Genomic DNA, 144,179 nt, shown 5'->3' with positions numbered 1-144,179 from the left:
ATTCTCCTTTAATGTGGTGCAGATGGAGCCTTTTGCAGTGGCCAGGTATATAGCATTCCACTCCTCATCTTCCAGGGTCTCTCCTAAGTCCCTCTCCCATTGGGTCCTAAATGACGACAGCTGCTGTCTCGAACCAGCAGAATCGACCACCTCTCTGTATAGCTGAGATGTAAGTCCCTTAGTGTCGGTCTCTGCCAGACAGAGCTTTTCAAAAGTCGTCAAGGGAGGATATGGGGCAAATTTGTTGTAGAATGCTCGGAGCTGGAGGTATCAAAAGAATTCTGAATGGGGTATATCTTTTTCTAACCTGACATGGTCAAATGTTTTAATCTTTCTATTGTAACCCTCCAGGTCTTTGATCCGTATAAATCCTTTTGTTTCCAGATTGACACATCCCCCCCTAGCAGGCCTAGAGTGAATTTGGGATTGTTCCAGATTGGGGACATCGAAGAGTGTCCCTGTAACAGGGGACTTATCCCTGTTCAGTAATGTTCCTTTAATCTAGCAGTGTGGTAGTTAATTACTAAACACCACCTGCCTGATTAGATTATTTACAAAAAAGCTGACCTTTGAAGACACCACAATGTCTTGAGCTCTGCCAGCCACACAGCAGAGCTGATTGCAAGACACCCAGTAAGACTTCTAAACCTGGATGCTGATATTTTTCTGTGCACGCACGGGTGCGGTTCCAGGAGAGCAGAGAAGCTTACTCTACAGCTCATAAACAGATAAGACTTTCATTATTAAGAGACTGCTTATATCTGCTTATTTTCATGCTATGTGTTTGGGATGGGAGAAATGCTTAACTAATGGAGATGTGAACTAATTGCAAGGATTTCACTAGAAATACTCCCAAGTGAATGGAAGCTTTGTTCCCCCCTGTGTTTGGATAATTTCCTGATGAAAAGGAAAAGGCACAATAAAGCCTATTATAATTTCACATTATAACGACTCCAATTGTGTACCTCTGTGAACGTCCGTCTACATTTGGTGTCCGAGGTGGGACAAGAGGTGTCTTTGTAGTTAAAAAGGACCGGAGATTTTTATGTGAAATTTTTTTTATGCTTTTTGCCTACAAACAGTCTGAGGAAAAAAAAAAAAAACCTCATGCAGCAGAGATCGAAATTAAAGGGATACACACCACTGAAACTTACAAAACCCCAGAAGAGACTGCTGAAGTAGCTAAACCTTATTTTGCCTATCACAAAGTGTAATATGGTCATTGAAAAAGGGGTCTTTGCCTTTCAGCCATAGTCAGGGTTCAAGAAGTGAGTCAGCCCTTGGAAAGAGATAGGTGTTTGTTGTTTTCAAAAGTTTCGCTGAAGCAGTGAATATAGATGGTGACCCACGAGTGGAACTGATTTTGCAGATAAAGGTTGCCACACCGCATAGGACTACCAGCTGTGAATGGAGTATATGCAGAAGAGTGTAAAATTGCCCTTTAGGGGGAAAAAAGTGATTTCTGAACTGTGTAAAAGGTTTTTTCAAAACCAATTGCTGAATGTTGAGTCACCCTGCCGGGAATGAAAGAAATAGTCCACTGCAAAGAATGTTTTTTTTCTGCAAGTAAAAAAGTCTGCCTATATATATCTTGGGAGCAAAAACAGACACCCAAAGTGTGAAGTGTGAATGCCATAATACCCAAAGATGAGACTGAAAATTACTGAACTCAGGCAGAAAACCAAATTCTGTTGCTGAAGCGGGGAGGTTGCACCCTGCAAAAAAATGGTGTAAACCAAATAGACTTTTTTACCTAGCAACTGCACAACTTGTATACCTGATAAAAGAAAATGCATGCACAGTACTGCTGATATTGAAAAAAATTATCCAAGAAAGAAAAGTCTACAGAGATGCCTGTGAGAGCTACGACCTCTACAAGCAAAATATGCCCATCTGTTGGACTACCACAATTGGGTTTTCTAGCAAATACAGTGGCAACAGCTGCAATAGCGCCTCCTGAGGTCAGGAAGAAAATTACACCTGATAGCCTAAAAATGGAGGACAAGATGCAGCGTTCCTGTAATGAACCCTACCCCACGGAAGAGTGGCCCTTCCAGTCCAATAAAGAGGAAGACATCTCTTACGGGGAACCCGAACCGAGTCACACCCACAAAACACCCCAAGAGTGGTGGGGGTGCCTGAACTCGGCACGAACAGAAAAGACCGCTCCTTTTGATGACGAATATGATCAACAGGAGACAGAGCGGGAGCAGCAGATCACCCAATATTTCTATCAGCTAAAGCAACTGCAAGAAAAGCCTGGCGTATATAATGAAGCTGCTAAAATTTCAAATGAAGATGGAGACCCCAATATCCCTGAAGGGATGGTGTCATCCAAATCAAAAAGGCGGAAAAAGAAAAGCAGTTCTTCACTTACCGTGGAAGGAACAGACACGTCCGCAGATCCTGTGGAGGGAAAGGGGGACCGAGTTGCCCTGTAGCCTAGAGAAAATGGAGAATTCGTCCCACGGTTAACCGAATATCCAGAGGGCCCAAGGCAGAAGTCGTGTACCCCAAAGAAGTGTCTGTCCGGTGCCAACAGTGAGGAACCCTCAACTAGTCATCCCAGGGAAGCGGAGCCAGAACCAGTGAGTGACGATCCCTTGACCAGCCCTGAAGACGCCCTGAAAATTGCCAGGCATGACTGTGATCTGCTCTGTGAAGAATTAGGAAGAGAGAAAAAATAATGCTCAGCTACAGAAGACTGTGCTCGCAATTTACTCTGCGGCCAAAACCGAATTGGAGGATCTCAAGACTGAGCTAGATACTGCAAAGGCTACTATCTCCACCATGGATGAAAAGCAGAGCCAATCTAATAAAATGGTGGCTACGCTAAAGCGGAAGTATGAGGAGGCACTGAAGCAGATGACAGTCTTCCAGCAAGAGGTTCACACTCTTCGTATAGAGCTTGATGCCTCACATCATGAGACCAACAGCTGCCGCACAGACCTGGAAGTTTCCAGAAAGGAACTACACAGTCTCACTCAGGAGCTGAACATTGCTAAAGAAATTATTGGTAATCTTGGTACAGTTCTCAAAGTCTCTCAGAAGGAGCTTCAGAACCTCAACCTACAGAAGGAAGTCTCACGCCAGGAGATTCTCATTCTCAAAGCAGATGTGCGTAAATGGAAGGAGGACTGCAAAGAAGCCCTGAAGAATACAGAGACTGAAAAAGGAGAAAGTTCAAGATTAAAAAGAGAAAACTTAAAACTGAAAGAAGAAAATTTTCAGTTAACAGAAGTAGTCAAGGAAAAGTTTGACGCAGAGCACCGACTGCAGAACCAACTGCAAAGTCTGCATACACACCTCCAGTATGCTGAGGAGAAGCAGCAAACGCTACAGGAAGAAAAACTGCAGGCTGCTAAAGAGGTACAAGCGCTGCAGGAACGTCTGAATACCCAGTACGTCCCCACAGAGCAGTATGAGGAGCTAAAGGCCACGCTGCATGTCTTCAGAGCATCGTTGGAAGCGGAGCTTCGATACCAGGTGACTCTGTATGAGAGGGAGCGTGAGAAGGCTCAGAAACTGGAGCAAGAGCTGGAGAGACAGAGAGACTGTTCCATTCCCTTGAGTCAGTACACCAAGGAGAAAACAGACGCAGCGGCAACCTTGACGACAAAAATTACAGAGCTCCAGAATATGAAGGAGACTCTGATACAGATTCCTCCAATACGGAAAAAGGTATTGGCTCTGCCCAAGCACCAGTATCCCACAGTAACTAATGCCCGTAAGGACAAGGGTACACTGAGAGTTGGGACTCCACACAACTTCAAAACAAAATTACGAAGTTTGAGCCACCAAAGAAAGCACTAGCCAAACCTACAGCTTTCCAACAGGCAACAAACAGAGGTAGGAGTACAGAATCAAAGCCAGAAGAATCCTTAGCTGAAGTAGCTGAACTGGCGACTCCGTGGTGTGGAGAAGCTGCAGAAAGACCACTTCAAGAGCAGAAAACTCTAAGGGCTAGTCCTAACTGCTCTACAACTGTTGCCATACACTTTGTCTACAAAAAGAGGAGTGCCCGACGCAACAGAAATCTCAAGACCGCGCACGCGATAAAAAGACCTTACGTGGAAAAAGTCCTCCTCGAGCAACTGAGGAGTGCTGATCTCAATTATCTTCGGGAGGAGACAAAAATAAACTGGAGAAAGGGCTCCAATCTCAGCGGGACAGAGGGTTTTCTTCCTCCATCCACTCTCATTCAAGTCACAGAGATATCTAGAATGAGAGTGGAAGGATAGGCTTTGGCCGTGGTAAGCCCGAGCTTCCCACAAACAGGGGAGGTATGTAACAGGGGACTTATCCCTGTTCAGTAATGATCCTTTAATCTAGCAGTGTGGTAGTTAATTACTAAATACCACCTGCCTGATTAGATTGTTTACAAAAAAGCTGACCTTTGGTGACACCACAATGTCTTGAGCTCTGCCAACCACACAGCAGAGCTGATTGCAAGACACCCAATAAGACTTCTAAACCTGGATGCTGATATTTTTCTGTGCACGCACGGGTGCGGTTCCAGGAGAGCAGAGAAGCTTACTCTACAGCTGATAAACAGATAAGACTTTCATTATTAAGAGACTGCTTATATCTGCTTATTTTCATGCTATGTGTTTGGGATGGGAGAAATGCTTAACTAATGGAGATGTGAACTAATTGCAAGGATTTCACTAGAAATACTCCCAAGTGAATGGAAGCTTTGTTCCCACCTGTGTTTGGATAATTTCCTGATGAAAAGGAAAAGGCACAATAAAGCCTATTATAATTTCACATTATAACGACTCCAATTGTGTACCTCTGTGAACGTCCGTCTACAGTCCCGTTGTGAGGGAATATCTTATCATAGCAGCCTCCCAGACAGACAGTGAGTTGGTCATTGAGGAGAGCGGCATGTCAGCATATTTTCACGCTGTTTTAGGTAGCCAAATCAAGTTGCTGAGTTCTAATGTAGCGCAAGCAGCACTCTCTAGCTCCACCCATCTTTTCAGTTGCGGGTTGGATTGCCATTGGACAATTTGGCTTGATTGAGCCGCTTTGTAGTATGATAGCAGGCAGGGTACCGCTAAGCCACCCGCTAGAACAGGCCTTTTCATAATTAATTTGATGACTCTCAGTTTTTTCCCTGCCCAAATAAATTTAGAGATTTCAGACTGAAGTGAGAGCAAATCCTTCAGTCTGAGTGGCACTGGTAACGTCAGGAAAAGGTATAGGATATGGGGGAGTACGTTCATTTTGACACCATGTATCCTACCTATCCAGGATATCCGCTGGGAAGACCACCTATGTAGGTCAGATTTCAGTGTCCGAATTAGGTTGGGATAGTTTGCATTGTACTGCTGCGGCCAAGTTTATTCGAGCATTTGCCCGTTCTTGGCCGCAGCAGTAGCCTGGCGCGCGCCCGAGGGTGACGGGCACGCGCCGAAGCAGCGGAAGAGCGCCCTCCGATCAGGGCGCTCTCCCTACCGCTGCCGGGTCCGCCGGGTCCCCCGGAACCCCCTGCCGCCGTCCCCCACATCGCGGGACACCAGGGCTCCCTCGGGGAGCCCTGGACGCGCGTGCAGGGGCGCAGGCTCCCGAAGACGCGTGACCACGCATCTATGACGCGCGGCACGCCGAGGGGCGGCCACTAGCAAGCCGGGAAAACTCCCGGCTTGCGGATCTGGCCGCACTGCAATTAAGTGTGTCGGCAGTGTAGATGTCTTTGGCATCTTTGGCGATGTGGACTCCCAGGTATTTTATATATTTCTGTTGCCAATTAAATTTAAAATTTAATTTTAGTAATTTCTCTACATGTATGGGGAGATTGACATTGAGGGCTTCGGATTTGGATTGATTTATTTTAAATCCCGAAATGTTCGAGAATCTGTCTAATAAGTCGAATAGGTTCAGAAGGGAAGTGAGGGGCTTTAAGATAATTAGTAGGATATCATCTGCATATAGGGCCGCTTTATGAGACTGAGAGTATGCGTTTAACCCTGAGATGTCCAGATTGCCTCTAATTTGCGCCGCCAATGGTTCAATACATAGGGCAAACTGAAGAGGGGATAACGGGCATCCCTGCCTCGTGCCACTTTTAATTTGGAAAGGGAGTGAGGGGAAGCCCTGATGTATCACCCTGGCGGTAGGTCTTGAGTATAGCGAGAGAATCGCCCTACTCACCCGATCCCCAAAGCCAAATGCCACAAGCGTCTCCTTCAGGTAAGGCCAGTCTATCCTATCAAAAGCCTTTTCTGCGTCCAGACTTAACAGCATACTTTATGTGTTATTTGTGTTAGCCAATTCTACCAGATCAATGAATCGCCAGGTATTGTCCGCTGCCTGTCTTCCTTTAATGAATCCAACCTGATCTGGGTGTATAAGTCTGGGTAGGATTAGACATAATCTATTGGCCAAGAATTTAGAGCATATTTTAATATCAGTATTAATTAGAGATATGGGCCTATAACTTTTGCAATCCAGCGGATCCTTACCAGGTTAATGGATTAATGATATAGACGCCTGTAACATTTCCCTGGGGATGGGGGCTCCTGCTAAAATCGCATTAAACACGCGGAGCAAACTAGGGGCTAGTAATTTGGCAAATTTCTTATAATATAACCCCGAAAAGCCATCTGGCCCTGGGGCCTTTGAGGGATTGAGTTCTTTAATGGCCCGTGACACCTCCTTGATAGAGAAATCAGTGCCCATGGCCTCACTCTCCTCTTCCGACAATCTCCCTAGATTTGAGTTGGCCAAGAAATCTCTTAGCGTCTCGCTCATTTTAACATTGTGTGCCACGTTCTCTCCATTATAAAGTGATTCATAGAACTAGACAAATTCTTCTACTATTTTCTTAGGGTTGGTCGTGGGTGTCACGGTGACTTATGACAGGTTGCAATTTACACCAAATAACTGGGTTGAACTGGTACGAGACTTAGATATGATAAAATATAATTTATTCCTTGATAAAGGTGAACACACGAGATATACAAATAACAGGCAAAATATGGACACGTACTTAAAGGTTAGGACAAGAAAGCCATCAGGATACAGGATGGGCCATTTCTTCCATAATTCAGTTGACATAACAGCCAGACATGCAGATCATGAATGAAGACACATGAAGACATGAAGACATTTGAGTAAGGAGGGACTCTGGTTTATATACCATTTCCACCCTTCTCTTACACTCAAGGCGTCGAGCTGTCTAGCACAAATCTCTTTGAAGCCGAATTTGGCTTTCAGGGTAAGTGTGAAGTATCACACTTAAAACCATTCAGCCTCGTTGTTCTTGGCCCCAGTATAAACAATAGGGCAGTTAACTTTTTGATCACCGGGCGATGTTAATTCCTGCAGGATGCTCTTCCTGCTTATTAACATAACAGATGGAGTCTGCAGTTTTCAGAGCAAACCCAAAACCCCATATACATTTTAATACATACACATATTAAAATACCCGGTTCTGGTAGGTCCAGCGGATCCAAACTTTCCAGACCTTAATGACGGAACTGGGACACGATATGGTCCGAGTTTTAGCCCGCTAGGACCTTGGGAACCGGAGTTACACAAATATCACATAAACCGTTTCATATTTTATTATAAAAATCTCCGCTAAAAGAAATCTCAGCGTTTCACTAGATCCCCATTGAAAACAACGGGCTCCGCCGCCGTGGGTTTCAATGGAGCAACTCCGCCGTTGTAGTCGTTGTAGTCAATGGAGTTTCCTGCCATAGACCTTCTCGGGAGTCCAGGATTCGGGGACCCTGTGGTGGTCGAGTGGGGGGAGGCCTAGGAACTAGGGGCAAAAAGAATTTTATTTCTAGGTGCTCTAGAACTGTAGATTCCCACGCCACTTATTATTGAACTTGACTAAAGTGATTTAACTCTTTGAAAAGACATTGTATCCGCTTTGCGTTTTTGCGGTTTGGACGGCAGCCAACTCGTTCCTGGAAAGCGCTGTCGAGGAATCTCCATTGAAGTCAATGAGCCCATTGACTTACAATGGGAAACCGCCGCTCCTCCTCTCGGACGCCACCTGCTGGTCTTCACGGAAACAGGTTCAAAACCGCAAGATCCGCCATTGAAATGCATTGAGCTCTAATGGCGGCCTATGGGACTCTGCAAAATGGTGCCTGAAAAGGCGGGAAAATTACACAAAGGGCTATAATCACTAAAGAAATATTAACCCTTGCCCTCCCGGATGGATCCCAGCATGTAGGTGATGCAAACACTGGCATAACACGATACATTTACACAGGGGAATAAACATTTGGATATTGAAGCAAGGCAAAACACATTACTGGACCTCAGTCCAGTTAACCCCTTGCTTCCCTGATGAGAGTAGAGGGTGGCCAAATGGGGTTGTAACCCCTTTAATCCCGGGCCAAATCCTCCCTATTGTCACACCTCCCCTGCTCAATGGGTGCCTGGTGCCCCAGCTGCCTCCCCTGGTACTGGGATACCACTGGTGCCCTTGAAGCACTCCATAAGTCCTGAGGGGTTGGCCTGGCAAAATTGTCCTCCGGCATTGTCCAGTACATTGTCCTGGCCACAGTGGATAGTGAAGTCCAGATCCTGCAGAGCAGGGCTCCACCGTGGCCGCCGGGCATTCTCCTTTGCCTCCCTCTGCTCCCCACCCAGTGCCTAGTGAACCCAGTCCATGGTGAAGGGGCCCCTTTGCAGACCAGGCTGCACACTGCCCAGAGACTGGCATGTTTCTGCACTTGCAGGAGACCAGCTATCCAGCACAGACCGTCACTTTCCTGTCAACCAAGTCTGGGAAAGAGCTATGTCACTATCCTGTAGGGACCCTACCTGCCCTGACCCTGTGCCAACACGTAGCTGCTCTGCTATACTCCTGACTCTCCTCCCTGGCTGCCTATCTACCCACAGACCCTCCTCTGGGAACCCTGGGGAATCTGTCAGGGGGTCACTACTGGCCAGTCAGAACAAGGGACCTTCTGCCTACCTAGCCCATCCCTAGCTTCTGCCAGCTGCCTGACACCCCACTGACCTCCTATCTCCCCCTGCTCCACGGTGTCTCCCTGCCTAGCCTCCCCTAGACCCAGCACCTCAGCCCATGCTGATGACTCCTGCTGCTTACCTCCCTGCAGCCCACCTGCACTCTTCTCCCCCCGGGGCAATCCTAACCCAGACACTGGAGCTACCTGAGTGCACCTACCTCCATGACCTTGTCTCCCCCTTACATGGGATGAGCTCAGGGGCACCTCTCCAGATGCAACCGCCTTAGGTCTTGGCTGGCAGGTATCCCTGGGGTGGCACAAGCTTGCCACTGCCCAGGATACCCCCAGCCCACAGCCAGGCTGCTACAGGGGGTTGCTGACCTGAGACACCCCCTGAGGCTCTGCCAGGGTAATGGGAAACTCTACCTGCCAAACCTGCTGCTGTCCCTCCCCGGCTACCACTAGCCCTTCTTCTCCCACTGAGATCGGATGCTGGCTACATAACCTGCAGCCTCCCCTCACTCCGCCTCTCCCTAGCTAATCCTAGCCTGGATCCTAGGGACACCTGAGTGAGGCCATCTCCCTGACACTGTCTCCCCATTACCGGGGGTGAGCTCAGGGTTGCCGGTGCGGATGCACCCACCTTAGCTCCTGGCTGGCAGGTAATCTGGGGGTTGTCTAACTTTGCCACAACCCCTGATACCTCCAGCCCATAGCAAGACTGCAACAGTGGGGCTCTTAACTGAGAGTCCCCTTGCTGCTCCGCCAGGGTAATGGGGAAGCCTGGCTGCCCTACAAGCTGCCCTTCCTTCCCCTCCCCTGGTACCCCTATCTCCTGCCACCCCCCGGTCACCCCTATAGTGAAACAACGTGGTACAGTCATAGGGAAAAATAAGTCAGGGTCAGTCTGCGACTTGGTCTGGCTTACCTCGCTGGTCCCCGCAGAGACCGCCATCTTTGTTGGTCCCAATTGCAGGGGGACTGGAGTGGCCGCCACCGGCATCACCTGGGCTGGGAAGCAACGGGTCGCCGCCGCAGCAGCGCCCGGGTTTGACACAGGGGGAACGATGCAGGACCAGGGTCCCAGGTCTTTGTGGAGAAACACGGCTCCGTGCAAACTTGGTAAAATAACCCCCTCCCGTAATCCCTGTCCCTCCCCCCACTCAGAAAGGGCTCCGGCACTGGGCGAGCCCCGGGTAGCTGCCGCAGCAGTACCCGGCTTTGATGCAGGATTGCCGGCGTGGATTGTGGGGCTCCAGTCATCACTGGGAATTGCCGACTCCGCCAAACAATGTGAAACACCCACCTCCCGCACACCCCAACCCTCCCCCAAATAAAATTGCCGCCGGCAGGATGCCGGAGTCGCGGCTTCTTCTCCGCCGCCGCCGGTTCTCCACCGGGATCAGGTGGATGGCCGCCGCTCTCCGCCGCTGTTGCCGATGCAGCCCGTCCAGGTTCTCCAGGAGACGTCCCGAGTAGGGTTGTCGCCCTGGCTGGGCGGGAGCCATCAGAGGATGCCGCTAACTGGGTCATCTTTTCCGCAGCTTGTGAGCGCTGGCCCTGAGGGGCTTCTTCACCCGACCGCGCACGGTCCGGGCACCGGGCATTATTGTGGCCCGTTTGTTGGCAGTGCCGCAGCGCCTGCTGGTGCTTCTCCGCCACTGGTGGACTAACCCGAGCAAGGGGCAACAGAGTCCAGAGCGGAGTTGCTTGAGTGCCGGGCTCATTCTGGAGCTTCTCCGCTGCCGGTGGACTAACCCCAGCAAGGGGCAACGGAGTCCAGAGCGGAGTTGCTTGAGGGCCGGGCTCTGGGAGGGGGTAAGTGGGTCGGGACAACGCCAGCCTCAGGAGCTCGTTCTGGCTCCGCCTTGGACCACATCCCTCCCCACACAGACAACAGTGAAAGCTCTTCCAAGGAAAATGGACTGGCCGCCGCAGCGGCCGTTACCTCTCTGGCTGTAAAACTTTCGGGGTCTCCGCGATCACCCGCTCCCTCCACAAGTCTTTGCCGTCCCGGAGCTGGGTCCATTCCCTGCTCTCCGGGCAGTTTGATGGTTACAGCGGCTGCAGCTGTGGATCTTTGCTCAGCCTGCCGGGTTTCATGCTCACCGATCGCTGTCTCTCTCTCAGCCCTGCTGGCTGCTGCTCCCCGCGCCGACTTGATGCACTCCTCCGGTCTTGGTGCCCGGCTCCAGTCAGACGGATGGCCGGCACTTTGGTTCTGGAGGCAATGCTTCTCACAAGTAGGGGAACAGTGAGGAGGTGCCATATCTTGTGTTCTATGTTGTACACTGTGTGTTCAATATCTTTAGTCCCAGGAACTCGCAATTACCATCAAGTTCCCACTATATTACAGTATCCCTCAGTACACTGTAACACAGGTCCAGTTCAATCCCACCGCTGCCACCAGTTAATTACAAGCCTGTCACGGTGACTTATGACAGGCTGCAATTTACACCAAATAACTGGGTTGAACTGGTACGAGACTTAGATATGATAAAATATAATTTATTCCTTGATAAAAGTGAACACACGAGATATACAAATAACAGGCAAAATATGGACACTTACTTAAAGGTTAGGACAAGAAAGCCATCAGGATACAGGATGGGCCATTTCTTCCATAATTCAGTTGACATCACAGCAATACATGCAGATCATGAATGAAGACACATGAAGACATGAAGACATTTGAGTAAGGGGGGACTCTGGTTTATATACCATTTCCACCCTTCTCTTACACTCAAGGCGTCGAGCTGTCTAGCACAAATCTCTTTGAAGCTGAATTTGGCTTCCAGGGTAAGTGTGAAGTATCACACTTAAAACCACTCAGCCTCTTTGTTCTTGGCCCCAGTATAAACAATAGGGCAGTTAACTTTTTTTTTGTTTCAAAGTTTTTTATTAGGCATTTATAACATTTACAGCTTTTTGAATATTTGTCAACATTTTGGCCTAATACAATTTTTCTGGTTTTTGTCTGAGGTGGGGTAGAAAGTCCCAACATTCCCCTGACCTTCAGAGGTCTGTCGGGGAAGTGCGGGTTAAGAAACAGAAAAGGGGAGAGAGAGTGATAGAGGGGGGGGGGGGTAGGGGGTGAGGGGGGGTTGAGATAGGGGAGGGGGGGGATTGGCTCCCTGCTCTTGGCTGCCTTAATTTGGATCTTTGTTTATTATTACTATGGGGCATTTTGGCGTTGGGGGAGCATATACTTTAGCCATGAGTCCCAGGTATTGTTGAAAGAGGTGGTGGACCTTTTCAGGAAGGCTGATAGTCTTTCCATGTCCATCACCTCTTGCACCCTTTTTTTGACTGTCTGTTTGGAGGGGGGAGACACCTTCTTCCAGGCGGCTGCCACCGCACACCTAGCCGCTGTCAGGATAAAGGAGACTAATTTGCCTGTTGGTCGATCCAGCACTTCTATGGGTCTGGCCAGCAGGTAGGTCAGCGGGTCAATGGGTATTGTGAGGTCTGTGACCTCTTTTATTAATGTTTGTATAGTTTCCCAGTACTTCTGTATTTCCGGACAGGTCCACCAGATGTGGGCCATGTCCCCCTTTTGACCGCAGCCTCTCCAGCATAGATCGGAAGCCAGAGGGTAGATTTGATTTATTCGAACTGGGGTAAGATACCAGCGGAACAGTATTTTGTATATGTTTTCTTTGATTGTGGTACATATGGAAGTTCCTGTGGCATTTTCCCAAATACTTTCCCAGTCCTCTCGGTCTATATCTATTTCCAATTCTGCTGCCCAATGCAGCATATAGTCATGCGTGGGGGGATCCAAAGCTATCTCTATTTCTGAGCAAATTTGTGATATAAGACCTTTCTTATGGACAGTCTCACGGCAGAGCTGCTCGAAGCTAGTGAGAGGAGGAAATTCCAACGTTGGGGTTAAAGTTTGAATGAAATGCCGAATTTGTAGGTATTTGAACACATTCAGCCCTACTATTTCATATTTAGATCGTAGGTTTTGGAAGCTCAGGAACTTCCCGAAGCTCAAGAGGTCGGCAATCGCATTGATATTTTTGGCTTTGAATTCGTCGAATTGTCCGGGCTCACATCCAGGTGGGAATTTCGGGTTTTTGTGAATTGGTGTAAGTTGAGAGTGAGATGTTGTGAGCTTAAATTTGAATTTGCATTTAGTCCAGGTCTCCCATGTGTGTCTCATCGGGCCTAATTTGAATTTGTTATTCTGCATGTCCTCCTTGCTTAGGGACCAAAGGCAAGCCGGCAGCGAAAGCGTCCTGGCATATTGAGTTACTATGTCTAGCCAGCAAAATTGGTTTGGGTTGGCATTCCAGACTACTACCTGTCTCAGTTGTGTAGCCAGGTAGTATCTTGTGATGTCTGGAACTCCCATTCCTCCTATCCCCCTTGAGGCCAAGAGAACTGTTCTAGAGACTCTTGGTTTTTTCCTTTCCAAATAAAGTGGAAGATTAGTTTTTGGATGTTTTTCAATTCTGAGCCAGGGATGTGGACCGGGAGAGTCTGGAAGTAGTAAAGTAATCTAGGGAGTATATTCATTTTAACCGAGATCATTCTCCCGATCCATGATATCTGATATTCTCCCCATTTTTCTAGATCTTGTTTGATTTTTTGGAACAGGGTCGGATAGTTATGTTGGTATAAAGATTGGTAGGTCCTCGATATCTTAACTCCCAAGTATTTGATACAAGAGGAGCTCCAACGATAATTAAAGTTTAGTTTGAGGAGATTCACCTCTGGCTCTGGCAGGCTTAGGTTCAAGGCTTCTGATTTATCACTATTTATTAATCTAATAAAATCTATTTATATATCTAAGTATGCGTCTTTAAAGCCAAATTTGCGCATAGTCTGGTCCAGGAATTGCCAGTTTATTCTATCGAACGCCTTCTCTGCGTCTAGGCTTAACAGGAGTGCTTTGGTGCCTGTGAGGTGAACATGGTCAATAATATTAATTATCTTCCGGGTATTGTCTGAGGCTTGCCTGCCCGCGACAAATCCTACCTGGTCAATGTTGATTAATCTCGGTAAGATGGGGTTTAATCGGTTTGCTAGTATTTTGCTATATAATTTGAGATCACTGTTGAGGAGGGAGATTGGACGGTAGCTTCCACACTGCATCGGGTCTCTGCCATCTTTGTGTATAATAGCTAAGTTAGCCAGAGACATTGTTGGTGGGATTTGGTTCCCTTCCATGAAATAATTAAATGTTTTCAGGAGATGCGTGGATAGAGTAGGCAAGAATCTCTTATAATAGACATTGGTGAAACCGTCAGGACCAGGAGACTTAGTGATTTTTAAAGATTTGACCGCCTCTTCCAGTTCCTCTTTTGAGATCTCAGCGTTGAGGACTGTGTTTTCCTCCTCCGTTAATGTGGGGAGATGGCATTTGTTTAAATATTGCGTTATCAATTCTGATGCTATTGGTTCAGGTCGGCCGTTTTTAGATCTTAAATTATATAGTTCTGTATAGTATTTTGTGAATTCCATAGCAATTTTGCTGTCACTATATTGTATCTCGCCAGATCTACTCTTGATCGCCGTTATTTGGGATCTTTTTTGTACCCCTCTCAATTTACTGGCCAGGAGTCTGTCGGCCTTGTTACCCTTGTCATAGTATTGTTGATTGGTCCATTTTAGGGCCTTTTCAACATCCTCCAGCTGGGTTTGTCTAAGTTTTGTTCTGGCTGTTAACAATGTTTTGTATATTTTTTTGGAGGGGTTAGCTTTGTGGGCTTGTTCTATTGTTTTTATGCTATCTGTGAGCTCTTTGGTTAGTTTTTGGCGGGCTTTTTTCCTGTGGGATGCGATGGAGATAATTTTTCCTCTGATGTCTGCCTTATGGGCTTCCCACAGGATTGCTGGAGAGGAGACTGTTCCTTCGTTAAAGTAGAAATAGTCCTTAAGTGAGGATCTAATCTCTCTTTCTATCGCAGGATGATTTAACAGTGAATCATTTAGTCTCCAGGAGTAACTCGTTGTTTTCGCGAAAGGAATTGACAGTGTCAAAGTAATCGGGGCGTGGTCGGACCATGTGATTGAGCCAATGTCTGATTCAATGGCTGCCGCCATCACATTTTTAGTGGTCAAGAAGTGGTCTATTCGAGAGTAGGTCTGGTGAGGTGCTGAGTAGAATGTATAGTCTCTCTGGCCCTGATGTTGGGTTCTCCAAACGTCCACTAGTGAGAACTCGCTCAGGATGTCCCTAAACCTTTTCCCCTTGATTTGGGAGTGGGTTGTACGGGGGGGACCCATTGTGGTCGATCTGTCCTCGGTGGGGTTTAGAACCATATTTAGGTCTCCCCCCACTATCATCGATGACAGATATCCCGGGTCTACGCCTTCGAGTACTGTTTGTAAAAATTCTGTTTGATTCTCGTTTGGGGCATATACATTGATCAGTGCGATTGCTGAGCCCGCTAGGGAGCCATATACCATTAGGAATCTACCCTCTGGATCTGCTGTTGTTTTGATATGATTAAATGGAGTGCCTTGTCTGATTAGGACAGCTACACCCCTTTTTTTACTACTGAATGATGCAAAAAAGCATGTTGGGAATGTTTTTTTGAATAAATTTGGGGGGTCTTGAGATGTGAAGTGGGTCTCCTGTAGGAATATGATGTCTCCCCCTGATTTTTTCATATCATGGAGGGCTAGCCTCCGCTTCCTATTATTGTGTAGTCCTTTGACATTTAGTGAGCGGATCTTTATTGGTGCAGTAGATGTCATTGTGGGTTTTTTGTGGTGGGGGATCTTGGGATCTCGCCGTTCCCAATCGGGGAGATCCTGCTTTTATTTTCTGGGTGTCTGCAGTGGTTCTGTCTGCGTGTTTCACCGGGGGCGGGTGTGTTATGCCTGTTTGTATTCTGGTGGCTGTCTGTGGGTTGCCAGGGGAGGAGGGTAGGATGGGGGAGGGGGGCGGGGGGGGGGGGGTAAAGATCTGCTGGGACAGAACCAGCAGATAGAGAGAAAGTAGGATTAGGTCCTTGTGTGGGCCTAATGCAGTGTTGCCAGTTCCTTGGGCAACCAGCATTTTAGGCAACGTGCCCTTCTGGGGTGGGTCCAGTGTCAATGACCGGTGTGCAGTCGAGGGGTCCAGACCCTGGGTTGTTAACATTATGCGCCGTTTCCCTCTTGTGAGTCTTTGGTTTGGTTCTGGCGCGTGCCGTGTTGTGTTTGTAAGGAGTGGGGGGGGTTGTGGGGGTGGGTGTGGAAATGGTGTGGGGGGGAGGGAGATGGCAGGGGGGGAGGGGGGGGAGGAGGGAAGGGAAGCCGGGAGGGGTGGTTTAATGGACTATAGTCTAAATTGCTGGTTGACATGCTGTATGTGTCAATTGTGTGGTCTGGGCCCTTTTATTTGTTTGTTTGTTCTTCTACTGGTCGTCTAGTACCAGGTCAAATTCGGGGTGATATGGGAGGGGTTCTTGTTCAGAGCAGGGAGGGGAGGAGAAAAAAAAAAAAAAGGGGGGGGGGGTAGGAGCAGGAGGGGATCTCAGGTACATTTCCTATGTCAACCCTTATCGCTCTAAAGTTACATACATTGCATTTGTACATTCTTCTGCATTTTGTTGCTTTCCTTTGCTGGTCTCACCTGTTAGAGGGGACTTTGGTCTTGGTGAGGGGAGGGTAGGAAAGGAGGGGAGGTGGGGGGGGAAAGGTCGGAGGGGGGGAGAGAGGGGAGGCGAGGGAGAGGGGGGAGGGGGGGGATGGTGGGGAGAATTGGGGGGGAGGGGGGGAGTGAGAGGAGGGGGAGGGGGGGAAGGGAGTGAGGAGGGGAGAGGGAGGGGAGATGGAGGGGGGAGGGGGGGAGGGGGGAGAGGAGAGGAGGGGAATGGAGGGAGGGGGGAGGGGGGGAGGAGGATGGGAATGGAGGGAGGGGGGAGGGGTGGTGAGGGAGTGGTAGGGGGGGAGGGGTGGGGGAAGTAGGGGAAGGGGTGGTGGAGGGGGGCACAATGGGAGGGGGAAGGGGGACAGCTTATCTTGGTATTACAGTACATTTTTATAGTTGCAATTTCTAACAGTTCGTCAGTATTGGTCATAGTACCCTTTGTGAAGCATATCTATAGAAATATGGATACGTTAGTTGCCGCTTTGGCTCTGAGTGGGCTCACATGGGCTCATGTTGTGCCACTTGGTAGCTCGTTGTGGCTGCCTTTCTGTGACCATTGATTTGCTCATTAGCATTCAACCATTTCATTCTAGGGGGGGAGGGGGGGAGGAGGGAGGTGGATGGGGGGGAGGGGAGGAGAGGAGGGAGGAGGGAGGGGGTGAGTGGGTGAGGGGGGGTGAGGGGGGGAGGAGGGGGTGAGGGGGGCAGGGGGGGTGAGGGGGGCAGGGGGGGAGGGGGGACGCACAGGGAGAGAGGGGAGGGGGTCCATCTTATCATATTTTTGTAATACGTTTTTATATTAACATTTTCACATATCACTGTAAAGTTGTTCAGCATAGCTTTGTGGAGCGTTGTCATGGGGATATTGGCCAATTGCTTGCAACCTTGTTTCTGAATGAGCATGTGGGGCTTGCCCGCTTTGTGCTCGGAGGGGGGGAGGGGGAGGGGTGTGTGGGGGGGGGGGAAGGGGGAGAGGGGGGATTATGGGGAGGGAGGGGGGGGTATAGGGTGTCGGGTGAGAGGGGGGGAGATGGCCTTCAGGGTTGGGGGGGTAGGTAGAGAAGGGGAGGGGGGGAAGGGGAGGGGGATGCATCTTGTCATAATATAGTTTAGGTTATCACATCTTTTGGGGCTTATCAGTAACATTAGATCTCTGTAGGTTCCTATACACTTCAGTTTATAGTTGTTTCCAGGCTTGTCCTCGTGGCTCAATTGCCTTGGCCGTGGTAGTCGGGGTATCTTCTGTCCCCGTGGGGGGGAAGGGGTAGGCAGGAGGGATCGGGGGGGGCAGGGGGGTGTTTAGGGGGGGAGGTATATATAGAATATTTTAATAAACGGTATAATGAACAGTTCTCAACTTTGTACAGTGTTCCCAGTCTTTACATATATCTGCCTATGAGTCGGATTTTTGTGAGTCGGCACTTTGCGCTGTATCTGCGCTTAGTGTCCTGACCCAGGCGGGTAAGCGGCCTGCGGGCCTTCTCGCTTTGCGAGGGTAAAAGTACTCACAGTTACCGGATACCTCTGCTCTCTGTCCGGGGGAGGGGGGGATGTAGTGGAGAGTGTGTCGTGAAGGGAGGGTCCGCGTGCCGGGCTGTCAGGACCCGCCAGCGCCGCTCCTCTCGTGGCATATCTGGCCTCTCTCCTCCCGGTCCGGGCAGTGCGGGCCCGTGTGGATGGTATGGCGAAAAAAGAAAAGGAAGAGATGTGCGCGTCCGCCTCAGCGGGGATCGACTTCTGCGCCCCATCTCCGTTCACAGATTCCTCCGCGGCTGCGGTTCGTCTCCTCCGGTGCTGTTGCTCGCTGTTTCGTCCAGTTCCTTTGTTGGGCTGTGATTGTTGGCGAGGTGAGGTAAAGCACAGGACGTCCGTTGGCTAGCTCCCTTTTCTTTGTGGTGCGTCCGCTGGGCTGCTTTTCTGTGGCTTGCGTCCGGGGTTCCCGCTTCTCCGGTCTGCAGAATCTGCGGATGTCACATCCAGGATTGCGTCGCCTCATGGGACAGGAGGAACTTTTAAGGGGAACTTCTTCGGTTGCTGCTCAGGTCAACTGGGTGAGGGAATGAACTTGGAGGTAACTGAGGTAAGTGATTGCTGCGGTTCCTATCTAGGTCGCGGTTGTTTTTGGCCTGCCAGCCTCTCTGATGCTCTGATCTGGGGTTCTTCTGCATGCTGCCCCTGAGAGTGGGGGGGGTCTTGGATCCAGTCGGCAGGGAGGCTTAGGTCCAGGGCTTTTGCGAACCGCGGGATATCCTCCGGGTGTCTGATTGTGAGATATTTACCATTTTTTTGTACTGACAGCTTAAATGGGAAGCCCCATTTGTACTTGATCTTTTTATCGCGGAGCAAGGAAGTTAATGGTGGCATCCCTTTGCGCCGCAGTACTGTGCGCTTTGACAAATCATTATAAATTTGGAGGTGAGAATCCTGGAATTTGATGGTCTCTTTGGTTCTGCATGCCTCCATTATTTGTTCCTTTATTGTGTATCTGTGAAGGCGGGCTATTATGTCCCTTGTTCAGTTGGGATCTTCGGAGCGTGGCCCCAGGGCGCGATGGGCTCTATCCATCTCTATGTCCTTTGGTGTGAGGTCGGGGCACATTGAGACAAAAAAGTCCTGGAGATATGACCTGAGCTGACCAGGCAGAACCGCCTCCGGGACGCCCCGGATTCTAATATTCTGGCGCCTGTCGCGATTTTCCTGGTCCTCAAGGCAGTCTCTCAGGCTGTTTACCTCTGCGCCAAGTCGAAATATTTAGTTGGCTGCCTCATCCTGGGATTGCGTGGTTTCGGCCATTTTAAGCTCAAGGGCCGTGGTGCGCTCCGTTAGGCCCGTTATTTCCTGTTTAAGTTCTTTTACCGCGGCCCGCAGGTCATCTTGCAGTGAGGAGTGAAGTTTATTTAGCATTGTGGAGATCATCTCCTGCATAAATGCTCTTGTGAGTACTTCCTCCGGCTGTGGTGGGGTAGCCGTATTGCTCCGTTCGGTTGTTCCCTGCTTGGGCCCACGTGTGCTCGCGGAGCCATCTTGTGATCTTAATGCAGCTTCTGAGCTCTTCTGGGAGGGGGAGAAGTACTTAGCGACTCCTGGGGTGGCTTGGGACTTGGATTTGCTCACCATTCTTGTTGCTAGGGGTATTAGGGGGATTTGCGGCAGCAATTGTGGATGTTTTTAGGGGGGGAAAAGCGCTTATTCTGCTCTTATTATATCAGGGTCTGTGGAGCTCCTCTTCTACACAGCCTCTCTCATCGGCGTCCTGGACACGCCCCCTCGGGCAGTTAACTTTTTGATCACCGGGCGATGTTAATTCCTGCAGGATGCTCTTCCTGCTTATTAACATAACAGATGGAGTCTGCAGTTTTCAGAGCAAACCCAAAATCCCATATACATTTTAATACATACACATATTAAAATACCCGGTTCTGGTAGGTCCAGCGGGTCCAAACTTTCCAGACCTTAATGACGGAACTGGGACACGATATGGTCCGAGTTTTAGCCCGCTAGGACCTTGGGAACCGGAGTTACACAAATATCACATAAACCGTTTCATATTTTATTATAAAAATCTCCGCTAAAAGAAATCTCAGCGTTTCACTAGATCCCCATTGAAAACAACGGGCTCCGCCGCCGTGGGTTTCAATGGAGCAACTCCGCCGTTGTAGTCGTTGTAGTCAAAGAAGGTTAAAGGTTAGGACAAGAAAGCCATCAGGATACAGGATGGGCCATTTCTTCCATAATTCAGTTGACATAACAGCAATACATGCAGATCATGAATGAAGACACATGAAGACATGAAGACATTTGAGTAAGGGGGGACTCTGGTTTATATACCATTTCCACCCTTCTCTTACACTCAAGGCGTCGAGCTGTCTAGCACAAATCTCTTTGAAGCCGAATTTGGCTTCCAGGGTAAGTGTGAAGTATCACACTTAAAACCACTCAGCCTCGTTGTTCTTGGCCCCAGTATAAACAATAGGGCAGTTAACTTTTTGATCACCGGGCGATGTTAATTCCTGCAGGATGCTCTTCCTGCTTATTAACATAACAGATGGAGTCTGCAGTTTTCAGAGCAAACCCAAAACCCCATATACATTTTAATACATACACATATTAAAATACCTGGTTCTGGTAGGTCCAGTGGGTCCAAACTTTCCAGACCTTAATGCCGGAACTGGGACACCATATGGTCCAAGTTTCAGCCCGCAAGGAACCTTGGGAACCGGAGTTACACAAATATCACATAAAACGTTTCATATTTTATTATAAAAATCTCCGCTAAAAAGAAATCTCAGCGTTTCACTAGATCCCCATTGAAAACAACGGGCTCCGCCGCCGTGGGTTTCAATGGAGCAACTCCGCCGTTGTAGTCAATGGAGTTTCCTGCCATAGACATTCAATGGGGAACCGCCGCCATTGAAGTCTATGAGAAAATCCACAAATCTTTACATTCATCCACACTCCGTCTGGTTGGTCTGAGGGGGCTGGGAAGGGGCATGCATTAAAGCCAGAACCTTGGCTACATGCCACCCAAATCCCATCCCTCTGGGCATTCCAGAACCGGAGCTATGGATTTACACTTTTCAACATTTTACACTTAGTCATTTTTCCGCCACGCGGCTTTTCCCCCATTGGAATCAATGGCAAAGGTCCCAAACTTTCAAGGGGTGTCCATACTCCGTCGGGTTGGTCCAAGAGGGTCAAGGATGGTTCTGCAGCCATGCCAGAGCAGTGCCTACAGGTACCCCAAACCCTGGCCCTCTGGACCCTCCGGAACCGGAGATATGGACTCATGGTTTTCAGCTTTTCACACTTGGTCAATTTCCTGAGCTGTTTCTGCCACCGCCATTGGAACCTATGGCGCGACCCGCTCTCTCGGACCCCCCTTCTCGGGGGTCCAGGATTCGGGGACTCGGTGGTGGTCGAGTGGGGGAAGGCCTAGGAAGTAGGGGCAAAAATAATTTTATTTCTAGGTGCTCTAGAACTGTAGATTCCCACGCGACTTATCATTGAACTTGACTAAAGTGATTTAACTCTTTTAAAGGACATTGTATCCGCTTTGCGGTTTTGCGGTTTGGACGGCAGCCAACTCGTTCCTGGAAAGCGCCGTCGAGGAATCTCTATTGAAGTCAATGAGCCCATTGACTTACAATGGGAAACCGCCGCTCCTCCTCTCGAACGCCACCTGCTGGTCTTCACGGGAAACAGGTCCAAAACAGCAAGATCCGCCATTGAAATGCATTGAGCTCTAATGGCGGCCTATGGGACTCTGCAAAATGGTGCCTGAAAAGGCAGGAAAATTACACAAAGGTCTATAATCACTAAAGAAATATTAACCCTTGCCCTCCCGGATGGATCCCAGCATGTAGTGATGCAAACACTGGCATAACACGATACATTTACACAGGGGAATAAACATTTGGATATTGAAGCAAGGCAAAACACATTACTGGACCTCAGTCCAGTTAACCCCTTGCTTCCCTGATGAGAGTAGAGGGTGGCCAAATGGGGTTGTAACCCCTTTAATCCCGGGCCAAATCTTCCCTATCGTCACAGTGGGGGTGCCTGATTTTAAGCGTATAGCTTGGATGTTAAACTTTGCTTGCCTATCTCTTAACGCCCGGGCCAGCATAGTATCCGGCCTGTTTGCTTTTTCGTAAAACATCCTCTTAGACCAACTCAGTGAATTATCTGCCCTGGAGGACAATAACATATTCAATTCAATTTTGGTATCCTTTAATTCTTGTAGTGATTGAGAGTCTCGGCTAATCTTATGTTTTTATGTGAAGGAATGTAATTTAGTTTGAAGCTCAACAATTTTAGAATCTCTCTCTCGTTTTTTTTCTAGCTATGGTGCTGATCAATATGCCCCTCAGCGTCGCTTTGTGAGCCTTCCATAATACTAACTGGGAATCCACAGAGCCCGTGTTTGTGTGCAAAAATTGGTCAATTTCGATACCAATAGCCTTACAGATCTCAGGGATTTTTAGGATTTATTGAGCTTCCAGTTCACCCCTAGTCTGCCAGTCCAGATGTGTTCGCACCTTAGCTCTATAGGTGCATGGTCAGACCATGATATATCATGGATCCCAGCTTGGGAAACCATAGGGACCAGTTGGCAGGAGCCAAAAAAATAATCGATTCTGCTATAGAAGCCGTGTGGGTGGCAGTAGAACGTGTAGTCCCTATCTGTCGGGTGTAATTCCCTCCAAATGGCCGTCATTTGGTTTGCTTTGAGGCCCCTGAGTAAAGAGGTCACCGTTTTTTTATTAACTGCACCCACTCTCCCTGATCTATCTAGACTCGGTTGCATGACCGTATTGATATCTCCTGCGAGTATGACACAGCCTTTAGCATTGGAACTTAAGATCTGGAAGAAGCAATCCAAGAAGGCTGCATCCTGTTCGCAGGGGGCATAGACTGTGGCTAACATTATACATTGCTCCCGTATCATACCCACTAGTATAATAAAGCGTCGATATGCATCTCGCTTAATGGACTGGGTTACAAATGGAATTCTATTATTCAACAGGATGGCCACTCCACATTTTTTGACCGTCGCAGAGGACAGGATTAACTGGGTGTAGTCTTTATCTAGGAATTTAGGTGCGTTGGTCTTACTAAAATGGGTCTCCTGTATCAAAAGGATATCTGCGCGCTTTCTTTTGTAGTCTGAGAAGGCTATTTTTCTTTTGATTGGACTATTAAAGCCCTTTACGTTATGTGATAAGAAAGTTAACGCCATCTTTTTTTGTGTGAAAAGGGTAGCAAATTAAAATTTGGTGACATACCCGATCTGTCCCACCTCTTATTCGGCTGAATGATGTCCATGGTGCATCTGTCCAGCGCAATTCCTGCACCCCGTCTAGGCTGGCGCCGGGGGAGGGAGGGGTAGGGAGGGAGGGGCAGGGAGGAGGAGACAGTACAAAGGGAAACACATAAGGAGCAAAACAAAATACAAACAAATTAAAAAAGGTTATGAAAATAAAAAAGAACAAACGAGAAACCAGAGCTCGACTCGGGGTCCACCGAGTGCGACTCTGACGCCCAAAGGGTAGGTCGTTATGCCTGGCCTTGGAAAGTTGCCGGCTTCCCCTACCGGGGACTGACCCACCTGCGACTTGTATGTGACCCTGTCCCACCAGGGACCTATGCGAGGAATGCATGTACGACGCCGGGAGCGAATCCGACCGGCGCGTGTCTGTTAAATAACAAAAACTTAAACTTCAGTGTAACTTTTAACTTAAACTTCCTAGAGAACTACAGCGTTAACTTATTTGCTAAAACTGAATACCTTACACTATATACTACTTAACCATTAACATTGCACTACTAGTGCTTGTTCGTGACAAAATATCTAGCATACTATATACTACTTACTTCATACTGGTTATTACCTACTATAACATATTACAGACTACATGTTACATATTACGTACCATATACTACCTATTACATATCTATTGCCTACTACATGTATTATATGCATAGGCATGTATAGAACGCACATCCATACACATACACAGTGTTTGACAAATCACCCAAAAATCTACTCGCCCAACCAAAAAAATCTACTCGCCACCTAGTCCCGCCCCTAGTCCCGCCCCCAACCCCGCCCTTAGTCTCGCCCCCAACCCCGCTTTAAAATAAAATATATAAATAAAATACATTTAATAAATTCCTAGTCAGAAAAACATTCGTTTTTGACATAAATGTATTTATTGTATTACATTATACTACAATTAGTCCTTGTTACGTGTGTGTGTGTGTGTGTGTGTGTGTGTGTGTGTGTGTGTGTGTGTGTGTGTGTGTGTGTGTGTCGGATCTAGAAATAAAAGCCAGGTGTGAATGACTAGTTTCCTGAACCCCTTAACCAGTGTCTGGACGTCCCCGCTTCACAATATCTAAAGCAGCAATCCCACCTGGGATCTTACCTGATCCGCAGTCCCTCAATGTCCAGGTACCCTCATTCCCGCAATGTTATACATTGGAGGGGAGGTGTTCCCTACCTGTCTTCTGGGTTAGGTGGGGTTCCGATGTCTTCCGTGTGAAGCTTGAGTCAGATCTGGAAGAAAGCAGTATAGGTTATTTCGGTGTAGTATAGGGCAGTTAAGATATATAGGGTAAATAAGAGATCCAGATCCAGAGTATGAGAGAGTGTGGGTGACAGAGAGAGAGAGTGTGGGGGAGAGAGAGAGAGAGTGTGGGCGAGAGAGAGAGAGTGTGGGGGAGAGAGAGAGAGAGAGTGGAGGGAGAGAGAGAGAGTGGGGGAGAGAAAGAGAGAGTGGGGGAGAGAAAGAGAGAGTGGGGGAGAGAGAGTGGGAGAGAGAGAGAGTGGGGGAGAGAGAGAGAGTGTGGGGAAGAGAGAGAGAGAGAGTGTGGGGGAGAGAGTGAGTGTGGGGGAGAGAGAGAGAGTGTGAGGGGAGAGAGAGTGTGGGGGGAGAGAGAGTGTGGGGGGGAGACACAGAGGGGGGAGACACAGAGGGAGGAGACACAGAGGGGGGTGACACAGAGGGGAGAAATGGTGGGTGACACACACAGAGGGTGGGTGATACACAGAGAGAGAGAGGGTGGGTGACTGGCTGGGTGACTGACTGACTGGCTGGGTGGGTGACTGACTGACTGGCTGGGTGACTGACTGACTGGGGCAGGGGTGACTGACTGACTGATTGGGGAAGGGGTGACTGACTGACTGACTGGGGCAGTGGCACTGACTGACTGACTGACTGGGGCAGGGGTGACTGACTGACTGACTGGGGCAGGGGTGACTGACTGACTGGGGCAAGGGTGACTGACTGACTGGGGCAGGGTTGACTGACTGACTGACTGGGGCAGGGGTGACTGACTGACTGGGGCAGGGGTGACTGACTGACTGGGGCAGGGGTGACTGACTGACTGGGGCAGGGGTGACTGACTGACTGGGGCAGGGGTGACTGACTGACTGGGGCAGGGGTGACTGACTGACTGGGGCAGGGGTGACTGACTGACTGGGGCAGGGGTGACTGACTGACTGGGGCAGGGTTGACTGACTGACTGACTGACTGGGGCAGGGGTGACTGACTGACTGACTGACTGGGGCAGGGGTGACTGACTGACTGGGGCAGGGGTGACTGACTGACTAGGGCAGGGGTGACTGACTGACTGGGGCAGGGGTGACTGGCTGACTGGGGCAGGGGTGACTGACTGACTGGGGCAGGGGTGACTGACTGACTGGGGTAGGTTTGACTGACTGACTGACTGACTGGGGCAGGGGTGACTGACTGACTGACTGGGGAAAGGGTGACTGACTGACTGACTGGGGCAGGGGTGACTGACTGGGGCAGGGGTGACTGACTGACTGGGGCAGGGGTGACTGACTGACTGGGGCAGGGGTGACTGACTGATGGGGGGTGACTGACTGGGGGGGTGGTGACTGACTGGGGGCGGGTGACTGATTGGGGGGGGTGACTGATTGGGGGGGTACCTCTGGTGTCACACACATACTCCCATACACACGTACACATTCTCCCACACACACACACACCCATTCTCCCATATATACACATACACACTCTGTCTCTACACACAGGGGGGGAGGAAAGGCCGCGACCAGCAGCACCACCACCACGCTCCTCCCCCACCCACCCGTGCCCATCTCCCGCTCGTGGGGGGGGGGGCAGGCCAACATCCCCCCCCATACCTCACGCGGGCTGTCGCAGGGGGGTCGGGGACCTGAGGGACATCCCCGCTCCAATCTCCCGCCCCACGGGCTGTCACACGGTGACAGGGGGAAGCAGGGACCTGAGGGGCATCCCCGCTCCCATCTCCCGCCCCGCGGCCTTATACACGGTGACAGGGGGAAGTGGGGACCTGAGGGACATCCCCGCTCCCATCTTCCGCCCCGCGGGCTTACACAAGGTGAGAGGGGGAAGCGAGACCTGAGGGGCATCCCCGCTCCCATCTCCCGCCTCGCGGCCTTACATATGGTGACAGGGGGAAGCAGGGACCTGAGGGGCATCCCCGCTCCCATCTCCCACCCCGCGGCCTTACACACGGAGACAGGGGGAAGCGGGGACCTGAGCGGCATCCCAACTCCCGCCCCGCGGGCTGTCACGAGGGGAGCACAGGGGACAGAAGAACACCCCCGCTACCACCTCCATAACTGCGGGCACGGGAGCGCCGGGGACAGGGGGGAAGGCACAGATAATACTTACTGTGTCCTCCATGGAAAAAGAATGGCCGCTCGTTGGGGGCGGGCTCATATAGAGCCTGGCCGCGCGCCCACAAAGCCTGGGAGCGCGCGCCAATCAGCAGTCAGATAGGGGGAGTTTTTTTTTTTCAGCGCGAGCAGGGAAAATTTCAGCGCAAGCAGGGAAATTTAAAAAAACAAACACATGTGCTGCTTGGGCCAATATTTACTCGCCCGGAGGTTAAATCCACTCGCCCCGGGCGTGTAAATGTATATGATTGTCGAACACCGCACATACATATATATACATTACTTGCAAACCAACAATATATAACAGTATATAACTTATCTACCCGAATATATCCCCTCCCAGACGTATGGGGCACCTCTATCAAAAATCAGGCCCCTCTGCCCGCGTGGTCTGTGGGGAATCAGTGTGCGTTTTGCAGGGATTTGGGGAGTGCTCTGTGGTGACTCAGGGTGTAACCTGTGTGGACTCAGGGTGCTTTCTGCGCTGAGTGCCTAGGGATAAATGACCCTGCCTTCATTTCTCCCCCCTCCCACGGGGCCCCCGAATAGCACCCCAGGCAAAGTCCTACGTCTCCCACCCCTGGGATGGGGCATACTCCATGCGGGATCCCCCATGTAGCGGTACTCCCTCCCTGCCTGTTCCCTCTGTTCCCTCTTTCCGGAACTTCCCCGCCTTCGGTGGACTACCTCCCACAAGAGACTGCTGAGTCCAATGTGGGGTTGTTCGAGCACCGTGCTCTTTCCGGAACTTCCCCGCCTTCGGTGGACTACCTCCCGCAAAAGGCTGCTGAATCCAGTGCGGGGTTGTTCGAGCTCCGGGTCTCTGTCGCGCCGGAGCGGGGTCCTTTCCCTCTGCTCCGGGCGGGTTGATGGGTACAGCGTCTGCAGCAGCAGCAACATGCCTGACCCGCTCAGCCTGCTGGGTTTCGTACTCCTCTACGGCCGTCAACCGGTCTTCCGCTCCTCCTGCAGTGCTCAGCCCATATTCGATGCGTTCGTCCCTGAGGCGTGCCCGGGTCCACCAGTTTATTATAAGCCTCTCACGGTAGCTTACAAGGTTATAATATACACACCAGGTAACAATAATAACCTCTCTTATCTCTGGGTTGAATCGAATAAGACGTGCGGTATAATAAAAAAGATTTTATTCCTTAAAAATAGATGGACACAATATATACAAATAACAGAAAAGATCACTTACATAGGGACGGGGCCAAGATGAAGCAATCCACAGACTGGCAATTCATCTAACAGGATACAGTTCAGGATATAACAGGAACCAATACGAACAACAACTTGGAATAGAGCTTACACTCTCTTTTATGGTGTTCTGCTCCTATTCCCTACCATAAAAATGCAGGTATCGATAGAGCACAGCCAAAGGAAATCCAACCTCAATTTGCAGAAGTAAAAAATATCCAGACGAACTCCAAAGGTATATCAAATTATCATATTTATTGCAGGCTAATAAACAATAAAAATGGACAACATGAATGCATGATATGCCTTTGGAGTTCGCCTGGATATTTTTTCCTTCTGCAAATAGAGGTTGGATTCCCTTCGCTGTGCTCTATCGATACCAGCTGTTTTCTGGATTACTTACCTGGATGGACTGCATGCCGCCGATATCTGGAGTGTCCCTGTGAGTATACAGGTAAAGGGCCGCTGTGCTTTATTATATTTCCTGTATACACTGGACATTCATTTATATATGTATTCATACTGGTTGGGTGTTCCTTAATGTGTTAATTAGTGTGGTTGTCACGTGGACACCACTAGACACATATCCCCCCAGTTTCATTGAAGATATATTTTGTGGACACTCCATTTTTATCTGGACATCATGTTGCATATGTTGTGGAAATTGACCTTTGTCTGATTACTGAGCACCACAACTAACTTCATCCTATTCCCTACCATTGGGTCTCAGGTATTGGGTGATTATTACCTGCACCCAATTGCTCTTTGCCAGCTAACATGGGAAGCACTTTGGAACCAGCCCCCAGGTAGCTGGCACATGCGCACCATCCTCTGGTCAGAGTCCCATTTCCTGACCCCCACACTAAAAGGTTGGCGTCTCCTAGTCTGCCACTTGGGATTCTGGCCTGGGAAACTCCGACCAGAGGTGTGAAGAACAACACTATGCACAAGTACCCACGTCCTGCTCTTCTCCGCCCTAGAATACTTAATCAGGGTGGGGGAGCATTTGTTCAGTGGGCTTACTGTAGCCACACTGTCGCCTTCTATCCATTAGCTACCTCATGGGTCAGTAGTTTTCGCGTGCTTTGAGATATAAGGGATCCAGAGTAATATTTTAATAACATACATATATTAAAATAATCCGTTCTGTGGGTCTGAGCGGGCTGAAATTTGCTAGGTCATCATGCCGCAGGACACTCGCCATAGTGGCCAAATATCAGCCTTCCACGACCCCCAGAACCGGAGATAAAAAAAACAAGTTAAAACCTCCTATTAACTTTAATGCAGGATTCTCCGCCACAGGCTAAAAGAAATCACTGCCTTTCAATCATACCATTAGATTCAATGGGCTCTGTCGCCATAGGCTTTCAATGGAGCTACGCTGCCATTAGAATCAATGGGGACTCCGCTAAAGGCTATGAGAAATCTCAGCGGCTCACTCCTCCATTGGAATCAATAGGGCCGGCGCCGCCATAGGAAATGCATGGGCCGGTGCCGCCATAGGATTCAATGGAACCTCCAGCCCGCCTTTGGAACTGAATGGGGTGACCATCGCGGCTAGCGCGACCCCTTCTTGCGGCCCCCGAGGGTCGGACCCTACATGGGTCGTGAGAGGAAGTCCCCTGGAGTCAGGGGCAAAAAGAACCGGCGCTCCGGCACCTTCGGGGCTGGAGTTATGCAATGTAATACAGTACCTTTTGAACTTCACTGTGAGCTACTTCCCACGGTCATTCAGTGATTGTAGCTCTTCCATTGAAGTGGTTTTGGCATCCGTCCAGCTGCACTACAATGTATCACTTTCATTCTTCGAGGGCGCACTCTAAGAATTTGAAGAATTTGCCATATGAAAGCATGGCGCCATTGACTTACAATGGCGTAACTCCGCTCATGCATTCCTAAGGGCACATTCTGTCATAGACTATAATGGCGGAGCTCTGCCATTCATCTCAATGGGAAAACCTCCTCTATTGACTTCAATGGAGAAACTCCACTCATCCTCTCGGGCACCATCTACTGGCCTGTCATGAAATAGGGCCAAAACTGTCCCAATTTCCATCGACTTGTATGGCAACCTATGGGACCGTGCCGGCAGGTGCTACCTGAGCATGGGGAAAGGGAACAAGGGGTAATATCGTAACATCGTTAACCATTGCCCTCCCGACCTTTTCCCAGTGTAACTTGCGTGGTGCAACACTCTAAATGTGAGAACATACTAAACCAGGGGAATACATTTGGGATGGGAAGCAGGGGAACATGTATATTATAGTACATTCCTGGTTAACCCCTCACTTCCCAGACGGTTGAAGGGGGTGCTTAATGGGGATGACCCCCTTTATTATTGGCTTGGCACTCCTCGACCGTCACAGTGTGCGCGCGTCACAGGACCAGAAGAATGCGCATCTTGAGTGTCTGTCACCGGAGGGCCTGTAAGGTGAGGAGATGGTCCTTGAATGCCGGGATGGCGAATCCTCACAGTACCCCCCCCCCCTAGGAGCAACCTCCGGGCGTCTCCACGAAGGCTTATCCGGAAATTTCTTATGAAAGATGTGCACCAATCTGGGTGCGTTGACCCGGTGGCTAGGAATCCAGGTCCTCAACTCTGGACCAAAGCCTTTCCAATGCACTAGATAGTGCAGTGATCCTCTGGAGATCTTGGAATCCAGAATGGACTGGACTTCATATTCAGGTTGACCTTGGACCATAAGTGGAGAGGTAGAAGGAACAGGAACAGAAAAATTATTTTAAACCACGGGTTTGAGAAGAGATACGTGAAACACAGAAGGAGTCTTCATAGCGGGTGGGAGAGCGAGACGGAATGCAACCGGATTGATCCTCTCAGAAATCATGTAGGGTCTGAGAAATCTAGGTGCAAATTTCATAGAAGGAACCTTGAGCCTAATATTTTTAGAAGAAAGCCAGACCTTGTCACCAGGTTTTAAGTCCAGAGTAGGTTTGCGATGACGATCTGCCTGAGTCTTCTGTCTGTTGACCGCTTGCCTGATGATGACCTGGATCTTTTTCCAAAGTTCCTGTAGCTCCTTGATCCTCTCATCTGCCGCTGAGACCCCTGAGGATGGTAACACCATAGGAAGAGTAGATGGGTTAATTCCATAATTGACATAGAAGGGAGATTCCAAAGTAGAACCACTGCGTGCGTTGTTATGAGCGAACTCTGCCCAGGGTAGGAGTTCAGCCCAATCATCTTGTGAACCAGACACAAAACATTGTAAGTATTGTTCAAGTGACTGGTTAGTCCTCTCCATTTGACCATTGGTCTGTGGATGGTATCCAGAAGAAAAATGGAGGGCTATACCAGCTGAAGACAAAAAGATCGCCAGAACCGAGAAATAAACTGAGAGCCTCTGTCTGAGACGATTACCACAGGTACTCCGTGTAAGCGAAAAATCTCCTTAATGAAAACTTCAGCTAACCTGGGGGAATTCGGAAGACCCTTGAGGGGTATGAAGTGAGACTTTCGAGAATCGGTCCACTACCACAAGAATTGTGTCCATACCCTTGGAGATATGTAACTTGACTATGAAATCCATGGATAAGTGTGTCCATGGCTGGTCAGGAACAGGGAGAGGCTGAAGAAGACCAGAGGGAGAGGTTCTGGGCGTTTTAGTCCTGGCACATGTGGAGCACGTAGCTACGAAATTTTTAACATCATTTTGCATCTCTGGCCACCAAAAAGTCAGATAAATAAGATCCAGTGTTCTCTTTATACCAGGGTGACCTGCAGATCTGGAAGAATGGCTCCACTCAAGGACCTTTTTACGATGTGGGACAGAAGTGAAGAGACAGTCCTGAGGAGGCGAGATGCCAGGAGGAATATGACTTTGTTGACGAACAATGTCCTTAAGAGCTCCAAATGAAGAAGCCAAGGGAATACACTTGGAGGGAAGAATAGGTTTCTGCTGATCCTCGGAATTATCGTCCAAAGAGAATTGGCGGGATAATGCGTCAGCTTTGATATTTTTAGATCCAGGAAGATAGGAAATTATGAAATTGAATCTGGAGAAGAATAATGACCATCTGGCTTGACGGGCTCCGAGCTCCTTCAATGTAAAGTAAGTTCTTATGATCCGTCAGGATAGTTATGGGATCATCGGTACCTTCCAGAAGGTGTCTCCATTCTTCGAGTGCCAGTTTAATTGCCAACAGTTCACGGTTCCCAATATCATAGTTGCATTCAGCCGGAGAATTTTTTTCCGAAAAAGAAGACACAAGGGTGCAACCTGGACAAATTATTCTTTCGTTGAGAGAGCACAGCGCCTACCCCAACATCAGAAGCATCAACTTCTAGAGTAAACGGAAGTTGGGGGTCCGGGTGAATGAGAACCGGGGCGGATACAAAGGTTTTTTTGAGAAGATCAAAAGATTGAAGGGCCGCTGAGGACCAGGAAGTTGGGTCTGCTCCTTTCTTGGTTAATTCGGTCAAAGCAGCCACTACAGAAGAATTTTTTTGGATGTATCGACGATAATAATTAGGAAATCCAAGAAAGCGCTGGACAGCCTTGAGGGTAGTAGGTTGAGGCCAATCCAGAACTGCTCTGACCTTGGCGGGATCCATGGTGAGACCGGTGTCAGATATAATATATCCCAAAAAACTGGTAGATGTCTGATGGAAATGACATTTTTCAAGTTTGGCAAAAAGTCTATTTTCGCATAACCTGAGAAGTACCTGTTTAACGTGAGAGACATGTTCCAGAATGGATTTACAAAAAATAAGAATGTTGTCGAGATAGATGATTACAAAGGAGTTGAGAAGGTCTCTAAAAACTTCATTTACAAAGTCCTGAAACACGGCTGGTGCATTGCATAGACCAAAAGACATAACCAAGTACTCATAATGTCCGTCCCTGGTGTTGAACGCAGTCTTCCATTCATCACCCTGGCGGATCCTGACAAGATTGTAGGCACCACGTAAATCTAATTTCGAGAAGATGTTAGCTCCTTGTAATCGATCAAATAATTCAGAAATGAGAGGCAGAGGGTAACGATTTTTAACAGTGATTTTGTTCAGAGTTCGGTAGTCTATGCAGGGGCGAAACGATCCATCCTTTTTCTTCACAAAGAAGAATCCAGCACCTGCAGGAGAGGTAGACTTACGTATGAAACCCTTCTGCAAATTCTCTGCAATATATTCTTTCATTGCCTTGGTCTCAGGCAAGGACAATGGGTAAGAAGTCCCTCTAGTTGGGTTAGTGCCAGGAATCAGGTTGATAGGACAGTCAAATGGGCGATGAGCAGGTAGGACCTCGGATTTCACCTTATCAAAAGCGTCAAGAAATTCGGCGTATTCCTCTGGCAATTGCACCTTCTGCTCGGTCACAGTGGTATCCCTGATACTATTTGCTTCTAGAATGCAGATCTTGTTGCAATGGGAACTCCATCGAATAGGTTCCTTGCCAAGCCAATCCACCTGAGGATTATGGATCTGTAACCAGGTTAGACAGAGGATCACTGCGATGGATGGAGTATGAATCACATTGAATTGGATTTTCTCAAAATGGTTATCCTCCACTCTGAGCTGATGTACCTCCATTTCCAAGGAGATAAATGCCGGCTGAAGAGGACTTCCATCTATGGCTTTTAGGGCAATGGGCTTCTTTCTATGCTTCATGGGTACCAGGTGGTGTTCTGCGAATTCTTGGTCTATAATGTTTCCTGCACAGCCAGAATCAAGAAAAGCGAGAGTAGACACTTGGAAGCCCTTCACAAAGATAATGATAGGGAGTAGGATGCGAGAAGGTTGATCAGTAGAAATAGGGGAAAGAGAAAGCGTTCCCACTGAGACTCTCCCAGGTCTCAGGGGAACCTTGCGTTTCCCGACTTTTGGGGACAAAAATATGCAAAATGTCCAGCGGTACCGCAGTACAGACATAAACCAGCATTCTTACATCGTAGCTTCTCAGACTTGGAAAGGCTAGTACCCCCTAACTGCATAGGTTCAGAAGTATCCGGAAATGGGTCTCTAGTTTGGCTCACCTGACCTGGATTGATCCGGGATGGAGAATTGTGACGGTGAGCCTTTTCCGATCTCCTTTCTTGGATACGATGATCCACTTTAATGCAGACAGCGATAAGTTCCTCCAAGTCTGAGGGGCGATCATATGTTGCTAGTTCATCCTTCAAGGTCTCTGATAATCCTTGCCAGAAGGCCAAAGATAGGGCTACATAGTTTCAGTCAGTTTCAGCAGCAATAGTCCTAAATTCAAGAGCATATCTGGCCACAGTGTGATTACGTTGAGACACATGAAAAAGGGCAGATGAAGCAGATACCTTACGGCCGGGTGTATCAAACACCGTCCGGAACTCCTTGGTGAAGGCAGCAATATCCTGGGTAAGGTCGGGTCTTCGCTCCCAGATGGGAGAAGCCCAGGCATGGGCATCATCTGTAAGGTGAGACATGATATACGCCACCTTGGCGCGAGGAGAAATGAAGCGAGAAGTATTAATTTCAAATTATATAAAGCAAAGATTAAGGAACCCCCGGCATTCGTGGGGATCACCTCCATAGCGATTGGGGGTTGGTAACCGGGGTTCCTTGAGAAATGTGAGCAGAGGACATGGTTTCAGACTCAGGAATTGCAGGTGCAAAAAGAGAGCAAGGTTTCTGAAGAGCGTGAGTGAAAGTATTAAACTTCTCCCTCAGGGAACGCACGTTCTGGTCACTAGTCACAATTTTCTCCTCAATACTAGCAAGGTAGCTTGCGTGTGTGCTCAGGACTCTTGCTACCTCAGCGGGGTCGAAGTTTGTGTGGCTGAGCATACTGTAACGCGTAGTTCACCACAAACGAAGCGCGACCGTGGTGCTGAGGCAGAGAATTGAGATACGCTGACCCACAGCCACGCGGGCGCGCCTAGAGTGTAGAGTAGTCATTCAGGCCAGGTCAGGATTATAGATATTAGAATAGTTGAGGTACTTGCCAGATTCAGGAGTGGAGAGTTGCGGATCGTTAGTATGCGTAGCCAGGTTCAGGATTGGAGAGTATCGGATAGTCGGGGTACGTAGCCAGGTGCAGGATAGGAGATAGTCAGATTGTTGGAGTACTTCAGCCAAGGTCAGGACAGGAGCCTCAAGGTCAACAAGCCGGATCAGGAGTAGAGAGAGTCGGAGTCCAAGGTACAAGCAGGGTTCCGGCAACGAGAGGTTAACAGCAACAAGGTCAGGCAAGGCAAGGTTCAGGAACTAGATGTGGCAATGCATGGCGTCACAACGACTATGCTCAGCAAAGGTAAGCTGTTAAGTGAAGGGTATATAAAGGAGGAGGCTCCAATAGCAAGCATGGGAGTAACCAGGAAGTGAAGCCTAGTAGGCTGCTGGTGCACGCAAGTGTGCTTGATGATGCAGCCTGATCAGGTAGGAGGTTGCTTGCAGCCCGCACGTGTCACAGATTTCAAAGGGCAGGGTTTAGAGAGAGTGCTACTCCCACGCCGGTTCTGCGCGACGTCAGAGCGGGGGCGTAGCCTAGAGAGCACGTCACTGCCACTCTGGTTCTGTTGATCAACAGAGCGGGTCAGAGTCTACCGTGCGCGTCAGCGGGAAGGCTGGATGAGCGCCCGCGACGTACACCCAGGTGAGGGGCGGGATCAGGATCCGCAGATGCCGGAGCAGACTGCGCAAGGTCCGCGAGTGCGCGTGTCACAGAATCAGAAGAATGCGCATCTTGAGTATCTGTCATCGGAGGGCCAGTAAGGTGAGGAGATGGTCCTTGAATGCCGGGACAGCGAATCCTCACACGGACATCTCTCGCCCGACCCTCGGCCACGGTATCTACCACGGTTCTTCTATTCCGGATCCGGCAACTATCTGTTACTACAGCTATACCTACTGGCCTGACATCACATTAACCACACTCCGGACACGCTCCCTCTGCTGCGGGTGCGTGTTACTATACGTCCCACCACAGTACAGGGATGGGTCTGGTCTGCGGGCAGCACTACCGTGACAATATGGAGGTTGTGGCTTCCTCCTGCGGCACTACTACTGAACTTGATTCTTCCCTGGTGAACACAGAGGCAAATAATTTGTTTAAAACCTCTGCTTTTTCCTTATCTCCAATAATCTGCCTACCCATCTCACACTGAAAGGGTCCTATATTTTCTTTTCTCATTTTTTGTTATTAAGGTACTTAAAGAACATTTTAGGGTTGACCTTACTTTCTATTGCAATCCTTTTTTCATTATCCATTTTTGCTAATTTGATTGCCCTTTTGCAATTTTTGTTACGTTCCTTATAATACGATGTCTCCATCATCTCTGACTTAAATAATCTAAACGCCTTCCTCTTCTTGTCCATTTCCTCCTCTATCTGTCTATTTAGCCACATTGGTTTTGACTTATTTCTTTTATACTTATTACCCAAGGGTATACACTGATAAGTGTGCTTTTCTAACAATGTTTTAAAAACTGCCCATTTACTGCACCGACACACTTTATTCGAGCAAATACCCGGTATGTACCTGGCAGATACCTGGAATGCGCCGCTCCTCACCTCTGACAAGCCCCGTTGCATTTGCCTTCCCAGCCTGGGTTCATGCCTGGCTGATGGGCGGCTGATCTGTTAAATGATAATGATTAGGATTTAATAGGCTTCAATGCTTCGCGTGTCTACCAGATGGCATAAATTCATGAATTGTAATGCAGTATATATATATGTACTGTGCAGTATTGCTGCCAACGGGAATAAAATGCTTCAATCCCTGCCGGAAAATAACTCAATGCACTCGGGCAGAAAACAGTCACAAACCTCAATACACCCGGGTATACCCGAATTCGTGGGACTAGCCGAGCTCGAATAAAGTGTGTCGCCAGTGTATCTTCTTAATTTTTCCCTGCAAAAACATTTTCACAGTGTATTACTTGTAGATTAGACCTCAGTTGATTAAAATCTGCTTTTCTAAAGTTTAAGGTCTTTGTTCAACCCAAGTAATCTGTTTTTTGATAATTTATTTCAAAGGAGACCATGTTATGATCACTGTTACCCAAATGTTCCAGGACTTGAATATTTGTTATTACTTCTACATTGTTTGATATGACCAAATCCAGTACTGCCCCTCTCCTGGTTGGATCCTCAATAATTTGGGTCATATAATTGTCTTTAAGCACCCCCAAAAAACTTACACTGGCGACACACTTTATCGCAGTGCGGCCAGATCCGCAAGCCGGGAGATTTCCCGGCTTGCTAGTGGCCGCCCCTCGGCGTGCCGCGCGTCATAGACGCGCGGTCACGCGTCTTCGGGAGCCTGCGCCCCCTGCACGCGCGTCCAGGGCTCCCCGAGGGAGCCCTGGTGTCCCGCGATCGCGGGACAGCGGCAGGGGGTTCCGGGGGACCCGGCGGACCCGGCAGCGGTAGGGAGAGCGCCCCGATCGGAGGGCGCTCTTCCGCTGCTTCGGCGCGCGCCCGTCACACTCGGGCACGCGCCAGGCTACTGCTGCGGCACAGAACGGGCAAATGCTCGAATAAACTGTGCCGCAGCAGTAGAGCTCACTGAGCAGGCCCTTTCATTCGACTAGTTGTGCAGATGGTGGCGCTGTTAGTGAGGGGCATGTAGGTAGCTTGGTTGCTGTTAGTGAGGATCAGCTAGGTAGCTGGGTGACAGTTAGAAAGGAAAGCAGGGGCAATAGGGAGAGGCAGGTCGTTTCTGAGCTGACCCATCCCAATAGATTTGCCATGTTGAGTGAAGATATTGGGAATGTCGGGGCAGAAATGGCAATGCTGTGGGAGACTAATTCCTCTAGCAGCCAGGGGAATAGTTCCTCCAGCACAGTGAGGACTCAGGATGCTCAGATACAAAGAAAGATTGTGGTTGTAGGTGACTCCATTATTAGGAAGGTAGATAGGGCAATCTGTTGTCGTGACCGCATGAACCGAACAGTTTGTTGTCTCCCGAGTGCTCGGGTTTGGCACATTGCGGATCGGGTAGACAGATTGTTGGGGGGGGGCTGGGATTGACCCGGCGGTCTTGGTACACTTTGGCACCAATGACAAAGTTAGAGAAACATGAAGGTTCCTAAAAAATGATTACAGGGATCTAGGCCAAAAGCTTAAGGCAAGGACCTCCAAGGTAGTATTTTCTGAAATACTATCAGTGCCATGCACTACCGCAAGGAGACAGGCAGAGATCAGGGAGGTTAATGCATAGCTAAGAAAGTGGTGCAGGGAGGAGGGGTTTGGGTTTTTAGAGGACTGGGACTCCTTTTCTGGGAGGTGCCATCTATATTCTAGGGGCGGATTGCACCTCATTGAAAAGGGATATTCTGTGCTAGGGGGGAGAATGCTAAAAAGGTTGGAGGAGATTTTAAACTAGGATGGAGGGGGGAGGGGAATGAAACAGATAATGAACTAAATGGAATAGAGGAGGATACAAGGGGGTATGGAGGTAGAATGGGGGCAAGTGCGAGTTTGACAAGCAGTGAGACACCCATAGTAAATACAGATAATACTAGAAAACTTCTAAACACTAAACCAAGTGGGCGCAGAACGGAAGGAGCAGATAAGATAATAGTACAGGCTGGAAAAAAATGAAATGCATGCTTGCTAATGCAAGAAGCCTTACAGATAAAATGGGGGAGTGTGAATTAATAGCTGCAAGGGAGCAGTATGATATCATAGGCATTACTGAAACATGGTGGGATGAAACTCATGACTGGGCAGTTAATTTAGAGGGTTATTCCCTTTTTCAGAAGAATCGAACAAATAGAAGGGGAGGTGGAGTATGTTTATATGTTAAACCGGATCTAAAACCTGTTATAAGGGATGATGTTTATGAAGGGAATGATGAAAATGTAGAGACTTTGTGGATAGAAATTAGCAGTGGAGGTAAAAGTATAAAGAAAATGTTTGTGGGAATATGCAATGAACCACCGAATATCTGTGAGATGGAGGAAGCTAAAATACTTTTTCAAATGGAGAAGGCATAAAAACTGGGTCATGTTTGCATAATGGGAGATTTTAATTATCCAGACATAGATTGGGGCAATGAGATTAGCATTACAACAAAAGGATCTTCTTCAAAGGTTGAGCAGCATCTGATTCAGTTTGTTTGCATATTCACTTCACAAGCACAAGAATTCACAATTGATTGATTTTTATTAGACACTATAAATCACTTTGTTTGGGTATTTTTTTCACCTATATTATTATAATTTAATATATTTAAGCGCTAATTGATAACACTGTTTGTTTTTCACTGTCAGGTGTTAAAGACTGCATTGGTCAGTGCCCTTATTTTAGCTGCACCAGACTACTCTAAAAAGTTCTTGGTGCAGACTGATGCCTCTGACTTTGGTATCAGTGCTGTGCTCAGCCAAGTGGGGGAGGAGGGAGGAGAGCATCCTGTTGTGTATCTGAGCCGCAAATTGTTGCCCAGGGAGTGGCTTATGCCACTATTGAAAAGGAGTGTTTGGCGATTGTATGGGCACTTCGCAAGCTGCAGCCCTATCTATAAGGTCGCCCATTCACAGTAATCACAGACAATAACCCCCTGAGTTGGTTACAATGTCCGGGGAAAATGCCAAGCTGCTGCGCTGGGGTCTTGGTCTGCAAGAGTTTGACTTTACCATCCAGAACAAGAAAGGCAGCGAGCATGGCAATGCGGACGGACTATCCCGCAAGGACAGTCCTGTTGAACATTTAACCTCGAGTTGTCCGGCCCGTTAAACCACCGAACGAGGCGGTTGTAACAGTCTCTACACTTTGAAGTGGGGAGTTGTGACGGTGAAGGGGTACCCAGGCCAATAAATAAAGGTATTATGCCCGGCTGGGTGCCCATGAGCTTTATTGGGGAAATGTAGATTGTCAGCTCTGCGACCCAGTAATGGCAGTAACACTGTGATTGTAATAAAAATCTCTGTGTGTCTCCCACCCGGAATAACGTGGCGAGAATAATGTATTTCTAACTATGAAATGTATTACTTTAGCAGTTTTTCCCTGTGTAAGGAATCGGGGAACACGTCCTTTGCGGCGTGTTCCCTCCTTACCTGCTGCAGCTACCGCCGCAGCCACTGTTCCTGCCCATGCACACTCCCCGCTCTCATTACAGAGTATGCGCGCACCCGCATCTCTTCTAGCTGCCACACGGAACCTGGTCCCGCCTTCCACACGCGTCACGCGTCTCTGCCACGCGGCGCGCACACGCGGCGCGCACACGCGATGACGTGCGACGATCCCCAGCAGCGTGGCAAGTCTCTCTTCACTGCCTTGATGCCTGCAGCCTATCCCAACTTGGCTGGGGCCGCGCCTCCGCTCCGCCCCCTGTCACCATTGGCTTGTCCTGCCTTTAAAATCTTCCTGCTTCCTCCCATGCTTTGCTCAGCATAATCCTATGTAGCCTTGTGAAGCTCACTTCGTTTGTGCAGTGCTCTCTCCTTTGCAGTTAACCTCCTGTGTACCAACTCGGCTTGTTTGTGGACCCTTCTGGATTTTGGACTTTGGCATACCCTCGACTACAGCGATCTCTCCTTCCCGTGAACACGGCATGCGGACTCAGACTACGCTGCTCTCTCCAATCCCAGACCACGGTTTACGGACCCCTATTCTGTCTTCTCCAAAGCCGGAACTCGGCAAGTATACTGCATATTCTACACTCTCCAACCCAGACCCGGCTACGCTAAACTATCCGCCTTCCAGGCACGCCTCCGCTGCTGCGGGTGTGGGGTGTTATACCTTACCACCTCAGTGCCGGGGTCTTGTCTTGTTTGTGGACAGCGCAAGCGTTACACCCTGTAACCGTGGAAAGGAAAAATGGTTTTAAAACCCAGTAGCTCACAGCACACGGCTTTTAGCTAACTTTGGCTAGGAAGGTCCTAGCGCACTGAGATTTGCTGTGAGCACTGGTTGGGTAAAATCATGAAAAAGTTTATAGCGCAATTTTAATAAAGTTATATAAAAATTGATATATGAAAGTCCCCCTATTTTAATTGTTCCAACAGTATAGGCATAAGGGGATTTTCATTCAGAAGGCCGGAACAGAGGAAACACTTAATTTGTAATCACTGTACTTTAGAAATGCATAGCAGGAAATTCCTGCGAGGTAAGCGACGCATAATATTTTAGCCCAGACTTCGAAAACACTCCGCTGGCTCAGAGCCAGGATGTCTGAAAAAGTCTGGAGTTAAAAGGCTTTGGCCGACTAAGGTGTTAAGTGGGGAGGGGTAATGCAAGTATCCCAATTTTAGCAAATGTCCAGGCAAATGGGCCAGATGTCCGGCCAGCTCAGACAAAATTTCGCCAGGTAAGGGGTCTGGGTCTGGTATGCTAAGCGTCAAAGGTGCGAGGTTCGCACATGCCCATAGCAAACTAAGAAGCCCTCTGCCAGGTTTTGCCAAGTATGGGCCAACTCTGGGATAGGTGGGAATTTTATTCCCAGTAAAGAGATTGGCGGCAGAGGTTACAGATAGGGATTTTTACTGCATAAGAATCCCTGCATCCGATCGGGAGTCAGATTCATCTAAGATGGATTTTAAACTTTATACCATTCTAACGCAAGTCAAGAGTTCGTAAGAACTAAGGAATCCAGAACCAATTCTATGGCGGTAGAACAAAGTAGGCAGCTCCAGCGGAAAAACGGTGGTTGTGGGAGACGCCACTATCCAAAGACTGTTATCGGCTCTGTTTGCACACAACTCCTGCTCCTGGGAAATTGTGCCTAGAGACTCTATTTTTAAAGTTTCGTTTTGGAAATAGAAGATTTCGTTTTACCCCATCGTAGTAAGTGTATTTCAAGTGTTTTTTGTAAACTAACGTGTGTATGTTCATTCTGTAAATAAATTACAATTTATTTTATCTCTTGCTTTGCTCAATCAAAGGATCCGGGTGTTAAGGTGTTAAAAGTGCTGGTCTCCTGTGACAGGGAGCCCCTATTAAAGGAACATTTCCCTGTTTGTCCTGTGCCCAGTGTGGCAATGTCCAAAAGGGGTCTACCTTTACACACCCACGCACTGGACGAAAATATAACATCAAGGGCTATGCGACATGTAACTCGGATTATGTAGTGTATCTTCTAAAATGTCCATGCGGGTTGGTATATGTTGGTGAAACAACACATAAAGCTAAGGAGCGTATTAGCCAACACAAGTCCACTATTTGATGCAAAGTGTGGGACCAACCGTGTCCGTCCACTTCCTACAGGTTGTTCACAACGTTAGTCAGCTACGATTTCAAAGTATTGAAGTGGTCTCCAAACCACAGAGAGGTGGGAATAGGGTGCAGGCTTTGTAGAGAAGGGAGGCCTTCTGGATTTGCGAGTTGTAAACACTCCATCCAGGGGGCCTTAACTGGAATATGACATTTCTAACTTGGTTTAATTAATTTTACAGATGATTACCATGAGGATTGGTTCACTCCAGTTGCTTTTTTGGTTCCTATATATTAGTTACATAGTAGTTACATAGTAGATGAGGTTGAAAAAAGACGTAGGTCCATCAAGTTCAACCTATGCTAAATTTATACTAAATGACTTGCCCAGGCGCCACAGCTTTCTAATAAATTATAAAGTGTAATACAGTGCAATTAAATGATGTTACCCGACAGGGTACTTCTCAAACCTTTTTTTTAAAACCAGAGACAGAACATAAAACACAGACAAAGCTCAGTTTTTAGCACATCCAGTGAGACTCATACACGGTACAGTGCCTAAATATATATGTATAAATATCTAATAAGTAAAATGGTCTTTTAGTTTGACATTTTTGGCCAAAATTGTTGTAAGCCCCTGAGCCAACGCCAAGGCAGACCACATATCAGGGGTCCCTAACGCTAATATAAATTCTTAATAACCTGTGTAATAACAGGAAGAATGATTTATAGTAAATCTGTCAATATTAGTTGCAAAGTTCTGAGTCTGACTGAAGCTTTTATTAACCTGTACATTACCAGGAAAAGCACTCTGTATTAGAGATGTCACAGCCAAACTGCAAGCAGGCAAGTTCCCCTGAGTGGAAGATGCTATGGAGTGAGCCCATAACCATTTAAATGTGGGAGGGGGTGAGCTTAAATTAGGAAGGAGGTTGCCACCCTCCAATCAGCCATGACTAGCTGGACAAGAATTGTAAAACATACTGGACTCCTAACAAGCTCCTATTGAACCCCCAAAATGACCACAACATATATATAAGCATATGAGTGTCACAGAGGAGTGCTACTGAGCATGGCAATATGCATTAGAACCAGAGACATAACATAAAACACAGACAAAGCTCAGTTTTTAGCACATCCAGTGAGACTCATACACGGTACAGTGCCTAAATATATATGTATAAATATCTAATAAGTAAAATGGTCTTTTAGTTTGACATTTTTGGCCAAAATTGTTGTAAGCCCCTGAGCCAACGCCAAGGCAGACCACATATCAGGGGTCCCTAACGCTAATATAAATTCTTAATAACCTGTGTAATAACAGGAAGAATGATTTATAGTAAATCTGTCAATATTAGTTGCAAAGTTCTGAGTCTGACTGAAGCTTTTATTAACCTGTACATTACCAGGAAAAGCACTCTGTATTAGAGATGTCACAGCCAAACTGCAAGCAGGCAAGTTCCCCTGAGTGGAAGATGCTATGGAGTGAGCCCATAACCATTTAAATGTGGGAGGGGGTGAGCTTAAATTAGGAAGGAGGTTGCCACCCTCCAATCAGCCATGACTAGCTGGACAAGAATTGTAAAACATACTGGACTCCTAACAAGCTCCTATTGAACCCCCAAAATGACCACAACATATATATAAGCATATGAGTGTCACAGAGGAGTGCTACTGAGCATGGCAATATATATTTTAAAACCAGAGACAGAACATAAAACACAGACAAAGCTCAGTTTTTAGCACATCCAGTGAGACTCATACACGGTACAGTGCCTAAATATATATGTATAAATATCTAAGAAGTAAAATGGTCTTTTAGTTTGACATTTTTGGCCAAAATTGTTGTAAGCCCCTGAGCCAACGCCAAGGCAGACCACATATCAGGGGTCCCTAACGCTAATATAAATTCTTAATAACCTGTGTAATAACAGGAAGAATGATAGATCAATAGGAGAATGATAGGAGTCCAGTATACTTCTCAAACCTTCCAGGGAAATATGCTCGGATTTCCCAAAAGTACAGTCGTGATTGGTTGTGGAAAGTGAGCGACCCAGTCAGGAAAACCACATGTGAATAAAAAACATATACAAACAATTATTGTGCAGTATTGTGATTCAATAATAAATTAATATACGTGAATCTTAGCTCTGGGGGAGAACCTACTTACAGCAAAATGTAGGGTAAATTAGCTTTTCTCTGACTTTGTCAGATAGTGATATAGTAATGAGGTTTTCTTTGGGTTGGACTTTAATCCCCTCTTGATCTTCCCTTCTGAGGGTTACTTCATGGATGGTATAGCTCGGTTTCCCATAGAATATATATAAAAGAAGAGCAGAAGAAACGGCCAATAGTATAGCTTGTAAAGAACAGAGTTTTATGATCAATGAAATTGTAGGACATGTACTCACATTCAGTACAGAAATATCAGACACATAAAGGTATCTTTTGCGCTCTGTGCGCCTGCTGTGCTGTCTCCCCGTCCTCCTCTGTTCCCAGTGCTGCCGTCGCCAAATGGCGTCTGACGTCACTTCCGGGTGGTATCTGGTCGCATCAGATGGTAATAGACTGCGAGGCGCCGAGAGGGGGATCACTGGAGAGCACAAACGTCTGGAGTCTTTTGGTCTTCGCTTCCAGTCAGCTGCAGCTTGACTGAATAAGCTCTGGATCAGGCTCTACGCGTTTCGCTGCGTCATACAGCTTCGTCAGGAGCGTCATGCAGGGTTGCGTGGGCTTAGTGTATTTATGTGATTAAAGCCTAATTGGTTAATTGATCCTAATCTCTTTCAAATGGTTCAAAACATAGTTTAACCCACAGGTTTGCCTTTACATAGGCACATTACTCTGTGGTCAAAAAAACCTACACTCATTGCTTAACTAATAGTTAAAATACATTAAAAAAGTTTTTTATTAAGACAATCTTTATTTCTACATACTTTAAAACTATAAAAAAATTAATTAATTAATTAGTTATATAAATTTATTGAGTACTGGAACAAAACAGTAAATATGATAACTCATTCTGTCCAATTCACTATGATTGAAATAAATTTAGGAAAAACATATAATACTATCCTTTTATCTAACAATAATTATTATACACAATAAGTCATGAAAACTATCTAGGTTGGGAGAGAGGAGAGATATAAAACAAATATTAGTATGGCAAATAGTGTCTGCATTAAATATTGTATAAGGAATTTTTAGATTAATATATGCTACAAGATGTTATCTTTTAATTGGAGGTAGACTTAAGGGTAAAGGTCAATGTATTATAGATTGGAGTATATAATAAAATTGTTAAGATAATTAATAAAAATTAAACTAACGGCGGGACTATAATCGATGTTAAAAAAGCAATTAAAAAACCTTTATATAAAAGATTTATATATAAAATAAGGGAATATCTATCAAATGTAATAATACTATTCTTAATTTTAAGTTTATGAGTTTAAAATTCATTAAAACATTACACTTGATAAAAAATTAATAAAAAATTTACCAAAAACAAACCTAAGACAAGCAACAATTAAAAGAATTATTGTTGTCAAGAGGCCAAAAATGATGCAATTTCAATCATGTAAAAAGGGTAGCACTTCAAAGTCTGAATTCAAGCCATGTGGTATTAATGTATCTAGCTTATGAATCCAGTACATTTCCCTTTTACTTAAATCCACCTCTCGTGAGCGGCCCCTCCAATGTTGTTTCACATTCTCGATAGCCATAAATTTCAGACTATCCGGATTTGACTGATGGTATTTGGCGTAGTGCTTTGAAACGCTGTGAGTTAAAATCCCCCTTCTAATATTACTAAGGTGTTCAAGAATGCGGGTGCGAATGGGCCTTGACGTCTTCCCTACATATTGAAGCCCGCACGGGCACTGGAGTATATAAATTACAAAATTAGTGGTACAATTAATATACTGCTTGATTTTAAAAGACTCGTTGTTCCTTTGGCTTTTAAAACTAGTTTTGTCTTTTAGTTTATGTTGGCAGGCCTTGCAAGAAGAGCAGCCATAAAAACCTGTCAGATCTTTGAGCCACCCTTGATTCATTTCTCTTGTGTTTCTTATGGCGCTAGGTGCAATTAAGTTTTTTATATTTTGTGCCTTTTTAAAAATTATTTTTGGATTGTCCGGTAAGATTTCCCTTAAAATATTGTCTGATTTTAAAACATGCCAGTGTTTACGTAAAATCTTTTCTATAGTCTTAGCTTCTTTATTAAAAGTAGTCATAAACGCAGTATCATATGGATTGATCGAAGTGGGAGATATAAGATTCGTTTTTTTGTTAGATATTAGAGTTTCTTTTCTGTCTAAGTTCTTTGCCTTCGTAAATGCATTATCTAAAGTGTCTTGGCTATAATTTTAAAAATCCAGAGCTTATTCAGTCAAGCTGCAGCTGACTGGAAGCGAAGACCAAAAGACTCCAGACGTTTGTGCTCTCCAGTGATCCCCCTCTCGGCGCCTCGCAGTCTATTACCATCTGATGCGACCAGATACCACCCGGAAGTGACGTCAGACGCCATTTGGCGACGGCAGCACTGGGAACAGAGGAGGACGGGGAGACAGCACAGCAGGCGCACAGAGCGCAAAAGATACCTTTATGTGTCTGATATTTCTGTACTGAATGTGAGTACATGTCCTACAATTTCATTGATCATAAAACTCTGTTCTTTACAAGCTATACTATTGGCCGTTTCTTCTGCTCTTCTTTTATATATATTCTATGGGAAACCGAGCTATACCATCCATGAAGTAACCCTCAGAAGGGAAGATCAAGAGGGGATTAAAGTCCAACCCAAAGAAAACCTCATTACTATATCACTATCTGACAAAGTCAGAGAAAAGCTAATTTACCCTACATTTTGCTGTAAGTAGGTTCTCCCCCAGAGCTAAGATTCACGTATATTAATTTATTATTGAATCACAATACTGCACAATAATTGTTTGTATATGTTTTTTATTCACATGTGGTTTTCCTGACTGGGTCGCTCACTTTCCACAACCAATCACGACTATGCTAAATTTAGACAACAGATACTTTATCCTATATCTATACTTACTTATTGATCCAGAGGAAGGCAAACAAAAAACCCCATTAAGGGGAAAAATTAATTCCTTCCTGACTCCAAGAATTGGCAATCGGATTAATCCCTGGATCAACATCCTTCCCATGTATACTTATTTGGTATATCCCGGTATACCTTTCCCATCTAAAAAGATGTCCAACCTTTTTTTGAACAAATCTGTTGTATCTGCCATCACAGTCTCCATGGGTAATGAATTTCACATTTTAACTGCCCTTACTGTAAAGAACCCTTTCCTTTGTTGCTGGTGAAATTTCCTTTCCTCCAACCTTAAGGATGGCCCTGAGACCTTTTTACTGCCCGTGGGATGAATAGTTCTTTTGAAAGCTCCTTGTATTGTCCCTGAATATATTTGTATATAGTTATCATATCCCCTCTTAGACGCCTCTTTTCTAATGTAAATAAATCTAATTTAGCTAGCCTCTCCTCATAAGTTAGAATGTCCATCCCCTTTATTAATTTGGTGGCTCTTCTCTGCACTCTCTCTAGTTCCATAATGTCTTTTCTTAGGATTGGTGCCCAAAATTGTACTCCATATTGAAGGTGTGGTCTTACTAATGCTTTGTAAAGGGGCATAATTATGTTTACTTCCCTTCCATCCATTGCCCGTTTGATGCAAGATAAGATCTTGTTTGCCTTTGCAGCTACTGCATGACAGTGGGCACTATTGCTAAGCCTGCTGTCTACAAGCACTCCTAAATACTTCTCCATCAAGGATTCCCCCAATATATCTCCATTTAGTTTGTAAGTCGCCTTTTTATTCTTGCATCCCAAATGCATAACCTTACATTTATCTGTATTAAACCTCATCTGCCATTTACCTGCCCACGTTTCCAGTCTCTCCAAGTCCTTCTGAAGAGAAATTACATCCTGCTCTGATTCTATTACCTTACACAATTTAGTATCATCAGCAAAGATGGAGACTTTGCTCTCGATCCCAACCTCAAGGTCATTAATAAACAAGTTAAAAAGCAGGGGTCCCAGTACCGATCTCTGAGGTACTCCACTCACGACTTTAGCCCAACCTGAAAAAGTTCCATTTATGACAACCCTCTGTTGTCTGTCCTTTAACCAGTTTTCAATCCAGTTTTATTCTCGTGGTGAATAATGGATGGCGATTCATCTTTGGGGGTAGACTTTGATTTATGTCCTGTACACGCTTTCTTCACCTATCCATCAATTTGCCTTGTCTCAGTCCCTCCTTTTGGACACTTCTGATCTAGCCCCGTTAAGATTGTGGGTTTTTGATCTGATCATTTTATTCTACCATCTGAAGCTGCCATTCTTGCCCCTCTTTGGATGCAGCGGACGGTGGCGATTGGACTGCCTAGGATACAGTTAGCTACGGTTACACGTTCTGGTGTGTAGGTAATAGACTTGTATTTGTAGAGTGTGTGTATTAACTCACTTTGTCATAACACTGGGTACTGTATAATGGGTGCCTATTACATATCTGGTTTGACACTCTGTATCCCACGTCCTGTGGCTCTTCCTAGATGGTGCCTGTGATGGTAAGGGTAGCCAGTCTTCATAATAAAGGTGAAGCCTCACTGGTTACCCCTGAAAACCATGGGTCACTATGGGGGACACTACTGTATGTGTATGGTAAACTTTATTGTTGTCCAATAACATATAAAGGAGATGTGACCGCTCATCCCATAGCTATGTATAAACAAAATGAAGGTACGTTTAAGCAGGTGCTTGGAGGGAAGAAGGACTTATTTTAACAGAGTTGATCCAAGGAGGATCAGAAAGATTCCCTCTATTATTAGCACTCAATGCTGGGTATAAGTAGGCGGACTATAGTGGTCCAACAGATACTTACTGTTATTAGGTCTATTGACCATTAGAAACCAGAAAGATCAAAAAACAAAAAAGTTTTATTAAATTCAAATATTGGCTAAAAACACATACATACATTCATCCATTAAAAAGAACCCCATAATGAAGTGGCTATGTTTGAAACCATCAAAGTTAGGTGTAACTTTCTATCATAAATTCTGGCTGCTCTCACCAAGCATCTATTTCATATGTATAATACTGTTCAGGTCAGCAGGTATGTATTGGCATTAGCAGATAGGAAAATTCAGTGTATAATTTCTCTTCAAATAAGGACTGATTTAGTCCATCATCATAAAGGTACTCATGGTTTTATATTCTCAAACAACAATCTGTGGTAAGATCTTAAGTGTATCTCGTTTGTATAGTGATAACTGAATTAATTATCACATTCATACACTATATACACAGAGATAGAAGCGATTGGATGTAAATTCCCAATGAATATATACATATGTCTCTCTCCTATATGACATCCAAAAACGCGTCTATATACTCCGTATAGAGAAGTTACATCCTTAGTTGTGTATAGATCCCCATAATGTAATCTCAATAATAAATGACATATATACGTAATTACATAAATACACTGTGGAAATACATTTCCTACATCGGATACTTCTGCTGATCTAGCTGCGATCAATGCTCGAGCTCCTCAAAGGACGTGAGTCCGTAATGGATAGGGAACAGAGTTAGACTTCAGCGGGTCAAATAGCAAGGAAAGTGTAATCGATAATACAAGCCTGTCTGTTGCCACAATCTATAGAATCACTTGTTTGATGCCTGTTTGCTGCCTGAATCAGGAGATGCCGCCACTTCTGAGGACGTCACTTATGTGACGTCTCACATTCCCGACGATCGTTTCGCGTGTACACCACGCTTCGTTGTTACCCCATTTTACCCGCAGACCGCGGGTACGCGTATGCATGTATGCATGTTGTTCCCATAAGATCTTCCCTTTAAAATATTGTATTACCCACCCGCTATACTTAGTTTAATAGTTGTATTCCCGAGCCCAGCTTAGAGAAAAAAAATGTACTTTTAAAATGTGTATTCATCTCTATACAGACAGTCCTGGTATTTCGATAAGTAGCCATGATGTCTGCATAGAGATGAGGGATCAAAGAGGAGAAGGGAAGTCGAGAGGTGTCAAAACGTTTGGTGAGCGGGGAAGGGCGGTATACTGTGTCTGGAGACAAAGGCACTTTGTGTTCCCAGACTCGGTGGAGCCTACCCAGTGGGAGGCATAGGGCTGGCAAGGGGAATCCGTTGCTGATGGATACGATTCCCATTGGCCACTACGAATTTCCCGCTTGCCAGCATCCGGAGTCTCCTCAACACACCTCCTCCTTTGACGTGTACAGCCAGGTGAGCCCCCAGCTCCGATTGGCTGGTACAGCTACGATCTGTTCTCTGATTGGTCGCCAGCCCCTTCTCCATGTTGAACATAGAACAGCGCTGTCTATATAAGGGGACTGGCCAATCAGAGAACCAGATGATCATTATTTTATTTTAGCCTAATTGGTAGGAGCGCAGGAATCGTTCGTTTTATTTTCTATATGTAAGGCCTATTTTTTTACCAGCAGCAAACTTCTATAGGGAGAAGAGCAGTATTATGTACAGTTTCTCACAAATATTAGGCAAACCTTTTCTTTATTGCATACTCCCTAAGGGCATTTTTTTTATATAGTATCACTGAAACATCACACGGTAGGTTTATTGGGTCATCTTCTTTACATAGCAGTTATAGCGCCCCTACCAATTTTCCAACCTTAAGAGATTTTTTATTAATAAGGAAGCAGAAGCCAGAAATTGGACTAATCCACAAATTAATATTACAGATTGTCCAACAACATCTAAACAGGAACCTTCAGATTGTATACATTCTAAATTCAAACCAAAATCCCACTTTTTTCCTACGTTTGCAAAAGGAAACCATCTAGAAGTCTTTTTCCAATTAATTACTAAGGATCTAGAGGCTCTAACTGCCAAAAATAACAAATACCACACAAATCTAACTAAAGACGAAAAGATAGCATTAGAAGAATTGGCATCGGATCAAAGTATTGTAATTAAACCAGCAGACAAGGGAGGGGGAGTGGTAATCATGGATTATAGTTATTATATGCATGAAGCCAAAAGAATTTTGGGCGATACCAACACTTACCAAAAGTTAAAATCCAACCCCTCCATCCTTTATAAATGTAAGGAATCCGCTTCTGGCTTTGATTATAGCTTTTGCAGACTTCTGCATTTGCAAAAGCTTCCTCTGGCAATCAATGGCACATGTGCTGCCTCTCATTGCAGCTTCTGCCATGTGCTTCATCATTGGAGGAATACTCACACACCCTCCTCCTGTGATTGGATCTCCGCCCTTTATATCCTGGGCTTTGGCACTGAAACAGTGCCGAGCATAAATTCCTACCCTGGACGTTACTATCTCTGCCACAAGCCACCCTGGCTTGTATCCTGGTGTACTAACCTTTCTGGTTCTTGCCCCTAGTTCCTGAGGCCGCCTGCTAGTTCCATGTGGGGGCCCATTCCTGACTTCTCTGCTGAAGCGTTGTTTCCTGAGGCCACCTGCTAGTTCCATGCGGGGGCCCGTTCCTGACTTCTCTGCTGAAGCATTGTTTCCTGAGGCCGCCTGCTAGTTCCATGCGGGGACCCGTTCCTGACTTCTGTGCTGAAGCGTTGGTTTCCCGACGCTGCCCTGCGGTGTACTTCGGCCAGCCTGCTGTCTCCCCCTGCTGAGACCGGCGTCATGGGCCGAGGCCGTTCCTCACGAAGAGGCCACTCCCGCGCTCACACTCCTAAGCTGAAGCGGGGAACTCCTGACTACCTGTTGCCGAACTCCTGCTTGAATAACGACGATGCTGCCTTCTCCAATCCTGACCCTGCTACGTACGACTACGAACTGCGCACTCCGGATCAGTCTGCGCGGACTAAGGTCGGTGATTATATAACCCCACCCCAGCCCCGCGGTCCGGTCCCGGTTTGTGGCGAGCACAATCGTAACAGTATGCTCGGCCCCACAAAACCGGACCGCGCCGTGGCGGGGGTGGGTACATTTTTTACTGTAACTGCGGACCAGTCCCTGTTTGGAAGACCATACCTGTTTGAGAGACTGCTTCCGCCTGAGAGTGCGTTCTTGTATGAAGGTTTAACCCCTCAGGAAAGACTGATTCGTAAGGAACTCCTTACTAGATCTCAGCAATTTAATGAGGAAAGAAAGTCTCAACAGGCCCTGCTCTCCCAACGGTTCTGGGTTTTGTCCTCTTCAGAACAAAAGACTCTAGATCAGATTCTAGATGCCACCTGTGTGTTATGCCAAGATCTTGACTTAATCATAAGTGAGCGGGACCCTCTTCTCGCTGCCTACGCACTTTCTAATCACAATTTCTATGCTGCCAGTCCTATTACTAAACCTGTGGGGTTACTACCCACTCCTAAGAAAGGCCAAACCATCTCCCTGTCACTCCCCGCTAAGGAAGAATTTGCCACGGTCCCTAGTCCTGAGTTAACCTCCCTGGGTTCTTTCCCCGAGGTTATTCCTGTCTTAACCCCTGCTAGACAGGCCTATGAGTCCCCCACTGTAAACCCTTGCATCCCCCAGGTCAGTGTGTCTTCCCTAGCACCAGAAAATGAATCCTGTTTGCCCTCTCTTTCTAAACCAGACTTTCTAAGCTCTGTTCCCGAGGTTATTTTGGTTTTAACCCCTGCTAGTCTGCTATTTGAGGTCCCCATTGTTAACCCTTGTATCCCGCAGACTAAGCTGAAGTCTCTAGGGCAAGAAGCTGAAAACCCTATGTCCCCACTCTCGGAGACTAGCGTATCTTTTCCTGATTCTCAGGTACAGCCTAACTTAACCCTTGAGGTTTTTCCTATGTTAACCCCTGCAGGTCAGCCCTATGAACCTCCCATGGTAAATCCCTGTAGTCCGCCAGACAAGGACAACTCCTTAGCTTCAGAGGATGAACCCCTTACGTCCCCTGACTCAGCTAAAATTCTCGGGGCTACGCCCCCTGAACTTTCGGCAATAATACTGGCTCCAGTTAAAAGTGTTCTGGAACCGTTTGTTTCCCTAAGCCTGTTCGCAGAATCCCCACTCCTAGGTATGTCGCTGACCCAGTCTGTCACTCAGCGACCTGAAATCCCTGCTTCTGAGCATAGACCCCTTTTCGTGGAATCTGTAGTCGTTTCTGATGTCCCAGACACTCTTTCCCAAATACCCACTTCAGAGACCAGCACAGTTGTGGTTGCCCCCCTTGTACTGTCTGTGTTCTCCTCTTCTCAAATCCTAGGGTTAAAAGCGAACAGTACATATTATGCCCCTTTCCAAGTGACCCCTTCTGAGATCAGCGTATCTGCTGTTGCTCCCTTAGTACAATTACAGTTAGGGCCCTCCTTTTTGAAGGATCAGGTTTTCAAATTTAAAACTCCCTTTTCCCTTGATTTTGTAAACCTGCAGTCCCTTCTCACTGTAGTTAAAAGTTTTCCAGCAGCCGCTGAGTTAAGCTCTGCCGCTGCTAAAACTTCTGTTGTAGAAGCAACCTTCCCTAGTTCACTTCCGTTTATCCTATCTGTTATTCCTGTCCTTGACTCTAAGTCTGTCTCCTTGGCACCGGTGACAGCTATTAGCCTCCCTTCTACGGTCCCTCAGGCTATCACTTCAGAGATCAGCTTATCTGTCCCTGATCCCTTACTACGCTCTGAGTCTCCCCTTATAGCTTCTAGGGTCTCCCCAGCACTCCCTGTGTTAACCCTTGGCTTCTCTCTGACTCCTGAGGTAGAGCCTGACTGCCTGCTCTCCACCTCTGTGGTAGTCTGTGAGATGCCTCTCACCTTTTCTAAGATTCCTGTTTTGCAAGGTATTTCTCCTATTAAGTCTGTGATACCTGCAATTCCTGTAATGGGTTCTAAGACCCCTATCACTGAGTCTCCTATGGAGTCTGATGCCCTCACTAGGGATTCTCAGGGACCCAATTCAGAAACAAGCACAATGTTCTCTGATCTTATTACAGTAGCTAGTTCAGTTCCTGCTTGTTCTCAATCACCCACTTCAGTGACAAGCAAGATGTTCCTTGTTTCTATTGGAAAGTCTACCCCAGTTTCTTTCACGGATCATGCCACAGCCTCCGGGATGATTAAAGATGACTTTAAGTCTGGGATGCCCACTCCTTTAATAATACTGTTTCATGCTGATTCGCCCACAGTATTCAGGGTATCCACTACTGACTGTATGTCTACTACCACGAACTCAGGGGTATCGCATTTGGAACTTTCAGTAATACCCGCTGTGTCCCTTTTCTCAAAAAACCCCGTCTTTAAGATGGACTTGTATTTCTCTGTGTCTCCCACAAGACTTGGGGTACTTACTATTGACTGTCCTGTCGCAAAACTAGGGTTATCTCTCAGGAAGGTGCCTGGAACTACCGATGTTAAGAACCCTATGTTTAAAACAGTAATATTTTGCATTGCTTCTCCCACAGTATCATGCGAGACCTGGGTACCTGGGACCTCCACTCCTAAGCCAAGCTCTGGTTCTCTGTTTTCCTTCTCTGTGTTGGAGGTACCCAGCATTAACCCCAAGACTTCTATTCCTAAGCCTTTTGCACCGCTTACCTGGCTTCCTGCTTTCTCGGATAAGATCTGTTTTCTCACCTTTCAAACAGAGTCTTTACTCGCAGGTTTCTGTGCGGTGTCTGAAGTGCCCTTTCTGGATTGCATGTCTTCATTCTCTAGGACGAAGACACTCATGCTGGACCTCGTTGCTTTGCCTGAGGCATCCATCCCTGTTCTTGATGGCCCCACTATGGGTTTGGACGTGCTGTCCCCTACTGTCTCCGTGATGCTTTCTATGCCCTTCACCAAGACCATAACTTTGGATTTGATTCCCCCCAAATTTCAGAGGCCAAAGGAGGTGGATCCTGCAACTGCATGTACCACAAGCAACAATTACGTAAACACTACTACCAGCTCTCTCGAATTGCTTGGGATTACAAGCCTGGTTCGTATCAAGACTACTGCTCCAATATCTTGCAGTGAACCCGCCCGCCCTATACCCTCGCTAACCACCACCCTGAATTCCTTTGGAGCTAAAGACTCTCGCAACTTCTTACATGCTGATTCCACCAAGGCCATTGTCGGCCCCGGATTCCCCAATGTAATTTTTGTCCGACAATCAGTGTCCTGTGTCCCGTATTCTTGGATTATTACTATGCACCGGACACCTGGCTGCTGCCCTTCTGATGTCCCTATTCCGGAGTCCCCTGGTCCCATTGCCCATGTACCAAAAACCGCAGTGCCACCACTGTTCCTTGCAGCACTCGCCAATATACACCTGGATTTTGGACCTAAATCTTGCCTGAGACACTTCAGGAACAACTCAATGTCTCTCAGACCTATGAATGGTCCTGTCCACCCAGGCTTCTCACCCAGTGGTGGAGGTACTGTAAGGAATCCCAACAAACCATGGGCTTTCAACGCCACCTCTCGCCTAAGGAGGTTTAGAAACAACTCCATGTCCCCCAAATCTGTGATGGACCCTGTTCGTCCGGAGGTCTCACCTGAAGGGGGGGGGTACTGTAAGGAATCCGCTCCTGGCTTTGATTATAGCTTTTGCAGACTTCTGCATTTGCAAAAGCTTCCTCTGGCAATCAATGTCACATGTGCTGCCTCTCATTGCAGCTTCTGCCATGTGCTTCATCATTGGAGGAATACTCACACACCCTCCTCCTGTGATTGGATCTCCGCCCTTTATATCCTGGGCTTTGGCACTGAAACAGTGCTGAGCATAAATTCCTACCCTGGACGTTACTGTCTCTGCCACAAGCCACCCTGGCTTGTATCCTGGTGTACTAACCTTTCTGGTTCTTGCCCCTAGTTCCTGAGGCCACCTGCTAGTTCCATGCGGGGGCCCATTCCTGACTTCTCTGCTGAAGCGTTGTTTCCTGAGGCCGCCTGCTAGTTCCATGCGGGGGCCCGTTCCTGACTTCTCTGCTGAAGCATTGTTTCCTGAGGCCGCCTGCTAGTTCCATGCGGGGGCCCGTTCCTGACTTCTGTGCTGAAGCGTTGGTTTCCCGACGCTGTCCTGCGGTGTACTTCGGCCAGCCTGCTGTCTCCCCCTGCTGAGACCGGCGTCATGGGCCGAGGCCGTTCCTCACGAAGAGGCCACTCCTGCGCTCACACTCCTAAGCTGAAGCGGGGAACTCCTGACTACCTGTTGCCGAACTCCTGCTTGAATAACGACGATGCTGCCTTCTCCAATCCTGACCTTGCTACGTACAACTACGAACTGCGCACTCCGGATCAGTCTGCGTGGACTAAGGTCGGTGATTATATAACCCCACCTCAGCCCCGCGGTCCGGTCCCGGTTTGTGGCGAGCACAATCGTAACAATAAAAAGGAGTTGCTGACCCTATTAGAAGATGGTAGAAAACAGGGTATATTGGAAGAACATGAGTTTCAATTTCTCAACACACAAGATCCCATGTTCCCTGTTTTCTACTTTCAACCAAAAATACATAAAAATCTCACACATCCTCCCGGAAGGCCTATAATCTTTGGAATAGGGTCACTAACAGCCAATCTCTCTGAATTTATAGATAGCTATTTGCAAGAAATAGTCAAAATACAGAAATCCTATTTAAAGGATACTAGAGATGTGATAATGTTATTCAGAGATATCCAATAGCAAGACAATTATTTGTTAGTCACTACAGATGTGACGGCCTTATATACATCAATAAAACATGTTGATGTATGTAGAGCCGTCAAGACCTTTTTGGAGAAGGGTGGGAAATTTCCAAACAAACAAATAGAATTTCTAATCAAATGTATACAATTTATTCTTCATAAGAATTTCTTCTGGTTCAATGACAATTTTTACCTACAACTGTGTGGGACCGCCATGGAGTCCAAGTTCGCGCCAAGCTACACCAACCTACTCATGGCCATGTGGGAAGATCAATACATATGGTCATGGGAAGGACTGGACGCGAACTTGGTCACATGGCGGAGATACATAGATGATATCATCTTTGTTTGGAGAGGCACACGAGAGGATCTCAATGTGTTCCTCATTTACCTGGATGCTAATGAATTTAATTTAAAATTTACGTCTACAATTAGTGAATCTACTGTAAATTTCCTGGATCTTACAATCTACATAGAAGATAATCTAATTAAAACTAAAAATTTCTTTAAAGATGTAGATGCAAATAATTTTATTTTACAGTCCAGTTGCCATCTTAATAAATGGATTGCAAACATCCCATACGGACAATACCGTAGATTGAAACGCAACTGTACTGATAATCATATATTTGAGGAGCAATCTGCTATACTATCTAGGAAATTTGCAGAGAGACACTATGATGCCAATACAACACATCAAGCATTGGTTAAAACTAATTCTACATCTAGAGAATCTATGTTGATTTCAACTAATAATAAAAACAGATTGGAACATAATATCATAAAGGTGCCCTTCATCACACAGTATAATAAGGATGCTAATAAAATAAACAAAATTCTTAACACACATTGGCCCTGTGGCAGGACGGCCTGTAGCCGAGGTCAGGGAACAGTCCACATGTATAGTTTCAGGATAAATAAAAACTTTCAGTGGCTTTATTTCTCCATAGTAACATAACATGCGGGTACACTGTCCCTTTAACAAAATAAATCCTGCTCCACTTTGGGAGAAAAACTGACCTATATAGCACAGCAGACCTATATAGCAGGCTGGCTGGCTAAACCAGAACCAAACCATAAGGGTACTTTAAGCAGTCAGTAAACAAATGAATAATCCTTACTTTAGTTGAAGTAGTCTTTGGTGAAATCCTTCTGGCTAAGGGCTCACGCAGCAGTGTGCTTCTCTCTCTCTCTCTGGCAGCTACTGCCAGTCACATGATCCTTTATCTACCTTGCTGGCTCTCAGGTGTCAGCTAAAGAGTTCTGATTTCCTAACTTCCACCTGAGTTAACCCTTATGAGTGCTGGATGAAGCACTCAGACATATGTCTCCCAGGCGTAACTGATAGGAGTTGACTTCACTCTGTCACATACCTCCCCTGTTTGTGTGTGTCTAGTGTCCCACACGGCTGAAGCCCGACCCTCCACTCCTTCCCTTGACAAAAAATCAGCATTTCCATGGTCCTTTCCAGGTCTATGCTGAATATCAAAAGAGAAGGGTTGGAGGGCAATATACCACCTGGTCAACCTTGGATTTGTGTCCTTCATGGTGTTTAACCACTTCAAGGGCGCATGATCAGTGACCAGGGTGAAGTGTACTCCGGTGACATAATGTCTCAAGGCCTCAATTGCCCATTTTACAGCAAGGCACTCCTTCTCAATAACGGAATACCTCACTTCCCTTGGGAACAGCTTCCGGCTGATGAACAGTATGGGGTGTTCAACACCATCAAATTGCTGAGACAGCACTGCTCCCAGTCCTACCTCTGAGGCATCCGTCTGGATGATGAAGGGCTCTTTAAAATCTGGGCTCCGAAAAGCCGGGCCCTCTGACAGGCACTTTTTTAGCATGTCAAAGGCGTCTTGGCACTCCCAAGACCATTTAACTTGGGTCGGGGCACTCTTTTTTGTCAGATCTGTTAGGGGTGCAGATATTTCTGAAAAATTGGGGATAAACCGCCGGTAATACCCTGCTAACCCCAAAAGGGAGCGGACCTGTGTCTTTGTCTGTGGGGTGGGGACTTCCTTTATGGCGGCCACCTTGCTAGCTAGTGGCCTTACTATCCCTCCCCCAATGGCATAGCCCAAGTACTTTGTAGTGGATTTACCCAGGGCACATTTTTTTGGATTTGCAGTGAGCCCTGCTTCTCTTAAGGACGTTAGGACTGCCCTTAACCTTTTTATATGAGACTGCCAGTGTCTGCTATAGATGACAATGTCATCCAAGTAGGCTGCGGCATATGCCCTATGGGGTCGTAGTACCTTGTCCATTAACCTTTGGAACGTGGCTGGAGCCCCATGTAACCCAAATGGCATAGTGACGAATTGGTATAAACCGAGAGGGATGGCGAAGGCAGTTTTGCATTTGGATTCTTCCGCTAGAGGTATCTGCCAATATCCTTTCGTGAGAACTAGGGTGGAGATATACTCTGCTTTACCAAGCGAATCAAGCAATTCATCCACCCTAGGCATTGGATATGCATCAAATCTGGATACAGCATTTACCTTTCGCAGATCCACGCAAAACCTCACCTTCCCATCTGGTTTAGGGACCAACATGATAGGGCTACACCATTCGCTGTGGGACTCCTCGATCACGCCCAATTCCAACATGTCTATTATCTCCCTCTCTACCAGGTCTTTTCAGCCCTCTGGCAATCTATAGGGACGGGACCGTACTTTTACGCCAGGTTCTGTCTCAATCCTATGGGACACTAAATCAGTCTGCCCTGGCAGCTCAGAAAAAACATCTGGGAACTGGTCACATACATCAAGTAGGTCTGACCTTTGTTCCGTTGTTAACTGCTCTCCCATGGGAACCTGATGGTCAGTGTACGTACTACCCTTTGGAAGCTTTGGACCCAAATCCGTCTCTCCTTCCCGAGGGTGAATGAACAGCGATCTCATCGTTTTCCAGGGTTTCAGGAGGTTCACGTGGTAGATTTGTTCACCCTTCCTGGACCCTTGTTAAGAGATCTCATAGTTCACCTCCCCGGTGCGGCGGAGAACTTGGAAAGGACCCTGCCACTTCGCAAGGAGTTTACTCTGTGATGTCGGTAGTAGTAGCATCACTTGGTCCCCAGGTTGGAAGACCCTCAAGCGAGCATTTTGGTTGTACTGCCTCTCTTGACGTTCTTGGGCAGATTTGAGGTTTTCCTTCGCAAACCGACCTATCATGTCTAGGCGGTTTCTAAGGTCTATGACATACTGAAGGGTATTCTTGGAGGGGGAGGGCTCCTCCTCCCAGGATTCCTTCAGTAGGTCGAGAATACCCAGAGGTTGGCGTCCATATAGGAGCTCAAACGGGGAGAAGCCTGTGGATGATTGGGGAACTTCTCGTACCGCAAACAACAGGAAAGGGAGAAGTTCATCCCAAGCTCGCTTTTCAGTGTCCACAAACTTCCTAAGCATAGTTTTTAAAGTACGGTTAAAGCTCTCTACCAATCCATCAGTCTGAGGATGGTAGACCGAGGTCCAGACGGTCCAATAACCTCCAATAACTTCAGGACATCCTGCATTAACTTTGCCATGAAATTTGTTCCCTGGTCAGTTAACATTACTTGTGGAAGTCCTACCCTAGAAAACAGTTCTAACAGCCTGTGAGCAACCTGTTTAGCAGTGGCTGATCTCAGAGGGAAGGCCTCAGGATACTTGGTGGCATAATCAACAACAACGAGTATAAATTTATGTCCCTTCGCAGAGGGTTCTAAAGGTCCGACCTGATCTACCCCAATTCTCTCGAATGGGACGGCTACCAAGGGCAGAGGAACCAAAGGAGCCGGCTTCTGTCCTTTTTGGCTAGTTAACTGGCATTCAGGACATGTCTCACATAGTTTCATGATGTCACCATGTATGCCTGGCCAGTAAAACCGGGACGAGATGCGGTCCGTGGTCTTATCTCTGCCCAAATGACCACCCCATGGGAGAGTATGGGCTAGGGTAAACACTGTTTTAATCAACCCTTTAGGGACTAGCATCTGTCGAATGACCTCCCCTGTTTGTGTAACCTTATTCACACGATATAGTATGTCATTCAACAGTTCAAAATGTGGAAACACTTTTACACCTTGTTCATCTATTATCTTGTTGTTGACCTGTACCACCTTCTCATATTGTCTAGCCAGAGCTGGGTCCTCCCTCTGCCTCTGACGGAAGTCAGGAAGATCCAGGTCTGGCAACACTCCCGCATCTATCTGTTCCCCACCCTGGTCATCCCCGGCCATGACCTGCAGTCCTTTGGGTGGACTAATGTTACCAAAAGTCCCAGCCTTTCTTAACCAGTCCTCTTTTTCCGCACGTCTCTGTTTACATGTCTTTGGGACATGGTGTCTACGGGGGAAAATCTCTGGGGAAAAAGGGAACAAGTCTCCGGGCTTCTCCGGTACCAGAGAAGTAGGCTCCGTAGGAGTAGGGGCCAACAATGTTTCGAGGTAGGGCCAGTCTCGGCCAAGTAGAACAGGAGCAGGTAGCCAGGGAGCAACTCCCACTAGTAGGCTAGCCTCTTGATCCTGGATACGCAGTAGAACGTTCGCCGTCGGGTATCTCTTTGTATCCCCATGGATACACTCGATATTCCAAGGAGAGTCATAAGATAGTCTATTGCTTGGAATTAGGCCCTCTAGGATCAGGGTTTTTCCAGAGCCCGAGACCAGCATGGCGTTTACTTTTGTCCCCTCCAGAGATGCTGGGACTAACCACGGATTGTGGTCCCCTCGGAGACAAGAAGTGGCAGTGGTTCTGCCATATGAACAGTCCATTTCCTCATCTCCTGAGACCGCAAACTCGGTCGTCCGCGGAAGCTCTCGACGGGGCTCGGTGTTTGGACCTCTCCGCTGTTGGATGGGGTCCTCCCTTCTGGTTGGTGGGGTTATTCTCTCCACCGGGTGGGTGACAGGAGTCCAGGTTCTCGGGGAATACTGTGGGTGGCGGCCTCCCTTGAGTGATCCAGTGGCCTCGGACCCAGGATGGGAGTCTCTGCGGGAGTTTGTACCAGGAACCCTCCGAGATGGGAAAGGGTCTTCCGATCGGGTTGACTGGATCTCCCGAGCTGGCGGGTTGTAGACCCCTTGATTGTCTGCTCTCCTGCCTCTAGTATCACTGGAAGCAACTGGTGTTTGCACCGGCCGTTCCCAGCTATCCTGTTGGGTGTCGTCGCCCAGGAAGTTTTCCACCAAGCAGACCGCTGAATCCAGGGAAAATGCAGCGTGTCTTTTTACCCAGGAGCGGGAGGAGGGGGGCAGTATCTGTATGAACTGCTCGAGCACAAACTGTTCAAGGATCTCTGCCTTGTCATGTTTTTCCGGTTGTATCCACCTGGCACATAAGTCTACTAAGCGGTGGGCTACGACCCGGGGTCTGTCTCGGTTTGTATATTTGACTGTCCGGAACCGCTGTCGGTAGGTCTCTGGTGTGAGGCCTAGGCGATCCAGAATAGCAGCCTTTAGTTTCTGATAGTCTATGGCCTCGTCCGCTGGAAGAGCCTGGTAGGCTGCCTGAGCTTCCCCTATGAGGAGTGGAGCCAGAGTCGTTACTCAGCGATCAACTGTCCAGCCGTGGGCCGTGGCTACCCTTTCAAAAGTGAGGAGAAATGCCTCTGGGTCTTCATTTGGCTTCATTTTAGGCAGCATCACCGGTGGGTTATTTGGAATCCCTGGTCTGCCTGGGGTTGGGTCTTCGACCAGCAGTTGGAGTAGCTTTTCCTCTCGCCGGGCCTGTTGCTCATCTTGCTGGACTTGTCGCTCAGCTTGCTGGGCTTGTCGCTCATCTTGCTGGGCTTGTCGCTCTGCTTGCTTCTCTGCTAACTGGAGCTGTTGCTCAAGGAACTGAGAAAAAAAATTCTCCATTTTTTTTTGTGTGGCCCTTCAGATACAGGGGCCGTCCGACATCCCACTTCTGACACCACCTGTGGCAGGACGGCCTGTAGCCGAGGTCAGGGAACAGTCCACACGTATAGTTTCAGGATAAATAAAAACGTTCAGTGGCTTTATTTCTCCACAGTAACATAACATGCGGGTACACTGTCTCTTTAACAAAATAAATCCTGCTCCACTTTGGGAGAAAAACTGACTAATAACACAGCAGACCTATCTAGCAGGCTGGCTGGCTAAACCAGAACCAAACCATAAGGGTACTTTAAGCAGTCAGTAAACAAATGAATAATCATTACTTTAGTTTAAGTAGTCTTTGGTGAAATCCCTCTGGCTAAGGGCTCACGCAGCAGTGTGCTTCTCTCTCTCTCTCTCTCTCTCTCTCTCTCTCTCTCTCTGGCAGCTACTGCCAGTCACATGATCCTTTATCTACCTTGCTGGCTCTCAGGTGTCAGCTAAAGAGTTCTGATTTCCTAACTTCCACCTGAGTTAACTCTTATGAGTGCTGGATGAAGCACTCAGACATATGTCTCACCAGGCGTAACAGATAGGAGTTGACTTCACTCTGTCACAGGCCGATAATAAAAAATGACCCAGTTTTGGGTAAACATCTACCAGATAGAGTGCAGATGGTCTATAAAAAGGCTCCAAATATTAAAAACAGGCTAGCTCCCAGTGCATTGAGGAGACAACCTGTGACCAACCACTCTACCTGGTTAGATCCACCAAAGGGCTTCTTTGATTGTAAAACGTGCACAGCCTGCCAATACAGTTCTAAAATGGGTGATAGTTTTATATCTACTACCACACAAAAATCATATAAAATCAAACAGCATTTAAACTGTAGATCTAATTTCGTAGTTTACCTTTTAGACTGCGGTTTACAATACATAGGCAAAACCATACGCCCCCTCAGAACCCGTATATTAGAACACCTTGGTAACATTGAAAAGAAATTAACCACTCATAGTGTTTCTAACGATTTTTTATTATTTCACAATGCTAATCCAAAAGCTAATTTAAAGCCATAGAACAAATTTTGCCCCACTGGAGAGGGGGAAATAGGAATTCCGCTCTTATAAAGAGGGAATCCTATTGGATGTTCGAACTCCAAACAATATCCCCCTCAGGTTTGAATCTAGAATTTGACATCAAACCTTTTCTGTAATGCATTATTAATATTGTGTTATCTAATCAGTCTTTTGTTCTCCCTTAGATTCCTTCACCAGTTATTTACATAAATCAGTTCTCCTATAGATCGCTATATTATGTGTTGTATAAGTTTATCCCATAGACTTAATACCGTTTTAATTATTGTTTTAATAGTACTTTATTATTATTTTAAATATTGCTTTTTATTATATAAATCTTTCATTATTGAAATACTTTAATAAATCATGTTATTGTTCCCTTTTGAACTCCATATATGTATGATGTGGAGGTAATACACTACGTCATCGGCTATGTTTAGCCTTTTCACTCACTCACTCAATTACCCAATTAGCCATCAACCTATGGGTTTTAAGTTTAGAGTATATTAAGTCCTCAGTCACCAGTTACCGACACTCCTGAAGAAACCAAGGAAGGTGAAACGCGTAGAGTGTCGCTAGCAAACGTATCTCACAGCTGACCGGAACCTTGGATCCTGCTGACGTCACTTCCGGTATCGCTGAAACGCATCCGTGAGACGCACGCCACACAGGGAAGCAGAGTACAGGGGAAGCAGAGAATCAATCTATCCTGCAGCCGATATCCAGTTGTGAGATCTAAATGCCTGTTTAATTCTTTTATCATGTGAGTGCATTGCATCTTACCTATTCCATATAAATGTTTGCATACAGTCTGCACTATGTCCGGTTTTCTTTTGGTCATATAAGGTACCCATGGGCATACTGAGGTTTACATCCACACCACCGCAGCTAAAGATACCATTACGTGTATTTATTCCATCTCACACTTGTGAGTATTTTACCTAAAGATTTTAAGAAAACATCTCCATTGTTATCACAACAATATTGCACCATCAGAATATTTTCTTCTATTTCCACATGTTTGCGCTTCCCAACGATCAACACTTCACAATACACCCCAGTGTCAGTCTGGACATCACCCTCCATTGAAGAGTAGGTGAATGTAGAAGGCTGACAGAAAGAAATATATGTAAGTTTTATCATATTCACTCCATGGAATTTGTGCACCAAGTTTACCTCTACAGTAAGGTAACTATGATACTGGCTTTGGCCAGCTTTAAATTGCACTACCCGCAAAAGCATATGCTTTATTTAATCCCTTCAGGGCTTTCTCACGTTTTCACTAGTCAATGGGACAACTATTACATATATTCACTGTAGGTACCTGCATAAGGGTATGCCTTGACATAGCATGCAGGCTTATAAATGCTTTGGCCAAATTGTTTAAGCAAATAACCCTTTTTCAGGAGATCATTAATTTATTTTAGCCTAATTGGTAGCACAGGAATCGTTCTTTTTCTGCCCTTTTGTGTATCTATTTTGGGGCTGGATGGTGATCCTGGCCCCTCTGTGAGCACCCTGCCTTCTTAAGCGAAGTATTTTTTCTCTTATCTCTTTATATGGTTTTCATTTAGAGTGCCCTGGACTTTTTGTACACACACACACACACACACACCATCAGCTGCGGATTTCAAAATCCGCTGTGCCATGGCACTTAGCTCTGGCGGCGGCCTCCTGCTTTTGCATCTTGGCATAATTTCATCATCAATATGACATCGCACGTCGCCCTTCCATGGTAAAACTACGCCATGGGACATCACATTGGTGACATCCTCTGCATCATGTGACGATGCAAGTCAAAAGTAGGGCAGCAGCAGGGAGGCGGCCTGCTTCAGCTAAGCCTTCCCATTAGGCCCGCTTCACCCGAGAGCGCGGAAAATGTATATTGGGGTGACATTTTTGCCGCCCCGGGCCTAATGGAAAATCCGCCACTCTATATATGTCCTAATATTGCCTCGGTCCATTCTGACGTATCTGAATGCCTTGTCATTCCTTCGTTTCATCCCATATTCAACTACTGAAACACATTTGTTCATTGTGTACATTACACTAACTGAGCAAATCAAACACCGACTTCTAATTGTTCCTGCAATTAATGTGCCTCACTTTGCCTTGTTAATTGATCAGTGGCAGATCTGCGTTTCTACAATTTTGAGTATTAGTTGGTCCTAAATAATGTTGGTAAAAACATTCATTCAAATTAGACCATATCATCGACACAAATTCCTCAAATGTTTTTACTTGAATATACAAGCATAACAGCTCCTTCCTTTTTTCTCATTTGGAATTTAGTTTTTACAGTATTGCTGGCATTATTAATACTCAAGGATCTCCTATGTATCTATGGAATCTATGGACTAGCCTAATGTAAAAATGTAAACACTTGTTAATGTTGGTTTCTTGACACTCTTAAAGATGCCTAAACAAAGTTTTAATAAACATGCAGGGAAACAATACAAAAATAATTTATTTATACATAGAAAAATTGCCAGCATATCACAAAGTATTTCATTTACCATTAAAAAAAAACAGTAGTATATTTGTTGGTATGAAGAGGCAGACATTATCTCAGGGCTTTACTAACTTGGGAAACGTGATCAGATATTTAAATTATTATAAGATTCTAATGCTAAATCAAGGTTTAGTTGTGTACTAATGATCATAAATCACATAGTCATATGTAGAAATATAGTTGTGTTTGTGGACATTTATATTCACTGACCTGATACAGAGTTATGCTACACATTACAGTTGCACACTGTTTAGCAGAGGGCACCTTTCATTTTTTTCCTTAGCTTAGAATCATTTGCACTGTGTTAATTTGCATATGTGCTGATAAATCTGATCTGAAAATGCTTCAGAAGAAAAGGTTTCCTTAACTCTTGCATGCCCAGATTTCCCCATTGTGGTTTTAAGACTAGGATTTTTCACAAATTGTTCCATTGCATTAGAAAACGCTTTAGGACTGGGATCACACAGGAAACCTGTGACATCATTTACAATAGATTCCAGGGGACCACCTGAATTAACAGCGATCACTGGACAATACATATACATAGCTTCTATGGGAACTATACCAAAATGCTCATTACTTGGTGTGTAGAGTACACATATGCAGTTGTGAAGAAGAGAAAGCTTTTGTTTATCAGAAAAAGACCGTAGGAATGTAACATGACCACTAATTTCGTGTTTGGCCGCAATATCTTTTAACTCATTATAATGCTCAACATTCTCTAAAACCCTCTCATCATATCCCCCTGCTAATATGAGATGAACTTTTCCCCAATCTTGTGAATTAAGTCTGCCATGAAGGACACATAGGGCTTGAAGCGCAAGCTTAATATTTTTCTTCCTTTCAAATCTGTTGATTGAAAGAAACACAAGATTTCTTCCCACGGGAACTAGGTCACTCAGATCTTCATAAATTGCAGATTCAAAGTTGTTGACATTTAATGATGGATAGAGGACATCTGGCTGTATGTGAGCTAATGAAGAAAATGTATTTTTGAAGATGTTAGCAGTGAAATGGCTATTTACAAGAATACAGTCTGCCATGCCTGTAGTTTTCTCTTCCAACCAATCAATTGGTGCTCTGTAGATAATTTTGAGTGTCGATATCCTCTGGGTAAGAAGCTGATCGGGAAAATGGCAATAGAACAAAACCTTCTTTGGATTTCTGGTCAACTTGAAAAAGGGGATACACGCAGACACCTAAGCAACAGAAAACAAACATGATTTAAGAATAATGCAATTACATGATACATCATGTACATCAAGAATAACTAGAACAAAAAAAATATGCTTAACAAAATGATTGCACGTAACAAAGCTTTTTATCGCACCCCTTCCCTGCAAGAAGAAGAAGTGACAACTGAGGAGACTGGATGTGACTTAGACAGTTAATGCTAAAAAAGGAAATCAGTGAGACTGACTCCAAATCATTCGGACTGAGAGTTGACAGGTCTGTAGATGCCATTCTTAACGTCAATTTAGATCACTTTCTTAAAGCAGCAATGCTTCAAATACGTATTTAATTTTTATTATAAATCACAAGAAAAAAACATCTCAAATGTGTTTCATTTTAATGCTAAACCCAACTGCACTTATAATTTAATGTAAATCAAAAAATATATATACAGTACTTGCCCTGCACTTCCCATTGATACAATAAGTATTCAACTTGATTTCCAGGGGGAGGTGCATAGAATCATCGTTATGGGATTCCCTTATAACGTTTACTAATTGCAAACTGATGCACCCGAAAGGTTAATTTTTTTACACCAAAACATTGTGGGTTTTAAATGGTCGGAGGACTTTTTTTATGGAAGTGTGCGATTATCTGCTTTTCAATATACCGTTTGCACTCATAACGTATGCATATCCCAAACTACTACAGCTTTTAGGTTGTATGTATACACACACAAAAATATTGTTCCATTTCAAAGCTTGTATATGTACCCTTTTATATACAAATACTGGCAAGACTTTGCATCTGACTCACCTGGTCGCAAAATATCACATCGAATTGCTCCCCACTAAGAAACACGATGTACAAGGCCAGGAAGATTATGCGGATATAGGCGCACAGGGCCTGGCAGCGGCCGAGCACACTCCGGGGAAGCCAGTCTCCGCAGCACCGAATAGGGATACCGGAATCCCGGGTCTCGGAGAAACAGTGTCCAGGGTCGTAGTGAGCCGTCCAAACCTGGACTCGGCAGCCCCGTGACCTCAGGGCCAGTGCCGCGTCCACCACCAACCTCTCGGCTCCCCCAATACCGAGGTCCGGGTGCACAAACAGGACAGTCGGAACCATCCTCACTTCCTCCGAGTCGACTGTGACAGGACCGCACGCTCAGGGACCCCGCCCACAGCTTTAACCCCTTCCCTGCCGAGATAAGACGCACTCCTAGAAAAAAAAAGTAATTTAACCACTCGCTGAAAAATAAAACGTACCCTTTAATCTAAAATGCATATAAAAGATCCAAATGTATGGATCAAATGGTTAATTAATGCCAACATTTATAAAAAGTTGCAAGTTTATTAAAAAAAAAAGTCATACAAGTGACAACCGTTTTAAAATAACGAGTAACTAAATATGTTCTGTGCTATCTGTATTTGAGAAATTATATTGAAACACTATCTGGATAAGTTATCGAGTGTCTAGTAAAGTTAGTATATACTGGACTTCTGTTCATTAAATCAATGTGTGCGCTGATACTATATCTCAATAGCCAACAACGTGTCTCTATAAATCGCCAGTGGTTAAGAGATTTGGGGTTAAAGGCAGTAGACAGTTCATATAATATTTTGGTGGTTCAGTAAATAAAGACTGGTGTTACAAAAACATATAAGGTGTGACCCTGTCTCCCAGTGAGATGGGTTCTGAAGTGATGAAACTGGTGGCCATGCTCTCTCTGGATAGAGGAGAGCTCCATCACGTAGGTGAAGTCGCGTAATTACGTACGAGGCAGCAGACCGCTCAAATCAATTAATAGTGGATATTACAAAAACGAAGTTACACAACAGACACATTGAGGAAAATAAATGAAACGTCAAGTTCAGCTTTTCGACCCAATATTTATATAACTGAAGCAATAATTTCTCACAGATGAAAATATGACAGATAAAACATTACATGCGAGGTCAGCTGCTCGTTTCCTATCAAACGGCTTTATTCTGACTTGCCGAAACCCTGTTTCCTGTATGTATGAACTGCTTTTTTTTTGTCCACAAATATATTGAGGCGCGTTAGGACCTGCAGTACAGATTCCCTTAATGTGGAGTCACTCCCCGCCAGTGACGTCACCGGGAGCCGCCTGTCGGATGTGGACACATCAGCGCTATCCATGTTTAGCTGCCACGAGTATTTGCCTGACTTTCCCACCTGTCCATATAAAGCCTGCAGAGAAAATGTCCCCCGAATTATTGTGTTGCATTTGGTCTTCAAATTGGTGCGTTACCGAAACAAATTCTGGGAAGAAGAGTTTTGCTGTGTATGGCATATCATGAAATACGGGAGCCGGCAGTTACACTTCACACCGCTGACGTGTCCCGCGCCTCGCAGTAGGAAAGGACCCCAGCGGAATAAAAAAAAAACCTTCAGCGCGATTGGTCTGCACGCGGGGTTTCTGTGACGTGTCGCTGGCGGGGATTATGGGTCCGTGACACCGCCTTCTTTACTCACACCGAGAAAAGGCAAGGAGCGGGACGCACGCAGGGAAGCAGTGCACATCATCATCACCATGGTAAGCAAATGTGCGCACAGTATAAGCCATCGTTTGGTCAACATTTGTGTCGTTATCCCTAGAGTAAAAATAATATCGGAGGCCTGATGCCGAGCTCCTGCAAACCATAAACCCTGCTACTCTTTTTTTGGTTTCCTGTCTTCTCAGTGGCTTGGTCCAACTCCGTTTCTTTTTGGAAAGTCGTAATTGTGCAGGTAAATGGTGGTAGTTTTTCAGGCTTCAACGGGTTAAGCAATAAAAATTGACATTGTGGCTGGTTTTCATCGACCGACAGCCTAATTCATGACACATTGGGTTTGGTGCTTCAGTAACATAACAAAACGTACAAGCTGCTTATACTCAACTTCAAGATTGAAATAATGAATTAAGAATGAAAGTGAATCTTACTTCCTAGGCCCAGATAGAGGGGGAAAAAACACACTAGGAGTACAGAATACACCCACAATAGTTTGCGTGACTGTATTCTCCACTATAATCCTACCAGAAAATGCATAAAAAATTATTTATATAGATATTCTATCTCAAATACAAATGAGCCTCAGCTACAGGCGCTCAGACTTTGCACTAAACCTAATATGTACCCACTGTTTGACCAAACGGTCACTAACCAAGGGAAAACCTTACAGTGTAGCAGATAAAGTTCAATCCAGTAAGTCCAAAAGGGGGCAGTGGATATTCACAGTTGAGTGCAAATAGCTGCACGGCTATTCGCACTCAGTAGAAAATAAAATGGAAAAAAAATAAACACCCCAGCCAGGAATCGAACCCTGGTCCACTCTGCTAATGGCCTGGAGCATAACCATTGAGCTATAAGACTTTCTGATTTTGTAGTGAATAAAGACATAGAAACCTACCTACCTACCTACCTATTCGCACTCAGCAGGAAATAAAATGGAGAAAAAAAAAAGACAGAACACTCTCCTATTGACATTCTATGCCCCCTGCATCTGTAATCAGCGCGGCTTTAGGCTGAGTCCCCAGTCAGCACTGTGACACGCGCCCGGCGGGGGGTTGGCGCATGCACATGCCCGGCGGGGGGGGCGCTAGTCCGCGATCTGCGGTCTGAGGGGAGAGAGAGTTTGTGACAGGAGGGGGTGTGGCGGTAGGTTTGCGGGGGCGTCGCTATGACGTCCCGCGGCTGGTTCGCCCTCATTGGCTGAACCATCGGCGGGGGCGTGGCCACGCCTCCGTCACAAATGCCACTCTCAAAGCCTGAGAGGGAGCGTGGCGTGCTGGCACACGAGCGCTGCGCCCTGCAAAACCGTGCAATTTGTGGCTAGGTGCACGCTCATCTGGGGGCGCGGCCACAACGGCACTGAGCTGGTTTACCCTCATTAGGTGAACCGCTTACGTGACGCGCTTGGAGGCGGCAAATTCAATTTTGCTTGCTCTGCAAGCGTCTCAAGCCCCGATGCTCACCCTGGCCAGACACATAAGGCCTCGGCCAGGGTTCCTGCTAGCGTGCGGAGGCGCGCTGAGGCTCAGGGAAAGCGGGTGCTTTCCCTGGCCTTAGACAGCGCCGTCCGGGCGTGCGTCGCGGGTCGGCGGGCGGGCCAGTGACGTCACAGAGCTGGTTTGCCCTCATTCGGCGAACCGCTCACGTGCGGCTATTTGCACTCAACTTAACTGAGTGCGAATAGCCGAGCTGCTATGAACACTGTAATGTCGGTAGGTTTCTATGCCTTTATTCACTAGAAAAACATCAAAGTCTTATTTTTGTGGTTATGCTCCAGGCCATTAGCAGAGTGGACCAGGGTTTGATCCTTGAATCTTCTTCCGCACCACCTGCGGAAGTAGACTCAAGGATAATGTCTGGGCATCATGGAGCAGCGGACGCGCTGAGCCAACGGGCGAAGTATCCCTGCAGAGGAAGAACGCTGCATCTCCTGAACACAATTTGCCAAACCATTGCCTGATTTTACTGGATGTTTGTGAGTGTAATTCTATTTTTGTCTTGAGTAAAAACTTTATTGCACCAGAAGGTGTGCGCTTTCTGCTCTTCTCTTTTTCTCTGCTTCAGTAACATAACAGGGATAAAGCAACTAACCTGAATCTGAGGTGCAGTTTCTCCCCCCCCCCCCTCGATTTTCCTAATTTTTATATCAATTTGTAGACTCATATTCAGTGTTATTTAAAGTTGTCTTCTCTTTTGCTCTCGAAGATAAGTGAAGGGAGCTAAGAGAGCTTAAATATTCCCGAGTAAGGGAAAAATGTTTCAGATGTTGAATTGAACAGTAGTTCATGTCTTGAGTTTTTTAAATAGACTAGCAAAACCTGTGAGTAAAAAAATATATTAACCAAATAAAACCAAGTATGGCTCCCTTACATGTGAGAGTATAGAGGGACACAACAGGCCACGGATAAGGGAACCTCGATCGTGACGGGTCCTAAGAGAGCCAACTCGCCAGTCCTTCTGGTATTGGTGTCCTTCACCAGATGCTAGAATCCGGATGATCCTGCGAGCCTTTGCCTGCCACGTTCTCTCCACTCAGGTGCCGCTCGTAGTCTGCTCCACAACTCTTTCACACAACTACCATCCTGCTGGGTCGCGCTCCAGTTACGGCAATGTACGGGACTCTCAGTGGAGTGATATCAATATTCAACTGACACAAACGGAATATAACGTTCAAATTAAAAAAAAAAAAAATAACGTCTGTCAGTGGTATATTGATGGCTCTCCACGGAGAGCCCCCTGCATTGCGGGGACCTCAGAGCGAACCAGCAGGAGGGTATTTGTGTGAAAGGGAGTTGTGGAGCAGACTTCGAGCGGCGCCTGAGTGGAGAGAACGAGGCAGGTAAAGGCTCGCAGGATCATCCGGATTTCCGGAATCGGCGTCCTGCACAAGATCCTGAAGGACTGGCAAGTTGGCTCTCTTAGGATGCCTGAGGACCCGTCAGGATCGAGGTTCCCTTACCTGCGCCCTGTTGGGTCCCTCTATACTTTCTCACATGTAAGTGAGCCATACTTATTTTTTTTGCTTCTAATACATTTGATTATTTTTTTACTCGTACGGGTTGTGCTTGTCTATTTTTCTCTAACTACTTAAGGATCCCCTGCAAGGGGACACTGGACTTTTATACTCGAGTTCATATGGACTGAGCACACCAGGTATTATATTGTAACAATTTCCCAAATTTCTAAGTTTTTTAGTTTAGCACGGTTCAATTGTTAATATCTGGAGCAGCTGGCGATCACAAGTGTTGGGGCCTTTGTTTTGTTAACCGTCTTACTTCAGCACTTGATTTCATCTCTATAGACTACCAGTTTTTTTTTATTTATTGTTTTTTTAATGTAGGGCAGTGTAATTTAATTGTTTGAGTGTTGGTGAGTAATTTTGGTTGGTAAAATATAGCTTTACATTAAATTACATATAACTGCAGTATAAATCTTTCATTTTAGCCAGGTCCTGCTGCAGGTGCTACCAATGTTGGTGGTTCTGGACGATCCCCAAGTAAAGCTGTTGCACCTCGAGCTGCAGGATCAACTGTCAGACAAAGGTACCTTGTTGTGAATATTCTGTACAGTCCGCGTTACATATTCCTCAAGATTACAATAGTAGGTCACTAATAGACCTTAAATATTTTGCATTCGTCCTGAGGAGAAAAAAAAAGTTACGTTCCTTGATCTTTTTCCCTTTTTTGTGGGCGTGAGGGTAGGTTGTGAAGTTTACAGCGGCTTTAAAGAAATAAAGGAACAAAAATAGTGCAACTTACTTTTTTTTTTTTTTAAACTATTTTGGTTTATAGTTCTGCCCATTTTAAAATTGATGTACGTGTTGGAGATTTTTTTTTTCCCCCTGTAATTTTTCTTTGATTGTAAGTAAGAGCTATTGAGCATAACGTTTAGATACTGTCCGTGTGTCCGTGTGTCCGTGTGTCCGTGTGTCCGTGTGTCCGTGTGTCCGTGTGTCCGTGTGTCCGTGTGTCCGTGTGTCCGTGTGTCCGTGTGTCCGTGTGTCCGTGTGTCCGTGTGTCCGTGTGTCCGTGTGTCCGTGTGTCCGTGTGTCCGTGTGTCCGTGTGTCCGTGTGTCCGTGTGTCCGTGTGTCCGTGTGTCCGTCCAGCAAGCTGCAGTGGAGTTATTGGGGATAATGAAGTTAATGCAGTAACATAGTTTACTGGAAGTTACTGTGCTACATGTGCGTTATCCCACTTCTCTGAAGTCAATGATATTTTAAGAATGAGTTTTTTTTGTTGTTTTTTTTAAATTTATTTAAAATAATAAATACATTTCAATTAGAAAAAATGCAAGCAGTGGCGCAAGGAGTGCTGGGCGTACCACTGCAGCAGGCACTGGAGGCATGTGGAGATTCTACACTGAGGATTCACCAGGTCTTAAAGTGTAAGATGAAATATCTTTAATTTGTATTGCATAGTACTAACTGTGAGGTACTACATCATGTATTTATTATAGTAAAAATAAAGTAATGACACCTTTTTGATAAGTGGATGAACAGTAATTTATTAACCACTGGCTTTGTGTTTTTTTTTTTTTAATTTTTTATATATTATAATACTCACTCACTCTGGAAGGAAATGCTTGTTTAAAGTATTAATTTGTGTGTAAAAAAAATAAATATTTTGTTTTGTGATTTCAGTGGTCCTGTTCCAGTACTAGTGATGAGTCTCCTTTTCATTGCCTCTGTCTTCATGCTGCATATCTGGGGCAAATATACCCGATCATAGAGCAATCTACTCTATTCTCTGAATTTGAACATGTTCATAACGGACCAAACATTTTGGACATTTATATATATTTTTTTTTCATTGGGAACACGTGGAAAGCAAGAACTGGGAAAAACTGAATGAAACAAGTCAATTATTTTGACAGTCTGTTTAGACCGGACTGGTGTCATTTTTCATTTTGTACAACAGTGAATAAAACTATACGAATTCTCATTGCATATTATGTCTTGGCTGTATTAAAAAAAATTCCACAGCTGTTCATACACCATAATTTCGGCGTTACCAAAATGTTTTGTTTTTTTATTCCCTGTATCGGCATGGGTTCTTCTTATTGTGTGCATCTCGTGTATTGTTTGCCTCATTTAATACTTTTGTGTGTGTGTCCAATTGGAATATAAATATACATAACTGTTCCACACCATTAGACACTTGCGGCTACTTCATGAAACAATCTTTTTAATGGGATAATTCTCTTTGGCCTACCAATAAAGTTTCTTTATAAATTAAAAGGCTGATTTGTTAAACAGTGCCGATAGCACAGGAACTCACATAGAAGTCAATAGTGGTTTCCAATTGATAGTACCCCAATTGTCTCAAATATATTATAGGGTCATATAAATCAAGTGTTTCCTCCGTGCTTTGATCCCTTCCACTCAAAAGAAAGGAAAAACAATTTTGCCTGTGAAGGCTGCTGTTAGATACACAAAACATAGCTATAGCAAAGCAAACCCCTCAACTAAAACTAAATGCTATGATAAATGAAGATGTTTCATGTAGTTAATGTGATATTTGCAGGTTTAGCTTAAATACCATTCATTATCAAAGCAAATTTGGCTGTCCCGATTATTCCAATAAAGCAAAATAATTAAGGTTTATTTTATTTGGAGTGAGCATTTGCGATATTGTAGTAGGAATTAAACGCATTTTAGATTCCTATGAAATTGTCAGTCTGCTTGACTTCTAATATTCCTCCTATATCAGCTACATGTATTTACAGGTCAAGCGACAGAATATGCTGTAGATTTCTTGCCATTAAATCTTTGGCAATGTTCTCTCAATGGCTAACTTGAGGGATATCTGGTATTTAATATGATTTACATTATTTGTCGATCAAACGGAAGAATACATTTGAGGAAGGAGATTTTAGACGCTGAATGACACTTCAGGATGGGTGCTCAAATCCAATCCTCGGACCACCAACAGGTCAGTTTTTAAAGATATTCTTGCTTCAGCAAAGGTGGTTTCTTTAAAGGCTTATTCTATATAACCAAAACTTTTTTTTTCATTAAATTCCTCATTTGCTTCAATACAAAACAAGTCTCTTCAGCTTAATCTGTCGCTCCAAAGGCGGGCATCTGAAAGGTTCTCCAAGAGCTTCTGAATCTGCACAGAAACAACATTTAGTGTGCAAAACATTAACATCTGGTATTCACTGCATCATTCGTCAGCCCAGCCATCTTCAATTTTTATTGCTCTGGGCACTGAATTCAACGAGAACCACTTCAGCTTAACCTCTGCGTCGCCCCAAAGGACTAATGTTTTTTCACTGTAACCGCCAACACAACCTTATGTTATACTAGAAATTAGAAAAAGTGTAGAGAAAAGCCAAATTAATAAAAGGTATGGAAATCCGTACTTACGAGGAGAGGCTAGCTTATTTAGATTTGTTTACATTAGGAAAGAGGCGTCTAAGAGGGGATATGATAACTATACAAATACATTTGGGGACAATACAACACGCTTTCAAAAGAATTATTCATCCCATGGGCAGTACAAATGACACAGTGTCATCCCTTTAGGTTGGAGGAAAGGAACAAAGGAAAGGGTTCTTTACAGTAAGGGCAATTAAAATGTGGCGTTCATTATTAATGGAGAGTGTGATGGCAGATATGATAGATATCTTTAAAAAAAAGGATGGGCATCTTTTTGGAAAGGTATACAGGGCTATATTAAATAAGTAAACATGGGAAGGCGTTTGATTCAAGATGAAATGTTGAAATCGGGAAGGAATGTAATTTCCCCCTTTGTGAGACATCATTGAATGATGTTTCACTGCGGTTTTTTTGTTTGCCTTCCTTTTGATAAATATACTGTAAATACAAATCTAGGATAAATATCTGTAATCTAAATTTAGTATAGGGGAAACTTGATGGATATATGTCTTTTTAAACCTCTACTATGTAACTATGTAACCCTGTTTCCTCCCTCTTTCTCATTCTTTGAAGTTCACGCTGTACGTCTCTTTTCTCTCCCTTTTTGTTGCTATAATCTATCGCCCCCTCCTGGACCGACCTTTCAATTTCTTGATAACTTTGCCACCTGGCTTCCTCTCTTCTGACACACCTACTGTCATCATGGGTGACTTTAACTGTTACCTCAAAGGAGTCACGCACTGCTGTACCTTACTGGAGGAAATCATGATCTAAAGCTTATTTCCACCACTAAAAAAAAATCACAATTTCCTCCAACAGTGCTCTATCCCTTGCCAAGCAAATACACTTTTCTTCTCATATTTACTTATTCCACAACACTTATTTGCCACCTTTAACACCCTTCTATGCCCAACTACACCCGCACCCCCTTGCCACCTACTTTTCAGATATTATTGAGACTACCAGACATGACATCTAAACATCAGGGTCCCCACACACACACCACCTACCTCTCTCCGCACATCTAAATCCTCCATCTTATTTTCCCCTGAGGGCTCAGCACTCCTCTCACCCAACAACTTGCCCTCTTGACCCTATTACCTCATATAGTCTTTGATTCCTCCAGGGCCGCAAATGACAACAGTGGGATGTTGCTGACAACTTACTCGGCATGGGGAAGGGTCAGGCCCTAACGGTTGACCTTGCGTGAGGGGGGAGACTGCACCCCCACTATCAGCACTCCACCTATGTCTCACTCTACCCTCTGTCACATGGCCCACTTATTCCCTCTCACTTACCCATCTCTCTCTGTTCCCCCTCTGTCCCTCACATTCCTCTCTTCCTCCTCCCCTGTCATGATAATATTAGGAACTACTAGGTCATTTAATCCCCGTTGGTGCTTGAGGGGTTAATGACATACACTTTTTTTTTTTTAAACAAAAGATAAAAATGCGGGGTTTGAAACCGGCCAGGATGTTTCTTGGGTCTGTTCTGCATCCTGAATGGCCCACTCAAGGTGTTAACTTTTAACCAAGGCCTACAGACCTGGTCGGGGGAGGGTAGCTTCAAAGTATTCTGTAAAAGGGGTGGGCTCCTGCCGGTGCCGTGAGAAACAGGATTTTGAAAGGCAGTTAGCTTCAGAGTTTTATGGAGACCAGACTGAGGATAAGGCATTGCCTCTTATTAATGACCTCTTTGGGAAGAACCTATGTCCTTTGGTAATGTACTGTATAGGATTTTCTGTTTTATTCCTTTTATTTTAAGAAACTGTTCTGCCTTTTATTGCAACTGTATGTTTATTTTGTATCTCCTTTCTGTAATCTAAGCACTGTTTATATATATATATATATTTATATATATATTAAAACATTTATTAAGTAATGCTTTGGGCTCTGATTGAACTGGTGCACACTGGAGAGAATAGTCTACTAAGCTCGGGCACACGTTACTACAGTTGATGTTATGTTAAAGTGGATGGTTATGACCTGCACTTGAGTAGGGTTTTATTACTAACTCGCTGGTTCCTTGCTGAGGAGAAAGGGGGGTTGCTAGAGTAGCCTTGTGTATTACCCTGGTTGCATATCTAAAGTCACGTGCTATCTTGTGTGCTATTCTAGGCGGTGGTATATTGGGACGGCTTCAGAGGGGATACTGTCCATTTGACGGACCTTTGCGGAGGTGAAGAGTGGGTGCGCGTGCAAGCGTCGGTATTAACCCTTGTCCCGTATGCAAGTCGCGTGCTAGCAGGGGGTCGTAGGTGACAGGCCTTAACTCTTCAGCTCAAAAGGAGATCAGGTGCTCTAATAGTTCCGATATCAAATTCAATAAAGTGTCCAGAAAAGAAATAGCTCTTGCATTGAGTGGGTAATAAATGATAGTGAGATGTCCCATATATTCAAGTAGAAACTCCTCCTGAATGGAAAAGATGGTGTCCCACCCTTTTACTACCTCATTGGAGGTACATAATTACTACATTTTTGAATAAGACAATAGTACTCACATTCCTTCCTCAATTGATTCCTTAAGTATATGGTTAGAGTCCTTACCCACTCCTATAGCTTCTTGACGTCTTTGTTGTGGCGTGAACAACTGCAAGTTGCAAGATCCAGATAATAAAAGTGAAAACAGCAGTGCACTACCAAGGGAGTCAGGTTCTTGTTGTAATAAAATTGTTTATTGGAAAACATCATCCAAAGGAGGTGTAGGAACCCTCCTAAGTGTTTCGCACCTTCCCAATGCTTTATCAAGGAGTGAGTTACTGTCAGCAGACCACCAATTTATACAATCACGAGTTTGGCACTGTTTTAAAAATTTGCACCTAAAACGTGTGTCATGACGTCACGTGCGCATGTATGACCCCAAGGCGCCACCTTCCGCAATGGCTGTAGAGTGAAACCCAGCTGTGTAATGATTTTGACTGAAAAATGAGCACCACGCCAAAATGACGTTGGCACACCACCCGCGCACATGCGCATGCATAACACATGCACACCCCTGTGTTGCGCGTTTGAATAAAGAGTAATGAAATGTGACCTAGCATACAGCTGAGCCGCTACCATAACAACACAACATCAAAAGGCAACCAAGCAGGCCGGCAGACAGCTACAAAGAGGAAAAAAGACAAACATACAAAAATCAGTTGTACCATCTCACCTTCCTCATTTATCACCAAGATGAAAATATAGTACAGTATGTTACATAGTAGATGAGGTTGAAAAAAGACATGCGTCGATCAAGGTCAACCTATGCTAAATTTAGATAACAGATACTTTATCCTATATCTATACTTACTTATTGATCCAGAGGAAGGCAAACAAAAAACCCTAGTGACATGTTATCCAATGATATCTCATAAGGTGAAAAATAAATTCCTTCCTGACTCCAAGAATTGGCAATCATATTACTCCCTGGATCAACATCCTTCCCATGTTTACTTATTTGGTATACCCCTGTATACCTTTACTTTCTAAAAAGATGTCCAACCTTTTTTTGAACAAATCTATTGTATCTGCCATCACAGTCTCCATGGGTAATGAATTCCACATTTTAACAGTCCTTACTGTAAAGAACCCTTTCCTTTGTTGCTGGTAAAATCTCCTGTCCTCCAACCTTAAGGAACGGCCCGAGTCTTTTGTTCTGCCCTTGGGATGAATAGTTCATTTGAAAGCTCCTTGTACAGTCCCTGAATATATTTGTATATACAGGCATACCCCGCATTAACGTACACAATGGGACCGGAGCATGTATGTAAAGCGAAAATGTACTTAAAGTGAACCACTACCTTTTCCCCACTTATAGATGCATGTACTGTACTGCAATCGTCATATATGTGCATAGCTGATGTAAATAATGCATTTGTAACAGGCTCTATAGTCTCCCCGCTTGCGCACAGCTTCGGTACAGGTAGGGAGCCGGTATTGCTGTTCAGGACGTGCTGACAGGCACATGCGCGAGCTGCCGTTTGCCTATTGGGCGCTATGTCCTTACTCGCGAGTGTACTTAAAGTGAGTGTCCTTAAACTGGGGTATGCCTGTAGTTATCATATCCCCACTTAGACGCCTCTTTTCTAATCTAATTTAGCTAGCCTCTCCTCATAAATTAGATTGTCCATCCCCTTTATTAATTTGGTATCTCTTCTCTGCACTCTCTCTAGTTCCATAATGTCTTTTTAAGGAGTGGTGCCCAAAATTGTACCCCATTTTCAAGATGTGGTTTTACTAATGCTTTATAAAGGGGCATAATTATGTTTACTTCCATCCATTGCCTGTTTAATGCAAGATAAAATCTTGTTTGCCTTTGCAGCTACTGCATGACTTTGGGCACTATTGCTAAGCCTGCTGTCTACCAGCACTCCTAAATCCTTCTCCATCAAGGATTCCCCTAATTTATCCCCATTTAATTTGTAAGTCGCATGTTTATTCTTGCATCCCAAATGCATAACCTTACATTTATCTGTATTAAACCTCCTCTGCCATTTACCTGCCCAAGTTTCCAGTCTTTCCAAATCCTTCTGGAGCGAAATTGCACCCTGAACTCAGATTCTACTTCATTACACAATTTAGTATCATCAGCAAAGATGGAGACTTTGCTCTCAATGCCAACCTCAAGGCCATTAATAAACAAGTTAAAAAGCAGGGGTCCCAGTACCGATCCCTGAGGTACTCCACTCACGACCCTAGCCCAGCCTGAAAAAGTTTCATTTATGACAACCCTCTGTTGTCTATCCTTCAACCAGTTTTCAATCCAGTTGCATATATTTTGACTGAGTCCAATTTGATTTATTTTGTACACTAACCTCTTGTGTGGAACCGTATCAAAAGTCTTTGCAAAATCTAAGTAGACCACATCAACTGCATTACCTTGGTCTAAATTCCTACTTACCTCCACAAAGAAACAAATAAGGTTAGTTTGGCATGATCTATTCTTCATAAATCCATGCTGACTATTACTAATAATTTTGTTTTCCTTTAAGTATTCCTGAATGTTATCCCGTATTAAACCTTCAAGTAGCTTCCCCACTATTAAAGTCAGGCTTACAAGTCTGTAATTCCCCGGTTGTGATCTACAGTAGCTCCCTTTTTAAATATAGGCACCACATCTGCTTTACGCAAATCTTGTAGTACTGAGCCTATGGAAATGTAGTCCTTGAATATTTAATCTAATGGTTTGGCTATCACTGAATTTAACTCCTTGAGAACTGTTGGGTATATGCCATCGGAGCCAGGTGCCTTATTTACTTAAATTTTTTTCAAGCCACCTATGAACTTCTTTCTCAGTTAACCAATTGGTTCATTAATATGGAGGTTGTGGCTTTCTCCTGCGGCACTTCTATTGAAATTGATTCTTCCCTGATAAACACAGGGGCAAAGAATGTCTTTAATACCTCTGCTTTTTCCTTATCTCCAATAATCTGCCTGCCCATCTCACATTGAAAGGGTTCTATATTTTCTTTTCTGATTTTTTGTTATTAAGGTAATTAAATAACTTTTTAGGGTTGATCTTACTTTGTATTGCAATCCTTTTTTAATTGTTCATTTTTGCTAATTTGATTGCTCTTTTGCAATTTTTGTTACATTCCTTATAATTCAGATACAATGCCTCCATCACTTCTGACTTCAAGAATCCAAACGCCTTCCTCTTCTTTTCCATTTCCTCCCCTACCTATTTATTTAGCCACATTGGTTTTGGCTTATTTCTTTTATACTTATTACCCAAGGGTATACACTGATATATGTGCTTTTCTAACAATGTTTTAATGACTGCCCATTTATCTTCTACATTTTGTCCCTGCAAAAACATAATCCCAATGTATTCCTTGTAGATTACCTCTCAGTTTATTAAAATCTGCCTTTCTTAAATTTAAGGTCTTTGTTCAACCCAAGTAATCTGTTTTTTTATTATTTCAAATGAGACCATGTTATGATCATTGTTTCCCAAATGTTCCCGGACTTGATTATTTGTTATTACTTCTACATTGTTTGATATTAACAAATCCAGTATTACCCCTCTCCTAGTTGATTCCTCAATAATTTAGGTCATGTAATTGTCTTTATGCACCCTCACAAACCTATTTCCTTTTGTTGTAATGCTAATCTCATTGCCCCAGTCTTTGGATAATTAAAATCACCCATTATGCAAACATGACCTACAATAGTTTTGAGTCTTTAGAAGTTTTCTAGAATTATTTGTATTTACTATGGGTGTCTCGCTGCTTTCCAAATGCACACTTGCCCCCATTCTATCTTCATGCCCCCTTGCTATTTCCCCATCTATTCTATTTAGTTTGTTATCTGTTTCTTTCCCCTCCCCCATCCATCCTAGTTTAAAATCTCCAACCTTTTTAACATTCTCCCCCCTAGCACAGAAGATCCCTCTTCATTGAGGTGCAATCTGTCCTTAGCATAAAGATTGCATGTGACGGTGAGGGGGTAACCAGGCTCTTAATAAAGGTCAAGCCCTGTTTTGGTTACCTCTGATCCAAGTATTAGGGTTCAAGAGTATCAGCTCTTGAGCCCAGCAACTGTACATGTGTAATGTGTATTATGCCTTAATAAAGAATGTATGTGTTTTTGCCTTTCCAGGGATGCCAGCAAGCAGGGATTGCTAAGGTATGAGTTTCAAGGGGGGGGGGGGGGGGGGGAAGGGGGGAATGGGGAGGTTGCGGAGAAATTGTTGTTAGACTGTGCCTAGGTAGTTGGGGTACGGAGTTGTTGGTTCCTCTAAAAATGTACCCGAGAATCACGCTTCGTTCTTGGATTCCTTTTGGCACATTGTCCCGGCAATATCTCCCCTTGAAAACACTTGCGCGACTCACCGCTAGGGTTCCCTGCTTCAGCACAGCCCAGAAAGGTAAATGGGGCAAAAGGAGGCAAAGTGTCCCTGTAATTATGGAGGTGTCCCTAAGTTAAGGGGGATACCCAGTTAATGCCCAGGTAGCCCAGAACCTGTTTTGAGGTACATGGGCGCTCCAACCATTAATATAAGGTTGTGAGGGAACTCAGAGTCCAGTGCAAGTCTTTTAGCTAGTTTGTGGGGAATAAAGGCTAGTAGGAAATAAAGTGCAGCTTTCTATTCTATTCCCCTTACCCAGGGAGTTGGGATACAGAAAAAGTATATTTTATTAACATTGGGTTTTCACAGAGTCCAGGTTTATCAACACATTTATACTGGGATCATATGATTGAGCAAAACAAGGAGGTAAAATAAATTGTAATTTATTTCAGGAAAAGAAATACACACAATGTAACACAATTTACACTAAAAATACACTTACTTTGGAAATCTGGGGTAACACAAATTACCTTTCCTAGTTGTACCCTTGTAACCAATTTATATACCAAAAAAAAGAACAATGTATAACACACGTTAAGGTCAAGGTATTAAAATATAGGGGGGCAATGTTTCGGGGACTACAGCGCCCCTTCTTCAGGCCCATTCCCATGGACTGGGATAGTCTGTGGTACTTCCCTAAATAATATACCTCCACCCAAAACACCTCTCAAAGTAAATAACAAAAGCTTTTACACAAGCCTATGCCAGCTGCACCCTAGTGCTAAATAGTCAGAATAGCATAACTGTCAGAAAAATACAGAGATACCTGGGATTAAACCGTAATGAGCTGACCATATGACCCTACTACTATAATTAGATTAAGAGAATAACTCTACAAATGAAGCAACATATTGCACATATAGATACCACACAGAAAATCCTAAAGTACACTGCAATAAATTTGTGAGAAAAGCAAATTGGTAATACGAATCCTTTTCAATGTGCTGCTTGTCAGTAGTTTTCCTGCACTCTCTGCAAGGGTCTCTTTTTTCCCCCTCCCCCCTTTTTGTTTTTACACTCTGTATTGTTCCCTTTGTATTCCCTCCACCCCCACCCCCTCTCTCTCTCTTGATTGTTTACTCATTGTTCGCCTATTAGGTTCCATGTAAAATAACCTCCAAGCCTTGATTAGGGTTGGCTCTGGATGTGTATTATTTCCTTTAATATATCGTTACTATTTCAACAATGACGCTTTTGTCAGTTTTTTCTCATTGAGTGCTGGAAACCAGTATATAACTTGGTTATTGTTTTGAGGGGGCTAGGGGTCCCTCTCTGTTCCCGTGCACCACATCATTAGTTGTTTCATTGATTAACGTTTATTATAGTGCCCTACTCACATACTTTTTACCCTTGTAACCGTTGCAAAACAAACAGCAAAATAATCCAGGCAGCTTTTCCATCAAGTAGCCTCTTCCTGCTGGAGACTTGTAACTGGACACTATCAATAGAGCGGATTTGTTTCACCGTTCCAATAGGGGTCCTTCTATAAATGATTCACCACTATTCAATACTTCGTTTAGTGCCCAGGCCGAACAGGTTAAGTCTATTCTGAAGAAACATTGGCCAATACTGTCTCTGGACCCCATCTTGAAGCCACTCATAGCCTAAGGCCCTAATGTAGTCTATAGGAAAGCAAGGACGGTAGCTAATTTTTTATCCCCAAGCCTCTTTTCCTCGGAATTAATAAAGGAAAATACACTTCCTAATGGTTCTTTTCCTTGCAGTACTTGTAAAATGTGTAATAATATGAAGAAATCAGACAGATTTTTATCCAGTCAAACTGGAAGGACTCATATAATTAAGTCATTCATAAATTGCAAATCTTCCTACGTTGTCTACCTCATCACCTGTGGATGTGGTAGCCAATATGTAGGAAGAACAATTAGGAATCTTAAAGTACGCATTATGGAACACTTGCGGCTAATCTCCAATGGGGATCTTAATCATCCTGATCCAAAGCATTTCACCCATTGTCCCCAAGGTGGATTAAAAAACTTCAGATTCCAGGGTATTGAGTTCATTCCACCACTACCTAGGGGGGGGGGAATAGAACCAAAAGATTGGATCAACGTGAGGCATTCTGGATCTTTACATTAAGGACCAGGGTGCCTCACGGTATGAATATTGACTGGGACCTTTCCCACTTTCTCTAAATTGATACACTCTTTGGTTACCCTGATCAATTATTTATTGAACTCATCCTCTTTATGACATAATAATGTTTATGTTTTTGTATTATTCTAATTACTAACATATTCTGTGTTTTACATTCCAGTTAACAGTCCTTATCAACATTTTCTGTATATGGAATTTATACAGTGGAATATACATTATGGATGTTATTATGCTTATATTATCTAAGTATATATTTATACATATACATAAAGATTAAGATAACTGTATGTATTTATTCTTATGTATCCACTGTTTTCCATAGAGATGAACTTTGCCAATTAATAATCACACACTGAACCTGTGTTCTTTTTCATGTATTTATCATTTAAATTAGTGATATTTATATGTGTATTTACTATGATATAGCCAGTTTTTGTCTGTGATTGTTAACATGTCTTCTTGCATGTATTGTATTTTATTTATCCTAAGGTTTTTCTTATATTTTTTGTTATTTTAGATCAGTTTTTATGTCTATTTTGTAATTTTTTGTTAGTTTTGTAAGTTTTGTTAGTTAAAGTTTTTCAATAAAGTTTGTTATATTTTAACCACTCTCTCCACCTCTAGCCCTGCAGGAGCATCACGGGCTTGCGTTCCAGGGCGGATACGGGCGCACACTAGTGACGTCACCTCATGTGCCGAGGTGAGGGGTTGGACATGATGAGATGTCACAGTGGTGCGATGCGTCACTGGTGCGCATGCGCGGTGCGGCCCTGCAGGACTTTTGGCGCGAAATGGTGGCTATATAAAGAAGAAGGTATGTTTTTACATTACACCTTGATAAAGAGGGGTGTGCATTTTGACCATATCTGCGGTAGTCTGGCTGACTGACCGCTAGGTCTTTATCTTGTCCCCCCCTTAAATGCGTAATACCTATATGATCTTATGGATAAGTCATAGTGTTCCTATCTCCAATTATTTCTTCAATATTATGATGATTTTTCAACAGTGTACACACTTATATTGAGCGTCACTCTCCAAACAACTTCATAACTGGACACTTAGCCTCTGAGAATCTTAGATGACTTACTCAGAGCTTTGAATTCTTGGAACACACATTGAATCACGCTTCTGGGATGGTGACTAGCTGTCTTATACACTTTGGGACAGGCAGTCCCACAGCTTGTCCACCAACCCCCGGCGTGGGAATTTGATTGCTGACCAATTACACACTTTGCCAGGTTTGTGAAAGTTGGCACCTATGGCTTCAGAAAAGTAAGAGGGCTGTGCGCAGATCGCCATCTTGCTCACTTACTATTCTAAGCCCCCATCAGGCTTAATGCCCGAAAGTCTGGGGCAGGTGACAACTGGCCAAGGTAGTTTGCCTTCCTTCCAGGATGCTAGCACTAAACTTAGCTATCCTGCCCATCTGGCTGCTCACACCTATGGCACAAGAGTTACTTTGATCTATTGGACTTCCAGGAGACAACCTGGCACCAAAACCTGGGGTGGCCAGGAGTTCTCCTTTGATCCCGAGATGAAAAGACCCTGCCTTATGTTGCATGTATAAAATAAAACATATTTTCTTAAAACACTGCTGCTTAATAAAATATACTTCTATACACGCTTCTGTTAAAATATGTTACAGCCTTTTGGTATATTGAGATAGAGTGTAAGCTAACCTGCTTCCTTTACACTAGCCTGTATCCCTTACAAATTGCAAGGCAACACATGCGCAATACACAGGTCCAAGAGCTAACACTCTAAGACCCCAAAACACAGATCAGGGGCAACCAAGTGGTGCACGGCCCGAAACGCGTAGGTGAGCGTTTTCTTAGTGATCCAGGGGTGATGTTTGATCCTTTCATTTAATAAAAGGATTTTTTTGCTACCAATAGCCTCCTCCACCATTTGTAGGCTGTGCACTGCCTTTATTCACCCATTTTCTACTTGTCCTGCTTGGTGGATTGCACGCTGCTCAGGATACCTGATGGGACTGCTCCTCTGACGGAATTGGAACCAAAAGTGAGTTTTCTCTTACATACTATAATTATGTTATTATGGTTGGGACAATTTCTGTACTGTTCATTGTGCTGGCTAGCACTAGGTACTAGTCCCTTGCCCTATTATGGTATGTTATTATTGCTCACCATCATACTGGAGTGTTCCCAACGGAAGAATTATTATTCAGTATTGGGACTCATATATTCTGATGCACCGGTTACCCACATTTTACCAAGGCTACCAAATTGGTACCAGTAAGTCTGCTGAACATTGGAGATGAAAGCCACCAGAGGATGCCAGGGGTGTGAAGACCATTTGGGTAGCAGGGAAGGACTCAAGTACCCATGTCCTGAGATGAATGGCAGTCGAACGGGCTGCCATTTGCCTCACCAGACTTGGAGGAGCCAGCGGGTGGCATCGGAATAGCAAGGGACTAATGTGGCAAACTTGCGCATGTCCCTTGGCTGATTTTGATTACCCGGCTTTCCAGAACGTCATCGCTCTGATTGACTGTTGAGAAAGTTCCCACGCTCTGTATAAACTCCAAAATACTATAAGAAACCCCTAAGCCAATCACCGGTGAGATTCTGAGCACCAGACGTTCGGGTAGGTTTTTTGAAAGTGCTCTTGCGCGAATAGCAGAGCACCGGCTTCAGAAAAGTCTGCCTGGAAAATATTCTAAATCTAGCTTTTTGCGACCAAGTTCTCAGAAAGGAATGTAGCGGTCGCGGTTGGGATTTCAAGCCGATTTTAGTTCCAGGACATTTAGAGCTAAGTCCCGGTCAAGGAAAAACTCTGATGTAGAATGCCATAAAGTCTACTTTTTGACCCCAGTCCCCAAGTGTGTCTTTTCGCCTGTATGTTGCGTATCTTTGTGTGTATGCCTATTTATTTGAAATAAACTCAATTTATTTCATCATCTTGTTTTTCTCAATATATGATCCTAGTAAAATGTGTACAATAAAACGAGTCTCCCGTGACATTGCACCTCTCAGAAAAGGAGTCCCAGTGCACTAAAAACCCCAAACCCTCCTTTCTACACCACTTTCTTAGCCACGCATTAACCTCCCTCATCTTCGACTGTCTCCCTGGGGTAGTGCATGGCACTGGTAGTATTTCAGAAAATACTACCATGGAGGTCCTTGCCTTAAGCTTTTGACCTAGATCCCTGAAATAATTATTTAGGACCCTCCTATTTTCTCTAACTTTGTCATTGGTGCCAACGTATGTCTGTGTTGGTAAGTGTGTGTGTGTGTCTGTGTTGGTAAGTGTCTGTGTTGGTAAGTGTGTGTGCATTTGTGTTGGTAAGTGTGTGTGTCTGCGTTCATGTGTGTGTGTGTGTGTGTGTGTGTGTGAGAGAGAGGATAAGGGGGAGAGAGGGTGGGGGAGAGGGAGAGGAAGTGTAGAGGACAGAGAGGATTGGGGAGAGAGAGGATGCGGGAGAGGTAGAGAGGATGGGGGACCGAGAGAGGGGATGGGGAGAGAGAGAGAGAATGGGGAGAGGGAGGAGAGAGTATGGGGAGGATGGGGGGAGAGAGGAAAGCAAATAAAGGGGGGACGTGGGTAGAAGGAGAGCGGAGTATGCAGGCTGTGGAGCCGATCACAGAACAACTATAGCTAGTATGAGGGAGGAGATCCGGGCTGTGGCGCTGCAGAGCACTGCACAGCTGCTTCTCTAGATCTCCCGGTTCCGGTTCCGTGTGCCTGTGTTGGTAAGTGTGTGTGTCTTTGTTGGTAAGTGTGTGTGTGTGTCGGTAAGTGTGTGTGTGTCTGTATTGGTAAGTGTCTGTGTTTGTGCATTGTGTGTGTTTGTAAGTGCGAGAGAGAGGATGGGGAGAGGGAGAGAGAGAGAGAGAGGACAGAGAGGAGAGAGGGAGTATGGGGGATAGAGAAGAGAGAGAGGATGGGGCAAAAGGGGGAGAGGATCGGGGAGAGGGAGGAGGAGAGGATGGGAGGAGGGTGAGAAGAGGATGGGAGGGAGAGGGACAAGAGAGGATTGGGGAGGTGAGAGAGGATAGGATGGGGGAGAGGGATGGGGGAGATGATGGGGGAGAGGATGAAGAGATAGGATGGGGGGAGGAAGGAGAGAGGATGAGGGGAAAGAGAGGAAAGCGGGTGGATGCGGTTAGAGGGTGGTTGATGCGGGTAGGAGGAGATCAGAGGATACCCGCTGCGGAACCAATCACAGAACAGCTGTACTGGTAGGAGGGAGGAGAGCAATGCTGTCTGGATGCTTAACTGCAGAGCACTCCACAGCTGCTCCTCTCTAGATCTCCCGCTTTCATGTGTCTGTGTTGGTATGTGTGTGTGTCTGTGTTGATAAGTGTGTGTGAGGGAGAGAGAGAGAGAGAGAGAGAGAGAGAGAGAGAGAGAGAGAGAGAGAGAGAGGATGGGAGAGAGGATGGGAGAGAGGGAGAGAGGATGGGGGGATAGGGAGGAGAGAGGATGGGGGAGAGGAATGAGAGAGGATGGGAGCAGAGGGAGGAGAGAGGATGGGGGAGAGGAATGAGAGAGGATGGGAGCAGAGGGAGGAGAGAGGATGGGCGAGGGGAGAGTGAGGATAGGATGGGGGAGAGGGAGGAGATGATGGGAGGGAGAGGGAGGATAGGATAGGGGGAGAGAGGAGGGAGGAGATGATTGGGGTATGGGGGGGTGAGGGAGGAGAGAGGATTTGGGAAGGAGAGAGGATGGGGGAAAAGGATGGGGAGAGAGGAAAACAAAAAAAGTGGGATGGGATACTTTAAAGATTTAATTTGGTGTATGGGAGAGAGTGTGTGTGTGTGTGTGTGTGTGTGTGTGTATGGGAGTGTGTGTGTGTGTGTGTGTGTGTGTGTGTGTGTGTGTGTGTGTGTGTGTGTGTGTGTGTGTGTGTGTGTGTGTGTGTGTGTGTGTGTGTGTGTGTATGGGAGAGTGTGAGTGTGTGTGTGTGTGTGTGTGTGTGTGTGTGTGTGTGTGTGTGTGTGTGTGTGTGTGTGTGTGTGTGTGTGTGTGTATGGGAGTGTGTGTGTATGTGTATGGGAGTGTGTGTGTATATATGGGAGAGTGTGTGTGTGTGTATGGGAGAGTGTGTGTGTGTGTGTGTATGGGAGAGAAAGTGATGGCTGTGATGCAGGATATTCCTTCCCCCCGGTCCCCGGCTCCCTTGGCTGCCTGTGCAGGGCGGGAGATTGGGGGGGGGGGGGGGAGCGGGCCGATGGCTGTGATGCGGGGTATTCCTTCCCCCCGGTCCTTTGCTCCCTTGGCTGCCCGCGTGGCGCAGGAGATTGGCGCATGTGTGTGTTTATATATGAGAGAGAGGGTGAGTGTGTGTGTGTTTGTGTGTGTGTATATGGGAGTGTGTGTGTGTATGTGAGTGTGTGTGAGTGTGTGAGTGTGTGGTGTATGGGAGAGTGTGTGAGTGTGTATGGGAGAATGTGAGTGTGTGTGTCTGTGTATGGGAGTGTGTGTGTGTATGGGAGAGTGTGTGTGTGTGTGTGCGTGCGTGCGTGCGTGTGTGTGTGTGTGTGTGTGTGTGTGTGTGCGCGTATGGGAGAGTGTGTGTGTGTGTGTGTGTGTGTGTGTGTGTGTGTGTGTGTGTGTGTGTGTGTGTGTGTGTGTGTGTGTGTGTCTGTATGGGAGAGAGTGCGTGTGTGTGTGTATGGGAGAGTGTGTGTGTATGTGTGTGTGTGTATGGGAGAGAAAGTGAGTGTGTGTGTGTGTGTGTGTGCAGGACACCAGAAGTACCCCCCAATCACCCAGTCAGTCAACCACCCCACCCCATCACTCACCCCACACCCCCACCCAGTCACCCAGTCAGTCACCCCCCCACCCAGTCAGTCTCCCTCCCACCCAGTATCTGTCTCCCTCTCTCTCATGCTCTGTCTGTCTCCCTCTCTCTCACGCTCTGTCTGTCTCCCTCTCTCTCATGCTCTGTCTGTCTCACTCTCTCACGCTCTGTCTGTCTCCCTCTCTCTCATGCTCTCTCTGTCTCGCTCTCTCTCACGCTCTCTGTCTCGCTCTCTCACGCTCTCTCTGTCTTGCTTTCTCTCATGCTTTCTCTGTCTTGCTTTCTCTCATGCTCTCTGTCTCTCTCTGTCTCTCTCGCTCTCTCACGCTCTCTGTCTCTCGCCCTCTCTCTGTCTCTCGCTCTCTGTCTCTTGCTCTCTCTGTCTCTCTCACTCTCTCACGCTCTCTTTCTCTTGCTCTCTCTCACGCTCTCTCTGTCTCTCGCTTTCTCTCACGCTCTCTCTGTCTCTCGCTCTCATGCGTGAGCTGCCGTTTGCCTATTGGGCGCTATGTCCTTACTCGCGAGTGTACTTAAAGTGAGTGTCCTTAAACCGGGGTATGCCTGTATAGTTTTTTTTCTCTGTGACACAAGCGTAGGTTGTATGACATACTCCTTTTAATTTGTTTTTTCTCTTGTGAACAACTCTTTTACAGAACTGTGTTTTGTTTGACTGCTGCCACAGCAGTAAGGTCTAGTCAAGAGAATCTAAGGCAAATCAACAGAGTTCCATTAAATCAGGGCAAATAACGTGATGTTATCTAAATTGGTAACAGATGTTAGGTCTTGCCCCCGCTGCCTACTACAGCGTCCGCGCACGGACGAGAGCCCTCCCCTCAATGGCGCCGGGCCGGTGCGAGGGGGGGCCGCAGCGCTCGGGCGAGAGTTGCTCCTGCTCTCAATAGAATTGAGAGCAGGACTCGCGTCGAGCGATTAGGCACGCCCCCCGGCGGTTCAGCCAATGAGGGCAAACCTGCCGGGTGACGTCATGGCCGCGCCCCCATCACTCCCCCGCCACGCCCCCCGGTCTCTCTTCCTGCAGTGAGCTGCAGACCAGGGAATCGGCTGAATGAATGAATATCGCGGGCGCGCGTTACAGCGGAGATACCGGGTCCTTAGCCTTAGCTTCTCAGAGATTTACAAAGCTAATGATAAATCCAATTTCACACCTCATAGAAGGATTTCAATAGTAGTGAGCAGACTGAACAGTTCTAAAGTATGCAGTGACAGAGGTGCTACCTAAGGCACGTTATATAGTGCCGGGCGCGTGCTGTGCCGTGCGCGCGTGCGCGGATTTTTAGATGTCTGACGTCAGTCAGCCTTTCTATAGAAGGGCCGCACGCGCATGGCAGGGAGAGGGGAGCCAACAGACAGCGGCGAAGATGAAGAAAGTCATCTTTTCGCGCCGCCTCCTGCGCTCAAATGTATGTATATGTGTGTATGTATGTATGTATGTATGTATGCATGTATGCGTGGATATGTGTTTGTATGGGTGTGTGTGTGTGTGTGTGTGTGTGTGTGTGTGTGTGTGTGTGTGTGTGTGTGTGTGTGTGTGTGTGTGTGTGTGTGTGTGTGTGTACGTGCGTGCGAGCATGCGTAAATAACTGCAGAAGTAAAAAAAAATATTTAGTAAAGTTTTTTTTTTCTTTAAAAAATCTATCTAGGACTTACATTCACTCACACAACCCATGCACACACATATACTCACACATACATACACATACACACATATATACATTACCTGCGGCTCCCGGCACTATATACAGGAAAAGCATGCGTTCACGTAGGAATGCGCGGCCGCACGGCCGCATCCTGTATAGAACAGCCCTAACAGCTGATTTAGCATCTCCCAGGTACCTCAGGTACCACAGAATTGCATGAAATCAGAAACATTACTTAATAAAGAGCACACCCAAATAACTACAGTTCTACACTACTGATTAGCCCCCCAACATAATTAAACAATAAACTGTATTTCTTAAAATGTTTATGTTTCCATCAGTTTCAGTCATTGATTACTCCAGCCTACAGTCCTTTGATGCTGTAATAGTCCATTGTTTGTGTCTTTCATGTTCTTGTATTTGGTAGTAATGTATTTATACTGCTTCTAAAATAGCACTCTTATAATTGTTCGTAAACTCGTCTTACCACGTGAACCACCAAAGTTCACTTTTCTGGCCCACTCAGCATAATGACGGAAAGAACCTGGAATATCAACTGGGCAAATCTATGTGGTTGTCCCCGGCAGCATGCCGCATATCTTTCAATAGTACCCAGGGAAACCTTGGAAAGAGGGATGTCTGCTAGTGGATCCTCAGTGATACGGATACAGGTGCATCTCCACCTCCGTTGTTCAGTTACCGCAAGTGTGCTTCACAAAATAGGCAAAGGTAACTGGTCTGGGAGGCCACTTTTCTGTAGGTCAGTCTCATTATACTGAATAAGAAAAGAAACCTAGTTTTTTGCACTCTTACTACTGACAGGTGGATTGATGATGACGACATTAAAAAAATATTTTATTGTCAATACAAGAATGTTAAAATAATGGGTGTTAAAATAAACAACAAAACAAGCAGCTAAGATCATATTAAGAGTGCTGTATAAGGACTCTGGATCAAACATAGGTGTATGTGGTATCTGATTCATTTACCACTCATAGTCCAATTAATATTGGTAAGGTGTACCCCTATGGGTTAAAAAGGAGGTTAGGTTAAATCACCAATACCCTGTGATAGTATGGTTACTAAACAAGGCTATAACCCTGTAGCCCTCTAGAGTGGTATGGACATTGTGTTTCCTCTGCCCAATATCAACCCTTGATATTATGTGACAGGCTAGGCCCATAGAATAGTAGTCAGTGGGGAGTGATATGATTCCTGAGTAATAGGGAAAGGACCAATATTGTTGTCAGGTGAGTAATTAACCTACAAAGCTGTAGGAACCCGTAGTCCCGATCTATGGTGGGAGTCTGGTTGCGTAGTTGAGTGGAGTTTGGATTTTAGTGACGTCATCCATGACGTCGGTGGTGGAGCGGTAGCACTGGAAGCAGACTAGCAGGACGTGGATACCTGGTTGTATAGCGTTGTCCTTACCTTACACTGAGCAACTCCATTTGCTATTTTCTGATCATGCGAGCTTATTTTCTGATACCTTATGTACATTTAGATTCAACTGACTCTGCATAATAGGTACCGGGACCCTCCGTTTACTCACGACTATTTGTGTTGCGATATCTTTAGTGGAGAGGACGGCATTCAGACTACACATGTTGAGGTTCATTTAAGTCTGCTATCAATCTAAACAGGCTGAAAGACCTTTGTTTTTATTGCAAAACATGAGTACACTGTATATGACACCTATATATTTTGCTACTAAGTTGTTATTAACACCTAACACTAGCTGTACCTCCTAGGGATCAGATGATAGGTTTTACCACATCCGAATGTACGTGTTCAATTACAGTGTTGTAACAGGGACTTATCCCTGTTAAGAAACTTGCCTCTAATCCAGCAGTGTGCTGGTTAATTGCACACCAGCAATCAACCAACTCCACCTGCCTAATCAGAGCTCTGTCAGAAAAAGCCTGTTCACTGAGACACAGGAAGAGATTTTCTAGTCCCCAACTGGGCTGACCTGGGGAACAACAGATGTTTTAAGCTGCAGAGTGACTGCAGGCTGACAGCAAGACAAAGGGGACAAGACCTGGAAGCAGACATTGCCAGAGCACACAAGGGTGCGGACCCAGGACAGCAGAGAGGCTTCCCCTACAGCTACAAGAAACAGATAATAATTTCTTATGGGACTGTTCTATATCTCTATATGTATATATATATATTTGGGGCTGGTAATTAGCTTAGCTAACCACCCAGTTAGAGAGGGCTGGACTACATGTGTAGATATTCTCCAAAGTGGTGTAGGTTTTCTTTTGCTTATTTTTAAAAAAAAATGCTGTGTTAAAGGGACAGGTGCAATAAAGTCTAATTTTAGTTTCACTTTTAATGGTCTCCATTGCGTACCTCTGCACACATCTCTTACATATGGTGTCAGAAGTGGAATGAGAGGTGGGTCTTGAAGTTCAAAGGGGCCCTGGAGACTGCCTGTGAAAAAGTTTGTGCTTTTGCCTGCATGAGTTCCTGCAAATAGTCTGAGCAACAAAACACTGCAGAAGTGACCAGAATTAAAGGGCTACACATGCAGGCAGGAAAACTACACTGCACTGAAGAAAGCCACAACTTCACAGTTGGACTGGGAGGACTGCAACAGGCGGTGACCCACACAAGGGACTTATGCTGTGAACAGAGTCTACCCCACCACTGATGAAAGAAAAGAAAATGGGAAAAAGAAAAAATACCTGGGAATTTAAAATGGCCGCCCAGCTGAAGTCATATACAGACTCTGCAAGAATGGGGAATAAAATGTGTTCCTGGTGTAAAGAGCCCAGCCACACTGAGAAGTGTCCCTTCAGGCCTTATGTGGACGATGAGGATGGCCCCAGAAAAAGGGCAGCAGCCAGAGGAATATTTCTTTCAACGAGCCAAGGAACGGCAGCAGTAAGCAATGCACTGTGGACCCAAGAAAGGTACAGAAGTTTTACTTTGCAAGTGCACATCCAGTATCACTGATGAGAATGAATGTGTGTACAGTACTGCTGATGTTGTAAAACATACCAAAGTAAATAAGTAGAAAAAGTCTACAGAAATCCCTGTGAGAGCTACAAACTATACAAGCAAAGTCTGCCCACCTGTTGGACTACCAGATGGTGTTTTAGAGAATACAGTGAAAACAGCTGCAATAGCGCCTCCTGAGGTCAGGAATAAAAATACACCTGATACCACCAAAATGGATGACAAGATGTGGCATTCCTGTAATAAACCCTATCCCACGGAAGAGTGGCCCTTCCGGTCATATGAAGATATGGTTGAGGATAAAGACATCTCTTATAGGGAACCCGAACCGAGTCACACCCACAAAACACACCAAGAATGGTGTTGTAGAGGGAGAGGGGGTTGCACCCCATATGGCCACCCCCTGACCTCACCAGGGAGGCAAGGGGTTAACTGGACTGCGGTCCAGGAATGTGGCTTACACCTTGTCATGTCAGGAAAATGTATGTTCTCCTGTTCCCATGTTTCATTATAATCCTGTATTTTAAAAATGTTTTAAAGTGCATTTCTGTATCTCCGGTTCTGGAGGTCGCAGAGAGTTGAAATTTGACCAATATGTAGAGTCACTGTAGGCATTAAAAACTGGCAAATTTCGACCAACTTGGCCCACCACAACGGAACTTATTAATATGTGAAGATATAAAGTGTATGTGGTATTTTGGATCTGCTCTGAAAATGAAGACTCCATCTGCTATGCTAATAGGTCAGGAAGGGCAGCCGGATGATTTAGCATAAGCCCTGTGATCAAAAGTTAACTGCCCTTATTGTTTATACTAGTAACCAAGTACTGATCAAACGACTCTGCCACTCTAACTGTTTACCTGAGGGCGGAGAAGCATCAAACTGGAGTGGTTTGTAAGTGTTATATCTACACCTACAAACAATAAAGATCCTGCCAGATACTTCATCTGGTAGACTGGTCGTCGCCCCTGATTTAATTATGGGGCTACAGAAGTAAGACCCTCAGAGTCCCAGTACACATGGGCTAACTAGCTGGGGGGCATGGGTTAAACTGTGTTTCCACGTTAGGGATTGGATACAGATAATTGTTCACCAATAGTCTGTATTCAATGTTAAGAATAGGGTTACAAAGGTATATAAACTGTGTCAACCCTACAGTTTTTGTAGTTCTTCTGATTTCACCTTGAATGTCACCGGATTGCTGGAGAATTGCTAGCTGATACTTCTCCATTCCCCAACCCTAAGTAAGTGTTACCTTCTTGTTAATTGTACTATATTGCTGTGTTCACCTTTTTAAGGAATAAATCTATTTTATTATATCTAAGCCTCGTTCAGTTCAACCCAGATATTTGGTGTTTGTTATATCTTGTCATAGGTTACCGTGACAAGCTCTATAATTAACTGGTGGCAGCGGTGGGATTGAACTGAACTTGTATTACAGTGTACTGCGGGACCCTGTAATATAGTGGGAACTCGAAGGGAATTGCGAGTTCCTGGGACTAAAGATATTGAACACACAGTAGTGCAACAGTTAACACAAGTTGTAACACCACCTCACTGCTGCGACCGTAAACCATGAGCGAGACTGAAGGCTCATCCAACATGAGGACCCGAGCTCAGCTGAAGGACAAGTGCCGTGAATATGGACTGCCCTGTGAGAACCAGGAGGTCGCAGACATGGTTGACGCAATCAGTGACTATGAAGCCCGGCTTGCAGAGCCTCAGGATACGGCTCATCTTGCCCTTATACAGCCACCCGGAGATCAGGGAAGAAACCCAGTGCCGGGGCGGCGGAATCTCGGGGAGGGAACGAGTGCACCTCCCGGGAGCAGTGCAACAGGAGGGGTACTGGTTGCTGTGGCTACCAGTCCGTTCACCCCTGAAATGTTGGCACTGATTACTGCATGGGGTGACAGAGAGACATCGGAGGAGCGGCTGCAGTTTATCACTATGGCAGTGAACAGACCCGCTTATTGCCCCCCTGTCCAACCCAACAAAGATGAACTCAAACTGGATCAGCACAGTCTCACCAAGTTCGTGGAAGGTACCAATCGACAGTTTTCTAAAGAACTTTGAAACACAGTATCAGCGGTACAAAGTGCTTCCCCAGCATCGGGTTGCACGTTTGGACCCCTTACTGTCCGGCTTGGCAAAGCAGACGATGATGGCGCTTCCAGATGAGTATGCTGATGACTGACCACCTGAAAGAACTGTTATTGTTTCAGTACGGTTTTACCCCTGAAGCCTACCGGGGTAAATTCCGTCAGGAAGAGAGGCAGCCCCTGGAGTCCTATGTTACCAACGTGACCCGCATGGCTTTGTACGGGATACGCTGGGTGGAGGGCTATGAGGCACGGACTTACCAACGCCTGCTTGACCTGATCTTTCAGGAGCAGCTCATTCAGCAGTGCCCGCCGGCGGTGAGGGCTTGGGTGTACAACAAGAGCCCAAGACTTACCAGGAGGCGGTGAGGCTTGCAGACGACTATGTGGCCAGCCGAGCCCTGATGCCTGCCAAAGCAGTAGCCAAGGCGGCGGTGGCGGCGGCACCAGCCAAAAAGTCTGCCAATACCCCCCAATGGACACAGAGGTCACCTGCGGGCAGCAGTCCACCGAAGGCATGGGAGCTCCGGCACGAGCACCGGTGCTACAACTGCAACCGCCCTGGTCACATCAGACCAGATTGCCCGGAACCCCTGCGTTCCGGCGGACCCCATCAGGGGCAACGCACCCCAGCTGCGAAGCCGGTAGCCCGCGTGTGGGTGGCTTCCACCAAAGACTCCGGACCGGTCATGGAACCAACTCCCAGCGAGACGTCCCATGCCACACCTATCCCGGTTTCATCGGTGCCTACAGCCAGGAGCGGAGGACATCTCAGCGCGGACCTGCAGCAGACAGACGGCTGGAGCAGACATCTCAACCCGGTCACAGTCGGGTTGATGGATTCAGGAGCCGCAGTGACCCTGGTCCGACCTGATATGGTCCAGCCAGAGGAATTACTCCCAGGCTCTGGAATACAGATCACTGTGGCCGACGGAGAGCCACGTTTCCTGCAAGTGGCCAGAATCTTTTTTGATTGGGGGGAGGGCCAGGGTGTGCGGGAGGTGGGGTTTTTACCCGGTTTGGATGCTGAAGTTCTTCTTGGCAACGATCTGGGTCCAATGACCTGCACCTACTACCGAGTGCCCAAACCCGCTGCAGTGGCGGTGGTTACCCGGAGCCAGACAGCGGCAATGGCGGCGGCGCCAGTCTCCCAGCCTTTGGGACCAACGTTAGCGGAGGGCGCAGAGGAGCCCGGGGAGGTAAGCCAGGATCAGTTGCAACCACAGACTGACTTACTGTTTCCCCTCACCTTTCCCCATTCTCCAGACAATGACATGACTGGGGGTGGCCAGAATTAGGAGCCCAGTTTAGGGAGGCAGTAAAGACAGACCCTACCCTGGCCGGCGTGAGACTTCGGGCGTCCGAATCTCAGGCAGGGGAAGGCACTGAGCATTGCCTATGATATAAGGGACCCCTGTATAGAGAAGAAGGGAACCCAGGGATAGAGGAGGGATTGACCGGTAAGCGACAGCTAGTAGTGCCCCAGGGGTACCGACAGCAACTGTTATGGGTAGCTCACTCTATTCCGTTAGCGGGACATCAGGGGGTCAACAGAACGCGAGCCCGGTTATTACAGCGTTACTACTGGCCGGGGGCAGCTCGAGATGTGGGCAATTTCTGCCGCTCTTGTGATGCCTGCCAGTGAGTGGGTAAGGCGGGCGACCGTGTGAAGGCACCCCTGAAACTCCTACCGATAATAGGGGAACCCTTCCAGAAAGTAGCGATGGATCTTGTAGGACCCCTTATGATTCCTAGCAGGTCAGAGAAGCACTATATCCTCACGGTGGTGGATTTTGCCACCCGGTACCCTGAGGCGGTAGCGCTTGGCACCATAGATGCCAAGACAGTGGCAGCAGCTTTGCTGAACATTTTTTCTAGGGTAGGTTTCCCTAGTGAGATCCTAACCGATCAGGGGTCGCAGTTCATGAGTGAACTGTTACATTGTCTCTGGGATGCATGCGGTGTACAGCACCGGCGCACTACCCCTTACTATCCCCACACAAACGGATTATGTGAGAGGTTTAACGGTACCCTGAAGCAGATGCTTCGGACCTTTATAGAGGCGGAGGGGAAAGACTGGGAGATTCATTTACAGCACTTGCTGTTTGCCTACCGAGAGGTACCGCAGGAATCTACAGGCTTCTCCCCCTTTGAGCTACTATATGGCCGCAGGGTAGGTGGACCTCTGGACCTATTCCATGAGGGATGGGAAGAGGAGGCTACTGCTACTGATGCTTCAGTGATCCAGTATGTAGTAGATCTCCGAGACCGGTTAGAGATGCTAATGGGGGTGGCCCAGGACCACCTCAGGGCCGCTCAGACCAAGCAATAGCAATGGTATGACCGGAATGCCCGTAGCAGGGAATTCGTCCCAGGACAGCAGATGCTTGTTCTCAAACCCACTCAGGAGAACAAGTTAATGGCTGCCTGGTTGGGACCGTACCCGGTTATCCGAAAGGTGAATGAGTACAACTACGTTGTACAGGTAGAGCCTGAGAGGCATAAGACATATCACGTCAATATGCTGAAAGAATACAGAGCACCGAGTATGGGAGCAGTAATGGCCATTTGTAGCCCACTGCTGGAGGATCCGGCGAGCAATGCTCTGCCTGATCTCCTAGGGGAGGCTAGGCAGGGAAACACTGTGGAGCAGGTGGAGATAGGGGCACAGTTGAGTGCTAGGCAGCAGGTGGAAGCCAGGGACATGCTAGCTAAATTTAGGGCCCTCTTCACTGACATGCCAGGGACCACACATCTCACAAAACACCCAGTACACACAGGGGATCTGCAGCCACTGCATAAGCACGCTTATAGAGTGTCAGCAGAGGTCAAGAACAGTATGGAAAGGGAGATAGAGGAGATGCTGACCCTAGGGGTAATTACTCCATCCCAGAGTCCTTGGGCAAGCCCGGTAGTTCTAGTCCCTAAGAAGGACAAGACCACCCGGTTTTGTGTGGACTACCACTTGCCCAATGCTGGGACGGTGTCAGATGCCTACCCCATGCCCCGCATGGATGAGTTACTGGATGAACTCGCGGGGGCAAAGTATCTGACCACTATGGATTTGAGCAAAGGCTATTGGCAAATCCCCCTGACCCTGAAGGCTAGGGAGAAGTCAGCATTCATCACTCCAAGTGGCCTCTATGAGTTTTTGGTGATGCCATTTGGGATGAAGAATGCCCCGGCTACCTTCCAACGCCTGGTCAATAGGTTACTGGAAGGGATGCAGAGCTATTCCAGGGCTTACTTAGATGACATTGCTGTCTTTAGTAATTCCTGGGACTCCCACTTAGGACATGTAGCTGCGGTGCTGGATAGGATCAGGGAGGCTGGGCTTACCTTGAAACCCACTAAGTGTATGGTAGGGATGGCAGAGGTCCTGTACTTAGAGCACAGGGTGGGTGGAGGGCACCTCAAACCAGAGCCAGCCAAGGTAGAAGCAATAGTTCAGTGGCCTGTTCCAAAAAAAAGAAACAGGTCATGGCAATGTTTGGGCACCGCAGGTTACTATAGGAAGTTTGTCCCACAGTACAGCGCCGTGGCCAAACCCCTGAATGATTTGACTAAGAAGCAACTGCCTGTGCTTATCACCTGGACTCCTGCCTGTGAAACTGCGTTCCAGGCACTGAAAACTGCGCTTGCTGGGGCCCCCATACTGGCTGCCCCAGACTATAGGCATGGAGATGTACCAAGGAAGGCACACAAAAAGATCCCTTTGTAGGCGCACTGCAGACCTTTATAAAATAATGGGGTCAGGGGTGGAAAAATGTGTATAAACTAGTTTTATTAATAAATGTGTATTAAAAACGGTGTATGTTGTCTTTTTTATGTAATCATATACAGTATTTAAAAATAGACACTTAAATGGTCTATATGTTCTACTATTGTAACCCTGTAGATATTGGTAGCAAGATAGTCCTGACTGCTATGAACCAGTTAATGCTCCAAGTAGTATTGCGTGAGTAATACTTATTTAGTCAAAATGCATCTCTTAAACACACTATTAAGATAATGATTGCTCAGATTTGTGGAGAAGGTTGATGGTAAATCCACAGTATTTACTGCCCGGTGATTTTGTGTATTGATCACGTATCATTGCGCATACCTCATAGTTGTACTATTCAGCTGCGTTGCTAGATATTTTCAACAGTGCAAGATAGGGTCGAAAGTAGGTAAGAGTTAGTTCATATACCCCTTAGTCATGCGACCATGTTACACCAGTGTATGTGGTAGTACGATAGAGAGTAACCATGTATCAACTCGGTAATGTGTATCTGGTTACTTCTGTTCATACGAGTGCCCAATGATACTTGAGGCGCATGTGTCACTATTAAACAGTCTTTATACTTGTTACTGTTCAGGCTGTAGTTTCCACATGCAGGCAGAACATGTTTGTGTTCTGTTGTATAAATCTGAGTTATCAGTGAGAAAGTTCGTAGGTGGACATATGTGCAGTCATCTATCTCCCATTCATGACAGACCAAATATAGCAGTGAATCTACTGTGAAGAAAGGATCCTATTGCGCATGCGTCAAATCAATTCTATGACCATGCGTTCCTGGTAGTGTATATCGTATCCAGAAAAGGTAAGAACTCGTTACTATATGTATTGTAATGTGACTTGCTAAATAATTAATGGATGGTATGATGTCTGTTTGCCGCATCAAAACGGTATGTTAGGCTAAAAACGGGACAAGCTTTTTTGCTCAGATAGTGCTGCAAACGTATAGTGTACAGTATTAGTAGTGTTGATATTTCAAACAGCAGGTAGCTGTTTCCACATGGAAACGAAACGTGTTTACGCTCTGTTATATGAGTCTAAGTTGTCAGCGGGATAGTTTTGTGAGTAGGCGTATACACAGGCATCTATTTGCCAATCTCGTCATATCGTTCATAACAGCTAGTGTACTCTGACGCGAGGATCTTGTTGCGCATGCGTCAACTTACATCAGTGTCGTTGCGTGTCTAGTGGTATTTACAGTGTATGAAGAGGTAGAAGCTGGTTGCTGTACCTCTCATAACGTAACTTGGAAAGTAGGAGTGAATGGTATAGTATCAATGTAGGTGATGAGTACCAGTTCTAAACATAGTTAAATCTTAGTAGCAGCGGTGAAATACCCTGGTGATCAGGAATTTCATTCTGCCTGAATGTCGCGTGTATGATGTTATCTGCGACTAGGCAGTATACCACGCTGAAAACAGAGCAATTTAATGTTCACAATATAGTGCAAGTCTGAGTATAGCAGTAACTGGAAAATATATATGCGTGTTATTCGCCGTCATACAATGTGTGTAATAGTGTCCGCATCAACGCGGTATACCTCGCTGAAAACGGGACAGGTTTTTGACTCAGATAATTGCGCAGTTATGATGTTTCAATAGACTGCAGGTAAATAGTGAGCCTGGTGTTCCACCCGCCAGATGGCTAATGCCGCGGTAAATTAAGAAGTTTTTATTCACTGCTGATAGAGTATAGAACAACTGCATACAGCACTGCCCTGTGGCATTGCTAACACCTCTTTAAATGGGTGTATCAGGTAAGAGATACATAGATTTGCTGCCGAAGTATAGGCATCCAAAGTGCGTATCATAGGACATGTGCTTAGTCTACAGCACAGGTGTAAATCATGCTAGGTATAGCTACAGGTAGATACAAGTAGATACTATCAGCAAAGACCCGACATGCTGCATGTTTCGTCGCTTCCTGCGACTTCTTCCGGGGTGGGCGTATCTGCGTCTCTAGTCGCTCCTTTATACCCGGTGGTTGTCATGGTAGCCATAAGACGCCTGTGTTGCCGAGAAGTAGTGGTGGTGTAGAGGTACTACACCTAAATCAAGTGGTTTAAAAAGCTGACCAATGTTTTAACTGTGGGGAGTTTGCACAGTGCTCACTGATGTGAGTAGTAACCAAGAAGAATACCTCTATGTAGTAGCATTAGGAAAGTAGTATTAAAGGAAGTGAACACAAAGCCTTCATTGATGCCAGATGGATATTGAGTGTTAAGTAAATATATCCATCTGGCTTCACATTGCAGAAGATTTTTTATCCCAGTTGCCCTTACGGACACTTGGGGGTATGTGGTCTATCCCTTGGAATGTCAGTGTATTGGTGTTCCCTGCGTGATGTTCTCTGACATAACGGGAAATAGGGGTGTCTAGAGAGTTTCTTATAGATCCAATGTGTTCTAGCACACGTCTTCTCAGTTCCCTTTTGGTTTTGCCTACATACTTTTTGCCACATAAACATGTGACAAGGTAGATGATTCCTGTGCTTTTGCAGTTAATGAATTGTTTTATATTGAAGGTCTAGTTATCACCTTTGTTCGTAAATTTTTTACTTTCCTTCATATAGCCACATGCTTTGCAGCAGTGACATTTGTATGAGCCTTTGACACTGAGCCATGTTTTACTTTTCTTGTTTTTTACAGTAAAGTGGCTGTGTACCAGGTGGTCTTTGATGTTTGCAGCTCGTCTCCATACAACAGAAGGACGATCCTTGAGGACCAGTTTAAGATCATTATTATTTGTCAAAATATGCCAGTGCTTGGTTAGTATTTTGTTGATGTCTTTCTACTGATTGTGGAACGTGGTAATGCATCTTATTTCCTTCGTTTTTGTTTTTCCTTCTTAGATTTAAGGAGATCGGTACGTGGAGTGTTGATGGCTCGGTGGTACGCTGTTTTCATTTGACGTTTGGAGTATCCCCTGGCAAGGAAATTGTCCCTCATTTCGATGCTTTGCATTTTGAAGGTCTGTGTATCCGAACAATTTCTTCTAATGCGTAGATACTGGCCTGTGGGGATACCCCTAAGGAGGGGTTGGGGATGAAAACTGTCAGCTCTCAGATAGCTATTTGTGGCAGTTTTTTTCTTATGATTGCTTGTTGAGAGGTAGCCATCTTCATTTATAGTGATGCGTAAGTCAAGAAAGGTAATGCTGGTGGCACTTATCTCTGAAGTGAGCTTCAGGTTATGATCGTTACTATTCAGCAGATTAAGGAAGGTTTCTAGCTCCTTTTTAGAGCCGTTCCAAAGTAGTAGGATGTCATCTATATAGCGGATCCATAAATCAATGTGATCCGTATATAGAGACATGCCTTCGGAGAAAACACTTATCTCCTCCCACCAACCCAAATATAGGTTGGCGTAGGTAGGGGCACACGTAGTCCCCATGGCTGTTCCTTGTATTTGGAGATAGTACTTGGAATCGAACAAAAAGTAGTTATGTTGTAATACAAATTCCAAGAGCTCAATAACAAAAGCATTGTGTTCAGAGAACAGGCGACTGCATGAGGAGAGAAAGTGTGTAACTGCCAGGATGCCAAATTCATGTTTTATACTAGTATACAGGGATTCAACGTCAAAACTGACTAATAGTGTATCTTTGTTAACCTGTATCCCTTCTAACCTGTTCAAAACATCCTTAGTGTCCTGTACAAAGGATGGCAGAGATGTTACAAATTTCCTGAGTATTTGATCGATATAAATACTGGAGTTCTCGGTAAGTGAGCAAATCCCTGACACTATTGGTCTACCTGGTGGTTTATGGATGTTTTTATGGATTTTGGGGATACTGTAAAACGTGGCGATAGTAGGTTGTTTTGAGGTCATGAAGTCACATTCGTTTTTTGTTATGACCTTAGTTTTCAATCCTTTTTCTAGTATCGATTCCAAAGCTTTGGATGCCTATACTTCGGCAGCAAATCTATGTATCTCTTACCTGATACACCCATTTAAAGAGGTGTTAGCACTGCCACAGGGCAGTGCTGTATGCAGTTGTTCTATACTCTATCAGCAGTGAATAAAAACTTCTTAATTTACCGCGGCATTAGCCATCTGGCGGGTGGAACACCAGGCTCACTATTTACCTGCAGTCTATTGAAACATCATAACTGCGCAATTATCTGAGTCAAAAACCTGTCCCGTTTTCAGCAAGGTATACCGCGTTGATGCGGACACTATTACACACATTGTATGATGGCGAATAACACGCATATATATTTTCCAGTTACTCCTATACTCAGACTTGCACTATATTGTGAGCATTAAATTGCTCTGTTTTCAGCGTGGTATACTGCCTAGTCGCAGATAACATCATACACGCGACATTGAGGCAGAATGAAATTCTTGATCACCAGGGTATTTCACCGCTGCTACTAAGATTTAACTATTTTTAGAACTGGTACTCATCACCTATATTGATACTATACCATTCACTCCTACTTACCAAGTTACGTTATGAGAGGTACAGCAACCAGCTTCTACCTCTTCATACACTGTAAATACCACTAGACACGTAGCGACACTGATATAAGTTGACGAATGCGCAACAAGATCCTCGCGTCAGAGTACACTGGCTGTTATGAACGATATGACGAGATTGGCAAATAGATGCCTGTGTATACGCCTACTCACAAAACTATCCCGCTGACAACTTAGACTCATATAACAGAGCGTAAACACGTTTCGTTTCCATGTGGAAACAGCTACCTGCTGTTCGAAATATCAACACTACTATACACTATACGTTTGCAGCACTACCTGAGCAAAAAAGCTTGTCCCGTTTTCAGCCTAACATACCGTTTTGATGCGGCAAACAGACATCATACCATCCATTAATTATTTAGCAAGTCACATTACAATACATATAGTAACGAGTTCTTACCTTTCTGGATACGATATACACTACCAGGAACGCATGGTCATAGAATTGATTTGACGCATGCGCAATAGGATCCTTTCTTCACAGTAGATTCACTGCTATATTTGGTCTGTCATGAATGGGAGATAGATGACTGCACATATGTCCACCTACGAACTTTCTCACTGATAACTCAGATTTATACAACAGAACACAAACATGTTCTGCCTGCATGTGGAAACTACAGCCTGAACACTAACAAGTATAAAGACTATTTAACAGTGACACATGCGCCTCAAGTATCACTGGGCACTCGTATGAACAGAAGTAACCAGATACACATTACCGAGTTGATACATGGTTACTCTCTATCGTACTACCACATACACTGGTGTAACCTGGTCGCATGACTAAAGGGTATAAGAACTAACTCTTACCTACTTTTGACCCTATCTTGCACAGTTGAAAATATCTAGCAATGCAGCTGAATAGTACAACTATGAGGTATGCGCAGTGATACGTGATCAATACACAAAATCACCGGGCAGTAAATACTGTGGATTTACCATCAACCTTCTCCACAAATCTGAGCTATCATTATCTTAATAGTGTGTTTAAGAGATGCATTTTTACTAAACAAGTATTACTCACGCAATACTACTTGGAGCATTAACTGGTTCATAGTAGTCAGGACTATCTTGCTACCAATATCTACAGGGTGACCATAGTAGAACATATAGACCGTTTAAGTGTCTATTTTTAAATACTGTATATGATTACATAAAAAAGACAACATACACCGTTTTTAATACACATTTATTAATAAAACTAGTTTATACACATTTTTCCACCCCTGACCACATTATTTTATAAAGGTCTGCAGTGCGCCTACAAAGGGATCTTTTTGTGTACCTTCCTTGGTACATCTCCACGCCTACTGCACCGACACACTTTATTCGAGAAAATACCCGGTATGTACCTGGCAGATACCTGGAATGCGCCGCTCCTCACCTCTGACAAGCCCCGTTGCATTTGCCTTCCCAGCCTGGGTTCATGCCTGGCTGATGGGCGTCTGATCTGTTAAATGATAATGATTAGGATTTAATAGGCTGCAATGCTTCGCGTGTCTACCATATGGCATAAATTCATGAATTGTAATGCAGTATATATATATATATATGTACTGTGCAGTATTGCAGCCAGCGGGAATAAAATGCTTCAATCCCTGCCGGAAAATAACTCAATGCACTCGGGCAGAAAACAGTCACAAACCTCAATACACCCGGGTATACCCGAATTCGTGGGACTAGCCGAGCTCGAATAAAGTGTGTCGCCAATGTATATTGATCCACTCCCTAAGCAGCACGCCTGTACCATCAAGGGGTTAGAGCGAGGTCCCTCTCTATTGCTATCTGTATCAACCCACAGGTTCTCTCTATCCTGTTCTCCACCTCAGCTCCTCCTTTTCACTTATTTAATGATATAGCCATCTACATAAAATGGCAGGCTTCCTTTCCAGAACCATGGACTTCAACGACTGGGAGGCCGATTCAGAGAATATATTTTCCGCAACATACACTTTACAAGAAGAACCTACTGTCAATAACATTAAGCTCTATTTCCAAAACATGGAAAGACTGTACAAAAAACAATCCCGTCTATGGTGGGAAGTATGTAGCCTCCAAAAATATGAAAAAAATAATATGATACCGAGGGGGTTGAGAGTTAATCTCTCGCCATCATATCACAATCAACAAGACACATTTATTAAAAAATGGGATGAAACAATAGGTAAATGCTCTCATGATCTCATGACCCTTTTAATTGACAATGAACTTGTAGAACTCAAAAAAGTTAATTTTGAAGTGGAGAAAAATAAAAAAGAAGCAGTTCAATGGAAGGAATCCCCAAACTTTGAGAAATATGAGAACATTCTTCAGAGAACAACTGATCAGTATGTTAAGGGAATTAAAGAGAGGAAACACATTAAGTACCTCAGAGACAGTGGAGATTTTGCTAGGGGTAAAATCTATAAACATCACTTCCAGGCCGAAAAAATAAAAATGCAAGAACATAGCGACTCATCTACTGACTGGGATATGTCAGAGACTGAAGACAACAGCAGCTATCAAAATAAAGTCAAAACTAGGTCAAAAACAAGTAAAGATAAAACCACCACACAGGCAGAGAGCCATCATCATTTTTTAGACTAGGCCTAGGAAGGAATAGATTATGGCCCCGAAAAACACGAAGAGGAGGGCTTTTGGAGAGGAAGAGGAAGATGGTCCAACTACCGGAGACAGAGGAGAAGGAGACGCTAAACACCAACAACACTATTGAGAATAAGGGCAAAGTCATTAATCTCTCTAAAACTACTCTAACAGATGCACAAATTAGCCTTTTAGAGAAAGGCCTCTCCTATGTCCCCACTAATAGATTTGATTTGTTTGAAGCAGTTAAGGATGTCAACCTTTTCGCAAGAAAAATGTTGTTGCACAAATTCTTCAAAAGAAGAGAAAGAAATATAACACCAAACGAATTTGAAGAACTCCTACAAATACAAGATCAAGAACATCTCGCAAACCTGATCAACCTCCTTGAAGACGGGGAAAAAACCCTGGAGACGGACCTCACACTACTCTCAAACCACAAAGTCGCTTCACGCCCCACCAAGATACTTGTGCAAATATCTCCACTTTCCTGAACCTAGTTACTAAAGACCTTGAGGCACTTAAGATGACCAAAGATCATAATAACTTAAGTCAGCAGGAACAAATGGCACTTAAAGAGATAAAGACTATGAATGAAATTACAATCAAACCGGCAGACAAAGGAGGTAATCTTGTGATACTCAAAACAGAAGATTACAAAGCTGAGAACCTCAGACTGCTGAGAGACAAACAATGCTACAGGATTCTCGCCAAAGATCCAACTGAAATATTCCAAAAAGCTTTGGAATTGATACTAGAAAAAGGATTGAAAACTAAGGTCATAACAAAAAACGAATGTGACTTCATGACCTCAAAACAACCTACTATCGCCACGTTTTACAGTATCCCCAAAATCCATAAAAACATCCATAAACCACCAGGTAGACCAATAGTGTCAGGGATTTGCTCACTTACCGAGAACTCCAGTATTTATATCGATCAAATACTCAGGAAATTTGTAACATCTCTACCATCCTTTGTACAGGATACTAAGGATGTTTTGAACAGGTTAGAAGGGATACAGGTTAACAAAGATACACTATTCGTCAGTTTTGACGTTGAATCCCTGTATACTAGTATAAAACATGAATTTGGCATCCTGGCAGTTACACACTTTCTCTCCTCACGCAGTCGCCTGTTCTCTGAACACAATGCTTTTGTTATTGAGCTCTTGGAATTTGTATTACAACATAACTACTTTTTGTTCGATTCCAAGTACTATCTCCAATTACAAGGAACAGCCATGGGGACTACGTGCACCCCTACCTACGCCAACCTATATTTGGGTTGGTGGGAGGAGATAAGTGTTTTCTCCGAAGGCATGTCTCTATATACGGATCACATTGATTTATGGATCCGCTATATAGATGACATCCTACTACTTTGGAACGGCTCTAAAAAGGAGCTAGAAACCTTTCTTAATCTGCTGAATTGTAACGATCATAACCTGAAGCTCACTTCAGAGATAAGTGCCACCAGCATTACCTTTCTTGACTTACGCATCACTATAAATGAAGATGGCTACCTCTCAACAAGCAATCATAAGAAAAAAACTGCCACAAATAGCTATCTGAGAGCTGACAGTTTTCATCCCCAACCCCTATTGATATACAGAATGCGATCTGGATACCCAAAAAAGGACTAAACAAGATGGGCACGCCACTTCAGACCATAGTCAATTCATTAAAGGTATGGGAGGCCACCAAATTCAGATGTAATCTAACCTCCAAGGACTCACTTATGACACCGATTATTGGCAACCCAGACTTCGCTCCAGGCCTGAATAGAACTAATTTGTTAGCTTGGGAACAGTCGGGCATTACACGACTTAAGGATCTGGAGGGTAACAAATACATACAAACCTTAGATCAAATTACAGCCGCAACGGCAATATCAAATAAGGATTTTTTTAGATACCTCCAGATCAGAGACTTTTATAATAAAACCCCAATTAGACCTATAAGAACTAATTTCGAGCAGCTGTGTTCTAGAGCTACGGACACAAGGGGACTAACTTCTAGAATGTACAGGGAAGTGATCTGTCCAAAAACCCACAATGACCACCGACTCACGTACATTAGACAGTGGGAGGCAGACTTAGGCGAGACGTTAGAGGACGAGGAGTGGGACAAGATCATACAGGGAGCGGCGAAAAGCTCTATTTGCACCACATTAAAGGAGAACGCGTATAAAGTCCTTATGCGCTGGTACTATACCCCGTTAAGGTTGGCTAAATTCGTCAGAGGCCACTCCCCGCTCTGCCCAAAGCAGTGTGGAGAGGTGGCGGACCTGCGACACATGCTGTGGTCTTGTAAAAGAGTGGTCCCGATTTCGGAACAAATTCGAGATTGGCTACAGAGGATTCTCGGTTTGGAGATCCCCCTGGACCCGTGGTTGTTCCTATTGGGCAGACGGATCCAGGGTATATCAAATGCGACGCATAAATTGATCGTGCATTTGGCAACCGCCACTAGATGCGAGATTGCAGCATTATGGAAGCAGCAGGAAGTACCAATCATCCCCACAATTAGAAATCGGATTTGGCATGTCTACCAGATGGAACAATTAACAAGTCTAGTTAATGACACCGGCGAAAACTTTCTAAAAGTCTTGTCGCCTTGGTTGGACCAGACAGAAATCCCAGGGGTAAGTACTACAACAATCTTTCAATAATAGCAACAAATGCGTTCTCCTTTGAAGGTAGCAAGACATGACCGCACATAAGGATGGACAGGTAGGCGGACAGAAGACGACGGTCCCAACCACAATAAGGGGAGGGATAGGCCAGGCCCAAGCTAAAACCCCCTTGCAAAGTAGGGGAGAAAAAAAAAAAAAAAAAAAAGAAGGAAATTAAACAAAACAAAATACACCAGAATGCAACTCCACAAGAACCCAAGACGGAGCCAATCCCCCTCAGCAATCGCCAACTCACCCCGCACATCGACCCCACAAGCCCTCCAAGGAGGAGGACTTCGGTGTGATGTCCGCGGTGTGTCTTGCCACAATAGCCCCTCTAGGTCCTGGCAGGGACCGAGAGCCACGAGGGACGCCGCCTTCCCCTCTCTCCGGTGCTACACAGAGCATACACTGAATAGAGTCTCGCGTGAACTCGATGATGTCAGCGAGGTTTCAGCCGGGGAGAGTTCACAGTGTAAACAGGAACTTGAATGTCTGAATGGCTGGTAGCAAAATGCTAGCAAAGCAGCAGGAGTGCAATAATGTAGATGAGTGCAAATAAAATATATAACCTGGACAGTAGGCTCCACAGCAATCTCTACGCGTTTCGTCTCAAGCGAGACTTCATCAGGAGATGGTAGCATTGGCATTACATACAGTTATATAGTACACATGACCAATAAGATCATAGGAGGCAGAGGATTAGAAATGAGATACACATGATGAGTATTAGGGTTGGATTAACCCCTATATATGCCAGAGCACACATAGATAAGGATTCACAATTTTAATCCTAAAGACCAAGTATGTTATAGCATATAGTATTAGATGCTTCAACCAATGCATAAAATATATATCACAATTATAGACCAGAAATTAAACATACAAGTCAGCCAAAAAAGTTTAACCTGAAGAGTTAAGTAAAATGTCATTGGTAGTTGACTTGCATAGTAACATATATATAATATGTATAATACAGTAAACAGATGTCAATATGTGGTGAACAATACCCTAAGTATAGAGAGATAGCTATTTAACCACTAAATATAGGAGGAGACAACATAGGTGCTAAAGAGACCCAGAGGGACCCGGGTAAGGAAACATGAGACCAAAAGGCTAACAGAACAACAAAACAACAACAAAAAAAAGGGGTAGACATATATATATATAATGTAGGTAAAAGGAAAAAAAAAAAAAAAAAGTACATAAAAACGAAATTAAAAAATCACAAAAAAAAAAAAAAAAAAATTAAAATAGAACTAAAAATAAAAATTAAAATAAAAATAAACATAAAAATAAAAGTACAAATGGAGAGAAATTTTTTTTTTTTTTTGGTGTAATGGCACCCACAAGGAGGGAACGAAATAAATCGTTCAACCCAGACCTCCCAGCTAAGCGCCAGACCTCAGAGTGGACAATTTGATGTAACTAAACTACTGTACTGATATCTATTGTGTCATTGAGACCCCCCGGAACCAATGTACCAAGAACATATATCCAGTAGGTCTCCCTGACACACAATTTTTTGAACCTATCACCCTCCGATAGGGAAGGTGGGATGGCCTCGATACCAAAGATGGACAGAGAGCAGGGATCCTTATTATGCATGGTGTCAAAATGTCGTGATAGACAATGCGACTGAAGGCCATGTTTGACATTTCTACGATGCTCAAGAAATCTAGTACTAATCGTCCTAGACGTGCGGCCCACATACTATCACGACATTTTGACACCATGCATAATAAGGATCCCTGCTCTCTGTCCATCTTTGGTATCGAGGCCATCCCACCTTCCCTATCGGAGGGTGATAGGTTCAAAAAATTGTGTGTCAGGGAGACCTACTGGATATATGTTCTTGGTACATTGGTTCCGGGGGGTCTCAATGACACAATAGATATCAGTACAGTAGTTTAGTTACATCAAATTGTCCACTCTGAGGTCTGGCGCTTAGCTGGGAGGTCTGGGTTGAACGATTTATTTCGTTCCCTCCTTGTGGGTGCCATTACACCACAGTGGCTCAGTATCTCTACATTTATATTTGTATACCAAATCATTTTCACATTTACATTATTCATATGGGTACCATTGACTTTGCTTGCGTGACCACCATTGGTCTAGTATCCTTCATTATTTAGACATTATCTCAAAAAAAAAGAAAAAAAAATTTTCTCTCCATTTGTACTTTTATTTTTATGTTTATTTTTATTTTCATTTTTATTTTTAGTTCTATTTTTTTTTTTTTTTTTAATTTCATTTTTATGTACTTTTTTTTTTTTTTTTTTTTTCCTTTTACCTACATTATATATATATATATGTCTACCCCTTTTTTTTTTTTTGTTTTGTTGTTCTGTTAGCCTTTTGGTCTCATGTTTCCTTACCCGGGTCCCTCTGGGTCTCTTTAGCACCTATGTTGTCTCCTCCTATATTTAGTGGTTATATAGCTATCTCTCTATACTTAGGGTATTGTTCACCACATATTGACATCTGTTTACTGTATTATACGTATTATATATATGTTACTATGCAAGTCAACTACCAATGACATTTTACTTAACTCTTCAGGTTAAACTTTTTTGGCTGACTTGTATGTTTAATTTCTGGTCTATAATTGTGATATATATTTTATGCATTGGTTGAAGCATCTAATACTATATGCTATAACATACTTGGTCTTTAGGATTAAAATTGTGAATCCTTATCTATGTGTGCTCTGGCATATATAGGGGTTAATCCAACCCTAATACTCATCATGTGTATCTCATTACTAATCCTCTGCCTCCTATGATCTTATTGGTCATGTGTACTATATAACTGTATGTAATGCCAATGCTACCATCTCCTGATGAAGTCTCGCTTGAGACGAAACGCGTAGAGATTGCTGTGGAGCCTACTGTCCAGGTTATATATTTTATTTGCACTCATCTACATTATTGCACTCCTGCTGCTTTGCTAGCATTTTGCTACCAGCCATTCAGACATTCAAGTTCCTGTTTACACTGTGAACTCTCCCCGGCTGAAACCTCGCTGACATCATCGAGTTCACGCGAGACTCTATTCAGTGTATGCTCTGTGTAGCACCGGAGAGAGGGGAAGGCGGCGTCCCTCGTGGCTCTCGGTCCCTGCCAGGACCTAGAGGGGCTATTGTGGCAAGACACACCGCGGACATCACACCGAAGTCCTCCTCCTTGGGTTCCTGCATCTGAACGGGCTGAGTTGTACTCAAAAACGCATTTTTTTCAGCTTTGTTTGTGAGTGTGCATTTTTATCCCTTACTCCATAAATTTATTGTTATACAATTTTACGCTATGAGTGCGCCTGTTTTTTCTGTGTTTTTGTAGATATCCTAAGGAAGTGGTGTTCCCTTCATTCGGGCTGCAAAGACTCTTTTGGATAGCAATTGGAACATTTTGGGATTTGTATATCTTTTACATATATTTTTCTGGACATTTTCTTTTTTGATATTTTATTATGTATTTTATTGGTTCATTATTTTAAAATGTTTTACCACATCCACTGTGCTTAGTATAGGTTTTTTACTTTTATTTGTAATAACATTTTCCATTTCACTTTTATTTATATTTTTACTCTATAGAGATTTTATATAGTGATAGGTTGGCGCTAATATATTTCTTCTTTTGTTGTGATATATATATATATTTATATAAAGCAGAAAATAGCCGTGTTAGTCCAGTTGAGATAGTGCAGAATAAATGAGTTCTTCAGTATTAGGTGATACCTTTTTTATTGAACTAACAATTTATGTCATAGGACAAGCTTTCGAGAGTTATCCTCTCTTCTTCAGGTCAAGCAATACTGATATACAAAGGTTTCAATGGCTAAAACAGTGTAGAGAGAGGGAAAAAAAAACCAGCAGATATTTACTGTAGATAAGGTAGGGTGTTAAATGTGTTTGAAGCCAGGGAACGGTGTCAAAGAAAGGTGAGGAGGGGTAGGGATACAGGGGAGGAGAGAGAAAGTGTGAATAAGAATAGAGGCAAGCAGGATAATTACAAGCAATTTTGATAGGGTGTGAGAAAACCCATGTCCACATTAAGTCCTTTGGTTTTGGTGTCAAAGAGTCTTATCATTCTGAGTTCAAATGTGAGAGTTTGTAGCACAACACCAATAGGGACCACTTAGTATCCACACACACTTTAGTCATATATATATATATGATACGAACCAATCCAAAGACCAGTAAAGAGACAGCACACCGCACGGGGTTAATCCAAAAATCTATATTCACAACATGAAATACACGTAAGCCAACGTTTCGGTCCCACAGAGAGGCACGGCCCTGAGGAAGGTCTCTCTGTGGGACCGAAACGTTGGCTTACGTGTATTTCATGTTGTGAATATAGATTTTTGGATTAACCCCGTGCGGTGTGCTGTCTCTTTACTGGTCTTTGGATTGGTTCGTATCATACTTATTTTCTATGGGACTAGCATCTGCTATTATAACCTTTTCTACTGCAGTGTGCTGACTGACCTTCATGTGTATATATATATATAGATATATATATATCTATATATATATATATATACACAGATATATATATATATATATGTATATAGACACACACACACACACACACACACACACACACACACACACACACACACACACACACACACACACACACACACACACACACACACACACACACACACACACACACACACACACACACACACTCACAGAGTGACAGTGTATGTAACTATCTCTCTCTGTGTCTATATAGATGTATGTGTATATATATATATTATATGTATGTGTATATATATATATATATATATATACACACACACACACACACACACACACACACACACACACACACACAATATACATTGATATAAAGATGTCTTCTTTATACCCCTTTTGTATCTAAAGCCCTCTCCCGCCTTAAACCTTTTTCACTGACTGCCCCACACCTCTGGAATGCCCTTACCCTCAGTACCCGACTAGCACCCTCTCTATCCACCTTTAAGACCCACCTTAAGACACACTTGCTTAAAGAAGCATATGAATAGCACTGTGAATATTCTGAACACGATACATAAAACTTGGCCCCCTGCAGACGCACTTACCAGAACTCCCTCCTACTGTCTCTGTACGTTCTACCTACCAATTAGACTGTAAGCTCCTCAGGGCAGGGACTCCTCTTCCGAAATGTTACTTTTATGCCTAAAGCACTTATTCCCATGATCTGTTATTTATATTATCTGTTATTTATTTAATTACCACATGTATTACTACTATGAAGCGCTATGTACACTAATGGCGCTATATAAATAAAGACATACAATACAATACAATACACACTTATATATTGTTGCCATTTAAAGTATTTCATACATGATTACATGTGAACATGATAAAGTGTGAATGAACATTATTTTTTTGTAGGTTTCCTACAGCCTCAACACAGAATTACACATAAAATGAAATAGTAGCTCATGTGATATGTGTCATTTAATTATGTTGTATATAAAGAATAGTGTCAGAACATGACACTAAACATTACAATCCTCAAGCTTAAAAGTATCATACTTAAGAAGAAATTAGTGAATGTCATATTACATTTACATGTACTGTGTGGCATAATGTATTTACAATCAACAAGTAATTAATAATAGTTTACAAGATGTTATCAAACATGCCTTACCAAATTCAGTGAATGTAGATTTAGAAACATTCATATGTCTACAAGGACATACTTTAATCTTTGGTACCATCTATTCATGATCATACATACACTATGCATGAAAGAGTATGCATTAAACAACACAACAACACACAAGAATTTAGTGTAGCTTGTAATTTATTATTTTTTTGTTTTTTGAGAGCGAGTCACAGGCCTGCTTGTTTGCTGTTGTGCTTGCCTTCTCCCTGTGCCAAGTACTCTAGGCCTAACTGTTGCACTTTGTGGAGCGTGTGGCAGTTGAGGGGCACTGGTTGGGGCCTGTTGCACTGTTTAAGAGGCACTTGTTGGGGCCTGTGGCACTGGTTCAGGGCACTTGTTGGGGCCTGTGGCACTGGTTCAGGGGCACTTGTTGGGGCCTGTTGCACTGGTTTAGGGGCACTTGTTGGGGCCTGTTGCACTGGTTTAGGGGCACTTGTTGGAGCCTGTTGCACTGTTTCAGGGGCACTTGTTGGGGCCTTTGGCACTGGTTCAGGGGCACTTGTTGGGGCATGTAGCACTGGTTCAGGGACACTTGTTGGGGCCTGTTGCACTGGTTTAGGGGCACTTGTTGGGGCCCGTTGCACTGGTTTAGGGGCACTGTTTCAGGGGCATGTTGCACTGTTTCAGGGGCACTTGTTGGAGCCTGTGGCACGGGTTCAGGGGCACTTGTTGGGGCCTGTTGCACTGGTTCAGCAACAGAGATACATTGAAACACTGGTGGAGCAGTTTCTTGTGTTTGTGTTTTTGTCTTCTTCCAAAAGCTGGTTATTTGTAATTGATGACCAATCTTTCTTTTGCGTGTCTCATTTGTAGGTGTCGGTTCAATATTTGGAACAGATGATGTCAACTCTTCTATGTTGACAGGGACCAGCACATAATTAACACCAAGTGTACCTGAAACATCCTGAAGTGATGAATGAAGGACAGATGGCTCTGGAGAAAAACTAGCACCAAGTAAATATCCATCCTCTGATGGGTTAAAATGGAATTGGTGCTCTCTTGCTGTACTCATCAACTGATTGACTTGGCTTACATTCAGAACTAGTGCTTGTAATGTGTTGTTGAGATTTTGGAGTTCTTTAGGAATTTGTATGATGACATTTTTTATTTGTGTCATTTCTGATATCATCTTTTCATGCATCCTTTCATGCAGTGACATAATTTCTGAATGGCGACGATTTTCTTCATCCAAGATTCGTTGTTCCGAAGCTGCAATTGCTGAGAAAGTGTCACGAGCAGGAGGACTTGAATGCTGTGTTAATCCAGGAGTGTCAACAACTTCATGGTCACTTGAGTCAATTTGTCCCTGCGCGGAAATATCTTGTTCTAAAAATAAAAACATCAATGATCAACTCACATGTCACATTAACATTGTTTAATGCCATAATGATAGCTGCTCTCATAGTGGAAGACATTACATGTTGACATATTATGTATAATTTATGCTCAATAAATGCAAACATTTGGTTCCCACAATAACATCTCGACTCAGTGTGAATGATGAATGAATGGAATATTGTTGTTACATCACACCTCCTAGTTGCTACTTGGAAAACGCACACAATACATGTTGTGTAATTAAACCGTACATCTCGTCTGTGTCATTAACTATTCATAAGTTCATCACATGTAACACTCACCTTCCATTCTTGCTGATGACATTGATGTTGCAGGTGAGGACACATGGTCTGTCTGAGGTGCGACAGGTGACACAGGAGCTGGCGGAGCAACTATAGAGAAGATAAACAGCACAAGCTTAATTTCTGAATTATATACACATGACAGTATCTGTAGTAGGAGTACTGATGTTAAAGTATCAGCATTATTTAACGATACAACAATGATATGCTTAGCTCCATCTGTAGGTGATCCATCTTAACACAAATGTACATGGGAATATTATGAAAATACATAATTTTTAATAAATACAATGTTCATGCAGATATGTATGAAGGTATGGGTATTAAAAATCAGTGGCCTGTTCTACATACACTGCATATGTTAGTTATTATGAGAGGCACAATAAGTGACATCAGTGCCATGAATGAAATCAATACTCTATGCTTACAATTCTGCACATAATTGATTAACAGTGTTGAATTTTTGGGATAAATGAGTATGAATATTTTTGGGAAGTAGGGGTAGCGCGTAATCTGGGTGACACTCAGCACCACCTGCAGTGTGTCGCTCACAGATGCTGCTGTTCTGAGAAGCTCGGGTATCACTAAGTTTACAATAGTTATTTAAAACACTAATTACTAAGGTAATTTGTAAAATATAGTGTAAATGTTGTAAAAGTTGACATATAATTAGCATTTAAAATGACTGCCATGAACTTTAGTTCACATTGTCAGCTTCTACCACCTCTAACCCTCCCCCAACACTTCACCCCAACATGACCCCATGAGCTGGCTCTTCCCCCCCTTTCTGTTCACCTCTATGCTATGATTACATCTGAGTTGAAGCTGTTTTCACACACAGATACATGATCGTAAGGAGTATATTAAGCTAACTATATGTTAACACTATTTAATTATAAATGGTACATGTTGGTATTTCGGCTCACATGAGGCAACATTAAGCAAAAAAATACCATTATGAACCAATAATGTAATGTCTGCGTGAAAGTTCATAATGTTCGGCTTTCAATTCAAAATATTACAGGCAACAGTTTCTTATGCAGTAAGGGCCTGTTTGGAGGTGTTACATACATCGACAAATATAAACATATATTATATGTATATAATAGACACATACATCAAATAGTGAAGTATAGTTTGTTTTAGACATACACAATAGAACCAAGAACACTGAGATTACACACATTAATGTGACAAACGATGACTGTGGGTGTGTTTAGTGGGTATGCATGTTAACCCTGTGTGTGCTACAAGCTCTGACCATAGTGGAAGCGTAAACCTATAGGGGAAAGATGTAGAATGTTTTATAAAGTAAAAGGTGGCACTGTGTGATATTTATAATATCATTACACATAATCCGTTCCTGCAGTTCAACTGGTGTGTGCTGGCTATTAATGGTGTAAGTGATGATTGCAGACACAATACATGCAAATGAGCATACACATATAATATGTATATATAATATCTATATATTTATGAATTATCATCACCAAGCTGATTTTATATATATATATATATATATATATATATAAATATATATATATATATATATATATATATAGAGAGAGAGAGAGCGAGAGAGAGAGAGAGAGAGAGAGAGATACAGATAGAAAGAGAGAGATTATTAATAAAAAAAAATTGTGTCATTTTTTTTTGATACATTGATATATTAATTTTGATATGACACGTGTAGTACATTAAGATTTCTCACCTGGTGGGAATTGATTTTGGTATATACCAATATCTCTGTCCCCTGGCAAACCCTCCACGACGACCGGCAGAAATTTGTCACGCAGCTGCTCCTCCAATGGAGTTAGCATTAGAGCTGCTGATGGCGGCACGCCTCCAGTGCCAGGAGCATGATTCCGTTGTACTTGGATTTTTTTTTTAAAGTCGCCTTGACATCATCAAATCTCTTCCTACAATTCGTGCGGTCCCTGACATGATTCCTACACGCAGACACAGACAATCGAATTTGATCCCACATTTCTTTCTTCACGGCTGAACTTGTCCGTCCTTGAAATACATAAAAATAATGTTACGTTTATATGTAATTTAATGACGATTCACGACAAATTCTGCTAACTGTTGAAAGAGATACATAACATGCTGGTTTAGGTTGAATATGTGTGGCACAGGAGGATTACAATTATGTGGAGACATACAAAGCTAAGGAAACTTGCGTCAATGTTCAATGAACATAAAAAAATATAGTTTAATGTATTCTTATGTTCGGTGTAAACAATGAAGGATAATGTATGTAACAATCAACAATAAATGATAGATATTACAGATTAATAGATTTCAATTAACACATGTGACGTCAGATACGAGACAAAGTTTATGCACAATGAATGCAAACATTGACTTACCTACTAAATGCCCATACAGATTGTCATAGTGCTCCAAAATCCGTGTGACAAGAACTCTGTTTTCCTCATCATTGAAACGAGGATTACGTGGCCGCTCCACACGTTTCTTCCGACCACGTCCAGCCATAGAGCTTGGCTGCTGCTGACTGGACTCTCCTTCCAATGGAAGAGCCTCCAAAACCGATGCACCAGCAGACACCCCACCACCACCAGACACCCCACCACCACCAGACACCCCACCACCACAAGACACCCCCCCAACACCAGACACCCCACCACCACCAGCACTCGCACTCCCAGCAACACCACTAGCACTCCCAGCAACACCACTCGCACTCCCAGCAACACCACTCACACTCCCAGCAACACCACTAGCACTCACAGCAACACCACTAGCACTCACAGCAACACCACTCCCCTGACTCCCATGTTCACTCATACGCGTACTCACACGACTACCAGTATCACTCAACCAGCATCACTCCTCACACGCCTCTCGGCCATACCTATAGCAGTCACAAAGAACAGAAAAGAAATGTAAACACAATCACACTCAACACTTACAAACTGACAACAACAACAAGATGTTAACAAAACAACACAGGACAAAACAATCACAATACACAGCAACTCTCTCTCTCAATATCAAATATGCAAATCGCCCAGCTCTGTGTGTCTCTCTCTCTCTCTCTCTCTCGCAACAACACAGAGAATGAATATAAAGAAACGCTGCCTTTAAATGGTCCGCTCAATCAAAAAAATGCTAGAATCGCCAGATTCAGAAACAAGTTAAATTGGCGAACATAACACGCCCTCGCCATGCTCGCCGATACACCTGTGTCTGATCGGCAATTAATCAGCATAGTGGGAACAAGTGTTTTTGGCTTCAATAGTAAGAGATTCAGGCCTTATTGCATAAGGCGAGGGACAATCGGCAAAATCATGCCGATAGGGAACACTTGGCGATTGCATTTTTTCGGTGCTTACTGCATGAGGCCCTAAATCAGAAAGAGAATTCAATCATGCTTGGGATAGACCTAAATATTAAACAAAGCCAAGGATCAAATAGGGTCTGAGGTTTTACAGCACATAGGAAAATGTGCAGACTAGGTTGGCCAAGCTGTTCTTATCTGGCATCAAATTCTGTGTCCGTACAGTATGCTGTTAATATTAGTGATTCATTGTAGATTGAAGAATGTACAAAATCAGTAAAATGAGTAGAATGTTGTCAATGTATTCGTTCAGTGCCTTTTGACATATTGTACTATGTATTCCCAGTGGAAGTGCAAAGTGCACTCAAACATTCCCTTGGACATATGTTAAAAGTGTTTGGTTTGAGTGTGCACAGGTAAAAATGAAACTTCCTTAAAGAAATATCTCAAAGAATGCATCACACTTAGACAGAAATGTTGTAGCCAGGTTTTTTTTTTCCTTCTGTGTTAATAATATTAATTTTAGAAACATTACATTTAAAACAAAAAAAACTTTCATGTATAAATGTGTTTCTACAGTATGTAATAATTTTTATTTTTTCATTGTAATATTCAAATATTATTATAACATAGTCTTCCATTAGAAGCCTTCTGCTTTTTAATCTCTTGTTAATATACAAACACCTCATTAAAATTAAGGACATTCTATGATAATTTAAATATAATTTGATAAATTGATCAAAGTATTCACATTAGAGCCTCAAAAGAATGTACTTTCATAAGGTTCTGAAGAGGGAATATTATCTGTTAGGAATCAGACAAGTGAATAGAAACAAAATGTGACTTTCTGCCCCTAGGGTAATGGTGATAGAAATGAATCCTGACAGGCACACACAGGACAAGATTCAGACAGAGTAAGAACGGGTGACTCACAAATTGTAGTGGCACGTTCTCTCTAAGGGCCTACTGTATGTGTTCAGCAGTGCCTAAAAGATCATGGTAAAGATCACATGAGATACATACTGGTGGCTATCTACTGAACTTTACAAACAAACACCTTCCCCAATTTAACCATATTCAAAGCCACTACTAAATTAATTGTTTGTATAAAAAATATAAATACATGCACACTGAAACCTAAGACTATATCTGTCTAGTGTAAGATAATGTATATTCCTTTAAGCAAGATGTGAATGTCTGTTCTGGTAGTCAAATACCACTCAGCATAGTGATATTCACTGTGTTTTATTAAATTGTAGAGACATTCAGTTTTTTAGATTTGTAGATTGTTGGCTTTTTTTAATTTTAACCATTTTTTAAATTATATTTAAATAGTGTTCATTAGATAAAACAATCAAATATTTAAAAAAAAAAAAACTATCCACTGTCAGTATTGCAATATAAAGCTAAATATAATTTATAATTTCCAATTGCAACTCATTTCCAACTGCCTAAAGCTGCAGAGACCCTTAAAAAACGTAGCGGTTGTGTGCACTGCACCAATTAGAATAGCTGCCTAATTGGTTAGCATTACACCTACTGTATGTTCGTTAGGTAAGCTATTATACAAAGAAAAATACATGAACATTTTTTGGATGAATTGCACTAGAAAAAATTGTAAAACCGAGAGTACAATTTCACTTATTTAATAAAAAATAGAAAGAAAAAAAAAAATATATATATATATTTATTTTATTTTATTATTAAATAAGCAAAATTGTACTCTCGGTTTCACAATTTTTTTTATAGATATAGAAAAAGAAGAAGCAAACACTCCAAGTCAAAAAAATCCATAAGGCAAGGTGCTAGTCCCATAAAAAAATGTAGAGTATAATTTACCATACAGCAGAACAGCAAATACAGAGGCAGCACTCACAGGTAAGTATCCAAAAAAAGTGTATTAGAACAGACAAATACAGAACCAACGTTTCTATCCCGGGTTGGGAACTTCTTCAGGGGGTGTGCAATGAGAACCCTGCCCAGAGTGACTTTTATACCCAAAACCCCAGTGTCCAAATCACTAGAAAGCCATCAACAATCAAACAATCAATCAATAGCATCCATGTGGTGTGTCTCTTGTTTACTCCATTCAGCAGAAGGTGGCCATTTTGGAAAATACCAGCTGTCCCAATCACAGCTGATTATGCAAATCTTCCTCCGTTGTCATGGTAATGCCATGTGTAGGCGTGTTCTGTATAATCCCATCTATGGCGGCCATTTTGCATCAGCTGTTAGCTTGGCAAACCAGTGAGGAGTATAGCAACCATCTATCCCGTGTCTTGATGGCTAAAGCGTCCTCCGTCATCATGGTGACGACCGGCGGCCATTATAGACTAGCCGTCAACTCGGTGAACCAGCAAGTAGTGTAGCAGCCATCAGGATCTGGGCTAACTAGTAGAAGCTTCCTCCGTTGCCATGGTGATGTCCTGCGCATGCGCGATCAGGAAAGGCACCTGCTTGGCGCACGTAACCACCGCTTTAGAGGGAGTAAAAGAGAACTACAACTGCCAAAGTAAAATATGGAAAGAGGGGGTAGGTGAAGAGACAGTGAGGGTACATATGGGTATATACTGAGGGAGCGGCCGTTATTCGAACATTTAACGCGGTGTGTAGATGCAATGGCGCGCAATTTATTTGAATCATGCAGACTTAAACACATGGCTTGTTTATCGTTTTGTCCGGATCAGAAAAGGGCATTTTAGCGTTGTCTGAAATACCGTCGAGAAACAATTGCAAGTGGGCAATCGCGAGTTGTTGTCATAAAAATCCAATAGCAATTTAATGTCTGTATTATACACAGAGCAGCGTGAAACGCATAGGTGTGTCACAGTATCACATTTCTGCGCATTAAACATTATGATGACCTTTTGAAAATATTTATTTGAACTGATAATCCATCATACAGCGCTCTCGCCCCCGCACACACACAAGGCTCAAGAAATTCAACTTCTTATCTACACCTCTCCCACACCATTCATTTGTAATGGATGGCTTTCTGGCTTGAATCTTCCCGAGCGTGGCCTTATAGTACATTGCTGCGCATGCGTATATGACTTCCCTGTTGAAGTTCAAGTTTTTTTTTTTTACAGTATTTATTTTTCTTTCTCGACATGGGCTTGCATAGCAATTATGGATATTATGAGATTCAAGTTTTACAAATACAGTATATATTTTTGGGGGTTATCGCCATGGGCTTGATTAGCAATTATGGATATTATGAGAATCAAACAGCACTGTTGCTTTTTAATTCCACACTTGTCATGTATGTTCTTTCTGAGGTGGGTGGCATACTGTAGTACTGTGATTTTTATTTGGGGGTGTGGGGATCAAAACATTATGATGACCTGTTGAGAATATGTCTTTGAACTACAGGTAATCCTTCATACAGCTCGCCCCCCCTCTCTCCTCCCCGCACACACACAAGGCTCAAGGATTTCAACTTCTTATCAACACCTCTGACACACCATTCATTTTCAAATGGTTGGCTTTGTGGCTTTCTTTAATATTCCTGCTCTCACAGTTCTGCCTGCCACGCATGCGCAAGTGCGATAAGCTAAGCCCTTCTAAACTTGCCTTTTCTTAAACACAACACTCCTCCCCCCCCACTAGTAATAATATTAACATGTTGTGTAAGATACTGTAAGGATCCGCGCTGCGGGTACACCCGCTTCCAGTGCCTCCTTACCTTTGCTACGTGCCGCCCAGGCTCCCTGGCGGCGTGCCTCTCTCCTTGCGGCCCCCTCCATGGCTGCTCCCGCACTTCCATGTTGTGCGCGTCACCCTTACGGGTGCACGCGGACCCAGGCTTCAATTTGCTGGCGCCGGGTGCCTAACTCCGCCTCCTCTGATGCGGCGTGTGCATCACGCGCTTCCCTGCCCCTGCTCCATCAGGACCGCCCCCCAGGCCCTTTTCCCCTATCAGGTCCTTCCCCGGGCCGCTCCTCCACTCTTCCCCTTCCTCTGACAGGCCCCAACTGCCCAGGCACTTCTCTCCTATCAGGTCCACCCTCGGGCCATTCTTCCGTCCCTCCCCTTGCTCCGATAGGCCCCAACCTCCCAGACACTTCTCCCCTATCAGGTCCTCCCTCAGGCCAATCCTCCATTCCTCCCCTTCCTCTGATAGGTCCCAGCCCCCTATTTAGTCTCCCTTCACCATTTCCTCCTTGCTCTGCATAGCTTCTGTACCTTGGTGCTGTCTGCTGTTGCCTGGCACCTTCTGTCTTTCAGTTCCTGTTCCTGTCCCTGGATATTCTGCTGACCTCCCTGGATTTTGACCTTTGGCTTTGGACTCGTTTACGCTGCTCTCTGGATCCCCTTGGATTTGGCTTTGAACTTCTACCTTGCAGACTTCTATATCCCTTGGACACGGCTTACGGACAATCTACTACGCTGCTCTCTCCACTCCACGACCCAGGCTTACGGACACTTTACTACGCTGCTCTCTCCACCCCACGACCATTGGCTTATGGACTTTACCTTCTACCGCTGGAGTTGGCAAGTACGGTACCTTTTCTATTTTTGTTACCCGGACCATCTACGCTACTTCCACACTCCGGCCGTGCCCCCGTTTACTGTCAGGTGTGTGGTATTACTCCTTTCCACCTCAGTCCCGGGGTCTCATCTGACTTGTGGGCAGGCCGAGCGTTACATTATGCAGAGCACATCAGACCCAGACCCCCCCTGAGGATGAAGATACCCTAACCACCATATCCAAATACTTTACCTTCTTGGACAACAAGGTCACCGCTCTTAACCAACAGGTTGCTACCTTAACCATCCAGATTCCCCAGGTTAATGTCTCCAGTTCTGTTACCTCTCCCACTGTCTCCCGTGAAAGAACAGGCTCTTCGAAGTTGCGTATCCCTACGCCCAGTAAATATGCAGGGGACCCGCTTGCATGCCGTGGGTTTTTGAATCAGTGCAAGATACAATTCAAACTGTCTCCTTCTCGCTTTCCCATGGATCGTACCAAGGTAGCTTATGTTTTTTCCCTTCTCACCGGGGACACCCTTGCCTGGGCTTCTCCAATCTGGGAGCTGAAACCTGAACTCACTTACAATTTCCCTAACTTTAAAAGAGAATTTTGTTTAGTCTTTGACACCCCTGGACGTAGTGATATGGCTGCTTCCTCCCTGTTCCACATTTCGCAGGGTCGGAGATCAGTGGCTCGTTATGCTCTGGAGTTCCGGACTATCGCGGCTGAGACTGACTGGAACGACGGGGCTCTTTCCGCGGCTTTCTGGCAGGGACTTTCGGAATACTTAAAGGACGAGCTGGCGGCTCGTGAGAGGCCATCCTCACTGGAGGCCTTAATCGTTTTATGCATCCGGGTGGATCAAAGACTCCTGGAGAGGCGGGCTGAACGTCAACGTCCTCGTATTTCTGTCTCCATCCCTTCTAATTCCAGGTCTCCTGCTCTTGTTCTACCAGCATTGGCCGCTCCGGAACCCATGCAACTGGGCAGTCATCAACTTCCTTCTATGGAGCGATTACGTCGCAGAAATGAGGGCCTGTGCTTCTATTGTGGATCTCCTGGACATATCCTACCGCGTTGTCCCTTGAGGCCGGGAAACGCCAACGCCCAGTGAGGTATGAGGGAATCTCAGCAGCAATTGGGTATTAACCCGTTAATGACCGAGTCTACTAAACCACCGTTTTGTTGGACCCGCAACCGTCCCATAAGTCTTGGAGCAGACACCAATAATTTCTTAGCAGTATAAAAGCTGTTAAAGCGAAAACAGTGACAGCACAGAAAAATACAAAAAACACAGCGCACAACGCTCATAGTGCATTAAATGATAATTTTAGTAACCAAAGTAAGAAGGTAAGTAATGTGCGTACATTTAAACAAAATAAACAAGCATTTCAGGGTTATTGTTACCCAAACACCAACGGACGCTCGTGATGGTCTCGTGGCTCTCTCCTTCTCACTCCAAAACAGCCTTGGTGTAGGGCCTTGATAATCTCCACTCCAGTCACTGGTGTGCCAGCCCCTTGCCTCAGGGTAGGTCTTAAGCAGTCTCACGTTTTTGGTGAACAGCAGTCCCGATTATTGTGCGCAATGCCCGCTACTGCACAGGTCCAGCTGGCAATCGAGCAGCAGAGCGCACGCTGTTTGGCGTCCTGCTCAAACACTTCCTGGTCTGTGACGTCATGCAATCGCGAGAGTTCGCCGCGAGTCTGCAAATCACCGGACAGGTTCTCTGGGAGTGCTGTGTTGTAGGTGGTACGCAAAGGTCTTACAGTTCTTTAATCCAACGCGTTTCGAGACCACATGGGTCTCTTCATCAGGGATTAAAGGCTAAACAATATATTGGCATTTAAATACCCCTCGCATGTCACTGATTGGCCCCTCATTGAGGGATTTAGGCCAATCACATGGCAGCGGGGAGGAGTCAAACGCTCAATAGCAACCGAGAATGCATCTTAACAAAAAAACTAAAATCAACTTTATTAATAAACATTTGAACAGACAAAAAACAAACGGTGTCTCTAAAATAAAGAAAGAAAAATTAGTACACACTTTAAATGAACAGCTACATTCAGATACTAGTGGTAGTACAAACATATAACCACTAACCACTAACAAAATTTATTTGAAAAAGAAGCACGAGCTAAAAACTATGGGTATATTCAAAAGCATAAAATTCATAATCTAAAAAAGTTAAAAATGAATTAAAAATGTATCGTGTACCAGCTCAGAACACATTAAAGGGATAATACATATATTTATGGTATGTAAACCCAGCTACATCACCTTTAGGTGAAGATCAGTACAGGGACCATATGTCTATATCCTCATTGAGGCCTCCCGGATATAGGGTCTCTTGGAAGGACAAATCCTTAACCCTATCCCCACCCCTTCTACTCTTAGGGACATGTTTAATACCTTTAAAACGCAGGGACTGGGGATCTTTGTTATGATGTGAGGCATAATGCTTGGAAAGGCTATGTGTTAAAAGACCATTTCTTATATTTCGTATATGTTCTTGTATACGTGTTTTTAGTTTGCGTTTGGTGCGCCCAACATAGAACAGGCCACAAGGGCACTCAATTAGATACACAATATGGTCCGAATTGCAATTAATAAAATCTGTTATCTCATATGTTTCCTCAGTTTTTTGACACAAATTTTTTTTTCTATCAGAGTGTAGGTGTTTACACAAAGTTATATGTTTGTACTACCACTAGTATCTGAATGTAGCTGTTCATTTAAAGTGTGTACTAATTTTTCTTTCTTTATTTTAGAGACACCGTTTGTTTTTTGTCTGTTCAAATGTTTATTAATAAAGTTGATTTTAGTTTTTTTGTTAAGATGCATTCTCGGTTGCTATGGAGCGTTTGACTCCTCCCCGCTGCCATGTGATTGGCCTAAATCCCTCAATGAGGGGCCAATCAGTGACATGCGAGGGGTATTTAAATGCCAATAGATTGTTTAGCCTTTATTCCCTGATGAAGAGACCCATGTGGTCTCGAAACGCGTTGGATTAAAGAACTGTAAGACCTTTGCGAACCACCTACAACACAGCACTCCCAGAGAACCGGTCCGGTGATTTGCAGACTCGCGGCGAACTCTCGCGATTGCATGACGTCACAGACCAGGAAGTGTTTGAGCAGGACGCCAAGCAGCGTGCGCTCTGCTGCTCGATTGCCAGCTGGACCTGTGCAGTAGCGGGCATTGCGCACAATAATCGGGACTGCTGTTCACCAAAAACGTGAGACTGTTAAGACCTACCCTGAGGCAAGGCGCTGGCACACCAGTGACTGGAGTGGAGATTATCCAGGCCCTACACCGAGGCTGTTTTGGAGTGAGAAGGAGAGAGCCACGAGACCATCACGAGCGCCCGTTGGTGTTTGGGTAACAATAACCCTGAAATGCTTGTTTATTTTGTTTAAATGTATGTACATTACTTACCTTCTTACTTTGGTTACTAAAATTATCATTTAATGCACTATGAGCGTTGTGCGCTGTGTTTTTTGTATTTTTGTGTGCTTATAGGGGGGACCAGAGCCATCCCTGGTGTCACAGCTGCAGACGCTCCCTACATTTCAATTTATATTTAAGGTCACCCATTTATTTCACATCACATTCATCACGTCACTTGTAGTATTGTAGTTGCGCACCTTTACTTTGTTCACTTTTTTCACAGTGACAGCACAGGTCTGTGGGCTGGTTAATCCGGTAGAAGTACAGCGGAGCCTCTCCAGAGAAGAAACCCCAAGGTAAGTCACAGTCCGGTGCCAATATGCCTCACCTCCGCCCGAATATTATAGTAAATGAAGTGAATAACTCATAGACTTTGTTTACTCACGAAACCCTTGCTGCGGTCCCACTTAGAAAGCTCCGGTCGCCATCACTGCTGCTCGTGGTGTCGGCGTGCTCCTTCCGGATATGACGTAGAATGAAGAGGAAATGGTAACCGTGGTCACAGCACTCCACACAACCAACGCATTGGAAAAAAGTAAAAAACTTTATTTAATCTAAACAGTGAGCATCAGTATCAACACTCTGACTTTGTTACCAATTACGTGACTGGGCCAGGGAAAAGCTGGCTGACCAAGCCATCAATATACAGGATGTGACTCAGGAAAAAGGGGAATCAGTGGAGAAATTCCATATCAGACTATCCCAGGTTTTTTCCGATTTAGACTTTACCCCCTACAACAAAGCCCATAGTCATATGTTATCTGCTGCATTTGTAGCCGGACTCGAGGCACCCATTCGGAAAGGTTTAATTATGGCACGACCAGAATTCCGGGTACTCCCTCTAGATACCCGTTTGTTGGTAGCAAAGGGTCTTGAATCAAGTTAGGGCCTGAAGAAAACCACCCCTATTATGTTGGCGGAGAATGTCTCTGCCCCCACTTATGGCCAAGGTTACAATCATGTGCAGTATGAGCCACGACCACCTCCCACTTGTTTAAAAGCGGCCAGCCCGGCCATTTTAAAAGGAACTGCACGGCACCTAGACGCCCCCGCAGGAAACCCCGGAAACAGTAATTCCCAGTGGAATCAGGGCAGGGACAATCACTACCCCGATGACCAGTTACCTCCCCGTCAAATGCCCTTTCAGCCCACCAATCATGGTGGGGACCAGCCCCGCAAGGAATCCGGCAAGCCTGTGTCAACCCCCCTTCTAGCCGTAGCTGCCCGGGAAGGAGAAGGTCCCCTAGCCCAGGTTATAATACCCATAGAAGGTCACCTCACCCCCTTCCTGGTAGACACAGGTGCAGCCAGGAGTGTATTTAGAGCTGCAGACATACCCGACCCTTCCTATTTGTCTGATATTGATGTTTCATGTGTGGGGGTAGATGGCACTACGCGCTCTAGCCCATTAACACGACCCCTGCAGATAGGTCCCTACCCTGAACTATTTGCACGATTTGTAGTTTACTCTACCTGCCCGCTTAATCTGCTTGGCGCTGATGTTTTGTCCAGGTTACAGGCCTCCATAATATTCTCCGAGGACGGCACCATTGATGTAACCTCCCCGCTCTGGGAGTCAGATGTCTCTGCCCTTTGTTCCCTTCCGATACTTTTGGCATTAGCGGACAAACCCTCAGCCGCCAGTATACCGCCTGCAGTCATGGATAGGATCCCGTCCAAATTATGGTCCACAGGCCCTGAGGATATCGGGCACCTAACGGTACCGCCCATTGTTGTACAGCTCAAACAAGGGGCTCCGCTTCCCCATAAACCGCAATACCCACTAAAGATAGCACAAGCTGATGCTATCACGAAACATGTTAAGGCTCTTCTTGCAAATGGCGCATTAATACCTTGTACCTCACCCTGCAATACCCCTCTTTTCCCTGTAAAGAAACGCGCCGCGAAGGGTGAACCTGATAAGTATAGAATGGTTGAAGATCTTCGAGCAGTAAATGATGCAACTGTTTTAGACACTCGCATTGTTCCCAACCCACACACACTCCTTGCAGGGATTCCACCCACAGCACGATACTTTACAGTGGTGGATTTGGCAAACGCATTTTTCAGCGTTCTGTTGCACCCTTCATGTGTGTATATTTTTGCATTTACTCATGAGGGCCAACAGTATACATGGACCATAATGCCACAAGGGGCACAGAACTCTCCCAGCCAGTTTGCCAAGGCAATGACCACCATTTTAGACACATGGCAGAAAGAGAACGTTTCTGTAACCCCGTTACAATATGTTGATGATTTACTCCTATGTGCAGATGATCACAAGTCTGCCGAACAAGCCTCCGAAAGTCTACTATGTTATCTGGCGGATCAGGGATGCAAGGCGACACTCCCCAAACTCCAGTGGTGCTCAACCTCTGTTGTATTCCTCGGTTATTGTCTCTCACACGGAACAAGACATCTCACTCGCGATCGAGTCACAGCCATACTGGACATACCTTTGCCACAAGGCCAGAAACCGCTACACGCGTTCCTTGGACTTATTTCGTACTGTCGCTCCTGGGTTCCAGAAGCCTCGCTGTTGATGCAAACATTGTACGATGTCTTAACAACAAATCCCTTCCAGATGACCCCGAGGCTTCCAAGAATTTCACTGTTCTCAAACAGGTAATATCCTCGGCCCCTGCCTTGGGCCTCCCAGACTAAGATTTCCCCTTCAAGCTTTTCGTATCAGAACAAAATGGACATGCAACTGGAGTGTTAACACAGCCACACGCTGGCCGATGTCGACCTATTGGTTATTACTCCAGCCGTCTCGACGCTGTGGCTCGTGGTGGACCGTCCTGTCTTCGTGCTGTCTTTGCTGCTCAAGCACTGCTGGATAAAACTTCGGATATCGTTCCAGGGCATGACCTCATTCTCCTGGCACCACATGACATTGCTGCTATTCTCAATCAGACACAGCCAAAACATCTGTCCGCTGCCAGACACCTCAGGTTACAATGCTCGCTTCTCATTCCAGACAATGTCACACTTCGGTGCCAAGTGCTTAACCCCTCCACTCTTCTTCCACTTCCCGAGGGGGAAGATGTGCAGGGACACGAACAAGAACAAAGCACAGCTGGAGCCAACCTACCCCATGATTGCTTCAAACTCATGAAGCTAGAAACAGCTCATCTGCCCACAGTGAGTGAAACGCCGATACAGAACACAGATCTAATCCTGTTTGTGGATGGTTCTCGATATGCTGATCAACAAGGCACCTACCATATGGGTTATGCTGTCACCACAGACTCTGTGGTCCTACTGGCAAGCACACTACCGTCAATAGCATCTGCACAAGTGGCCGAACTACAAGCTCTCACTGCAGTGTGTAAACTGGCAGAAGGACACACGGCGAATATCTACACTGACTCTAGATATGCCTTTGGTGGAGTACACGATTTTGGCGTCATTTGGCAAGCAGGAACACCAGTGAAACACAGCTCAGCCATACAAGCTCTGATGGACGCCCTACTCCTTCCAAGCCATGTGGCCATCCTAAAGGTAAAAGCCCATGGGAAACTGAACACAGAAGAAGCCAGAGGAAACCATCTGGCAGATGCCGCGGCAAAACAAGCTGCCAGCGGGATACGAGAAGTGGAAGATCAAGTGGACACGACAAGGATGGTTCCATTAATGCAGAACCTCCCAGTAAATCAAGAATATCTGAAGAAGTTGCAAGAATCTGCAACAAAGGAAGAAAAGGAAAGCTAGAAGAAAAGAGGTGCATCACCCCAAGAAGGAATTTACGAGTACAAAAAGAAACTTTGTCTGCCACGGGCACTGTATCGTGCTGTGGTACAATGGGCACATGGAGCACACATCTCTCGAAGACTCTTATGAATGCACTGATCGACAAATACTATGTGGCGCCTGGAATTACCCCAATGACTAGTAATTTCTGCAAATCATGTACAATTTCTGCAAAGTGTAACCCAGGATGTGTGGAAAAACCACCGCAGAAACACTTTGCAAGGCCCTTATACCCTTTCCAGCGTATCCAGATTGACCATATTCAGATGCCAAAGTTGGGCCGTTTTGAATATGCTTTAGTAATTGTAGATATGTTTTCAGGATGAAGAGGTGTAAGTCATCGGGAAGCGCAAACCATGTAAAACAGAAAAATAATCTGATAGTGCAGTATACGTGATAAATAGTAAATTAATGTAAATGCAGGAATCTGTGTGCAAAATACTCACAAACATATAGTGAGTGATAATCACATAAAGGTATCTTTGAATCACAGCCCACCAAGGATGGTAATCACAAGGAGCTTCTGGAGACCTTAATCACAAAAGAAACGGACATAGTGCAGACTGGATTGACAATTTATAAAAAGTAAGTGGTAAGGGATACACTCACATGGTAATGGAATTAAAAAAGCATATAGATCCTGCGAACTGGATCTCGGCAAGTGAAGCGTGTGTTCTCTGCCTCCCCTGTGTCTCGGCGTGCGTGTCACTGGTGCGTCTCACCGAACCCGGAAACCGGAACTGACGTCATCCGCTCGTAGGGGCTCCAATCGCTTAGGGATCTCACTGGTCAGCATCACTCTACGCGTTTCTCCGCATTCGGTTTCTTCGACTCCTGAAGAAACCGAATGTGGAGAAACGCGTAGAGTGACGCTGACCAGTGAGATCCCTAAGCGATTGGAGCCCCTACGAGCGGATGACGTCAGTTCCGGTTTCCGGGTTCGGTGAGACGCACCAGTGACACGCACGCCGAGACACAGGGGAGGCAGAGAACACACGCTTCACTTGCCGAGATCCAGTTCGCAGGATCTATATGCTTTTTTAATTCCATTAACATGTGAGTGTATCCCTTACCACTTACTTTTTATAAATTGTCAATCCAGTCTGCACTATGTCCGTTTCTTTTGTGATTAAGGTCTCCAGAAGCTCCTTGTGATTACCATCCTTGGTGGGCTGTGATTCAAAGATACCTTTATGTGATTATCACTCACTATATGTTTGTGAGTATTTTGCACACAGATTCCTGCATTTACATTAATTTACTATTTATCACGTATACTGCACTATCAGATTATTTTTCTGTTTTACATGGTTTGCGCTTCCCGATGACCTACACCTCTTCACTCTGCATGGGATCGTGAGAAGGATCCTCCACTGGGTTATAGCGGCATCCATACCTGTTTGTATTGGTATCACTTTTTACTACACACAGTAAGATTGGGCTTTAGGCAGGTTGTATTTTATTTGGTTATCCTAGAGCGCCATTATTGATAAGTTTGTTTGTTTCACATGTTTTCAGGATGGCCAGAAGCCTATCCTGTCACCAATCTCTCTGCAAAAACAACAGCAAAAAAACTCCTGACAGAGGTGGTTTGTAGATATGGGGTACCTGAAGTAATAGAAAGCGACCAAGGCCCCGCTTTCACTGCTACATTAGCTAAAGAAATTTGGTCCGTGCTAGGGACCAACCTTTCTTTCCACACCCCATACCATCCCCAGAGTAGCGGAAAGGTAGAAAGAATGAATGGCACACTGAAAACTAGAATGTTGAAAATGGCCCAGGAAACAAATATGCCCTGGCCAGATAGTCTACCCATTGCTTTGTTTAGTGTTCGATACACCCCACGAGGGGAACATGCTCTATCCCCATTTGAGATACTGTTTGGTACTGCCCCCAGACTTGGTTGTTACTACCCACAGCAGTTACAGATGCAGTCTGATGTTTTGACCAAATATGTAACTGCCCTAGCGCAAGAAATAACCAATATACATGGTCGAGTGTTTTCTTCTATTCCAGATCCAGATCTAGATACCGGGACTCATAGACTCGTGCCCGGAGACTGGGTACTCGTGAAGAAATTTGTAAGGAAACACTCCCTAGAGCCCAGATATGATGGCCCTTTTCAAGTTCTGTTGACCACAGCCACATCAGTCAAACTAGCTGGCAAGAACACCTGGATACACGCCTCTCATTGCAAGAAGGTTCCAGCTCCCAATGAGGACACATCAGAAGGAAAATGATTCTATATGCCCTTTGCTTGTTGGGTTTGGGGGGGCTCAAGAGGTTGCTATCACCCAACATGAAGGGGCAGTCACGTTTTGGTATAATTCATCCAATACTTATGTAGCTACCTTCTCCTTAGATTATTGTAATATACTGTAGTCAGCTGCCCCTAAACACCTTGGCAATGTACCCTATACGGCAATCCCGGTTCCACGTCCACTTATGTATGCGTAACGGATTCCTACTGGGGACAGGAATGTGATGACTGGGGAGCAGTAGGATGGAACACGGGAACAGATTGGGGATACCGACCACAAAATGGCCTAGCAAGGAAAGACAAGAATGGCAAGTCTCTAATTAGTCGGATGACCTTGCTAAAAACCGGTACGTGTCTAGTCAGTGGTGAGACGGGTAAAATAATGAAACTCACACTAACTATAGAAAACCCTAGCCCCGGGAACGCTGGTGTATATGTTCTAGGGACTTGGATAAAAGGAGGTATAAGGGGGGCCTACGGGAAGTTCAAAATACAGGATATGTATAATTCCAAAGATTGGCAGATGTCAAACCCGAAAACCCCCGAGCCAGAGAAAAAACCCCTTAAACCACATTTCCATACATTGGAAAACATAGTGGCAATAGCTAACCCCACATTTGAGGATACTATTGCCACGGAAACTGGATTCTCTGACACCAATTTTTGGCTTGAATGGATGCGATATAGTGCAAACAGTCATAATAGATCCAATTGTTATGTCTGTGGTAGTGCTAGACCCCATTTGGGCACAGTGCCCCTCAATATCCCAGAGGATAGTGAAGACTGTTTCCTCAGTTTATTCACCACACCTCCACTAACCACACCTCCTGTGAAGTCTGGAAAAAAGAATACCCTATAATCACAGAGGCACCCCGGCCTGGGGAAGGGATTACAATATACCAGGGGAACTACAACTGTTATGCTAACCACGACCATAAAGGTTGATTTTTGGGTAATTTCACCTTTGGATATTGTTCTAAATATAGTAATCTCTCTGGAACACTGGTCCAGAACCAGGTCCAATCATTAGGCGATATCTATTGGATATGTGGGGATCTAAAGATTCGGACTAGATTAGAAGGGGTCTGGACTGGAGAGTGCGCCCTAACAAAAGTCCTTATGCCCTTACATATTCTCGCAGACCATTCCCCAGATAATAACGTCCCTACAACACACCACCGAACCAAACGCTCCACCCTTTCCGGTAGTTTTGACCCTCATGTTTATATCGATGCTATAGGGGTCCCACGGGGGTGCCCGACCAGTTTAAAGCCAGGGACCAGGTTAAAGCGGGATTTGAATCTCTGATTTCCATAGTTACCATCAATAAAAACGTTGATTGGATTAATTATGTGTATTACAACCAACAACGGTTTGTCAATTACACCAGAGATGCATTACAAGGTATTGCGGACCAATTATCTCCAACATCTTATATGACCTTCCAGAATAGAATGGCTTTAGATATGATTCTAGCCGAGAAGGGAGGTGTTTGAAAGATGATTGAGGGTACGGGAATCTGTTGCACCTACATTCCCGATAACACCGGCCCCAATGGTAAAGTCACATTAGCCATTAAGAAATTAGAAGAACTGTCAGTTGAACTCAACAGGAATTCCGGGATTACTGACCCATGGGACCAATATTTTGGTTGGCTAACAGGGTGGCAAAAGATTCTAGCCCAAATAGGCATCGCAATAGTTATTATTTTTATCTTGCTTGGGATTATTGTCTGCTGTGTTCTCCCATGTTTTAAAAAGCTCATGACCAAAGCTGTTGACAATAGCACTCCTACCTTTTTTCTGCAGTCAGACAATAATACTCCATCCTCGGAAGATGGTCCATTTACTCCGTTACAGTCCCTCCCAGTTAAGTACAATAGTATAAACCCATAGGGACAGCATCTGACTTCCTTATGTGCAAAGTCTGTGGCAAGGTGGGTCATGGATAAGCCATGACTCGTCTAACGTACAGCACAAAAGAGTTCCCAGGCACATCCGGACAGATGAGTTAGTATACTTATAGGGACAGACTCAGAAATAGACATTTCAAGGGGGGACTGTGATGGATTGGATAAAATGCCTATTTCTTCATCTGTAATGTGTACCTCGCTATGCCTATGATCCTTACTCAAAATGGCTACCGCAGCTCCCCCTCCCATCGAGTATGGAAGATGGCGCCCAACCCGGAACTACACCCAAAGCTGATGTGTCCACTAAACTACAATAACAAGACCATACAAGGACATGACCTAACAAAAACCAATGAGACACTGACATATGTATTTGCACACAACCCTTAGATAAGATAGCCCCTTTTTGTATACAATCTCTCCCCTGAGCCCCTATATAAGAGAACGCGGGCTGTAACAATGAAGGAAGCATTATCATTCTGACCTTAGTGTCAGTGTGATTCTTCTCGTGCATGCACTACCTACATAGGAAACAATTTGGACGGGGACAGATACTCTGCAGACGTTTGGTCTGATCTAACACAATGCCGTTTGGGTTGTGCAATGCCCCTGCAGTCTTCCAAAACTTTATGAATGAGGTTTTTCGTGAACTATTGAATTCTTTTGTGATTATCTACTTGGATGATATCCTCATTTTTTCCAAAACCCTCGAGGAACACATTCTCCATACCAAGATGGTGCTCTCTCGTTTACGGGCCAACAAGCTCTATGCCAAGATGGAGAAGTGTGTATTTCACCAATCCTCAACTACCTTCCTGGGATATATTGTCTCGGATCAAGGGTTCATCATGGATCCGGAGAAACTCAATTCTGTACTTGAATGGCCTCAACCTAACTCTTTAAAGGCTATTCAGCGTTTCCTCGGTTTCGCAAACTATTATAGTAAATTTATTGCTGGTTTTTCTACCTTGGTAGCACCCATTATGGCCCTTACCAAAAAAGGGGCCGACCCTTCCTCTTGGCCATTAGAGTCCAGCCGTGCCTTTGAGTCTCTTAAAAAAAGCCTTTGTCTCGGCTCCCATTCTGTGACATCCCGTCCTCACCCTCCCCTTTACCTTGGAAGTTGACGTCTCCGATGTAGGAGCTGGTGCGGTTCTCTCTCAAAGAACCACCCCCGAAGATAAACTACACCCCTGTGGGTTTTTTTCTAAAAACAATTCTTCAGCAGAAAAAAATTACGACATGGGGAATAGGGAGTTGTTGGCCATCAAGATGGCATTACAAGAGTGGAGACACCTCCTGGAAGGAACCAAGGAACCCATTCTGATCCTGACGGATCACAAAAATCTTTCTTAGATTGAGGATGCTCGTCGTCTTGGGCCCCGCCAAGCTCGTTGGGCCTTGTTCTTCTCAAGGTTTAACTTCATCATCTCTTATATTCCTGGGACAAAGAACATCAAAGCGGATGCATTATCCTGTCAGTTTATCACTGAGAAGTCACAAGAAGTCCCGGAGAGTATTCTGTCCCCCCAATTGTTTATCTCTGCCACCTCCTTTGACATTCTGGCCAAAATTTTGGAGTCTCAAGCACAAGTCCCCGAAGGGATAGAAGTCCCTGATGGTCGTCTCTACGCAGCTCCTCGTTTTCATCTCAAAATTCTTGAATGGGGTCCCTCCTCCACGTCTGCCGGCCATCCCGGCGTTAAGAAGACTACGGACCTGATTCGGCGAACCTTGTGGTGGCCCAATATGATAAAGGACATTAGAGCTTTCACCTCCTCTTGCCCAGTATGCGCACAAAATAAATCTGTCCGTCAAAAGCCTTCTGGTCTTCTACAACCTCTCCCGGGCCCGGACCGTCCTTGAAGTCACATTGCCATGGACTTCATCGTGGATCTTCCCCTGTCTATTGGTATGACTACTATTCTTGTAATTGTTGACAGATTCTCCAAGCAAGCTCATTTTGTTCCCCTTAAGGGTCTACCCAACTCCAGTAGTTTGGCGGATATCTTTGTAAAAGAAATGTTCCGTATTCATGGCATCCCGTGGTCATTTGTCTCGGATCGGGGTACTCAATTTCTTTCTAAATTCTGGCGTGCATTTTCCCAGAGGTTGGGCATTACCCTTCTTTTTTCCTCAGGTTACCACCCCCAAACGAATGGGCAGACTGAATGCATGAACCAGTCCTTTGAACAGTATTTGAGTTGTTTTTTTCTGATTCTCAGGATAATTGGGCAGAGTTACTTCCTTGGGCAGAATTTGCGATTAACTCTCTCAAAAACGAGTCCACTCAAGAATCACCGTTTTTTGTAAACTACGGATTTCATCCTACCTGTCTTCCCATGCATTCCTCCAGGTCCGGAGTTCCTGCAGCAGATTATAGGATATCCACCTTACAGGGGTCATGGAGGAAGATTCAAACAGTTCTACAAGAGTCCGTGCTAAGACAGAAGAAACAAGCAGATAGGCTTCGTCAGGAGGCCCATAAGTTCGTACCTGGAGACAAGGTCTGGCTTTCTTCCAAAAATATCAAACTGAAGCTGAAGGCCCCAACCCCTAAACTGTCTCCCAGGTTTCTGGGTCCTTTCTCTATTCTTAGACAAATTAATCTTGTGACCTATCAGCTTCGCTTGCCTCCCTCTATGAAAATTTCACCCGTCTTCCATGTTTCACTCTTGAAACCGTTTATCCAAGGCAAACGATTCGCTCATCCTTCTCTTCGGCCTCCTCCCCCCATTGTACCAGGACAACAGGAGTTCAAAATCCAGTCCATCATTGACTCTCGCATCTCCAGGGGCAAGCTCCAATTTTTGGTCCACTGGAAGGGATACGGACCTCAGGATCGTTCTTGGGTCTTGCATGCGGATCTTCACACCCCATCTCTACTCAAACGATTCCACCATAGATTTCCCCTCAGACCTTGGATGGTTCATCCGGAGTCCGACCCTCGAGGGGGGGGGGTACAGTAAGGATCTGCGCTGCGGGTACACCCGCTTCCAGCGCCTCCTTACCTTTTGCTATGTGCTGCCCAGGCTCCCCGGCGGCGTGCCTCTCTCCTTGCGGCCCCCTCCACAGCTGCTCCCACACATCCAGGTCGTGCGCGTCACCCTTACGGGTGCACGCGGACCCAGGCTTCAATTTGCTGGCGCCGAGCGCCTGACTCCGCCTCCTCTGACGCAGCGCGCATCACGTGCTTCCCTGCCCCTGCTACGTCAGGACCGCCCCCCAGGCCCTTTTTCCCTATCAGGTCATTCTCCGGGCCGCTCCTCCACTCCTCCCCTTCCTCTGACAGGCCCCAGCTGCCCAGGCACTTCTTTCCTATCAGGTCCTCCCTCGGGCCGTTTCTCCGTTCCTCCCCTTGCTCCGATAGGCCCCAACCTCCCAGACACTTCTCCCCTATCAGGTCCTCCCTCAGGCCACTCCTCCGTTCCTCCCCTTCCTCTGATATGTCCCAGCCCCCTACTTAGTCTCCCTTCACCATTTCCTCCTTGCTCTGCATAGCTTCTGTACCTTGGTGTTGTCTGCTGTTGCCTGGCCCCTTCTGTCTTTCAGTTCCTGTTCCTGTCCCTGGATATTCTGCTAACCCCCCTGGATTTTGACCTTTGGCTTTGGACTCGTTTACGCTGCTCTCTGGATCCCCTTGAATTTGGCTTGGACTTCTACCTTGCAGACTTCTATATCCTTTGGACATGGCTTACGGACAATCTACTACGCTGCTCTCTCCACCCCACGACCATTGGCTTATGGACTTTACCTTCCACCGCTGGTGTTGGCAAGTACGGTACCTTTTCTATTTTTGTTGCCCGGACCATCTATGCAACTTCCACACTCCGGCCGTGCCCCCGTTTACTGTCAGGTGTGTGGTATTACTCCTTTCCACCTCAGTCCCGGGGTCTCGTCTGGCTTGTGGGCAGGCCGAGCGTTACAGATACAGGCTGAGCTAAGCCCTTCTAAAACTGCTTTTGTACTGTAACAAAACAAGTCAACTTGAAGTTCAAAGCTTATCAACAACACAACAACAGAGCCCTCCAACAAAGCCATTCACGTAAATGTACTGTAGCGTGATTATCATGAGCTGGGCAGAAGACATGTTTAATCCTTAAGGCAGGAAAATTGTATTTTTTCTATAGAATTTTATTGGTTAATGAATACTGACCTGTGCATTATTAACAGAAATGATTGATTAAACAATATATATATAATAATTTTTATAATACATATTTTTTTTTTTATATATATATATTGTTTCCTAAACTAATGTTAAGTGCAATGCTTTGTTGAACTGTTCATAAGAATTTCAGCACTGCAAAAGGGGGTCGGTTAAAAACAATAGATTTTATTTTTTAATGCATAATACAGTACAAAAATACAGTAGCTCTTGTCTTTCTCTCGTTATGGCATTGCGAGATGGGGGGGGGGGAGATCCGTGAGAGAGGGGGCTGCAGCTCTGAAAATACATTATTTGAAAAGATTTTTTTTTAAAAACACATTTTTTTTGTTGCAAAAACGAATTTCTATACAGTAACTACTCAGAGAGGGTGGGAGAGGGGGTTTGTGTAAGATACAGGCTGGTTTGTACATGAACACCGTAATATTATTTTACAACCCCCCCCCCCCTCCTTTTTTCACTGCTGCAGTTCTGAAAATGAAAAGAAACAATTAATGCAGACATGGTTAGTTTGAGTGCCATACTTACCTGTATCATACTTACCTGTGCCTTATTACTTTCCCGAGGCCTGGCCATTACGTTGTATAACAATAGGCAACACATTCGCAATATGATCAATACATTTATTACATCTGGCTACGGTGAGTATGTTGTTCCAGAAATTCAGTATCCCTTTCTCCAATTCACACTTTTCTGATATAATCCTTCAACTCATGCCATACCATTTCGATGGGATTAAAATCTGGTGATCTGGAATACAGTAGGAGGGGAGAAAAAAGGTGAATTACTTACTGTAAGGAGATATAAACTGTGTAGAACAATGAGAAATGGTTACCCAACTTACTCCACTGGCATCTTAACCCAGTTGATACCGCTGGCAAGAATGTGAGCTGTTGACGCGGTGTGTTTCGGATCATTCTCCTGGAAGAACCGGTACCAGATGGGAATTTCTCTAACCTGTTATTAAAAAAAATTTCAAAATGAGACATGCGCATACCAGTAAAAGAAAAACATTAGTACTGTTGCAAAAGTTGAAAGCATTGAATAATAAATAATACATACTGTATAGAATAAAAGATATACATTTTTATTTTTGGTTTTTATAAGAAAAGTTGTGATGATAACAGTACTGTACAATGTAAAAAAAGATTTGAATATTTAAACAGCAGCATACTGTACAGTATAAGGTTTTCTATAAAGCTCACAATTGTTCTATCAATAAAAATGGCACTGTCACTAAATGTTTGCCTACTTGGAAAACAATGCGCAAGCAACTTTTAAAAAAAGCGATATTGGAGGTCCATCCAAATCCCTTCTTTTGTCTTTTTCCGCTTGATGTCAAAGTTTCTTTTCTTTCCATTCTGATTGGCTCTGACTCTTCAGCCCCACTCTCTCCCTACATTTTTAAGCTGCAGCAGCGCCACATACTTCGACGGCCAATCAAATCATTCTTCAAAGTGCACTCAACAGAGAAACATCCCCTCAACTCGCATACAGTATTGTATTGATGCACATACTGTACAGTACTGTAAAGTACATACAGTATTGTTTAAAAAATAATTTTGTTTTGACACACGGCAGCTTGAACTGCTGCTCCAAACTTACAGTAATACTGTCATGTACAGTACAGTATAGTGTAATACAGTGTATTACATTACTGTACTGTATATTTACCTTCATTATAAACTTTGCCAAATGGGAGGTGATGACTCACTGTGACTCCTCAAGTCTGCATTATAGTTGACAGGTGACAGCTGGCCTGGTACACTGTAGTTGACAGCTGATGAAGCTGGAAAACATTTTGGTACTGGTAAATGCAAGCTTGCTGGTACCTGTACGCGAAATCATGCTAATGCTGGAAATTTTCCAGGTGTTCAGGCGGGGACAGGTACAAAGGATTGTCGTTTACCAGGTTATCACTGATGGTCGGACCGGCCGGTGCCGGTGCTGGGGCTGTGTTCGGCACATTGCTGGATTGGGATTGACGATTCTTATATGGGTTAAAACCGACGTTTCTTCTTTTGAAATTGCCATGATCAAACATACTGTGAAATTCTGGCATGACACCCCAATACCCGCAAATCTCTCCGGCAGGAGGGGCAATGTGAAAAAAAACACTGATCGTTACTTAAGGTTTTTCTTATCGCACGCTTCCACCCATGAACGTCTGGTGAAAACTTGTAAAAATCGTAGTTCGAAATTAAATATTCATATATTTCAGATACAGTCGCCATCCTTGTATGATGCCGGGATTGCCATCTGCTAATAGTGGTTTCCCTTGTCGAGTTACGCCTTGTCCTAAAAAAGAATCTGTGGCGGTGTTGTCCTATGAGTAGGATAGGTCTGTGTCGCTGGTGTTGTAATTCCTTCCACTGAACGCCGCGATTCTGGAGCGGGGATAATTCCTTCGCTGCCCTCCGCAGCCCTGTGATTGGTCGCTGATGCCTAGCAGCCATTTG

The 144,179-nt window shown here is 44.9% G+C and overlaps 1 protein-coding gene and 1 long non-coding RNA gene across 4 annotated transcripts; one reads left to right on the top strand and one right to left on the bottom strand.

The window, feature by feature from the left end:
- Positions 1–65,974: 65,974 nt before the first annotated feature.
- Positions 65,975–69,591, bottom strand: ALG2 (ALG2 alpha-1,3/1,6-mannosyltransferase). 3 transcript variants are annotated; one of them, XM_075586419.1, is made up of 3 exons: positions 69,486–69,591; positions 68,027–68,431; positions 65,975–67,236 (listed from the first exon to the last, which is right to left on the bottom strand). In XM_075586419.1, exons 2-3 carry the CDS (start codon positions 68,336–68,338, stop codon positions 66,328–66,330), a joined length of 1,221 nt encoding a protein of 406 aa, XP_075442534.1. In that variant the 5' UTR covers positions 68,339–68,431; positions 69,486–69,591; the 3' UTR covers positions 65,975–66,327. The 3 variants fall into 3 exon arrangements, with proteins under 3 accessions (XP_075442534.1, XP_075442533.1, XP_075442532.1); XM_075586418.1 differs by having other exon boundaries at positions 69,410–69,575; XM_075586417.1 differs by lacking the exon at positions 69,486–69,591 and adding an exon at positions 69,161–69,343.
- On the top strand, positions 69,345–117,924 carry LOC142487317 (uncharacterized). The gene is made up of 5 exons (XR_012799192.1): positions 69,345–69,770; positions 73,171–73,268; positions 74,367–77,824; positions 117,570–117,710; positions 117,910–117,924. It is a non-coding gene; the product is annotated as an uncharacterized LOC142487317 (long non-coding RNA).
- Positions 117,925–144,179: the final 26,255 nt, after the last annotated feature.

This window comes from Ascaphus truei, chromosome 2 (assembly GCF_040206685.1).
Source record: "Ascaphus truei isolate aAscTru1 chromosome 2, aAscTru1.hap1, whole genome shotgun sequence".
In the NCBI taxonomy this organism is placed as follows: Eukaryota; Metazoa; Chordata; class Amphibia; order Anura; family Ascaphidae; genus Ascaphus; species Ascaphus truei.
The sequence above is the reverse complement of the archived record's forward strand: the minus strand, read 5'-3'. Positions and strand labels throughout refer to the sequence as shown.

Excerpts from the sequence above, each read along its gene's own strand:
- ALG2 (XM_075586419.1), bottom strand. The coding sequence starts at position 68,338 with ATGGTTCCGACTGTCCTGTTTGTGCACCCGGACCTCGGTATTGGGGGA. Across the intron at positions 67,237-68,026 it reads ATGTGATATTTTGCGACCAG|GTGTCTGCGTGTATCCCCTT; the intron begins GTGAGTCAGATG and ends TCTGTTGCTTAG.